This window comes from Oryza brachyantha, chromosome 3 (assembly GCF_000231095.2).
Source record: "Oryza brachyantha chromosome 3, ObraRS2, whole genome shotgun sequence".
Classification (NCBI taxonomy): domain Eukaryota; kingdom Viridiplantae; phylum Streptophyta; class Magnoliopsida; order Poales; family Poaceae; genus Oryza; species Oryza brachyantha.
The window spans coordinates 3,264,297-3,403,256 of record NC_023165.2 but is presented as its reverse complement, the minus strand read 5'-3'; the positions used below and the strand labels follow the sequence as shown (position 1 = coordinate 3,403,256).

General features: G+C 42.5%; 18 protein-coding genes across 24 annotated transcripts in view; 9 read left to right on the top strand and 9 right to left on the bottom strand.

Moving 5' to 3' along the window:
• Nucleotides 1-1,279, top strand: part of LOC102702269 — a 2,256-nt gene extending 977 nt beyond the window's left edge. The window contains exons 4-7 of the mRNA XM_015834298.2: nt 226-320; nt 583-650; nt 751-861; nt 958-1,279. Coding sequence (XP_015689784.2) covers nt 226-320; nt 583-650; nt 751-861; nt 958-1,099 — 416 coding nt within the window. The 3' untranslated portion in view covers nt 1,100-1,279. The remainder of the gene's footprint in view (nt 1-225; nt 321-582; nt 651-750; nt 862-957) is intronic.
• Nucleotides 1,280-8,584: 7,305 nt separating this feature from the next.
• LOC102701992 (AP2-like ethylene-responsive transcription factor AIL1) lies at nt 8,585-12,599 on the top strand. The gene is made up of 9 exons (XM_040522534.1): nt 8,585-8,774; nt 9,479-10,040; nt 10,134-10,216; nt 10,391-10,399; nt 10,506-10,594; nt 10,796-10,869; nt 11,180-11,230; nt 11,452-11,528; nt 11,783-12,599. The coding sequence occupies exons 1-9, from the start codon at nt 8,585-8,587 to the stop codon at nt 12,232-12,234; spliced, it is 1,587 nt and encodes a 528-aa protein (XP_040378468.1). The 3' UTR covers nt 12,235-12,599.
• A 17,751-nt stretch (nt 12,600-30,350) lies between these two features.
• Nucleotides 30,351-31,701, top strand: LOC121053906 (protein BIG GRAIN 1). The gene has a single exon (XM_040522417.1). It carries the CDS (start codon nt 30,494-30,496, stop codon nt 31,427-31,429), a length of 936 nt encoding a protein of 311 aa, XP_040378351.1. The 5' UTR covers nt 30,351-30,493; the 3' UTR covers nt 31,430-31,701.
• Nucleotides 31,702-44,014: 12,313 nt separating this feature from the next.
• LOC102701713 (omega-amidase, chloroplastic) lies at nt 44,015-48,321 on the bottom strand. Its single transcript, XM_006651027.3, has 10 exons — nt 48,083-48,321; nt 47,861-47,977; nt 46,860-47,084; nt 46,247-46,340; nt 45,779-45,853; nt 45,354-45,432; nt 45,085-45,100; nt 44,900-44,980; nt 44,463-44,545; nt 44,015-44,382 (listed from the first exon to the last, which is right to left on the bottom strand). Exons 1-10 carry the CDS (start codon nt 48,275-48,277, stop codon nt 44,304-44,306), a joined length of 1,044 nt encoding a protein of 347 aa, XP_006651090.3. The 5' UTR covers nt 48,278-48,321; the 3' UTR covers nt 44,015-44,303.
• Nucleotides 48,322-51,371: 3,050 nt separating this feature from the next.
• LOC102701433 (glutathione S-transferase T3-like) lies at nt 51,372-56,692 on the top strand. Of its 2 annotated transcripts, XR_001549821.2 has the most exons (6): nt 51,372-51,822; nt 52,939-53,110; nt 53,203-53,959; nt 55,701-55,802; nt 55,885-55,928; nt 56,387-56,692. XR_001549821.2 is itself a non-coding variant. In XM_015835050.2 (5 exons), exons 1-3 carry the CDS (start codon nt 51,590-51,592, stop codon nt 53,956-53,958), a joined length of 1,161 nt encoding a protein of 386 aa, XP_015690536.1. In that variant the 5' UTR covers nt 51,372-51,589; the 3' UTR covers nt 53,959; nt 55,885-55,928; nt 56,387-56,606. The 2 variants fall into 2 exon arrangements, 1 of the variants encoding a protein (XP_015690536.1); XM_015835050.2 differs by lacking the exon at nt 55,701-55,802 and having other exon boundaries at nt 56,387-56,606.
• A 2,243-nt stretch (nt 56,693-58,935) lies between these two features.
• LOC102705701 (solute carrier family 25 member 44) lies at nt 58,936-60,514 on the bottom strand. The gene has a single exon (XM_006649426.3). It carries the CDS (start codon nt 60,278-60,280, stop codon nt 59,288-59,290), a length of 993 nt encoding a protein of 330 aa, XP_006649489.2. The 5' UTR covers nt 60,281-60,514; the 3' UTR covers nt 58,936-59,287.
• Nucleotides 60,515-69,668: 9,154 nt separating this feature from the next.
• On the top strand, nt 69,669-73,027 carry LOC102705415 (nuclear transcription factor Y subunit A-7). 2 transcript variants are annotated; one of them, XM_040522213.1, is made up of 6 exons: nt 69,669-69,828; nt 71,184-71,321; nt 71,498-71,573; nt 71,666-71,768; nt 72,186-72,356; nt 72,506-73,027. In XM_040522213.1, exons 1-6 carry the CDS (start codon nt 69,807-69,809, stop codon nt 72,740-72,742), a joined length of 747 nt encoding a protein of 248 aa, XP_040378147.1. In that variant the 5' UTR covers nt 69,669-69,806; the 3' UTR covers nt 72,743-73,027. The 2 variants fall into 2 exon arrangements, with proteins under 2 accessions (XP_040378147.1, XP_006649488.1); XM_006649425.3 differs by having other exon boundaries at nt 69,671-69,828; nt 71,498-71,610; nt 71,700-71,768.
• Nucleotides 73,028-74,291: 1,264 nt separating this feature from the next.
• Nucleotides 74,292-80,318, top strand: LOC102701157 (probable methyltransferase At1g29790). 2 transcript variants are annotated; one of them, XM_040521532.1, is made up of 2 exons: nt 74,292-75,798; nt 79,554-80,318. In XM_040521532.1, the coding sequence occupies exon 1, from the start codon at nt 74,356-74,358 to the stop codon at nt 75,544-75,546; it is 1,191 nt and encodes a 396-aa protein (XP_040377466.1). In that variant the 5' UTR covers nt 74,292-74,355; the 3' UTR covers nt 75,547-75,798; nt 79,554-80,318. The 2 variants fall into 2 exon arrangements, with proteins under 2 accessions (XP_040377466.1, XP_040377464.1); XM_040521530.1 differs by lacking the exon at nt 79,554-80,318 and adding an exon at nt 79,076-79,429.
• LOC107303729 (glutathione S-transferase T3-like) lies at nt 77,828-79,093 on the bottom strand. Its single transcript, XM_015834244.2, has 2 exons — nt 78,957-79,093; nt 77,828-78,870 (listed from the first exon to the last, which is right to left on the bottom strand). The coding sequence occupies exons 1-2, from the start codon at nt 79,059-79,061 to the stop codon at nt 78,460-78,462; spliced, it is 516 nt and encodes a 171-aa protein (XP_015689730.1). The 5' UTR covers nt 79,062-79,093; the 3' UTR covers nt 77,828-78,459.
• Nucleotides 80,319-83,859: 3,541 nt separating the features above from the next.
• On the bottom strand, nt 83,860-87,472 carry LOC102704682 (tRNA-specific 2-thiouridylase MnmA). The gene is made up of 10 exons (XM_006649422.3): nt 87,012-87,472; nt 86,855-86,929; nt 86,642-86,695; nt 86,485-86,563; nt 86,247-86,374; nt 86,029-86,112; nt 85,867-85,950; nt 85,628-85,779; nt 85,289-85,439; nt 83,860-84,627 (listed from the first exon to the last, which is right to left on the bottom strand). Exons 1-10 carry the CDS (start codon nt 87,354-87,356, stop codon nt 84,310-84,312), a joined length of 1,470 nt encoding a protein of 489 aa, XP_006649485.1. The 5' UTR covers nt 87,357-87,472; the 3' UTR covers nt 83,860-84,309.
• Nucleotides 87,473-87,546: 74 nt separating this feature from the next.
• LOC102704958 (adenylosuccinate synthetase, chloroplastic) lies at nt 87,547-90,549 on the top strand. The gene is made up of 4 exons (XM_006649423.3): nt 87,547-87,860; nt 88,836-89,528; nt 89,605-89,916; nt 90,170-90,549. The coding sequence occupies exons 1-4, from the start codon at nt 87,588-87,590 to the stop codon at nt 90,338-90,340; spliced, it is 1,449 nt and encodes a 482-aa protein (XP_006649486.2). The 5' UTR covers nt 87,547-87,587; the 3' UTR covers nt 90,341-90,549.
• Nucleotides 90,550-90,982: 433 nt separating this feature from the next.
• Nucleotides 90,983-91,918, bottom strand: LOC121053860 (dehydration-responsive element-binding protein 2E). Its single transcript, XM_040522077.1, has one exon. The coding sequence runs from the start codon at nt 91,916-91,918 to the stop codon at nt 90,983-90,985; it is 936 nt and encodes a 311-aa protein (XP_040378011.1).
• Nucleotides 91,919-93,498: 1,580 nt separating this feature from the next.
• On the bottom strand, nt 93,499-97,996 carry LOC102700608 (probable glucuronoxylan glucuronosyltransferase F8H). Of its 2 annotated transcripts, none has more exons than XM_006651023.3 (14): nt 97,631-97,996; nt 97,450-97,543; nt 96,832-97,018; nt 96,448-96,703; nt 96,096-96,308; nt 95,936-96,022; nt 95,666-95,800; nt 95,480-95,593; nt 95,134-95,381; nt 94,986-95,066; nt 94,679-94,910; nt 94,463-94,561; nt 94,199-94,387; nt 93,499-93,939 (listed from the first exon to the last, which is right to left on the bottom strand). In XM_006651023.3, the coding sequence occupies exons 1-14, from the start codon at nt 97,946-97,948 to the stop codon at nt 93,844-93,846; spliced, it is 2,349 nt and encodes a 782-aa protein (XP_006651086.2). In that variant the 5' UTR covers nt 97,949-97,996; the 3' UTR covers nt 93,499-93,843. The 2 variants fall into 2 exon arrangements, with proteins under 2 accessions (XP_006651086.2, XP_015690231.1); XM_015834745.1 differs by having other exon boundaries at nt 96,832-97,032; nt 97,631-97,722.
• Nucleotides 97,997-100,240: 2,244 nt separating this feature from the next.
• On the bottom strand, nt 100,241-102,705 carry LOC102704401 (serine/arginine repetitive matrix protein 1). Its single transcript, XM_006649421.3, has 7 exons — nt 102,374-102,705; nt 102,086-102,141; nt 101,955-102,016; nt 101,409-101,852; nt 101,209-101,325; nt 100,937-101,117; nt 100,241-100,635 (listed from the first exon to the last, which is right to left on the bottom strand). Exons 1-7 carry the CDS (start codon nt 102,534-102,536, stop codon nt 100,477-100,479), a joined length of 1,182 nt encoding a protein of 393 aa, XP_006649484.1. The 5' UTR covers nt 102,537-102,705; the 3' UTR covers nt 100,241-100,476.
• Nucleotides 102,706-103,444: 739 nt separating this feature from the next.
• Nucleotides 103,445-108,290, bottom strand: LOC102704127 (polyadenylate-binding protein RBP47B'). The gene is made up of 8 exons (XM_006649420.3): nt 108,032-108,290; nt 106,698-107,181; nt 106,323-106,399; nt 106,119-106,249; nt 105,384-105,480; nt 104,881-105,024; nt 104,333-104,433; nt 103,445-104,238 (listed from the first exon to the last, which is right to left on the bottom strand). The coding sequence occupies exons 1-8, from the start codon at nt 108,152-108,154 to the stop codon at nt 104,148-104,150; spliced, it is 1,248 nt and encodes a 415-aa protein (XP_006649483.1). The 5' UTR covers nt 108,155-108,290; the 3' UTR covers nt 103,445-104,147.
• A 1,151-nt stretch (nt 108,291-109,441) lies between these two features.
• LOC102703847 (E3 ubiquitin-protein ligase BIG BROTHER) lies at nt 109,442-114,761 on the bottom strand. Of its 3 annotated transcripts, none has more exons than XM_040522523.1 (8): nt 114,509-114,761; nt 113,369-113,530; nt 112,729-112,963; nt 111,706-111,746; nt 111,323-111,367; nt 110,237-110,364; nt 109,935-110,043; nt 109,442-109,847 (listed from the first exon to the last, which is right to left on the bottom strand). In XM_040522523.1, exons 2-8 carry the CDS (start codon nt 113,507-113,509, stop codon nt 109,794-109,796), a joined length of 753 nt encoding a protein of 250 aa, XP_040378457.1. In that variant the 5' UTR covers nt 113,510-113,530; nt 114,509-114,761; the 3' UTR covers nt 109,442-109,793. The 3 variants fall into 3 exon arrangements, with proteins under 3 accessions (XP_040378457.1, XP_040378458.1, XP_006649482.2); XM_040522524.1 differs by having other exon boundaries at nt 114,535-114,734; XM_006649419.3 differs by lacking the exon at nt 114,509-114,761 and adding an exon at nt 113,940-114,351.
• Nucleotides 114,762-130,054: 15,293 nt separating this feature from the next.
• Nucleotides 130,055-130,869, top strand: LOC102700322 (cysteine proteinase inhibitor 5-like). The gene has a single exon (XM_006651022.2). It carries the CDS (start codon nt 130,055-130,057, stop codon nt 130,433-130,435), a length of 381 nt encoding a protein of 126 aa, XP_006651085.1. The 3' UTR covers nt 130,436-130,869.
• Nucleotides 130,870-135,639: 4,770 nt separating this feature from the next.
• Nucleotides 135,640-137,273, top strand: LOC121053998 (protein FAR1-RELATED SEQUENCE 5-like). The gene is made up of 2 exons (XM_040522798.1): nt 135,640-136,789; nt 137,269-137,273. The coding sequence occupies exons 1-2, from the start codon at nt 135,640-135,642 to the stop codon at nt 137,271-137,273; spliced, it is 1,155 nt and encodes a 384-aa protein (XP_040378732.1).
• The last annotated feature ends 1,687 nt before the right edge of the window (nt 137,274-138,960 follow it).

Genomic DNA, 138,960 nt, shown 5'->3' with positions numbered 1-138,960 from the left:
GTGTACCATCCATGGTATATTTTTCTGCAGTTTTTCCCTTCGATTTCATTGCCTTCTTATCATAGTGAATTTTGTGTGTTGAAATATGCAAGCCATTATAATTTACTGCTAGAAAAGCGCCTTCATACATCCGATATGTATGTTTAATTGCAGAGCTATGATGCAGTGCTATATGTGATACAACCTATACCTAGGAAATTCATGGATATGTATGTTCAATTGCAGAGAAATCATTAGAATTTGAGAAGCCAAGGTATGATGAGAGCAGATCATTACTTCGTTCTGGTCCAGCATCTTCTCTGCGTATCAACATTCGAGCAGTAAGATACTGATCATATTCTGAATGCTGTTCTGATTCTGAAGTTAAAATGGCATCGATATTCTTGTGGATAGTCTGTACATTCACGAGTTAAGATTAATTAGCAAGTATCAACTGTGTTGTGCTAGCCCTTTTTATTCCTGAACACCAAGATATTTTCCTTTTTCAAATTATGCACATTGCCATAACTGGTTCAAACATACAGAGGATATGAATAGTCCATTTGATGATTTCTATGTGTGCTCGATACAAACAAAATGCAGGTGGCGCAGTATGCTTCCAGCAGCGGTCAAGGCAAAGCTGCTTCTGATGCCGTAGACGAATGCTTACGGTAAAAAAAATGATTGACATATTTCAAAATGTATACTTTGATCAATAAAAATAGCAGGTAATGATAACTGATAAGTGACAGAAAATTCATTCTATCCTAGAGCATTGGAAGATCTTGACTCGCTGCTACTACAAGCATCACGGAACAACCCATCAGCGTCTGTCGATGTCATGAGGAGAAAAATCAGTGTTGCCCTTGGAGCTTTAGACAAGTAAAACCAGTGCTGATATCTATTATGACAACCTTTTTCTCTCTTCAAATCGAACGGAATAATAACTGGAAATTTACATTGTTCTTGTCTTCTCAGCCTCCTTCAAACCGTGCCATCAGCAGTACTGGACAAAGGGAAGGCCATTGCCGATGCATACCGGACTCCTGCAGATGACTACGAAATGGGCAATGCAACAGAGTTGGATCCAAGATTGAAACAACTGCAGGACATTCTTTGATGCTGAACCCGTTAACACATACTGAAAGTTTTGTTAATGTGATTGTATTTGTGAAGAGTGAAGTGGAGCATACAAGTTTGTACTCGCACGATTAAAATGCAGAGGAAAATTCTCCCATGCGCGATACTTTTTATTGCTTGCTACTCCCTCGTTTTTATGTTATAAGATAAGATGTTTCAGTTTTCCATACATCCATCTATATAATATTTAGATTAATTAGTATCTATATGGATCTAGAGAAATCTAAAACGTCTTATATATAATCTGAAACAAATGTAATACAAATTATAGGCTAGTCTGCTAGATACAGTGGAAAGTTGGGCTCTGCGTTGTCAGCTGTTAGGGCTCTTTTTATACTCTTCTTCTACATGGGGCTACCTTGCTTGTTGGGCCTTGGAGATGACCGACCCACAATCTATGAAACATCGGGAGCCCACGAGACGAGCAGATCCGAATACTGGAGCATGGCATCATTTTTCCGGAATTAAATTGTTTTCTGTAGAATAGTGGCAATACTAGTACAACTACTCTACTATGGAATTCATGTTTTATGGCCAGACAGAGGGTACATTATAATATGTGCTTCGGTGCAAGATGCTCCCTCTCTCGAAATCCTTCATTTTCTCCGTACCAATACAACATACCTTCACTTTATCAAATCTCAAGACATGCGTTCTCTAGTTTATCTGGTTTTAATATATTTGCTTTTACTTTCACAAACTGAGATAACCGTGTGTTTTTCATTTTAGGACTGAGAGGGTAGTAGGAGTGGTAGCAGTATCTCTATTATGTGACGTACGCAAGAGATCAGTCAATACTCATCAATACCCTGTATTGCGGTGTGGTCTTGCAACATCTGCCACAATTGCTTGCTCACATGAACGCTGTAGATCGTGTGCTCAGCTATAGATCAGCTACGCCCATCGACCACCAGCTACTCTTGCATAGCTACTACTCCTATCGCTACTACTACGAGTTCGCGTCGCTACGTCAGCCTCTCCTCGAGAAGTACTACCAGCCCAACTGGTCAAACGCAAAGAGGAGCACGGGAACACCAAGCATGCATTGCGTAGCTATCCATCCATTGTCATGCCAGGCACTGCCATGGACATTGTGGTAGGAACCCAACTAGCGTCGAGGACAAACTTGGATGTAGCACGGGTTTTGGTAAAATACAATTCTGTATAATTTTCTTTGTTTGAAGTTCTAGATGATTTTTGTCCTGTTTTATATTGTGAATTGACAAAATGCCCTTGAGCTCCACCTCCTGCTCACTCATTTCTTCTCCAACTATCCACTACTCCCCACCATGGCTACCCTTGATGCCAAAGCATGTTGTTTTAGTCATATCGATATCGTCGTTTGAGCTCGTTTGGAGTAGGAAATTATACCTACGAGCTTGTCGGTGATGAAGAAGAAAAGGCATTCACGATGGTTCTTGGAACGACGTATAAGTAGAATATTAGTATTGACAATTGTTCCTACTATGACCTAGCTGAGAAGCGCAGAACTACGGGCACCCTGTGAAATGTGGAGGTAAAACTCCACATAACGGACCATGTTATTATCATTAAAGTGCTCCCTGGTTGTTTATATTGTCATCCTTTTATGAAATGTTTTTTTTCAAATAGACTCCTAAAAAATTTTAACCGAAAAAAGATCTATTTCTCGAAGCAAAGTTCTTGGCAATAAGGTAGGTGTCGCAGTGGACAAACAACTAACATGGACGAGGACGCTTGGCGTCAATAGGGTTGGCGGCATCCCTTGGCGCTAAAGTGGCTGGTATTGTCCCTAGCCTCATTAGCCCCAACCAGCCTCCCTTATTCCTCTCCTTCATAACCACTCCTCTCCTCTCCTCTCCTCTCCTCTCACACCTGAGGCAAAACTCTCTAAACCCCCAAGAAAGCACTCTCTTAATCCAATCGTATGTGATACTTTTTCTTCAGAATTTGAGAGGAAATCATGCACCAATGTATCTTCTTCCATTCTCCTTTTTTCTTATTTTGGAGATCATAATGTAAACCCTAAAATGCAAGTGTGTGCAAAATTTGTATTATCAAACCTTGCATTGCTTGATGAATTTCGAGTTGTGTGGACATATCTTTGATGAATTTTGATGGCGATACACATGACTACATGTATGTGATTCATCTTTTCAAATCTCAATGCATTTCATCCACTTTACCAAACTCTAATACAATAGTTGCTTAATAAATGCATTCTTTATAGGATAAATAAAGCTAAAAATGGAATCTTTGTGGGACAGATGTAGTATATGCACAAAATGAATTAGACGGGGAGAGAATAGCATTCTAGCCCTAGCATATTGGTTAAAATAGCATTTTAATGAAGTCAATTTATATGATTACATTTGAAAAAAAACATTTTTATGATATGATATAAAAAAATTAATTTCTCAACATCAAGGACCTTAATTAATGGAGACAAGTCAATGAAAGAACGAGGGCTTAAGGTAAGCCACTTAATAGGAGCGGTCTTAGGTTTCATCTAGGATAAAGGCACTCTTCTCGTGATGCGCGCTATCTTTAGCGGTACCTATAAATATTTTGCATTTCAACCCTCCCATTTTATATAAACTCTTGTTTCATTTTAATTCATATGTTCATCTATATTTATGTACTAGAAGCCACGTGAAGTGAAAAGTCAGTCCCGTCCTACGTTGGTATCGACGTCAACCCTATCCAGTGACCTGAACGATAGCAACTTCACACTCCAGCGTGCCCCCTCTACCCGACAACAACACAAACCGAAGCGGGTGTTCGACATGATCACCAACGATGGCACAAATCTAGGCCACCACACAAATCCCCTTCTCCTTCCACCGCTCCAAACAGGTGTAGCAGCGGCAGGTGGGTCGAGTTTCGGAGCAACGAGGCTGGTCTCCTCTCCTTGATATGCATCGGTATCCTCATTAGATCTAGCCACCGCACCCTCTATTTGCTATAGATCTGGACCGACGGCCATTGCCATCCCTCGCTGCTACCACGAGCTCACAATGAACTTGTTCGGATCTACCCGCATGATCTCCCTCTTTTCCACGAGCATGTAGATCGGGCGATGAGGGTGACCTCAATGGCGACGATGGTAGGAAAATCTCGGTTGCCAAGTGGTAGTAGAAGGGCAAGATGCATGGCGTGAGGGTGAACTTGTGCACTCAAGGTGACGACATGAGAGGAGCTCGCCCACATATTTCATCGTGTTGCGTGTGTTGATTCCTAATTCACTAAAACATCACGCTTAACCTAAGATCACTCTAAATTGCAGAATAAGGGTCACTACCCATTGCTTGACACCATTGCCACTTCTTCTGTTTCTTGCTCGATGTCAATGATCGAAAAGGGAAGAAGATCCTTCAATGACCTTTGTGTATGAGATGTAGTTGTGTGTAGAGGTCACCGACTTGATCCTGATAGGGTCACCGATGATTTGTTGTACGGTGACGACATCTTTCAAGCCTTTGCCTACACTGTCCAAGAATAGAATTGTTATTTCCCTCCAAAGCTAGTTAGGATGGATACGGTTTTGGTGTAAGTGAGATTGAGACAACCGTGTAGAGATCATCACCTCTTCATGGTCTCGACCTTTCCCTTTTAAATCTTAGGAAACTAGGGGCTCTTCTGAAAGAAAGTTTCTTTGGGTTGGTTTGGTAAGGGCAACTTTAGTGTTTAGTTCTCTAGAATTTGCTAGGGAGGTTTCTTTGGGTTGGTTTGGTAAGGGCAACTTTAGTGTTTAGTTCTCTAGAATTTGCTAGGGAGGACACTTCAGCCACTAGCACCATAGCTCCATATTGCTCTAATGTATAGAATCTTATAATCCATGCTAAGATGGGTCCCACAGATTATAAAAATATTTGATAGATAGACTTGTAGTACAGTCTCTCACAAAAAGTCTTTAGCACTAGGTGCTAGAAGAGGCAACATGTGCTTTTAAATTCTAAGCTAGCACCTTTGGTCCAATGTATAACACCTCTTATATTTCTTTCTCTCTCTTCTTGGCACCCTCTTACCATGTACATTAAAGATGCCCTAAGTAGTCCAGTGATCGCACACAGTTAACAAGGTGGGCGGCAACATGCATGATCCCCTCCGGATTTTCATCCGAGAGAGCAAAATATCCAATAGCGTGCACAATGATGATGCACAAGTGCTCTTTGCAAGATGTACTAAGCTCCGACGGACACCGAGGCAAAGCTATTGTTCCTATGTGACAAAGTGAGACCACTCACAACTAAAAGCATCTGCAATGTATCCCGCCAAAATGAGAATTAACGTGGGCCAGGGATTCAGGTGATAGTAGTTATTAGAAAACCCACAATGTACTATGACTACTCTAGAAATTAAGGTGGAGTTTACCTTAAATAAATATTGTTGATCAACAATCTTTTATAGACAAATCCGGTAAAAAAGATTCACATATGTATATAAAATAATGTTCTTTATTTTCTTCTTGCCGGTAATAGACCAAAGACCGGTAGTATTTGTCGTCTGTACCCACAAGCTTCTTACCTGGCTATAATGTTATATTAAGTGCTTATTACGTACTGGTAGTAGTACTTTTATTCGACACTATTATGGTTGCCCCCAGCAGCATTTGACATGTCCGCACATGCAGGGTGCTCTGATTATAGCGCGTCTGTTAAAAAAGACTTTATTTTTGGGTTAATTTCTGTGTCATGACTATTTGTTTTATTTAAAAATTTTATTAAATAAATAAAAACAACTAGTCACGTGTAAAATACTCTGTCATCTAATAACAATAAAATATTAATTATAATTTTTAAAATAAGACAAATAATTAAATATTTTGTATCTTAAAATATTTTGGGATGAAATGGAGTACTACTGGTAACTGTTAGCAAGCTGCAGCCTCGGGAACCCAAACCCCAAGTTGCAGAGATATCTATCTATCTATGCATCCATCCATCTATCAATCAAATCCATCAAGGCGAGCAGTCGATCGTGAACACATCTCCAAAACACTCGGCCGCAGCCGCGGCCGCACCCTAGAGAAAACTTGTAAATTTGTCACGGCGCAACCACGCCGCGACCGGCCGGCCTCTAGCTCTCCACTTCGGAATCCGCAGACGCAGACGACAGCCACCACGTAAAAGAAAGGCGAGGTGGCTCCAAAGAAATCTCTACTATGCAAGAGGACAAATGAGGTGAAGTACGACGTACCGTCGTCGCCGGGTGATCGACATTGCGACGTGGCACGTCTCCCGAGGGAGATAAACCGCTGCCTCTACGCATGCGTTGTAGTAGTAGTGTTGTACCACTAGCGTACAACACGGAAGCAAAAAAAAATGGAGTACAGAGAGGACTCGTGCCATGAATTTTCTGGGACTTCCCTCTAGCTTACTATAGCTATTATTAATAGTACTCCTTTGACGACCTCTACAAGTGGTAACAAATGCGATGGTAGTTTTACCCCGAAACGCGCGCGGTGCTCCGTGCTCGTTGAAGAGAAGAGACCGAGCGGCTCGGCTCGGCTCGGGCTCGCACCGCCATATATCTTTCGGTTTCCGTGGGTTTCCGCGCGGCAGCTTGCGGGCTGCGACTGCGGCGTCGTCGACTCGGGAGCCGCGAAAGGTGGGAAATCCAGGTGCGTGGCGCCCGTTGCGCACAGGGCGAAAAGGAGCGAAATTCCATACGGCCTCGGCAGCGGCGGCAGGTACGCCGCCCGTACGCGCGTACCGCCTCGTCGGCTGCCGTGCCGGTGCCGTGCGTGTCAGTTAGAGTGTGCGGTGGGGCGGGGCGGGGCGACGACGAGGAGGCTGCTGCGAGCGTCGTCGCCTCGATCGGTCGGACGCTGCGCGGTACAGATGCCCGAGCCCTAAAACCCCAGCGGCCCAGCCTACCTAGCTCGTTCCTCATGCTGCCTCGTCCGGCCTATCGCGCGGCCATGGGTGTCCGTCTCTTTTGGTACAGAGTCCAACTGCGGCATGTCCGCGAGGGCGAAAAACTGGTGGAACACATGCACGCGTGTTGGCTATATTGAGATCATGCACGGACCACGGGGTCGTCAGTACTAAACCAAAGTATTCTTCCTCTACGGCTGCAGCATGTACAAAAACGCTCTCATATCTACTCAAACGTAATCAGGTAGCACTGGCTAGGTGTCCATCCAGTGATCCAGTCGAATCTTCACATGGGAGATCTTGCTCACGGACCGTCAGAATTGTCTTATCTTCAAAAAATTCGTTCTGCTTTTAGCGAGTCGGGATTCTGAGTCTTCGTCATCCTTAATTTAGTCTGTTGCCTACCAAAATTTTGCTACGGCCAATATTTAGAATGTTTGATTTTGGTAACAAACTGAACTGAACATACGCTTGATCTTGCAACTAGCTTTCGGTAGCTATAGTATTAAGCTGAGTCGTTATGACTTGTCTCGTTCTACTAGTTTGCCAGCCATGTGTTGCGACTTTGAGTTTGAGAGAGAAGCAGTATATGATGCACCCTGTCTCTACTCTCTACTGACGTGAGTTGTTCACGTGGGCGTGCGCATTAATACCACGGAAAATCACGCACTTTCTGGCTCGATTCAAGCGAAACTATCCGTCGTTTATTTGGATTGAAGACGATGTCAACTCAAAAACTCAAGGTAGCACATGACATATTATAAAGCACTCCTTTTGTTCTTTCTCGGGAGACGAATTCAGAACTGGTATATAAAAACCGATCTGCCAAACATCGATTTCCAATGGAACATGCATGGGGCTAATCCCACGGATATGTGACCAAGCAACAACTACCTAAACACACTCGAAGAAAACGAGGCCCTAATTTAACTGCCCCGATCAGTTTTGCTCCCGGCCTTTGGATCGCCAAATCACCTGAGAAGATTCGACCCATTTTCTTTGCATGCATGTGATCCCAGATCACTGAGTTTGGCACGTGAGAGAGAGACTCGCAGAACACAAGGACCCAAAACCCCCCAAGCTATAGCTGATGCTGAGCCCAAAGATGTTCAGAGAGTATACGTCAGGCGTCTCAGCTCCTCGCCATGCCAGGCCCCAGCTGCCACACTGCAAGACGTATCTATGGTGGCACAGACCCCAACGCAAAAAGAAAACGCTGGACCACGCACTCTCGCATATGCGTCCATGCAATGCAATGCCTAGTCGCACACCAAAACTTTGTTTTTGTATGGCCTCGCTCGTTCTATCTCCATCTCCTCTCTCATCCGCTGCACTACCGCTATACGGCTATACTCCTCGTAGCTCTCTCTTTGCATTCATATCGTTCCAACCACAACACACACACACGCATAGCCATATATAGCTCACACGTATATAAACGTCAAAAAGGGTGGCTCTTTTCGTAGTTCGAGCATCAATCTTTCTAGCTAGCTTTAGCTTGCTTGCTTGCAAGCTACAGACTCCGGGAAAGATCAAAGAAACTTTCCTTTTGGTGTCTTGAGCTTCGTCTTGCTTTCGGTGTCTTGGGGGAAGAGAGAGAGAGAGAGATGGACATGAACAATGGCTGGCTTGGATTCTCCTTGTCTTCTTCCTCGGCGAGGGGTTACGGAGACGGCGGCGGCGAGGGGAACAATGGAGGTGGCGATGCAGATGGATCCTGCTCGTCGCCTGTCGCAGCCTCACCTCTCGTGGCTATGCCGTTGCACTCCGATGGATCTGTGCAGTACGACGCTCCAGGTATGCCACTCGAGTAGGCGAATACTATGTTTGCTTGACAAAAGTTTAAGAAGTTTGTGTTTTGTCCTTCTGATTTTACCCTGAGGGAAACCTAGGTATTTTTATTTCAATCACGTTATTCGGTTGGTAAGATGAGTTTGTGTTCTGAATGCTCCTTTGGTTTAGATATCATGCTCTCTGTCTCCTTTTTTTTTTTTGGGGGGGGGGGGGTCAAACATGCCATATTCACTTGCTGAGTAGAAGGAAAATTTCCAGGATCCATCTTGCTGAGTAGTTGGTGCATCTATATTTTTGTAAAATCTTTATGAACTTGGCTTATAGAAGAAACACTGCAAATGATGTTTCTGGTATATAGTACATAAAAGTTCATCATCCATGCATCTGGATTCTGGATATATGTTGATGAGCTCTAACGAAAGTTCAGATGTTCTGCACCTACTAGAACCACACTGCTTGCTGTTCCAAAGGCACTTCATTTTATTCACTTTGTTTGCACTGTACTTTTCATCGAGGCAACTGGTCCAGAAAGTGGTATCGAATGTAGTAGTAGGTCTGCAGGACTGCTGGTCCATCGCATTTCATGTCTTCAAATCACTACAACACCTTTGATCTGTACAGTATTCCTATTTGCTAAAGAAAGGGCAGCATGCATGCAGAATCATTTCCGTTTCTTTTTGTCTCTTGTTTGTACCGGCACTGTGCAGATTGGAGGCATGCAGAGGCCAAAGACCCCAAGCTTGAGGACTTCATGAGCGTCAGCTACAGCAACAACAAAAGCAGTGACCTGTACAGCAGCAGCCACGTCGACCAGCTCAAATACCATCATGTCCATGACGTCCAGGCCTTCTCGAGCCCGTACTTCCACGGCCATGGCGGCAGCGGCAACGTTGGTGGCATTGACATCAACATGAATGCGCCACCGGCATGCACCGTCGTCCTGCCGGACCAGCGAGTGCCTCCGCCGCAAGACCATCACTTCCTGCCTCACCACCACGCCCAGTACTTCCTGGGCCCACAGAACCCAATGCCGGCGCCGATGTACAACACCGCCGGCGGCGGCGGCGGCGTCGTCGACGGCTCCATGTCGATCTCCGGCATCAAGTCATGGCTCCGGCAGGCAATGTACGTGCCGGACCGGTCCTCGGCGCTGTCACTCTCCGTGCCGGCCGCGGCTCCGCCGAGCGAGCCGGCGCCGGCAATGCCGGTGGTCCGCAAGCCCACCCAGACGTTCGGGCAGAGGACGTCCCAGTTCCGTGGCGTCACGAGGTTGGTGACGACATGCACAGCTTCTTCGCTGCTTCCGGCGTGTGACGACCGGCCGTCCACTGATCCATTGTCTACGTGCTCGTCTTTTTTCAGACATAGATGGACTGGAAGATACGAGGCTCACTTGTGGGACAACACTTGCAGAAAAGAAGGCCAGACCAGGAAAGGAAGGCAAGGTGAGCTATAGCCAACCACATCCACCTGAGCAAATTTGTCACCTTTACTATAATTCATAAATCACAATGATAAACTGAATGATTGCAACTTCTACATGGACATGTTATGTTGTTATTACTGACAACAACTTTTGCATGCATGCTCTTGTTCTTGCGACCCCCACCAACAAGCAGTTTACTTAGGTAAGCTAGCACCACTCCCATTGGTATAGTTTAGGAGTTTCCACTATGTAGAATTGTGAATATTGCTAGTGCATTCTAACCTTTGTTGTGCCATGGCTGTTTGAAGGTGGCTATGACAAGGAGGAGAAGGCTGCAAGGGCTTATGATTTGGCAGCACTCAAGTACTGGGGTCCAACTACTCACATAAATTTCCCAGTAAGTACGGTTGGAGAATCCATTGCATTGCATTCACTCCATTCTTCTTTCTATCAACACAAAGGAAATAATAAAGATCCAGTAGGGGCCGGTTCGTTCCTGCGTTCTTTAATTTGACTCTGGTAAAAGGCTAGTACAAGTGTCCAGTAGATGTTTCATGCTTTCTCTGTGCCCTGAAACACTGGGATGCGTTGCATTCAGTTAAGCACATACAAGAAGGAGCTGGAGGACATGAAGCACATGACAAGGCAAGAGTTCATTGCCCACTTAAGAAGGTACTGTACTTCTTTCCATCCTTGTCGTCTCACTTCTAACATTATTGAATCACTGAGAAATGCAAGAGTGCAACAAAGTTGTGACAACAATTAGTTAAGACCCTACAAATCCACGATTTGTTACTCTGAATTCTTTTCAGAAGCGCAAACTTGATCTTATTACTGTACTACTAGAAACAAAATTTGAGTTTACCTAATCTGTCAGCATGATTTCACCCACAAATGCATCCAAAATTATGAAACATCCGGTGCACACTTGCCAACGCCGCGTTAAGCTTACAAGTTTTCTCTGCGAAATTTATTCTTGCAGGAACAGCAGTGGCTTCTCGAGGGGAGCATCCATGTACAGAGGAGTGACGAGGTGCCGTGCTGCTCCTCCATATTTACTTCTCTTTTCCATATTTTTACTCTCATCTGCAGCCTTTTTTCATCAACCCAGAACTTCTGGGAGTCTGGGAGTTCTGAAGCTCTGATCTCACAAACACACGCACACACACGCATCGTCGCATCGATCGATCTGCTTGCATGTTGTAATGTCTGTTGCAATCTCTCCTGTTGCACTTGCTTTCCCCATGCATGCAGGCATCACCAGCACGGGAGATGGCAGGCAAGGATTGGGAGGGTGGCAGGGAACAAGGACCTGTATCTTGGCACCTTCAGTAAGTTTTGTTTCAGCAGTGTACTTTTGTTCAGATGCAAATACTTACTGTTGGTAATCTACCTGTAATCATGTGATCATGTCATTCTTGTTCTTTGTTCTTAAAGTATGCTATTGTAGCTTTGTATTGTTATATTTTCAAAATGTGAGTAAAGTATGCCATTCATGTGAACTTATTGTGTTAGACCAAATTACTTGGGACATTTTGCTTATCGTTTTTTGGATGAATTGATGAATAGAAACGCGGTGATACAGGCACGCAGGAGGAAGCGGCGGAGGCGTACGACATAGCGGCGATCAAGTTCCGCGGCCTGAACGCCGTGACCAACTTCGACATCAGCAAGTACGACGTGAAGCGCATCTGCTCCAGCACGCACCTCATCGGTGGCGACCTCGCGTGCCGGCGCTCCCCGACGCGCGTGCCCGACGCGCCGGCGCCCGGGGCCAGCGCCGATCGCTCCGACGCCCAGGGCGACCTGAGCGGCGGCGCGTCGGACAACTCGGACGCCTCCGACAGCCACCGCGGCGCGCACCTACTGCACGGCCTGCAGTACGCGCACGCCATGAAGTTCGAGGCCGGCGAGAGCAGCGGCGGAGGAGGCAGCAGCAACTGGATGGCCGCCGCCGCCGCCGCCGCGGCGCGCCCGGTCGCCGGCATCCCGACCACCGTGCACCAGCTCCCGGTGTTCGCGCTGTGGAACGACTGATTTTTAGCTACTGTACCGCACGCGCGCGTCGTCGCACGTACGTAGTTAGCGCCATACTGCCATTTGCATGGTACTAGTGCTTTCTTGTGCACTAGCGGCTAGTGAAACTGCTACGCATGTGACGACCGGCCGTGGCACGTCGCGTCGCGTGGTACGCATACTGTGAGCCCAAAGCAAGCTGCAGCAGGCCCGGCGCGTGATGCATGCATGTCGCATCGCACGGTTGTCATCTCCCTCCGGAGGTAGCAACAATTTTGCCGCGTTTTGTAACGGTTTAACATGCCCGGATCCATGCATTGCCTAGCTCCACCGGGAAAGCAGCACACGAATTCTCCGGATTCGCAGTACCCGATTACTTCCTTCTGTCCCGTGCATGTACGTATCTATCGGATCAATTCCGCCAAGTGAAAAAAACACGCAAAATATATCGGTGGAGGTGACGTTACTTGCAAGCGGCGAGACCACGCCGTGCCAATGTGCCATCGTGTTACGGTGACCAGTTTTGGGAGTACGTTACGTACGTGGTGCGAGCATCCGCACGTACTTGTCGTTCAAGCTGCACTGCGTGTGTGTGGCACGACGTGTCGTACTCGTACGGTGCCCAGCCGATCGAGGCGAGGAGGGTCGAGAGAGAGTGAGAGACCCTGAAGAACCCAAACGCGACAGGAGGAGGAGGAGGAGCAGCAGGTAAAGCGAGGGACTCGTACGCGGGAATCGGGTTTTAAATGTGCGTGCCCAAAAGTGGCAGCACGCAGCACCTCGGCCAATCTACAAAAATGAGTTACTGTGCGGCACAGCGCGCCGCTAGCCGCTGCCGTGCAGCTGCATCTGCATGCGCTGCGGCCGGTCCGGCCCGGCCCGGGCTCTGCACCGCACTGCCGTGTCGTCGCTGCACCCGATGCTGCTGCCTGCAGCCTGCAGGAGACTTGGGCCTTCGCACCTGCAAGATGCCAAAAAGAAAAGCTATGGGAGTAGGGTATTTTTTTTCTCCTCGTCTTTTTTAAGGTATTTAGATTGAAAAAATTTTTAGAAAAAATGTCACATTAAATGTTTGATCGGATGTTAAAAGAGATTTTTGGACACGAATGAAAAAACGAATTTCACGGCTAGCCTAGAAACCGCGAGACGAATCTTTTGAGTCTAATTAATCCGTCATTAGCACATGTTGGTTACTGTAGCACTTATGGCTAATCATAGACTAATTGGCTCAAAAGATTCGTCTCGAGATTTTTTCCGTAACTGTGTAATTAGTTTTTTGGTTTATCTATATTTAATGTTTTATTTAGGTGTCCAAAAATTCGATGTGATGTTTTTGGAAAAAAAATTAGAGTAAAGTACATGGCCGGTCCTTAAACTTGTGCCGGTACGTTCCATAAACTTAGAAAATACACGTTTAGGTTCATGAACTCGTTTTAATGTCTAAAATTATGGACTTGGATGGTACATTAAAACAAGTTCATGGATCTGTATAGTATATTTAAAATAATTTCATGGATCTGAATAATACATTAAAACAAGTTCATAAATCTAAACGTGTATTTTAAAGTTTATAAATCCAAATGGTACCATGATACAAGTTTAAATACTGGGCCTTTGTCTGCGAGGAATTGACCGGGGGAGATCCAATCGAGAGGGGACGGCGCTGATCAAAAGTCCCACGCATTGCTGCAGCGTCAACTTTCAATCGTGTCCGTCGCAGAAAAGAAATCTCCAGGACAAGATTCTCATCTGGCCCTCGCATTGGATCAGTACAGTACACCGGAGTACTCCTGGCTCACGCTCCAAAATGTGAGCTGCTCATGGTTTCCAAAATAAAGTTATTTTTAGCTATTCTAGTTTGTTCAAAAGTAAGTTTATTTTGAGTGATCATTGTATTGTAATTTATAAAATGAAGAAATAAATACATTTGTAATAGATAACGTAAAGAATAATATATTGAGATTTGGCAAAGCGGAGGATATTTTAAACTTTTAGCTTTTGTATTGGTAGATGTGTGACGAGTGAAAAAAAATTATTTTGGAAAAAGAGAATATCTTAGGATATATTTTATCCTAGGATTAAGAATCGGATATGCTTTATGTCTAGATTCGTAGTTTTACGATGAGTTGAATTATATCCTATGTGACTACATTTTGAGATGGATGGATAGCCTTTTCCAAACATCTCTACTGCACATGAACCACTTAAATTGTCGGTAATCAGAATTATTTCAACCCCGCCTTTTCACTTCTCTTTATGCTTATAAGGCAAAATTTAAAATTTTAACTTGTTAAATTTGAGTTTTTTATATTATAGTTTATTTTTCATCCTTGACTTTTACATTGCTAAAAACACATATATACAAATTTTATCCATAAATTATTTTTTTATTTATAAACATATCATTTGACTTGTACCCACGAAAGCCAAACAATCACCCCATTTGTATTTCAGATGTTTCACATTTTTTTGCAATGGGTGATTTTCTAATCTATTTAAGAACTACTACCTCCGTCCCATAATAACTCTATTTTTTGTTTTTCCGTATCCAACGTTTGATCATTCGTCTTATTTGAAATTTTTTTGTGATTAATATTTTTATTGTTACTAGATGATAAAATATGAATAGTAATTTATACGTGACTGATTTTTTTAAGTTTTTTTTACAAATTTTTCAAATAAGACGAATGGTCAAACGTTTGACACAGAAAAACGAAAAATAAGGTTATTATGGGACGGAGGTAGTATTTAATGATATAAGTGATAGAATTAATTATTAAAAAAATTAAGATTCTAATTAGAAATGTGAAATGCTAAACTTTATATAAAAACTTTTTAGCGAAAAGTACACCGTTAGCATTTTAAGAGGTACCCGTACAAAAGTCGATGGTAAAGCTAAGAAAAGACCGGGAAAAGAACGCAACCAAAGTACTACTCCGTATAAGATTTATAATCACTGTTAGGTTTAGCCGAGCTCTTTTTCGTCAACTGAATTTTGGCTGGAGATTGATAGCCAAAAGCAGTTCCCTCTCAAGGTTATTATAAGTTTGCGTGACAAGATTTGCTTCAGTTTAATAAAAAACACATCGAGGTATTGATACTTACGGTATCAAATCGTTTTCGATCATAGTATCCATTCTACTCAAATAGATCTATATTGAGAAACGATTTATTATCGTGAGGTACCGGTATCTAGATATATTTTTTTTTGGACCGGAGCAAATCTCTTACACGGAGATTCTACGATGTCGTTAGCTAAAATCGTTATTTTCTATCCATAATTAGGCATCGGAAGAAGCATGTATTTACACACAGGATTTTTACAGGATCGATTAGAATCTATCTAAACTGTTGATTCACACTGCTTATGGTGTCCGGTGTCCGAGGGTCGAATGGACCTCCAAGCTTCAAGGTTTCAGGTCCATGAACAGCTCGGGCATATGTGCGTTCGTGAGCTTGAGCTCCTGCTGGTGAGACCACGCTTTTTCCTGGACTTGGGCTTTGGCGGTGGATGGCAAAGACTCTGGGCAGCTGCGCGCCTCCTGGCCGTGTTGGTTTTTGTCGGTTGGCCGCTCTTATGGAGCTCCTTCTCAACGTCCAGCATGTCCCGTGGCAGCTCTATTGAACGGGCCAGATCCTTCGATTCATCGTCGACCTTGATTTTCAATCTAGGATCGATTTCGGGGTACACGACGTCTTCCTGGGACTTTTTGGTGGACATCAACCATACGTCGCCTGAGACTTTTGAGGGCCTGAAACAGAGCAGAAAACGAGTAAATAATATGAGATGATACGGGTACATTAATAAACCAGACTGTTTGAACATGCATTTCTTGGATGCTACCACCTTCATATGACATGGTCCAACAAAAATATAAGTTACAGACTCACGATCAAAGTTGGAAAAAGAAACCCACTAACATTCACTACTGATGATGACGTGTATACAGTAAGAAAAAAAATTCCAACCACATAATAAAACGTTGGAATCAATATATCCGGAGGAATGCTTCCTATGATTAATATGGAGCAAGGTAACTAAACTTTTTCTTACTGTACACACGTCATCATAATGCAAAATTAAGATTAATTCGGTGATAGAATAATTATTCTGACAGTTTACAAATACCCATTAAAAGAAATCCGACAGTATGCCCTTGTAAAGTGTGTGGCAGAGCGACAGAGTGCTGATTTCAGCAGTTATATATCCTCTCAGAGGCATATAGCAAGTAATAGCAGTGAAATTTGTGTTCTACAATGAACCAATCAAAAGATCAACGACTGATGATGACCGATGATACATACATCATCCTATACGAAGCACTAAAGCCAAAAGGATTCAAATTCCGTAGATATCCCAAAAAAAACTTGGGTTTCATATTCAGGCATTCAGCAGCAACCATTCAAAGGTTATCAGTTGGCTGCGTCATTCTTCGGGATGTAGAGGCCGGGTTTAATATAAATCCTTTATCTAAAAAAATTCAAAGGTTATCAAGGCAAATTAAGCCAGATCCAGAAGAGAACCTAGGGTTCATGATGCAGATTCCAGAAGAGAAATGGAGTGCGTGGATAGAGATAGAGCGATGGGAATGAGGATGTGGCGGAAACAGCAGGCCGACGGCGCCCCCTGCTCGCGGGAGATCGGACACGGATACGTATCGGATACGCTCGAACTGCTTCACGTCGCACTGTAACGACCGGCGATCCAATCCACCTACAGCGCCGCCTCCTGTCCGCTGCCCGAGGTGCAGGACCTCCGCTTGCCATTATGTTCGACCGCGGCATCGCCGAGCTGGCCGGAGGGAGGAAGGCCGAGGCTGGGGCGCTGGGCTACGCAGGCCGATCGATGGAGGAGAGGGAAAGGAGATAAATAGAGAAGGAAAAAGTTTAACATAGGTCTCGCAACTAGAATGTAAGTTTATTTTTTGTCCCTAAACCTGAATACCAGAAATGTTTACCCTTTAACTAAACTAAACCGTGCAAACTCGGTCCCATAGCAGGATTGACTCTGTGTTTGCGCGATTTCGGATGACGTGGCATAAGATGGCCCCACATGTCAGCCGCTTGCTCTCCCCTCTCTCTCTACTTTCTCACTTTGCATAGGGCGGCGGCGGCTGGGCACGTGCAGCTAGGCGGGCGGCGACCTGGCCAGGCTGGGGCTGGCCGAGCTAGGTGCGAGCGGCGGCGCTGGCTGAAGTCGACGCGGGCGGCGGCGGCGCAGGCTGAAGTCGTCGCGGGTCCCTCTCAAGTAGCTTGCTAATAAGGTCACACAGGTACGCGGCATCGGCCTCGCCGTCGAGCTGCGGGTACGTGAAGGGCGTGCGACCGTACACGAGCTAGTAGACGAAGGCGTGGAATGCCCACCAGTCGACGCCGTTGCCATGGCCGCTCCCGCTCACGAGCTCCGGCGCGAGGTACTCGTGCGTGCCCACGCAGTCCTTGGAGTTCGCGGTCGTTGGATCGGCAACCATCTCTGTTAGAAATATAATTTTCAGCATCTTTATTTGTATTGTCATATGGTAGTAGCTGTCTAGAAGTCACATGTATGTGTGTTGCATGGCGTGAGTGCTAGCTTAGTGGTTGTGCTGCACTGCTGCATGGCTGAGTGAGCAGAGAGATTGGTAGTGAGTGAGTAGTGGCTGATTGTGTTGCTAGGAGATGAGAGTACATCTAGCCAATTAGTTACCCATGCATGCAAATGTGACCAGGGATCAGCTCACGTCTAGGAGAAAGAAGCACTCCATGTTTGTATGGACACATGCATGCATCCGAGATTGACTAGGAGATTTTCAGTTGGATATGGGTGAGTTAGTTATCTATAGGATCTTGCCGTCGTCGATGCTGTCGCCATTGGCCGAGAAGTACGATGGCATGATTCTCTTCTTGCGGTGGTCGAGTTTCCGAACCCAGTGGCGGCGGACGGCGGGCTCCACGGATGCCGGGAGCGCGAGGTCGAAGTCAGAGAGCACGACGTGACCGTCGCCTCGAAGCAGGACGTACGTTCTCTGGCTTGTGGTCCCGGTACACGAAGCCAAGCGTGTGCAGGTACTCGAGCGCCAGAAGCACCTCGACAACATATATAGAACCTTGCAGCGGCGTCGGAGCACCGCGTGGAGGTCGCCTCCGGAGCAGTAGTCCATGAGAAAGCACGCATAGCGCCCGACGTCGAGGCGCGCGTAGAGTAGAGGGTGGGCACGAAGGGGTGGTCGAGCGAGGAAAGGATGCACGACTCGGCGAGCATATGGGCAGGAAGTGGGGTGAGATGTCGGAGGAGAGTGGGGATGTCGCGGCGGGGGTCGAGCATGTCCATTAGTGGTGGCGATTCTGCTTGCATAGCGGCGAGAGAGAGAGGGAGAAGCATAGAAGAGAGGAAGAAGAGAGAGAGAGGAGAGGAGAGAGAGACAATTAAAAAAAAACTTATATGTGGGACCCATTGGATGCCACATCAGTAAAACAAGTGAATGAATGAGCTAAAACTGCCGAGGGATCTTTTCTAAACAGATTATATGAGTTTAGGGGTACATGTTTCTGGTATTCCGGTTAAAGGACGAAAAATAGACTCGCCTTCAAGTTGAGGGACCTTTGGTAGACTTTTTCCAATAGAGAAAGAGAGAGGGAGATGCGCAGAGCCCAGGGGGAAGAAGATGGAGATTTGGCCCAACCTGTTTGCCAGGTTTTGATAATTTTCCAAGTGTTTGTGGAGTGAAAGTTTTGGTGAGTTCTGTATTCGAATTCGAATTTGAGATGTTAATAGCTCAAGGAAGGTTTGGGTCATTTTCTAGAGAATTGACCGGACTTTGAAGAATGTTCAGGGTGTGGCTTTGGAGGGAGTCCGGCTTTGCGAAATTCAAATTCCAGAAGGGAATTTGAATAGAAAATTTTTGGGCGGATACCTTTGGGTTCTGTAGGAGGGAGAGAAATTCAAATTTTAAATTCGAGTCTCAGAATCTTGAGTTTGGGGTTTCAAGGGAAGGAAAACCGAGACCTTGTATTTAGGTTCTTAATTTACACACAAAGACCCAAGATTTTAGCGCATAGGTATTTATAAAAATAATTTTAACAACTAGAAATTTTTGGGTGTTACAAAGTCCAAATCTTAATTTGTCACTGACCACGTACACATAACGATACAAACTCTAACAGACACATATGAGTCCCGATGGCCCTAGGTTGTTGTCTAGAGACAGTAGCGCATGACAGAGGGCAGACATGCCACCTTGTTAATAGATGATACTAGTACTGTCTTAAAATATAAATATTTCTAATTTGTTTTGCAGGAATTATGGTTGAAAGAAAAAAAACTATGGTACTACTTAATAAATGAGAAATAAATGGGGTGGGAGGTTAGATGGGGTAAAATGAGAATAATTTTAAATATGAAGTGAAAGATGGGGATAAGTAGTAATGCGAATAGTGCTAGAAATATTTATCTTTTAGTATAAGATTCAAATAGTATAAATACTTGCATTTTGAGGGGGGGGGGGGGGGAGTATTCGTAATATATCACAGCGGGTTTTTTTCCAAGCTCAAAAAATGCCAACACTTGCCACTGCCTATTAAGTATATCCTCTTGAAGTACAAACTAAAGTGCATAAAAAACATTTAAAGGAGAATGAGTCGATGGCGCACGTGGGAGTGGTAGTTGATGCAAGCGTGGGCGATAGTGTGTCAGACGAAACGGGAGGGCCAATACTGCAACAAAACGCATGATGGCCTGCTTGTTAGTTGTACAGCTAAGAGCAAGTCCAATATTATAGCCAACTGTTAGGCTCTAACTTGTCTATAGCCAATCTAATAGTTAATTTATATAATAGCATAAATTACGTAACTAATATTCGGTCTCACATATTATACACATATGTGTCTTGAAGTCCGTGGTGCAGCTGGTTACAAATTAATAGCCCGCTGCCCTCTTTTCTTTTTTATCTTCTTCAAAAATGCTTATAGTTGGCTTATAGCTTGCTATTGTACCTGCTCTAAACATCTGAAATTATTACGATGGCTCATGATGTAATGCCTTTTAGTTTGCCCAATATGCAGCAGATGTGCAGCTTGCAACAAGTAATTGAGCGAAAACCAGTTGTAATCTTGTTTGATATGGAATAGTAGTATGCTTCAGAGAGCTGAAACTATATAAGATCTGTTCGGAACAAAACCAGCCAGTCCAACTGCAGTAAAAGGAGTGAAAGAAAAGAGAAAGGGGAAATAGTGCGTACATGAAATCCTACCACGCATCGCACGTATTTTGATGCGAATGATGCTGCCCTGCTCTGGTTTTCTCGGATCTGTTGCTTCCTAAGCTTCTTTTCGTTTCTCGGGATTCGTACGATCATCCCAATGGGCCAACATTTGCAAGCGATGAACATGCCGCGATCATTGACAGAGATCTGTAAAGATGAGCATGTCTGATTTTGAAGTTAGGGCAAGATTCACACTAAAATGTTCATTCTGTTTCACCTACAGAGCATTAATAGAAGAGTTAACTACTAGATTCAAAATATTTTCATATCACTAAGAGCTAATATAAAATCAACATATATAATACTTATCACAAAATATGCTACATCATCAATGCATAGTCCACCTCTTATATAAACAGTGTCTTAGAGCTTGTGTTGCAGCCGACTATAAATATGTAGGACGTTTTTCTTCTCTCTCCTTTTCTTTCTCCTTCACATAAATATAAATATAACGTGTTGATTTTTGGAACCCACTTACATCATCTATTCTACTCACTCTAAGAGCACTTACAGCGGCTCATCTAAATTTGATCATCCATATCTTAATTTGGATGATTATCTAAAATAGTTTTATTCTTTATATTTCTTTATACTCTAGCAGAGCAACCATATTTTTTTTAGCCGGGATGACGAAATACGGTCACCCAAATTTCATTAGGATTGGAGATCATCCGTATAACTCTTTGGAGAATAAAGAGAGAATATCTAAATATGTCTTTTCTTTCTCCTAATATGGATGATATTTAGAATACAAGATAAAATAGATGCTCTGTTGGAGCTCAACTTTTACTCTTTATCCTTTATTTTTATAATAAAACATGGGATAGTTGATCTACTCGGAATGCTCTAAAAAGCCATACATATAGTATGACCGTAGGAGTAGACAATTGATCAGTTCTGGAAACTAAGGCCATGTTTAGTTTTCAAAAACTTCCTCCGAAAACATTACATCGAATCTTTAAACACCTAAATAAAGCATTAAATATATATGAACACTAAAACTAATTACACAGTTAATAAACAGACTAGCATAGTGATGCCTAGACCTCAGAATAATCACCAGTGGAGCCGGTTGTGCTTGGCTCAATCAGCAAGAGATATATGGGGTATTTGTTTCTAGGGGCTAAACTTTAGCCCCTAGTCATATCAAATGTTTGAACATTTATTATAAATAGTAAACGTAGTCTATAAATAAAAATCATGCATAATCTTGGACTAATTTGTGTGACAAATCTAATGAGCCTAATTAATCTATGATTAGCCTATGTGATGCTACAGTAAACATTTGGTAATTATGGATTAATTAGGCTAAAAAATTCGTCTCATGAATTAACTCTCATCTATGATATTAGTTTTCTGATTAATCTATATTAATATTTTAAATTAATATCAAACATCCGATGTGACGTGGGACTAGGAAAAAACCAACCCCATAATCGGACACTGGTATGGTCAATTGGTCAGGCAAGAGGCAAGCAGCCAAAGACGGACAGACACCTGAAAGTCTCGTTCAGTCACTCCTGCTACTTCGTGTATAGTGTACAGTAGTAGCTGAGGTGTGAGCGTGTCTAGCGTCAGAACGCGGATGATGCGTGCGTGGCCGCCCACCGAAAAGCAAAAGAGAGATCGATCGAAAGAAGCGAAAGGCCGGCCGGCGTGCAACCGCGCGCGGGGGGACGCTCGCTTTGCTTTGCCCGCTCATGTCTCGCGTTTTCTCATCATGGATCGTGTTCTCCTGCTCCTGGTCTCGGGATCACCACCGCCGCGGCCTCGCAACCACTCGTGGCTATCCACGTACTACATTTCCTCGGCTCGATGGCTCCGATCAGCCGTAGCTGCTGTGTCTGCTCTGCTCCCAGCCTCCCATGTCCCTGCCACTGTCTGTATCCTGCTTGCATGCCTGCCTCTCACCCTCGTTCTTTCTTTAGCTTTGCTTGCTCATCTTTTCACTTTCCCTGATCTCGAAACCGTGTACATGGGCCTCCTAGTTTATGGAACGGAAGGAATCTATCATCATCTAACCTCACTACCTCAGTCTTGGCTGGCTCCTATGGCAAGTCACATGGGACCAACACACGCAGCAGAAGCAGCATGCACGAGTGGCTGAAACTTCTGAAGAAGAGGGTGATTTGTTTGGTCATATTTGTAAAATAAAAAATAATTTATTAATAAAATTATATATATATATTTTTAGCAATCTAAAAGTCAAGACTAGAAAATAAACCAGCATAAAAAATATCAACATATATTTAAGATTGAAATTTTAAATTTTGAGTTACAAAAATAATTAGAAACAGAAAGATAGTACAGTGAGCCTGTGTTGGTTCCCTTGATCGCGTGCAAGGACAGCGTGCTTCTGGGAAGTTCTTTCTTGCACTAAACGGACCACTCTTCATTGTAGGGGTGTCAAATCTAACGATTTTTAGACATCGCCGATGTGTTCTACCATATTCAGTCGTCGCTGAATATGACTTCTGGATGATGACGAAAACCGCATAATGCTCGTCGCTGAATATGACTTCTGGATGATGACGAAAACCGCATAATGCCATGCCATGCCATGCCGCATATAATCCTTCCCCTGGGGGCATTATTCCTTCTCTTTTTCATCGATGCGTATGATGTACTTCACGGAAAAATTCCCTTTTGCCGCAAAAATTACACGCAAGTCACATGCAAGCAGGAATCACAGGATGCAGGCCATTCATCCAAGAGCCAGGTGGGTTGCAGTTGCTTCGCAATTCTCCCTTCACGTTGCCTGTTAACCTAAAGCTCATGCCCATGTTTTACAGCTAACTGAAACTGTCCTGTCTGTTTGATCGTGTTTGGGACATGGTTTCAGGGACCATATAATGATCACATAGATTTAATCATGGCTCCTTTTTTGCATCCGTGTCGCTTCTAAAATAACAGCGTTCGGTTCAGATTAGTACACAAGCAAGGGATTTGTTTGAAGTAGTATTAATTAACTATCTGCCTTTTCATCGTAGCTTTTGTTTATGAGCATTAGACAAAACGCATGAAGGTCATCCAAGTAGTACAAGACTACTTAACTAGTCTACAACGTAGTCCATGTCACATTTCCCCCCCCTTGAAACTGGTGTTTTTACCACTTTTGCTGGCAATAGCTTGGCAACTAATGAAAGATATTACCGTCTTAGACTACGGCATTTTCTTTACAACAATCATCACACGCGCAATATAATTCCAGATACGTACTATATGTATCGAATATATCGTTGCCATGATCCGTCAAATCAAGAGAGAAAAAAGGGGAGTGCAGTACGTACTGCATTGCTGTCTATCCTGATCTGATCGGCGACAAGAAAATAGCCAAACTTGGTGTCCACTAGGGAGCAAAGCGATCGCGACGAGGATCGGTGGACGGATCGAGCAATCTTTTCTCTAGCCGCCCCTCTGCACGATCGAACTCGTTGCTATCAGCCACTAGCAATCTGCACTACGGGCCCATCTTCTTTGCCTGACGTGCCGATGCATTGGAATCTCGGATCGTATCGGGAGACATGACAAATCGGTCATTCAGGTTTTTCAGATGAATCAGCACTGAAAACCGCAGTGCGTGATGCACGCTTGCTTATAGCTGTGCTATTTTCAAGCACCAGGTAAGTTAAAGTTCGTGTAACCAATCGTTGTTTGAAATTTCCAAAGATTGTCAAGTTCCAACCACCGCGTAAGTTCGATACACTTTGGACAAAAGCAACCGAAAATATTTAGTACGTGCCCGAACAACCGACCCAAAGGGAGCCACTGCACCGATAGGCGGACCACCCTACATGGCCTCGAAAGAGAGCCCTAAAAACAAAAGCGAGTCAATCCGTGAGGTCGTATGATTAATCAGCTGTGCACGGACGATCGATCAATCTGGCGACAGGGACGTGCTCATATTCTCGCAGTCCTAGAGCTACTGGCAGCTACTCTTCCTACAGCCATGTGTGCGTCCATCCGTGCGTCCTCTGATTCCCCAAATGCGTTCGTTAATCTGTTCAATAAATCCTCCGAGCCAGCGAAGCAGGCAAGGACCCGTACGTGGGAGTGCAGTGGACGCGTGCAGATCCAAGATCGGATAGAGAGAAAAAGAAAGCGGAGATAGGGGGTGATGGTTTCGTTTTTTAAAGAAAAAATAAAAGATAAAAATAAAAATAATTTATAAATAAAACTTTTATATATATGTTTCTAGTAATCTCAAAGTCAAGATTAAAAAATAATCTACGTTAATAAGACTCTAAATTCAATTAAAAATTTAATTTTAAGTTATAAACGAAGATGTGACGATAGACAACGTGGTACCGTGGTACGACCCGGCGATCCTGCACGCACCCGTACGTACGTGGGACGCCAGGTTGCCAGCATGAGCCGCGGAGATGCCGGCAGGCCGGCCTGCAACGCTAGCTGCACGGTCGTGTGCCGCAGTGTGGCGTTGCTGCTGCGCTGCAACGCGTGTACGCGCCGCGGCCGACCGCGGCGGTAGGCAAAAGGCTGCAGCGGCCGGGCTCTGGCGCACGGTCTCGGTCTCGCGCCGTTCCGCAACCGCGCGAGCGATGGATGCGGCAGAACGTGACGTCGCAGCAGCCGCTTTTGCTTTGCTTTTGGCGGAGGGATGGCCCTCTGTATCCTGCGTGCCACTACTTAAAACAGATTGAAAACCAACACCGGCCTCGCTTAACCAGCATGCCCCACTTTATTAAGGTTGATCGTAGATAGGTTGGTTGTCACAGGTTTTCGACTGTTCGACCCTCCCAACATTTAGAATCTACGAGTGGGGTTTTTGTACCGTGTGTTCTGCCTCTAGTGTCCACCCAAGCTGCTGCCATCACGTTGGTTTGGTAATGACCATCATGAAACAAACAGAAACAGCATACGATCATCAGAACGTGAGTTATTTCTCGTTTTTAATTTATTTGTTCATGAAAGAACAAAAAGGGAGTAGCCGCAGTATGGAAAACCGTGCATTGGTGCAAGACTGCACAAATCGAGCAAAAGAACACAGGGCTAGGAGTAGAGCAGAGCATGATCTCTCTGAGCTTAACCCAACCCGAGACGATCACCAATGGGGAATCGACACGCGCACCATGCATCACATCCAACATAACAGTCCATGAGACCAAAATCCTACGAGAACATCATCATAGCCCCCTCCCTCTCGAGTCGGACCATCATGTCCAATCACCCCGGCACACACCAACAATCCCAAGCATTTTTCCACTACACTGAATCTCAACGGCAGATCTCTCCTATCTGGAAGAGTTGGCAAGCATGCAGCAACACCAATCTACTGTCCTACTCCTACATACGTGTGGCGACGCAGACCACTTGCATTGCCCCGCCCCAAGTGCCATGCCGGAACACATCAACTCATCGCAAAGGCGATAGATAGCCAAACCGAACCCGGCCGGTGGTGGTGGCCTCGCCACCGTTGGCCATCACCTTGTGCCTGCCAGGGAAGGCGAGAAGCAGGGGATGAGCAGGATCACTATCAGCCGCCCGGATCCTGTCAGCTCAACCAACATCCTGCCATGCGACGGATGGAACGGGGAGCTTAGCTTGTCGCGCGACACACCCGCTCGGCGTGCTTGTCATTGCTGTACATGCTGTGCTGCCGCCGCGTTAGGAGCCCGGGCGCCCTGTGCCTGAAAACGACGGCGGCTGTGCAGCGGAGGCAGCCTCGCCGTCTGGTCCATTCTCGTCGCTGTCCCCGGCGACCGGTGGCCATGCCATCATACACTGACCTAGTGTACGCGTGCATGCACTGGTGACTTGGTGAGGTAGCCCAAGTCGACGCCCTTGCCGGTGTCGTTCTTGGAAGGAAAATTTCTCTTATCCCATATTTTGAGTGATTGATTGGTTTTTTCAAATCAAACAATATATTTTTAAATGAAAAATAATTTATAAATAAATTTTTACATACATATACTTAGTGACCTAAAAGCTAAGAAAATAAGCTTTGGCAAAAAATCCTAAAATCAGTTGTAAATTTAAGATTAAATATTTAAATTTGAATTTATAAGCATAAATATAAGCAAAAGAACGAGTCTTTAGCGGGAGTAAAGTGAGTGTCTTGGTCTTACAATATCGTTACGGCGGCGGCCGGCTTTGTCGTGGTGCGTGCTTCCACCGTTGCACGCATGCTGCCATCGCACTCAAACCCCCCGAGTGAACGTGTTAGTCATTTTTTTTTCTTCGGGGGCCTGTTGCTATCGCCGATGCGGCTGTGCCCGCTAATCACGCGACAAGTGAATCGTGCGTCGAAATTAACAGTGATGCATCGCCTTCAAAAACGTACGTAACCCCACACGAAGCACACACCAAACAAAAACCGGCAATCGATCAGTCGCTGAGCATGATAACAACATGTAGATGAACAGCGAGAACATGCCAGAAAGAACATTCTCCCGGTCACGTGCAATCAAAATCCCTTTCCGTTGATCTAGTACCATTCTAAGGTAGGTGGCCACACGCTATGAACTGGTTAAATGGGAGAGGCTCCGCGTAACAGCGACACGCTGGCGAGATAGGGTAACAGTATAGCACAGTTCATTAGCTCAGTGTGCGTAATACGGGGCCCAGAATGCATGATGTACTACAAACCCCAGAGATATACTACCTCCGTAGATATACTACATCCGTACTAAATGTTTGACGCCGTTAATTTTTTTATACAATTTTAACTATTCAAAATATTTATAATTGTTAACTATTTTTATATCATTTCATTTATTGTTAAATATACTTTTATTCATATATATAGTTTTACATATTTACCAAAAAAGTTTGAATAAGACGAATAGTCAAACGTATAAAAAAGTCAACGGCGTTAAATATTTAGGGATAGAGGGAGTAGAATATATCATATATATATATATATATATATATATATATATATATATATATATATATATATATAAATATATAAAATCCGTAGTAAAGATTAAAATTGATCATAGGATGGATGGGAATCTCATGCTTGCAGCTGCATGCACTCCCTTTATAATTAGTAGTGAGTGAGTACGTACGGTGCTGTGCATTTGGGGGGCGATTAGATTAAGCGCGGTTCCACGTACAGATAGATGCATATGCAGTAGTACTTGTTGCAGCAACAATTAAGCAGCTTTTCGCAGCGAAACGCCCGCACCGGTCGGCACCCGGGCCCCTGCAGAGGCTGGCTGCGAACTCCCACTGTTTCATGTTTGTTTATCTCTTCATTGCTAGTAGAAGCAACTAGTAAGCGTTGCTAATGCTTTATTTAATTCGTCGATGGAGCACGAAGTGGCTCGAGAGCGGCTCACGGCACCGTTCGCCACGTCCATCCCGTTTTTCTGTGCCATAGCAGCAGGTCGGTGTTTTTGTGGATCAGAAAGTTCAGAGACTGTCGTCACCGTCACTGCTGCTGCAAAACGGACGCAATACGTGCTGTGCAGCGCTGCCTGTGTATATATGCAGAAGGAGAACAAAACGTACGAAATGAAACGGAGCAGATTACTGCGCTATAATTAGCACACGTACCACTCTACTCGCAGAAATTATTGCAGCTCTGTGAGGCATGCGTGCTCACGTTTCGGGTGGGTGAGGGACAGAGTGATCAGGCAGTACGTACATCATGGCGTCTCGATCGTGAGAGTTAAATCGATCTTGCGAGCGTAAAGTACTCCATAGAGAGCAGCAGCGATAGTCAGAGCCTTACAGTAGATAGTGGTATAGTCGCGTACCCATCGATCTTGATGGGAGGAATAGACGCTCGTAATGCAGAGCCATAGGACAACACATTCGCATCGATCTGAAAAAAAAGGTGAAATTCACTCAGGTATTGGTTGATTGATCTAATCGGTGTGATTTAATTACTGAGGGATTATATTTTGGTTTTTAAAAGAAAAAGTTAAACGAACACATATATATATACAAACATAAAATAATTTACGAATAAAACTTTTCCATATCTATTCACATTGATCTAAAAGACAAAGTAAAAAAATAAATCACAATAAAAACCATAAAATTAACATTAAATTTAATATTATAAATTATAAATCTATCTATCTATTATATATTTAAAGTAACAGGAAAAGGAGCCTCCACGTTGTGTCTCACGAGAAAATTCTGAGATTAATTGACAAAAAATAAGAGAAAAGAAAAAAAAAGAGCCAATCGGAAAAAAAAAAACTGCACATCTGCGTTGGTTGTTAGATCTAGCTAACGGATTCTATTCTATCCACATTAATCGAACTATGTAGTGCTGAAGATACAATCGTAGAAAAAAGACTAGACACAGGAGACCATCTATTTTGAATCGAACAGGGAAAATAGAAAAAAAGTAACAGAGAAAAGATAAGATAATGTTTTTAATCGGACAAGGAAAGAAAATATCAATTAAAAATAATAAAAAGAGTCCATCTGTAATGAAGTTTTGAAAAATCCAAATCTCAAATATAAAGAAAAGAGTATGTGTAAATGCAGTTTAGAAAAATCCAAATCTTGGATTAAAAGTTTTGAAATAATTGATATTGAGGAAAGAGTCATCTATAAATAAAATTTGGAAACATCCAAAATTTTGATTAAAAATAGGTATGAGTACAATTTATAATACATGTAAATGGACTTCTATGTAAAAAATATAATTTAGAAAATTTTAAATTTAAATTAACAATTGAAAATTAATTATTATCAAAATTCAGTCGGAGGCCATGTAGATTGCTTATGTAACTGATTCTTTCTTTGGGAACCGTATTTTAGAAATTGTTTGGGAAACAACCTAAACGATGTCCACGTTAATAGGATAAGCACTGATTCTTTCTTTGGGAAACAACAGAAACACAGTTGTGCATATCTGTTTCCAAATTATACTCACTATATCCATGGCAATTAATATGTAGATAAGCAACCAAAATAAATACAAATACAAATACTTCTAGAAATAATCTAAATTCATGTTAAAAATAAATATTATTGATAAATGACTTCATATATAGAATTAATATATATTCTAAAGTATAAATAAAAATATACTAATAGAAGACTCCATATTTTTACCTATACTAATTAGAAGCCCTTCTATAAGCCCCATGATGTGAAATAATAAAGTTATAGAGAAAAGAAACACCGCTTGCTGTTACCGCCTACAAATTGGCATATATTTCAATTCAATTCAAAATTTTGAATTAAAAATGTTAAAATAATTGATATTAAGGGAAGAGTCCTTCTATAAATAAAATTAGGAACATCTAAAATTCCGTTTAAAAAGAATCTAATTAGAAATATAATTTCAGAATTAAACATAAAAATAATAAAAGAGTCCATTGCAATTAAAATTTAGATAAATCAAAATTTAAAGTATTAGGCATATAAGTTTTATTAAGTTAGGTTGGGGTTTAAAAGTATATTGTTGTTTTAAATATTTTTTCCAATAAAGTATAAAACCATATATGTCATATGTGAAAAAGATTATAAGAATACTGGCCGCGCAATCTGCGCGGGCACCACGCTAGTTTTGACTTGTATAAAACCCAAAAGATGGGTGAAAGTGCCAAATTCGCAAGAGATAATAAACTCACCAGTGATGAGGGTATGATGAGCAAAACTGGTTTTCCAGCTTATCAGGACCTAGAAAATCAGGGTATTCAGTTTGCGTATTTTAATGTATTTCAGTTTATTAATTTTTAATTCATTTCATAAATTTTACTGCTATAAATTATTCCGTAAAAATTCTCTCAGAAGCCGCAGCTCACGAAACTCTCCAAACAGGCATACGAGAGACACGGGAGGGCCCAGCGCCATCACCCGCACGCCCAAACCGAATTAGCCGGGCGCCACCCCCGTTTCCACTTCCCAAGCTTCCACCGCTATATCTTCCTCCCGATCCCTTCCCACCCTCACCCTTCTCTCCTCTCCTCCCACCTTTCCCCAACACGTACCGTCTCAGCCGAGCTCCTCCTGCTCCACGCCCACCGGCTCGGCAGAGCACTGCACTGCACTGCCATTTCACCGAGGCCTGCTTCTTGCATTGGGAGCTGCTCAAGGCTTCGCTCTTGATGGAGAGGTGGGCGGTGCCCAAGGGGACGGCTGGTCCGGCGAGGCGGTACGGCGCCGACCAGCCGTCGTTCTCGTCCACGCTGCTCGACGCGATATACAAGTCGATGGACGAGCCGGGCCACGGTGACGCTGGGGTGGAGGCGGTGGCAGCAGCTGCGGCTGCTTCCGCCGCTAAGAAGCAGCACGAGGCCTTGCACTATGGTTACTACTACAAGCCGTCGCTGGCGGGGAGCTACCGGGCGCGCGCGCCGGGCCCGCACGCCACGACGTCGAGCTCGTCGGAGTGTTCCAGCTATGGTGGGTTCTCGTCGTCCGAGGCGGAGTCGTCGCACCACCGACGCCTCCGCCCCATCCGTACGACTGTACCCGGTGGGGCGCCGGCGCCCGCGCCGGAGAAGAAGACCAAGAAACCGGGGGCATCCATCCGGGCCAAGCTCAGGGACCTCCGCAAGCCGGCTTCCCCCGGCGCGCGCCTGGCCGGCTTCCTCAACTCCATCTTCGCCGGGAAACGCGCGCCGGCCACGCCGCCCTCGGCCGCGGCCGGTGGCGAGTCCGCGTGCTCGACGGCGTCGTCCTACTCCCGCTCCTGCCTGAGCAAGACGCCGTCGACGCGGGGGCAGGCGAAGCGCACCGTGCGGTTCTTGGACAGCGACACCGAGTCCCTCGCGTCGTCGACGGTGGTCGACCGCCGAAGGGTGCCCGTGGAGGCGGTGCAGCAGATGCTGCTCCAGCGGATGGAGATGGAGAGCGACGAGGACGACGACGAGAGCAGCGACGCGAGCTCCGACCTCTTCGAGCTCGAGAACTTCGCCGCCATTGCTCCCGCCGGCGCCGCGTACCGTGACGAGCTGCCGGTGTACGAGACGACCAGAGTGGCGCTGAATCGCGCCATTGGCCATGGGTATGGCCATGGACGGAGCGCTAGAGTTGTCTGATTATTTTGCTTGGAATCAAACCGGCCGGGAGGGGTAACTGTAAAATGGCGGTGTAGTAACTGTAAAATGCAATTAGTTTGGGATAAGTGTTCTTCCTTTCCTTTTTGATCTCTGGTGTTTTCTTAGAGATTTCCTATTGTTCTGAAGGTGATGTGTTCAATGTGTTCTTAGGGTAGTTTTAACCGTGGTAAATCAGCAGTAACATGGTTAGGTTCTCATGACGTGTCTCTTTTCCCTCTGTTTTTCTCCCGGTTTATAAAGCAAACGCTCAGTTAGCTCAGCTTCATGAGAAAAATTCAAGATACTACTGGGTTTATCCTTAACTTATGGACCGCGTCCTCCGCGGAGGCACGGCTTCGATAAGCCGCGGTAACTGAGTTTAAATTTAAGAAAAATTTAAAAAATTAAGAAAATTTAATGAAAAAATATATGTTGTATACACTGATATATATATGTCAAGGAAATTAATGAAAAAATATATTCCCAGCGTAATTAAAAATTATAAACGAGTATTTCGGGAAACAAAATTAAAAAATAGCCTATTGCAAGCAATATTAAGATGACCAAGAATATTTTATGTTGAGTCATTATTATTTACACTAGTCACTAGGGTACATAATGTTGAATACAAATATACAACGATGGATGGAAAATATATATAGAGAAAAATTATACGTGTATCTTAGTACACATAATAGTTTTATTCGTAATAATGGATAGTAGTTATAGTTGTGATGCAACAATTAAAATAAAGTTATTGGTGTGAATTATTTGGTGAATGGTGACATGACGGTGTATGTTTGTATGCTGCAATATCAAGAATTTAGAAAATGTCATGTGAAACTATTCTTATTTTCTCTATAACATGTCCTATTTTTCCTATGTTATAAATATAGTCACAAAATATTTTTCAATTTTTCATGTATTTTTTAGATTTTTTAATTTTTTTTTGCATTTGACATCATGCCCGCAGTCTACTCACGGTAACCGCGGTTTCGGCTAAAAAACCGCGCGGGAAGCCGCGGTAACCGCCGTTCTTATGTGCTGTTCCAGCAATTAGTTACCGCGGTTACTGCGGCTAACCGTGCGGTAACCGCGGCAAACCGCGCGGTAAGGCGCGAAAACCGCGCGAGTTTAAATTCAAATTTTTTAGATTCAAATTCATCACGGTTTTTGAGATTACCGTACGGTAGCCGCGGGAGCGCGGTATCGCGGTTTTAGCGGCTTGCGTGGTAGGGGCAACCTGCTTGGAGCTAAGCCTAAGGGAAGCATGTGTTCGTTCGCTTTATTTTTTCATAAGATATTTCATTTTCCTGTAAATCTCCAACATTTTAAGGCTTTGTTACGTCGCAGCTGTTCAACAGTAGTTTTTTTTGGGGGGAGTCCAGTGCGCTCATAGATTCATAGTTATCGAAATCAACCTTTTTTCCGTTTAGTATTTAAAAGCGATCCGGCCGGGGAAGCAAATTGATTTCGATACTGAAAGGATCAGTTGGATATTTGAAGACTCGAAGACGTTGCCATCTCATCGATGGCAAAGTTAAGTGCACTGCCAAGTGCCAACAAAAGTGTAATTACCAGGATTTACTTTACCGTGGAGCGCGGTTATCATGATTTCTTTTGTGTTTTTAGTGGTTCTCGCTATGGTAACTGCAGTTGCCGAAATTAAAAACCTTCGGTTTGGTCAACCTTGGTGATTTTATCATTGGTGATAAATACATATATCTACCATTTACACTTAAAAATTTTAATATCTCAATATATATTTAAAAACATTAAATTTTACACTAAAAATACGATATATTCTGTTACTGTAGAAGAGATCGTCTATATCATTCTTTAAATAAAAAATGATTTAATCATATAATTACTCTCTCCGTTTTTTTCATTTAACATTGCTAACTTTTGTACCTAGATTTTGTATTATTAAAATTTGTTATATAAATATGCAAAATTATAAGTTTTTCTTAAATTTTTTTACTAATAAATTAAATCATAATAAAATAATTTTTTATTATATATTTTTTAAATAAGATGAATGAACAAATGTAAACTCAATAGAAAACGACGTCAAATAAAAAAGACGGAGTAAGTACTTTTACTTAGTGATTTTTTCTAACATGGATTCCCTATATATGAGTCTGCTAGCTGCGTGACTCAGGCCGCGTTCGGCCGAGGGGTCTAAGTTAACTTATATATGACACGAAAAACATAGTAATACATTAATATATGATTAATTAATTATAAATTATTAAAAAAAATAAAATAGATTAATATGATTTTTTAAATAATTTTTCTATAGAAAATATTTATAAAAATATATCATTTAGCAGTTCGAAAAGCATACGAAAAAGTGACGGATAAGTTAACTTGGCGGCGAGAACGCGGCCTCATTTTTACTTTCAGTACAGATTACCGTAAAAACTACTACTCCGTACAAAATTATTTGCAAGAAGAACACGATCCATGGGCAAACAGATCAAAAGGCAGATTGGACGGTAGGAGAGGGATGGGCACGAGGGTGAGAGATTTGACGGGATGCACACGCTCTGTCTGCTGCGGCAACATGCGAGCCACTAATCATTACCGCGATCATTTTCAGGGATCATTTTTCTGCACATTTCTATCGCCGGTTGCCGCAGGCACAAATAGGAAGTCAGCATCAACAGAGTGGTGCAAACAGCAAGGGATTAGGGATTTGATTATTTGTTCCATTGGTGAGTCGGATCAATCAGTTCATATCTTGCTCGTGATCATCTCTCTTGGGCAGTAAGTTTCACATGCGAATTAATCCAGGAAACAAGGCCTCAATCCCGGTTAAACCGTACGACAACTCCCCCAGAAATGTGCTAATTTGGCAAGTCCATGACTTGGCATGGAAGCTATTACTGAACTTGTTCAGTGAGGTGGCATTTGCCTGATTTAGAGATTAAGGCTGCGTTCGTTTGGAGCAAAAGTGGGGTTAATTATCCGGCGGGAAACGTAGTAGTAATAGATTAGTATATGATTAATTAATTATTAATTATAAAAATTATAAAATAGATTAATATGATTTTTAAAGCAACTTTTTTATAAAAATTTTTATAAAACATACACCGTTTAGCAGTTCGAAAAGCGTGCGTGTAAAAAACGAGGGAATTTTTAGGAAGAGAGGGGGCGAACGCGACCTAATGTTGGGATCATTTTTGGCAGTCGATGCATAGGGGGTGATTGATTGACTTATTCAATTAATAAGCCAAACAACATATTTGTAAATAAAATTTAATAAAAAATTTATTTGTTCTTATCGATCTAAAATCCAAGACTGAAAATAAACTATGTTGAAAATCTCCAAAAATTACTTCACATTCAAGGTTGAAATTTTAAATTTCAGGTTATAAACATAGCCATAAACGAAAAGCCGAGACTGATGGAACTTAAATTATTCATGGGAACATTTTGGCAGCTAGAAATACAGAATTCACCGGAACGGTTGATCATAATCAAGTTGCTAGTCAATTATTTCGGCTACAGTGGAAGATCAGATGCATCTTTCTTCTCTGATTGTTCATTTCTGCCCGTTCTTTTGTGTTGTTCAATGTTTTGCCTTGGAACCATTATTCATTCATGTCTTTACTAGTAGTCTTAGCTCACCTTATCCGTGTTCCTCCGATAGATGCATGCCACCTTATATACTACCTTCGTTCAGAAATAAGGTTATTTTTTAGTTTTTTTGATATTGACTCTTCGTTTTATTTGAAATTTTTTACGATTAATATTTTTTTCTTACTAGATGATAAACCATAAATAGTACTTTATGCGTGACTAATTTTTTAAGTTTTTATATAAATTTTTTAAATAAGATGAATGGCCAAACGTTGGACACGGAAAAATGAAAAATAATATTATTATAGGACGGAGGTAGTATGTTTTTGGTGTGTTGCTTCACAATCAGGTAGCACCACTGTCCTTCCTATGTTTGTACCATTCGTACAATTATTTATTTTTGTACGGTTAATTGGCAGGTACATGGATTTTCAGTACTTCTAAGAGCTTAATTATGCAGCAAATGCAGGGAAAAAAATGTACTGCTTACATGAGTAAAAAGATGTGGTTATTGCTCGAGTAGATTGATGTGATCCATGCAATAACTTAAAATGCAATCAAAATCTCTTGCATTCTTTTGGGCCCCTCACTAAGCTAGCATGGTGTGATGTCGCAGCCATAGATCATGTGTATCCTTTAAAATTATGCACGAAATCTTACTTTTTATCCTGAGCTTTTTTATGAACTAATCTGGATAGTGGAAAGAAAAATGTGTGCTTCACTTCTGCAATATTTTTTTCTGCAAATTTCTTTCCCTTTTTCCCAGAACTTTATTAGTGAGGCGTCATCAGTCCAAAAGAAGAGAGTTAAAGCCTCTTGCGACGTTGTCAAGCGTAAGCATTTTCATTAGGATCGTTTTTTTCCCCCTCAAATTTCGATCATATCGTTCCATCAATCGATTCCAATACTTTTGGAGCATGGCTTGACACTAAAAAATGAAAATACTGGCACAAGTGTACTACCATTGCTGATATATTACTACTCCGTTTATGCTTTTCATGCTCTGTTTCTTTTCTCTCATCGAGGCAGAAGAGCGAATCTGATGTATAGATTTCTGCATGTGGAGTGTGTATACCTGTAATCTTCAGGAACTTTGCTCCTCTTTATTTTCAGAAAGCAAAATTGTCACTTGTCAGGAGAGCCAACCTGTGTGCTGCAAAGAATGACAAAATTGTAGTAGATGGGTCTCGGACAAAATCATTTCAGATGCATAAATCAAACGAAATACATTTTTGGACCACAAATCCTAATCAAGCCCGGACCCTCCCTCTCTCTCTCTGACGAAATGTACCTCATCAATAAGATGAAGACGCACTTAGAAATCGGTAAGTAGAAGCAGACACACGCAATGAATCACTTGGAGGGCCACCACACCACAGCATCACGAAGCTAGCTAACATTCCGATGAAGAAGAATCGTCTTGGCTGTTTCTTAGATTGCTACTTTGCTAGAAATCCATAGAGCAAAATGTCATCCGAATTGTTCATCTTGCCAACCTAATTGGCTCTTCAGATGATGCCACAGGACGTGGGATGAATGTGTCTAAATCACCTGATAATTGAGGGGCACAAATCGACATAAATCAAGCATGGGCACACGAAGACACAAAGCAGTAGATGCTGTGATCCCCAGACAGGGCAGTTGGGCTTTGGCAATGCCTGCATAGATCATAACTGATGCCAAGTTGATTAGGACTTAACTAAACCAACCTGTGGCCTAGATTGGCCTGCGGACCACTGAACCAGCAATATCTAGGCTGATAAGCATCAACAAAAGAAGAGAAATTCCAGCGCACATTGGCTTGCAATTCTGTACTGTAGCCATATTGTAAGGCTCTACTCTCTAGCTAGGGGGTGTTTGTTTCCCCAAGACTTTTTTTAAATCCCTGTCATATATGTTTAGACACTTGGACATTAATTAGAAGTATTAAATATATACTATTAATAAAACTCACTTCATACTCTCAACTATTTCGTGAGACGAATCTATTGAGCCTAATTAGTCCATAAATAACGAATGTGATGCTACAGTAAACATTTGCTAATCGTAGCTTAATTAGGCTTAAAAATTTGTCTAATAAAATAACTTTTATTTATGCAATTAGTTTTTGTTATCAGTCTATATTTAATACTCCTAAATAAAGTCCAAATATTCGATGTCACAAGGGTCTTTAAAAAAATCCCTGAATCCAAAAGGCCAGTAGTCTCTGTCAAAATGGCCACTGGTACCTCTAAGCTATATATGCAGGCTTGTCAAGCTATGAATATAGAGGGACAAAGATCTCCAAGGCTGTTGACAAAAGCAACTTGGGGTCCCTTGCACATGAAAGAAAAGGAAGGCAGAAATATTAGCCTTACCCGAGATAATAGTATGCTACTAATCATAGGCTATATCTCAAAAGTAGTTTAGGCTTCGATTCAGGAGTGCAATATTTTGTAGAATAGGAGTGCCTTAATTTTAAATAGGGAATTAAGCTTAGATGTACCTTATTCAATTCTTAAATGTATGCCTTTTTTTTTTGAGATGCAAGCTTGGTGTGCCATAGTTTTAGTACTAACAAAATCCAGCCACTTGATGGAGAGCATATAGGTGTTTAGGAGAACATATAGAACTCTTAATAAAGTTATTAACTAAAGGAGAGGTTTTACTTGCGCATTAGCAGTTGACCCTTACAGTTAGTTTCTCAACCATTGATTAAGCATAACTAATCAGTCCTATGATACTTTTCGGTAGCAATGTTAATTGATGGGAAAGGGCTGTTTGTTCGAAAGTGGAAGGCCGACATACTTGATTACTATTTTCCCTTTCCTTAATCCTCAATTATCAAATGGTATTGGAGCAACAAGCTTATATACTTCTGATAATTGCTAGTGTGGTTTGTATCGTGTGCGAGGTAGGTAGCATCTAGAGGGCACATAGAGCTACAAGCCTACGGACCTAGGATGCCAAAATATGATATTAATATTAATATAAACATTATGGAGTAACCTTTTCTTGGGCATACATTTTGCACCACCTACTCTCCCCCACAAGCTTTGCTTTCGCAAAATGAAATATAAAATCAACATGTTCATAATCCAACTGTCACATCAGTAGTTTCAAAACTAATTTCGCCCGGTCCTATTTTTCACTTATTTATGTTTGTATGTCTAAATTTAAATTTACAACCTTAAATTTAAAGTTTATTTTAGGGTGTTCTTTTACCAAAATTTATTTTTCAGCCATATATTTTAGATCGTTAAGATACACATATAACAGTTTTATTATAAATTGGTTTACAATATGCTAGACAATCACCCCCTATACATTTTAAAAGAAAATCTCGGGTGCATGTGCGTGTACAGCTTACATCTGTGCACGTACGTTGTGCATTTTCACGTCACGTATAGATCGCTAAGAGTGAGGCACATGCATTGGTTGACAATCACACGCACCGCCGCATTCTTGTCAAATATGGTAGCAGTGTATGGGCAATTTTCAATTAACATCATACCATGTACTCAGCACCAGACATATCAGCATGTGCTACCGGCTAGTATGTGGACTATAACATCTATAATAACTCTAAGCAAGTACTGGTAATTTTTTCATGAAACAGCATTAAAATATCCAGTAGAATATTTTAACTCAACACGGGGAACGTTGAAAATGCATTGGCTAGAACGTATGAAAGTAAGAAAAAGGTTTAGGGCTGGTTCATTGCGAAGGAAAACCACGGGAAATAACTATTACATTGGAATAAACACTATTCTTACATTCGTTTCACAGGATCGAAAGAAAAAAAAAATCATATGAATCTTGTACCAATCATCCAAAATATACTAATTACATAGGAATAAAAACATCCAGTCCATCCTCTTTTATTTAGCTATTTGAAAAAAAAAACTCCTATATTTCAATTCTTTGTTTTCTATGTATGTTCCTACTGTATTTCTATGGTTTGAAAATCTTATAAACCCAAAAGTCCCTTATACATAGCATCTTACTCCTCTATTATGAGCTCGCCTTCCTCGTCGTTAGTGGCTATAGCAGTGACTATAGAGGCCCTTACATATAGCATCCTTCTCTATCCACTGTGCTGCCAGTTTGCCACCATGCGGCCATCTTCTCGTCCTCCTTGCCGGCAACCTCTTCGAAGATTTCGTCTTCCTAGTTGCCGGTGGTGACAACGACCACATCCTTCTCCGTCTATCACACGCTCACGTTGCCATGGTGCAGCCATCCCATCGACCATAATCCTTTTTGCCAGCAGCCATAGATTCTTAGGGCATGAACAATGTATAAAGATCATATAGTCTATATAGATGAGATTCACCGCATGTGTTATTAGTTATACTAAACTCTACCATACCTATAGATAATAGAAAACGAAACGGATCCTAAATGTAAAAAGAATACGAGGATCCTAAATGGGCAACCCATCAGATATGGACTACTCATAGGGTCATATCAAAGTGGAGCCCATATATTGATGACTCAACTACAAACTATATAAAATCAGAGGATTTGGGCTTTATTATTTTACAAATAAAAAGATAAAAAAATAAAAGATTATATGGTTTTTTGTTTGATATTTAATGGTGTAAATAATAGAATTAATTATTACAATATTATAATTCTAGTTTAGACATACGAGATAATAAATTTCTATATAACTTTTTTGCAAAAAAATTCACCGTTAGCTGTGAGGAAAATATAAGCATAAAATCGAAGGGATAATCCGCACAATAATGGTACAACACAACCTTGCACCCCCATCCTTTTGCTTTGGGTTATGCTTATAACCCAAAATTTGGAATTTTTAAGGTTAAATTTGGAGTTGATTTTGATGTTTTTTACGAAATTTATGTTCTACCTTTAGCTTTTAGATCGTTATGAACACGCACATAAAAATTTTATTTAGAAATTATTTTTTATTTAATATACTGTTTAATTTTTTCTTTTTACAACTCTAAATATGCCTCCCCTTGGTTTCGCTAGGAGTAGTACACGTACAAGCATACATCCATACAAGCCACCAAATGTTAAGAACAAGGAGGTCAAAAGGTACGGTGGCAAAAGACCATCAGTTAGGTCCCACATGGTCCCATGGACGAGGACGATCAAAGGGAGGGAGGGAGGGACCGACGGCACGGGGGCCGGACACCGATCCCGTGGCGCCGGCCGATCAACCGTCGGCAAAAGAAAAAACAGCCAAGGCGTGACCTGACCACCCGACGGCGTGAGGCGGAAGTAGGCCTGCCAATGAATTTCGATCCAATCTAAATCCACTCTAATTCATCTCTTTGCCTTCTACTAAACCAACCCATACTAATTGTTTTTTATTAGAATCCAATCCAAATCAATTCAACTTTATTTTTAGACCAACCCGCATCAAACCATTTAGTTAAAAATGAATCCAACCCACTCTAGTAGAATGGATGCACCTCTTTGGTATGTATAAACTCGGACCTAAAATTTTAAAACTCGCGTTCACACTATAAAAATTTATCAAATTTGACTGAAATTTGGTGGGATGATTTATTATGTTTAAGAGCAACTTTGTGCAAATTTTGATCAATTTCTACATGTGGGTCCCACGTATGTCTATTCTCTTATCCATTAGCTACCCAATTAAATGATTCATTTGTCCTTCATGGGTTAAATCCATTTAAAACCTAAAATCACCTAACCAAACCCAGTCCATACCAATCCATCTTTCTCTATAACCCAACCAAATCCAATCTATTTGAAATAACAATTCATTTGCACCCAACCAAAGACAATTTAAATTAAAACCAACTCATTTAATCCATTTTCATGCAAACATTAGCAGGACTAGGCGGAAGCCGGCATCTCCCCTCCCTCCGCCTCCGCGCGCGAGCGGCAGGCAGCCTTTTTTCGCTTTGATCGAAAGCCGGGGCTGCGCGCACGCACGCACGCGCGAGTCGGGTTCTGGCTCGTGGTGGGGATCGGCCCCCCGATCGGATCGGATCCGGTTCGATTCGCCTGCCTTTTATTCTTCTTGGAAGGTGCGACGGGGCGAGGAGAAAAAGGAGGCGCGGGCGAGGCGAGCACCCCGCTGCCACAGCGCGCGCGTGCAGCGCCGCGCCAAAAATCCACCGCAATCCCCCGCGAACGCACACACACTTGACACTACCATCGCAGCATCCGCTGACACGTTCTTCTCTTGCTCGTGCTGCTGTGGTGGTCGCCACTAATACCGCCCAGCCGAAGTTTCTGACAATATTGGGCGACGTCAGAACAGCAGCTATAGTACTAGTATACTTCGTACGTGATAAACACAGCAACGCTGCATGCGGAGAGGGGCCCTGGATCACGATTTTTCTTTTGTTGGTGCATGCCATGTTCTTGCCGACACGTACGACGACGTGCCGATCCAACGATTCGGAAACATTGTGCGCCGTACGTACGTGTACTTGCACGTAGACGTAGCTCGCCCAAGTGTAAGAGAATGGGCAGCAAATGGCATTCGGCGGAAGATACGCTGCCTCATCGCCGGGAGCAGGGAGGGTGGCGCTGTGGCAGAGAGAAAGCCGGCTGGCTGGCAGCCTGGCACTGGCAGTAATGTGGGCAACTCAACGGGTGCTGCGTGAGATCTGCGGGGGATTTGGCTTTTCTTTGCCCTTCTTCCGCAGGATCGTGTTATTGATTGTGAGAGTATTCACGAGGGAGGAATGAATGTTTGAGCCTTCATTGATGGATGGAGAAGGCCGAAGATGGAGCGAGTAAACACCAGCGGTTCAGACCAGCCAGCTTGATGGCATAATTATTCGTGGATTAGAGGGTTTATATATTGCCCGCTCTGTTTAAAATATAAGAGTAGCTACAAGAGCATCACTAAATTCTGACTCTTCAAATATCAATTCAGATATTCATGTGAAAAGATTATATTTTTCAATTAATATATACTCTAGCAGACTCTTTAGCCTAGTTGGTAGTGACCACTGTCCAAATTTTAGAAACTCAACACCTCTAACATACTCTATATATTCACTCCCTATATATAATCTCTGCATTTCTTTAACTATCCCTATGGGACACCTGAATAGTCATTCGGCTCAATTGCCGGGAGATTGGTCAGATTTGGCTATTGAGGAGGCACGTTTAGCTATTCATATGTTATTTAAAGCCATATAAGTAATCTTTTGTAGATTATTTCATTAATATAATTGCTAGATTTTTGTATATAGAGTCATTTGATCATTCTCTTCTAAATGCTCTAAGCATCTCTACAGTTTAAATATTGTTCCATAATATATTCACAGTAATATCATATCAATCATTTTCCACTCAAAATCATTCATATTTTATCCCTACATACATTTACACTCATATGTTCCGTCATATTTTTTCCTTCTTAAATTTAATATCTGCTAAACAACATAAAAATACTTATATTTTAGAATAGAGTCAACACTTTATTGGTTTGGTCCCTCATCGTGTCCTGTCTCTTAATGGTTAATGCATTGATGATGTCTTGAAAATCTGCCATGCTACCTTGTGAAGATTGGCCATGGTGTATATTGTACTTTTTAAAAAACAGATTTTATCACTTTCGGCATTGGTACGAGTGATATTATAGGAGAGAGTGTTTGTGGCACATAGACTGAGACCACACTCTCTATCCGCAAAGTGATTTCAGGAGTGCTCTCAGTATTGCCCATTAGGTCATGACACTTATATTTTGATCCTTCCATTTTTAGTTTACATAGTAATTCAACAATTGCATCTAAACACCCAAGTATAATTTATGCACCCCTTCCCTCTCAGCCAATCCTACTCTCTCTTGTGCCCCCTACTCATACTCATAAGTGATGGTTATGTCTATCGAGGCGGTGGACTGGCGAGCTCGTTGCTAGAGGCACAAATCGAGGCGGTGGATTGGTGGAGCAGAGTGGGCTATTAAGGATGAGAGAAGAGCTCGGTGGGGCTGCTCATCGTCACCGTCATTGTCTTCCTCTTTCTAACCGGTCTTTCCGGTAGATCTCTCCTAGCCGCAGCCCTCCACCCTCCTGCTTTATCTGTGACTGTTCCTTCCCACTTCTCAATTCTTGGTGGATTCAGATTAGCTGCAGTTACTACCTTGTGATTGCAGCTTATGCAGTTGGTGCTATCAACCTTAGATGAAGATCGGACAAACAAAATGTGCTTACTGTTCAAAACAATGTAGCACATTTTACTATTGATAGAATTACTGTAGCAACGATTGTGTGCCGTTGATCATCAAAATGCACGGCTTCTTGCTCTTCCCTTCCGTCTTTCTTCAATTCTAGTGGATCTGTCATTGCAGCTCCGAGCTCCGCACACTAGAGCAGAGCACGACCTCCCAACACAGAAGAGAGCACACCTATGACCTCGCCAAGGGATGGCTGTCCAACATGGAAGGGACTCTCCGACGTGGACGCGAGACTACACGCCATATACTACAATGTGAATAACCTTACTTTACTGATGTATTCTACTAATGTGATAGCACTAATGTATTCCTACTAGTACTATACAAGCAAGCAGCCATTTGAAGATAACTGATTTGAACATCGAACCCGCCTCAATGGAGTAAATGGGCTCACAGCTCATGGCAGAAGATAGGCTGGCTCTGGGCTCGTGAGCTCTGCTTGTTTCTACCACCTGCATGAGCATGACCAGTGCTGCCTCTCCAGAAGCCCTGATCCTCCTGCTGTGTCGTGCCAGTTGAGGCTGCAGCGTCGTGGCCAGACCAGGGCACCTGCCCCGTCATTTATGGTTCTCACAGTTCGCAGGTTGCACTGCCCAGGATAGTACTCATTTATGGAGTGTAGTTACTGATGACATGCCCCAGAAATAACAGGAAGGAAGGCACTATACCTTCTTGTTTTTGGCTGCGTAGTAGCCTTGTGTGCAAGCTGAAAACAGATTAGAAGAACAAATACTGTATGAGTTCTACTACAGAACGAGTGAACAGCGTGCTGTCACTCTATCTCTCTCTCCATATGAACCATGGCAGCAGAACAAAGAAAATTTTAGAGCACGCAATAGAGGGCAGTATCTCTTCAGACGAAGAAAAAAAGGGGCAGTAGTTGGCTTTACGCCCGTAGTATATTACAATGCAAGTTGTATTTTCTTTTCGAATTTTATTCTTGCCATAGTAATGTTTGAATTACTTCGGCAGCCACGGCCAGGTGAAGGTAGTACAAGTCCATGCTACTGGGTAAACTGTTACTGTTGCTGATAAGGGTGGGCACATGCATCTCACGGACGAATAATACCTTCACGGATCACGCCTAGTAGCGCAATGCATCCAGGCTGGCTACTCAGAGCCGGATCTCTGGACATCTACCAACTGATAGAGATCTCCACGGCGTTGATATTGCAGAGGAAGAAATTGCCTGCAGAATATTTTGGTCATGATGTCAAAGCAAGAAGAAAACGCAGTGATATGGAAAGGCAAAATATTCACTCTGCTTACCTCCTCTGATCAATCAATGAATAATCAATTTCTGCCATTATTGTTCTCTCCTCATGCTCAGCAGTAGCAATCACCTCCCCAAACTAGCAATAAAATTCAGAAGTTTCGTGTGAGATGACCATACCTTTTGCTGGTGTGAACATTTTCAGATTAAACACATAAAATCAAGCGGCAAAAGGCCAAATTACAAGCATTTCTATATAGGGATAGGCAAAAGGCCACATTACATGGATATCAAAAATGAAACTTAGTTCATTTAGTTGAACTAAAACCGGCCAAAGATTACCCACAGGTCAATCTGTGCCCACCTCTATTTCTACAACAGTACAATAAATAATTCCTTGGGTTAGAGCTGAACTTTAAGTCTGGAGCATGGAGGTCAGGCAGGACTACAAGTTACAGAAGTTATTGCATCTTAAAATCTCATATCAACTTACAGGTCCAACAAGAGTGGAATGCCCCCAAGCAATATAACCTGCATTGGTGTCTCGAGCTGGTGCACAGGTTGCCACAAACAGCTGGTAACAAAATGGTCGGTTACTATTTGAAACCACTAGATTGGCAACATGAATAATGAGCTTCTGTAAAACAATAAGATCCAACACAGCAGCGTGCCAAATACCTGGTTGTCTGCAGCCCTGGGAAGGAGATGATACTATTATAAGTACAGATGCGAAAATAGGAATGAAGAAAGATGAAACAACTAAGAAAGTTACTACTCATGCTTGTTGTTACAGAGAAAAACGGCTAAGAGCTTGAGTCATACATTTGAGTTTATTTTAGAAGTTCATGACCAATCCAATGCACATTTTCTTATTTTGTATCTTAAGTTCATATTTATTCGTTACATTCCATAATATTTTAGGTGCAAATGATTTAGAAATGCAATACCTTGCCCTTTGCAGCAACTCCCAGTGCAATGGCCCTGTAGTCATGTTAAATGCACCGGGATAGCACAACAAATGAGCACCTGCAATGAACAGAGGAGGTTTAGTATATTTTGTCAGTTGCATCATTTTTCACATGAACAGAACCAGTAGGCTCTTTGTTTCATGCATTCTCGGATGCCAATTGTAACTACGAAAGCATAACATAATCAATTATATTGTAGAAGTTTTAGAGACCTGGCTATGTATCCGTTACACCATACAATAGTTCAGTAGTTGCCATGATACTAATACAGTGAAATGCTATACATCTTGCAGGTACAAAACCATTTTTTTTTTAAAAAAAAGAGATGACAACACTAACAAAATAATAACAGATAAATGAATCCCTCATGGAAACTGTACAGAAAAGGAACGGGAATTTTTGACCTCTTGCAGCATACAACATTGCCAACTCCTGGAAACGAATGTCATAACAAATACCTATACCAATCCGGCCTACATCTGAAAACAATGAACAATGTATAAGAGCATAAACGAAATAATAGTAGTGTAAAGTGTACTGAGAAAACAAAACAAATATAACTGGCTAATTACAAGTAACATGACAATAAAAGTTTAAACAATAGCATTTCAAAGGCATGAGAAATATGTGTAACAAAATATGCTTCACTACATCAACAGGTGAACAATCAGAAGCAAAAGCTTAAACAGCACATCAGAAAGAGATTCTTAAAACCAAGCAGCACTGGAAGACAACATTTAAAGCTACAACTTTAAATCGACTAAGATGATCCAAACCGAAATTTGCAGATACACGGAGGCACCCTGGCACCCTATGGTTCAGGAACCATCTTAATCCTAGTATGCTTCATTGCTCAGACTAATAAAACAAACCTGTGTCTACAACAGTAAGATCCAGCCCAGCTGTAAGAGTCTTCGATTCCTTGAATGTAATCTTTCCAGGAATGTCAATGTCGAAAAGATGGATCTGCATTCATGTAATGTCATTATTATAGCATGCACACTATGCAGAGCAAGAGAAACAGGATGCCACAAATAGAGCAGAATGAAGTAAATCAGAATGTGACAAATAAGATGAAGTGATCAATCTGCATATATTTTAAAAGCACCATGTTATAATGATCGGAAGAGCGTCATATTAACACCTGGGTTTTGCATGATCGAGATAATCATGATTAGGTATGCAAGTTGGTTTCATTATTTGGTCCAATTCAAAAAATGGATTTGTTTTCTTACAGTCGAATAGCACTATCTTCTCTAACTGAACTCATACACTTGAATCTGGCCTAAACATATGAAATGGTAACGATTTTGATTTTGACGTTAAAATAACACTTTCTATCTATGCTTTAATTATATGTAAATGATAATGAAGTAGTAGCTCACAAGAATCAGGACACAACAATAGTAAGAAATATTTGTACATCATGGATAAACCATATCAATTGCTCTATATGAATATATGAAAATGGAGTTCTATCAGTACCTTCCTATGTTTGCCCTTAAGCTTGCCATCTGAACCAAAGACACAGCATGTATTGTACAATTTGTTACCAGAACGTTCTGATATGGATCCACCAACAAGAGTAATTTGCAAGCTGCGAGCAACCTCTGACATCATTGAAAATGAAGGAGCTGCGTCACCACCGGCTTCGATGTCTTCAGCATATTCTGGAAAGCTGTCATTTGAATATGGACCGTTCCATATCTCCTAAGAGAATAAAGACAAGAACTACAACAGATGAAAGCCAATCAAAGAGCATAAGTGCAGTTAACATTTCTAAACATGACCTTGCTAAGTCATAAAAGATGGACTAAATTATCGACTCAAATCACATATTTGAACAAGTGTATACATGTTGAATCATGTAATACAGGTATCATAAAAATATATTATGTTCAAGAGTGAAATTTTTCAGAAAAAAAAAGTGATAACAAAATGTTATACTATATGTATGCACACTACAATTTACGCTGTACTTGCTCTGACAATGTGTTTGGTTCTAGTTTTATGATTCAGTTTCAAGGACTTTGCGATCAGCTTATGGTGCATTTATCTTGGAAACTTATAGTCCACCCATAAGGGCAAGACCAAATTGTCCAAGCTAGGAGATACCTGATCAGGCAACAGCAAAAAATATTCCATCTGGTGAAATCATGTGCGAACGCAATCCAGGAGGCACTGCTACAGTTCTAACATGTGAAGTGAGATTTGCTCGATAGAGTCAAACATGGACGTCAGAACGTGGAAGCAATATCCCGATCGCCTCAGGTCCTAATTGTGTCTTCTGCCACTGTGCATAACAGTGCTAGTGCTAGTCACGGTCCAATGTACGTAACCACCCTAAGATCGTGTGGTCCTACGCGAACCCTAGCAAGACTATAACTCCATCACTCTCAATGATCCACACTTCTCCGCAGCCAAAGCTAAATTGGACGAGCAGATACAACAAAAGTTCGTTATGAGCAATTGAGCAGAGCACTCACCGGGAGAAGCACGAGCTTGGCGCCGTCCGCCGCAGCAGCCTCGATGGCCTCGCGCGCTCGCGCGATGTTGCGAGCCTTGTCCGCCGTGACCGAGAGCTGGCACAACGCCACCTTGAACTGCAGCCCACAGAACAAACCCCAACTCAGATCGTCAAAACACCCTACGATCCAGCCTCAGAATCACGGGAGTCCCACTCGGACCGAGGGAAAAGCGCGCGCGACCTTGGAGAGCGGCGGCGGCGGGGGCTGGACGGCGGGAGGCGAGCGCGCGGCCTCCGGGCGGAAGGAGGCGGCCGTGGCCATCGCGGCGAACCGAACGCGGCGGAGCGAGGCAAAGGGGAGCCGGGTCGGGCTGGAGCTCTGGAGACGGGAGCAGGTGAGGAGTGAGAAGGCTGCGGCTGCGGCTGTGGCTCTCATTGGAGGAAGCTCGCCGAGGAAGGCGGCGTGGATGAAAGCATGGAGGATTGACGGCGACCGGGAGTGACGGGTGGTTGGGGACGAAGGAGTCTTGGGCTTCAGGAGGGCCCACTGTCAGTGAATGGGCCGGATGGGGTTGTGCATGGGCCTGTGCTGAAGACTGGGACTTGGATGGGCCGGTGGATCATGGTTTCTGGGCTGCATGCTTGATATGGGCTGATCAGTGCAAAAAGAAAGCGGGCCCAGGTATACTGGGCTATTTATTGCAAACATTTTTGGCAGCCATAAAATCTTGGCATTGCCACCCATGGATGAATGAATCCACATGCTTTCCAAGCTATATGGTTTTTTTTTGCAAAGCTTGTATATATGAATTTGGTAAATAATATTCTCATTTCATTTTTTTTAATTTTTTGATATTTCATTCTTTCATTTGTATACTTGAATACCACGTAGTTTTCACAAATCATTCAGCTATCGAGCCGTTCGGCACAAAAGAACGCCCTGTGGCGAGGCTTTCAAGCAAGCACTGATCTCTATTGTTTCAGACAGTGCTCATGTTCATGTGGTAACACGCGACCTGCCTTTTGTTTTGACATCATGTTGATGTATCACGTTTTTGAAAAACGTATTCAGCGAATGATCTCTCACGCCAGACGTCAGAGTCACAGCGGAAGTTTTGGTTCATTTCACACACCAAAAGCAGGGAAATTTTCACATGAAGCAAACACCACTGTTATTTACCTCAAGTCAACTTCCGTGTGGACAAGGCACACATAGTTGTTCAGCAATCTCAAGCACTTGAACCGTGCAATTACGACGTGTTTAGTTGAGGAGTAACCCCCAGAAATGACTTGATCACGGATTCACGGGTCTTAGCGTGACAGCGTCTGACTTGTGACGAGCTCAGGACGGTACGTCATGCGACGCGAACAAAGCAAGATGATTAATTACTCGGTTAGTTGGATCGGATGGCCCGATATCCGTCAAGCCAAACACGCGTAGTTAACTAGTGATGGCCAAACATCATGACCAGTACGAAAGCACAAAAAGTGCACCGTGAAATATCACTCCTATTTTCTCATTTACTTAGTACCAGTCAAAATTTGAATTTTTACCAATAAATTTAAAGTTGATATTTGAGGTTTTTTCATATAATCTTATTATTCAGTACTGTTTTTAGATCGCTGAAAATACGTATGTAAAATTTTTATTCATAATTTATTTATTTATTTACAAATATACCTTTTGATATCATAAAAAAACTAAACAATCACTCCTATAATCCTATAATTTAAAGGTGATATGAATGTGTGATAGCGTTTGGGGCTATTGACACGATCAGCACGGAGCCTAGCCTGTAATAATGCCGGGGCAGCGATACGCGTCAATCCGGTTTGCTCCCCGTACGTCGTTGCTCTTGCCCTTGGCTCCAAGACGATGGCACCCGAGTAACGAAGGTTCAACATCACGTCCAAGCTGGATACCAATGCTGATTGCTGACTTGATCTCCGTCATGTTTTTGCCTCCTCCTATACGCACTTTGGTTCGTTTTTTACCTTTTTAGACCACCCCTCTTGTCAAACCATCAGATAGTTCCCTGATGCCGCCTGCATGCTCAACTGTCTGACAGTCTGAGGAACCTTTTAAAGTCATCTGAACATTTCTTTCATGGTGCAACACCTTGTTTATAAAGCCCTGTTTAGTTTTAAAAACTTTTTCTAAAAACATCACATCGAATTTTTAGATGTCTAAATGATGTATTAAAATATATATGAACATTAAAACTAATTACACAGTCATGGAGAAAATCGTGAGACGAACCTTTTGAGCCTAATTAGGATGTGATTAGCCATAAGTACTACAGTAACCAATATATGCTAATGATGGATTAATTAGACTCAAAAGATTCGTCTCACGGTTTCCAGGCGGAATCTGAAATTTGTTTTGTAATTAGACTACGTTTAATAATTCAAATACGTGTCCAAAAATCTGATGTGATGTTTTTTTAAAATTTTTTGCAATCTAAACAAGACCTAATGCAACTTCGATCTGTCCTGGGACCTGGGAGTTGTTAGAGAGAAAAAAGTGATTCTTTGGTTTTTTTTTTGGAAAAAATCCTAACTTTATATTTTATAAATAAAAAAGTAGTTATGAATGAAACTTTTATATATGTGTTCTTAGCATTCTTAGCAATTTAAAAGTCAATGCTAGAATATAAATTAAGATAAAAACCTCCTATAAATCAACTTCAAATTTAACGTTGAAACTTTAAAATTTAGCTTATATTTATATGAAAAATAGAAAGATGGGGGTGAAAGCATCAACTATATACCTGTGTGCCAACTATCCAAAGAAAAATAATTGAACGTAAGTTATTTTCATATTGGCTGTCTGTGTAGTCTGGACACTTTGATGTGATACTAAGACCGGCTTGAGCAAGTGGTTTGGATGACCATTTAGAATTATGCAGCCTCAAGATCGCTTCTTTCACAATACATGTGTCCTTGAATGGACCCCACACTATAACTTTTAAACTTCTCTCCTCTCCCCTCCCTCGTCCACTACACCCTCTCTCTGTCCACTCTTTTACCTCCAGATCCAGGCCACGGAGTCGGCGGCGGCCGATGGAGGCGGCTAGAAGAGCTTGGGGCGGCGGAGACCAGGCAACGCTTCCCCCAACGCGCACTGCGTTCTCTGACGAGGCTGCTCATCCACTGCATAAGAGCAGGTACAATAAGGTGACTCAGCGGGCTACAAAACTATGCCACATCATCTTATTCCTATGTGGAGGAGAGAGAGAAGAGGAGAGAGAAGACATCCACCGACTAATTTGTAGCTGGGCAATAGGAATTTTTTTTGCCGCAGTCGCCCGCTTGTAGTCGGCTGCGGTGATTAAAAAAGGTAATTGCAGGGCCCACGCAACCACACCGGATCGACGCTATCCTTTCCAGCCTTCCCCTCCCGATCCCCTCCCCTCCCGATCCCCTTCGGCCTTCGGCCTTCCTCTTAAACGCCACCACCAATGCCGCAACGAGCTCCTGCGCTTCTCTCTGCGTCTAGCACGGCTCCCGCTCTTCTTCTCTCCCGCATGGCTCCCGCGCTTCTCCTCTTCCTCCCGCGCTCGCGAAATTGCATACCTATATGACAGATCTCAAATCTCTCCATATTTTCTCCCTCATCCGCCGGCCGTCGAATCAATGGCCACCTCGACCACAGCAACACTACACACCCATCTTGTATAATCCCCCCTCCGCACACGCGAGAGAGATCTGCCTAAATCCCTAGTTCCCCACCTCCAGCTCCAACAACATGTCCATCCGCTCGAAGAGGAAGGTGGCGCCGCCTCCTCAGGCCATTGCGAGCTCTACAGATCCTCTCGTAGTTCCTACGCCACAAGTAGCGCCGTATCCATATGGTCTCTGGTTTCCACCGCCGCCAACACCTTGGCTTGCTTCTCCACAATCACACGCCATGTCTGGCTCTCCTGCTTTCCCTCCTCCCACGGCCGGCAAGATTGATGTGCACAGTGACCTTGAAGAATGGTACCTTTGTCAATTGTTTTTCTTAGTTGTGAACTAGCCATGTTGATTACTCCTTTTAGTGCTATATATAAAAAAGGACATGTAGTGATTTACTTATTTAAGTGATGTTTCAGTGAAAAAAGTTAGAAAGCATGCACTGAATTCTATTTAGGCTAATAAGATTTGATATCCATTTTTGTCTAAAATCTGAAACAATTTGATTGTGGTTATTGCACTGAAATTTCACAGATATTGTTTGCATTTGTGATCACAGGCTATAAGTTTCGGTGGGATAACAAAAAAAACATGAAACAATTTGATCCCATTTCTTGCATATAAACAAATGCAATCCCATAAGTCCAAATTTAAGCACACAATGTTCAGAACAATTCTAATACCAGTTTGTTCATTACTTAGACTGAATTATTGTTGCTAGAGTTACAGGCATAATGTAATACATAGTTGATATATATATATAATAGATGTATGAATTTAGCCTAACCAATCAAGGTTCATCACCATATTTGAAAAATAAAGTTGCCTGTATACACAAAGGGTGTATCAGTATAGGTGCAGAATTGTCAAATTAAGCTTTCAGGCATGTTAGTGCACAGTCTAGGTGCAGCACTGTAAAATTAAGCTTCCTATTAATTGACTGCTGGTTGTTGTATCATCCTTTCTTTCACCCGTCATTTTTTACATGCATTTTGGACCATGTTTTTATTAAAAGACTATTGCAATATTAATTTATATGGCTTTATAAAAAAAATTGAACATATGTAAATACTGTGGCAGTTTTATTTGTTAGTTAGTCTTGCCCAAGCTATGGAACACTTATAGCCTCCACCATTGAGCATGGCTGTGTGAGCACCAAATTAACTTGAATAGGTCCCAAACAAAATATTATAGTTGTCTTTTGAGTTAAAAAACAACTATAATACAGTGAACTTTCGCTATACCTTGTACATAGCAATGTAGTACAAGCATATTTGTTATCCCTCTATGCTGGATGAGTGCATGTTTTTTTAACAGTGTATAGAACACCATTTACAAAATGACTTGCCATTGTATTGTCAAAATATTATATTATTCAGACACAACTTGATCAACATTTGCATCTTCATGTGTTCTATACAGGGGGGTTGAATCTCGTCCGCCCGGCGGTTTCGTTAATTTTATCAATACCCCATCAAACAATGTACATCATGTAGCCGAGGGGAGTCTATCACAACCCATCAATGTTGACAATGGAGATGTTTCTAGGACTGAGAAACGCTTGTCTTGGATGAAGGATGAAGACGTGAGATTGGTAAGTGGCTTATGTCAGCTATTTATTTGTTAGTGGCATACATGCCACTTGCATTACTAGAAGCAATAAATTTCTTTTTTCTAAAACTGTAGATCAGTGCTTGGTTGAACAACTCAAATGATCCTATAGAATCAAATTTCAAGAAGAACGATAAATATTGGGGTGATGTTGCTGCAGCTTACAATAGCACTACACCAATAAACCGAGCTAGACTAGTGAAGCATATTAAGGACCATTTTGGTAAAATTAGGAAGAAGGTCGGGAATTTTTGTTGCTCTTGGAAGGAGGCTAATTCATTATATGCTAGTGGGGAGTCTACTGAAGATCTGATGAATAAGGCACACAAGATATATGAGAATGACTTCAAGGATGGTCCATTCTTGTTTATGCACTGTTGGAATGAACTAAAAAAACAACCAAAGTGGCATGCATATTTAGAGCAGCTTGACATGTCAAACAAAAGGAAGGCAGATTACAATGATGTTATCCCCCTTGATGATGAAGAAGATATCCCACGACCAATGGGATCAAAGGCAGCTAAGGCACAACGTAGTGGCAAAGGAAAGAGCAAGATCGAAGTTTATACAGCTGAGCTAGAAGATGACATCCGTAAATTTATGGATGCACATGCAGCAGCCAAGGAAGGGCAGAGTGAAGTGTTGGAGACCCAAAAACGTGTTTCTAGTGACAACCTTGCAACTAAGAAGCTTGGTCGCCAAACAGCTATGATTGAAACTTATCGAGACTTGATGAACAAAGACACAACTAAGATGCCTGACGATGTGAGGTCTGAGTTTGTACAGATGCTGAAATGCATGAGAGAAGAGATATTCAACAAAAAGCAGTGAGGTATGAATCTCTTTTCCAAAATGTAGTGAGATGAAATTAATTTGATGTCTTCAAAAAGCATGTAATCAGCCTAAAAATCCATGGAACTTAGTCCATATTAACAAGCTGACTGCATATTAATTGTTGCTACTCTGAAAATCATGTAATCAGTCCAAAATTCTGCACTTGTTCTAAATTATAATGCAGTGAACTCCAATATTCATTGCTAGCTGTCTCTTATGCTGAAATCAGCATACACTAGTTGTTTGCATTTAAACGTGACCTTTGTCCAGATAACCAAACTGACTGCATATTAATTGCTGCCACTCTGAAAATCATGTAATCAGTCCAAAATTATGTACTTGTTCTGAACTATACTGTAGTCAACTCCAATATTTATTGCTAGTTGTCTCTTATGCTGAAATTAGCATGCAGAGTACTACAACCTGGCAACCTCCATCTATATATTGACTCTCCCATTCTAGAACTCTCAAACCATTTCATCCTTTTTTTTAAGAACCACCATGTCAGATTCCTCCTCAAACTCATCCTCCTACTCAAACGACCTGGATCCATCCAAATTTCTTGACAAGTACATTTCTGATCAAAATGTCCTAGACTCATTTGCTACCCGAATTGTAGAGAAGATTAAGGCCAAGTTTGTAGCTGGGTTACTCAACCGCCAAAGTGGAACAAGGAAGACCATTGCAAGGGATCATGAAGAAGGTCACCGACGTCTAGTGGCTGATTACTTTGCAAATCAACCACTCTACCCTGAGAGAATGTTTCGCACACGATTTCGCATGCGAAAGCATCTCATTTTACGTATTGTGGAAGCCTTAGGTCAGTGGTCTCCATACTTTACTCAAAGAGAAGATTGTTCTGGTCGCACAGGACTTTCTCCACTTCAGAAGTGCACAGCAGCAATCCGTATGTTAGCATATGGCACTCTTGCTGATGCTTTAGATGAATACTTGCTAATTGGGAAAAGCACTTCTTTAGAGTGTTTGGACACTTTTGCACGAGGGGTAGTTGAGGTCTTCGGTGGGCAATACTTGCGACGACCCACAAGTGAGGATATCGATCATATACTGCAAGTTAATGAGTCTCGTGGCTTTCCGGGTATGTTAGGAAGTATTGATTGCATGCATTGGAGGTGGGAGAGTTGTCCGAGAGCTTGGAGGGGCCAATTCACTCGTGGTGACTACAAAGTCCCAACAATTATCCTTGAAGCGGTTGCGTCATATGATCTTTGGATTTGGCATGCTTTCTTTGGTGTCGCTGGTTCTAACAACGACATAAATGTGTTAAATCAGTCCCCCTTATTCCTTGAACAAGTAAGAGGGGAGGCTCCTCGTGTTCATTTTTCTGTTAATGGGAATGAGTACACCAATGGCTACTACCTTGCTGATGGTATATACCCTGAATGGGCCAGCTTCATGAAGACGATATCACTTCCACAACTAGAGAAGCATAAATTGTTCGCTGAACGTCAAAAAGGGGCAAGGAAAGATGTGGAGCGGGCTTTTGGGGTATTGCAAGCCCGTTTCAACATTGTATGCCGTCCAGCGAAGAAGTGGAAACGGAAGAGTGTTGGAAAAATAATGCTAGCTTGTGTGATTCTCCATAATATGATTGTTGAAGACGAGAGAGAGGATGTGATATGTGACATTGACCTTAATAGAATCTCTAGGACATCAATAGTTTTGCCTCCTAAAGTAACTAGTGGTGATAACCCATGTTTTTCTGATGTGCTACATAGGAGATTTGCTATTCGTGCTCGTTCAATCCATACTCAGCTGAAAAAAGATTTAATTGAGCATATTTGGAATCGGTTTGGAAATAGACAGTAAACATAAACATGGTAGGGAATAAGCATGTGGTTTTTCCTTCTTTTTTTAATCATATATAGATTTGTCAATTAACCCTTGTCTAATGCATTTCAGGAACATGTTCTGCTGTGGAATTCATGGTGTTGCACTTCTTACAGGTAACTTGTATGAACTAAATTTACTCCTAGTCTAGACTATTTGCCACCATAGTTAAGTGATTCTCTCTTCTTATTTAGGAGGCAGTAGCATATCATTCTCTTAATGCTCTTACATGTGGAACTCATACTGAATGAACTTGTTTATGTATTTAGATATACTATCACATAATGGTCATGGGTCTCTCAATTAATTATCTCTGTACTATTTCTTTGAAAGAACTCGCACTGCAGTAACTTGTTTATATTTATATCTCCTTCATCACCATTAGTATAAACTTGCATTGAAGTCACACTCAATTAATATCTCCTTCATCACATTTATCCTATCCTGTACTACGGAAAAAGAATACAGTAGTTACTTATTTTATTGTGGTTGCATGGAAAAGATGATTAATAGTTTCTCATTTATTAAGCACACGATGAACGTGTCGTATGATATATCTGTCTTTTTTTTTCAGCAAGATGATGATATTTCAGGCAATGGTCGTATGATGCAATGGTTCAATCATGGGTCGTACGTACACGAATGATGAAGAAATCGTTATCTCATCTATTGAAAATCATATTTATGTATTTTGCTTAATGTCACATTGTTTGTGTGACTTTTGGATTTGTGAACCATTAAGTACGTTTTGCTTTATCCTCTATTACCTTGTCGGTTATTTAATCTTGCACTACTATGTCCTTCTGTTTAGACCTGAGATGACATTATGCATTAATTTACTTGGTTGCTATTGTATTTCAATTATCTGTGGTGCCTTGTATTTTTTTTAATACTATGGAGAACTACTACTGTTCATCTCATAACACAAACTTTGGTTGATGTGGTCTGAAGTGTGTGAACTTTGTTATATTTCGTGACTACTTTGTAGCATACAAATGTTAATGTCACAACAAAATGGCTACAATGATACACTTCACCCTTAATCCTACACACTCATATGTGCTACTTATAATTAATTATTTTATTTATTAGATGTAGCCTGCTAACAGTCAACCTATTGTATGAGTAGTTAGCTTTAGCATTGGCTATAAAATGAGCTATAGCCAGCAGCTGGCTATACTATTGAACTTGCTCTGAGAACCGTGAAACCACCCATTCCCATCTCTCTCACTTCCACGTATACAGTTTGCCTACACGAGAGTAAAACCACTCGCTAAACTTAGGACGCGTTCGAAGTAATCTTCAGCGCACGTAAAACGAAGAAATCCATTAATATATGATTAATTGAGTATAGCTTTGCAAACTTAAAAAATAAATTAATCTGATTTTTTAAACAAATTTCATATAAAACTTTTTTTCAAAAAATACACCGTTTAACAGCTTGAGAAGCGTGCGCACGGAAAATGAGAAAAAAAATGTTTCTCCTTGGTCGGTTTCAAAAGCAGCTTTAGGGGGTGTTTAGATCGAGAAAAATTTTAGAAAAAGTGTCACATCAAATATTTGACCGAATATTGGAAGGGGTTTTCGGACACAAATGAAAAAACAAATTTCACGGCTAGTCTGTAAACCGCGAGACGAATCTTTTGAGCCTAATTAATCTATCATTAACATATGTTGATTACTTTAGTACTTATGGCTAATCATAGACTAATTAGGCTCAAAAGATTCATCTCAAGATTTCTTCTATAACTGTGCAATTAGTTTTTTGTTCATCTATATTTAATATTCAAAAATTCGATGTGATGTTTTTGGAAAAAAAATTTAGTAACTAAACAAGGCCTTAGCTAGTAGTATTTGAGACCGGAGTACACTCGTCCATCTGATTGCAAGCACACGAGAGAACAGTAAGGACAGAGCACCCGATCCTACGGCTGCGAGCGGGGGCAGAGTCAATGCGAATCAACCGACCACCCTCTGGCGGGTCCGGATCCTCACTGTTTATGTGAGTGATACAGTGAATTAATGTTATGAATAGTGCAAAAATACTATTTTGATTCAACGGCTGAGAGGTGTACCAAATACAAATTACTATAACACATTTGTATTTTGTACTCGAATGCAGACGATCTCATCCCCCCAATGTCCCCCATTCGTCCACTGCAGAGCGGTACAAATGAGCGAGCGCATGGCGCAGCGGCAGGTGTCGGAGCCGGACGACGAGATCTGGTCAGAGGAGGCGACGCGAGTCCGGTCCAGGAGCGAAAGCAAAAGCCGCCGCCGTCGTCGTCGCGGCGCGGGGCGGGGTGCCGCTCTCGCTGCCCGCCGGGGCCCCTCTCGCCAGCCGCCCCCACCCGCACCAAACTCGATCCGGAACGGATGGCTGCACGTCACGACGCGGACAGCCTTGGCCCACGGCGATAAAGCGACTCGCCTATCGTCTTCACGCTCTGATCAGACATGCGAATTATTAGGGCTTAAAAAAGGAAGAAACGGTGCGCCAGCGGCAGATCGATGTGCTGCTGCTGCTTGCTCACTTGTTTCCTTCCGTTTTATGTTTGGTACAGCTAGTTTCGTGAGAATTCTTCAGCTTGACGAGTCAAAGCAATTTTGGTGTTTCAGGATAGGCGGTTAGGGGAGCACACAATTTTTTAAGTTTACCAGCTATACATGTATCTTGGCACACATCAGCACCTGCAATATATGATTTTACAGGTGTTAAATTATAACAATTCTATCGCCATCATGCTCAATTTTCTACTAGCGTGCAACTGTTGCCAAGCTCTCAAAGGCTTATTCAGTTAACAGTGTCATCTTGGAGCAGAGGTTAACTGGATGCGGCTATTCCTTCTTCCTCGACTCCAAGCTGTGGGAATCAAGAACATGTTCTTGATCAATTGGTAGTGATGCCCACTCGTTGTCTCAAGCTCCAGGTCCCATTTTCAGTAGGGAACAAATGGTATAGTAGAAACTAATGACAAGACGCGACCACAGATGCGCACCCAACTACCCAAGCCTCCCGTTCCAAGAAGCAAAGCCATGACAGTGATGCAGCTAAGCACAGTGCACTTGAACACTCACAGTGCCACAGTTAGGCGCACAAGATTAACCTAGCAAGGAAATGAGAACTTAGAACATCACAGGCAAGAATTTTTTGACTGGAAATTCTTCAGTTCACCAAATTTTTCATCATCATCATTGCCGGCTCATCGGCGCAGCAAAAACTACGGAGATTTTCATCATCACTAACATGACAGCAAAACCAGCAAAATTTTGCATCCTAAAACCCTTCTAGTGCTTCTCCTTGCCCTTCCTCTATAGCGGCGGATCGAGAAACCAAATGAGAAAAAAGGAAGAAATTTAAATCAAAGATCTTGGGCCTATATACATTAATCCTAAGTAACCACCCTTCGAGGATCGATCGATTCGAGGCTAATTTGGTTGGGTCACTTGATGAACGCTACTATAGATCAAGGACCTAATCGAAAGACCCCTCCTTGGCCGAGAGTCGCTTCAAGAACTCGTAGGTGGTAACCATGGTGGCCGCGGAGAGCGACATGGATCCCCACCTCGGCCCGAGCCCGCGGTAGCACGCCGCCCACCCGCCTTCCTTGAGCAGGCCGCGAACCGTGCTCTTGAGCGTCGGCCGCGCCGCCGCCGCCCCCTCGGTTTCCATTACCTGGATGCGCGTCTTGACGGTGTCCAGCGGCATGGTCACGATCGCCGACGCGCCCCCTGCCAAGGCGGCGCTCGCGCCCTGCACCGCCATCAGCGACGGGTAGCTCTCCGAGCGTTCGGCGCCGACGATGCGCCAGATGAAGCGCTGCGCCATGGCGTACGACGCCCACCACACGGCGTTGGATGGAGCGTACGTCACGATGGAGAGGCCGAAGCCGCGGTACAGGCCACGGACGCCGTCGGCGAGGAGGATCTTCTTGAAGGCGTCCACGCCGCCGCGGTAGCGGCAAGTGGAGGACGTCTGGACCATCAGCCGCTGGCTGATGACGTCGACGGGCGTCCACACGACCTGCGCGGCGATGGCAGCGGAAACGCCCCCGGCGGCGGAGGCGGCGGCCGATGCCGCGGGCTCCGAGACGCCGAGTCGGACGGCGGCGGATCCGACCGAACTCTTGGTTGCCTCGAGCGCTGCCATGTAGAGAGCGCGAGCCGGCACCGTGCCGGCCAGCGACGCGCCGAACCCACGGTAGAACCCCCGGAGGCCCTCCCGCCTGAGGATGGCGGCCGCGGTCGCGGTGGCCGCCTGCGGCGGCGGCGCCACCTGCAGATGCGTCTTGACCACGACGGCCGGGTACAGCGCCGCGGAGACTCCCGAGAAGAGCGCCGCGCCGAGCACGAAGAACCGCGACTTGTCGAGCATCTCCCAGTTCACCTCCGCGGGCAGCCGCCGGATCTCATCGGCCGCTACCGCCGCGCCGCCCTCCTCGTCCATATCCACAACACCAAAGCTCATCCTTCCAGCCTTGCCTTCCTCCTCCTAACACCTACTCACCGACCAAACCCAGATCAAACCTTCATCCAAAACAGCTCAAACCACGACGCCCCCCACCTCGGCCACCGACGACACCCACTCCGGCGAGGCAAATCCAACGACGGCAGAAGAAAAAAAAAACGAAAAACAACCAAACACTTCGGAATCGTGAAACGGGGAAAGTGAGAAGCAGCGAAGAGCGAGCGATTTCTCGGGATCCCGAGGGGGTAAGCGAATATTTATACGAAATGTTGGTGGCGTGGCCGCGCTGCGCTGCCTTATCCCGAGCCCGGAGCGAGATGTCCGGACGGCCACCGCCACGTGACGGTGGCGGTGCTTGTCGGGGAGCTCCCCTTATCGGTTGCTGCTTGCGAGGGGGTGACCGGAGATCGCCGGTGAGACGGTGGGCCTCCCGCCCATTGGCTGGATCGCGGGAAAGCAGGCCACCGTTTCAGAGCGCACGCATCTTTATTTTCTTTTTTGAGTCGGAGTGTTGCGCACACAGAGACACCTCGCGCGCGCCCACGATACCAAGCGCAATGAATTGCCAAGGCTACGTCGCCGACATGTGGGCCCACGGGTTTTTCTGTGTGCCGTGCGTTGCGTGGCCAGATCATGATTGCATCAGGGTTTACACGGACAGTCAGAGAGTCAATCCATTCGTCAGTTTTTTACTTGAAACTTGATTACAGATAATCGATCCTTATAAGCATCCGTGGTATATGATGATTGTTGTGGCGAAAGAGTGAAACGTTTGGTAAGCACGTATATTGTTCTTTGTGTGAAAGAAATCATTAAAAAGGTTGTCATGTATTAGGACAACACAGATAAGCTCTCATGAGTTGTTTCTCGTGTATCTGTGGGTCTCTCTTCCATTTATTTAAAAGGCACGTCAAATGGTGAGATAATATGGACAATTTTGTTTGGTAAAAGCACTTAAAAGATAACTCAATCGAAATAGTTGAAGATATATGATTTGGTTTACAAAGAAAAGCTTTGCAGGCTACGTTAGATTAGTTAGTCCGTATATATGGTTATGTTACACACGAAATATACAGATTATTGTAGGTAACAAGTATAACAAACTTGTTATACATAAGTGTGAAAACTTGTTAGGTTTCTCTAACGACATGGACGAGTGCGAAAGCCTAGCCAAACATGTATTCCTTTATATGTTGAAATAATCACATTATTCATAGAGAATGTTACTAGATGTTTGTGTATTTGTGTATTTGTTCGACCGATGTCTAATTAAAAGTGTAAAATAACACCATATATAATGGCGCGATGCAATGATATGCATTTAAACCCATACCAGCGTCGCATATGATAGGGTCACACCAGAGGTGAATGGTCTTTGGTCATATATGTAGCAATTTTTAATTGTATAAGCTGTTTCTAAGAAAATCACTGATCCAAAACTCAAGAAAAAGTATAACCTAACAAGTAACAGGACCAACTATAATCAATGCTTCAGTCCCCACAGGTACTTAATTACCTCAGAATAACACATCCTGGTTTTATACAATAATTCACTTTTGAAGTGACATTTGTTAGGTACTTATCCATATTTTCAGGTAACATAATTGAATTTTAGATATATGTTTGCTCATTTGTTTCATTTAAAATTCTACATAAACATATGAAATTATAACGGTCTTGAGTTGTAAATCAAATCGTACAAAAATAACTAATAATTATATAATTTTTTTAAATAAGATGAGCGGCTAAACCTATATTAAAACGTCAATAACATTAAAATGTCAATAACGTGGAGCAAGTGCAAGTAAAGAGTGGGCTTAAGAAATGCACTCCATGTCAATTCGAAAGGAACCAGGATCGACCAAATCATGCAACTCACAATCCCGCGTGGTTTTCGCAGACGGGTCCATGTCAGTCTCATGCATCGTGATGCCGCACGCACCCCCGGCCTCAGTCCCACTGACAAGCGGGCCCGGCCCCTGGGTGCGCGCGTGACGGGTTGGCGGCGCGATTTCGTGAGTCGTGCGGGATGCGGGTTGTTGGGCGCCCGTAGAGTTGGGAGGATCGGTGGGCTACGGGGCCAGAATTCTAGTGGCCGGGATGCGACAGACGTGGCCGTTGGATTCCCGAGGGGACGCCACGGCCGGCCGGCGCTTCAGCCGCGGCGGCCGACTGGCCGAGACGAAAAGCGAAAACATCGGGCGGGCGGCGCCGCGGCGTGTGGCTCAGCCCGTGTACGGTGTACAGTTCCTGATATGCACAGCTAGTGCTCGATCGGCTACTTCTGTCTCGTAGACGGAGAAACTCCTATTTTAAATTTTCAATTTTAAAACTGATTTTGAATTTTTTTCATCACAGTTTATTTTTTCGTCTTTGGTTTTAGCCTAAAGAAAGTAGGTATGTTAATATCTTTCTTTTACAAATATATCATTTGTTTTTTTTAAAGGCCAAAAAATAGACTTCATCCATCAGCCCTATGCAATCCTGACCGTTTTCGTTACTAATCCAGGCATACGGCGAATCAAGGATTAACCAGTACATATAAGAGTATCTCTAAGAGAATAACCATCTCACTTGTCATATTTAAATTTAGCAATTTTGCAAAAAAAATGTTTTTCAAGAGAATAACTATTTGACTTGTCATGCTATTTGAATAGCTAAACCAGAGTCCTCAATGGCCAAATCTAACAACTCATTCCTCCACTAGCACAATTGCTATCCATGGGCCCTGCGTGAGTGGGACCCTCTTGTCATTCTTCCCTTGCTAGAATTGGAGAGAGTGGATGGATAGTCTCTTAGAGATTCTCTATGAATTTGAGTTGTTAAAACTAAAGTGAATGACTAAATTTTGATTTGAAGTGGTGTTAATGCCCTCGAATAATTCACTCGATTGAATGAGTGGTGTTGATGCCCATGTCCATCTCAAGTCTCAACCGGCCCGAGTAATATGCAAGAGATGGTCAAGCTAACCAAATAGCATCAGCCATTGCACGATACTCTCGCTGTACTGATATATACTGGAGATTGCTTATTTGCATGTAGACCTTCAGTTTTGAATATTTGCAACATGTGGTGCAATGCTAGCGAGTAAACTAATCACCAAAGTACATTGATTTGGGGAACGGTCCAATGCTATGGACCAAAACGAAGACAATGGGAGGTAAAGCCGTTGAACCGTTGCCGAAGATTCCTAAAACTGGCTATCTATAGATGTGTTGCTACCAGTTGAAACTTTGGAAGAAGTGATCGAGTGCTTAGAGCAAGTATAATAGTAGGCTATAAGTTGACTATAACCTGATGTGGAGAAAAGAGGTAATGAAAAAGAGAGGGGTTGGCTCTCATACAAGAGCCAGCTATACTACAACTCTAAAAAAATGCATTAAATATAAAGGTAAGAGAAAAAAATAAGAGATAAAAATTATAGTCAACCTTATAGTCAATCTATTACATGTGTTGACTATAATATAAACTTATAGCTAGTAAGTTGGCTTTACTATTAAACTTGCTCTAAGAGCAAGTTCAATAGTATAGCCAACTATCAGCTCCAATTCATCTATAGCCAACTGATACAATAGCTACCTATAAAACATATACCATCATGTCTCACATGTTATACACACATTGCGTATTGGAGTCCGTACTGTAGCTGGCTACAAATTAATAGCTCACTTGTCTTCTCTCTTATCTCCTTAAAACATGTTTATAGCCTGCTATTGTACCTGCTCTTACAAGAACTGAAACAAAGACAAGTACTCCAAGCATCAGGCACGATACTGAAGAACTGTACACTGCAGCTCGAAATTTCAGTGTCACGCAGTCTACCGACAATTCACTCCCCCTTTTACTTTTGCTTATATCTATAAACCAAAATTTAAGTTATTAATTTTAAATTGAATAATTTTATATTTTTTTATTTTAGTTTATCTTTCGATATTAGTTTTTAGATAGCTAAAATATGTATATAATATTTTATGCATAAATGATTTTTTTGCAACTATATCATTTGATTTTTTGCAAGACCACACCAGATTCACAGGCAAAACACCGTCGTCCAACGATCAGAAGATCGAATTGGGATTCTGGAGACCAAATGGCAATTAAAAAGAGAGCCATCTGGTGGTTACTAATTAGTGACCGCACAGTACTCACGGCGTACGTTTAATTTGTCATGAAAAAAAGAAAGAACTGAAAATTCGAGCGAAAGTTACACGAACAGATCGGTGGAGCCTGGAGCTAGCTAGCAAATCCAGCTCTCTCTCTCTCTCTTTCCCCCGGAGACTCCAAGAGCCGGACTAAACCACACCTGCCTCCTTTCCAATGGAAAGCGTACGTTCCGGCCAGAAATCTGATTTCGTTTGCCTTGCCCTTCCTCCAACCGTGGAGCCTCGGAAGCGTACGTACCACACGTTTTTAGGCTTTAGCAGCCCTGCACGCCCAGACACCCGAGTCGACGAGGACGAGACGAGGACACGAACGTTTCTTGCTGCTCGTCACGCATGGCGCGGCGCGGCACGGCGGCACTCCGGGTAGCCGACAAGCGAGAGCGAGGCCCCCCCGATTCGGCCGGCTTCTGGATTGTGTTTTTTTTTTCCCTCGTATAAACTGGGCTGATGGGCCTCTCCGTTGGCACGTCTAGTATATTTTTGGCCCAGAAGGAGAGGTGAAGGCCCAGCAAGAACGGTTCCCATGCCTCTGATTATCAAACTGTTATCATGCGTGTTTGAAGTTTGAACATAACATGAGTCAGGAAAATTTACTACTCCGGTATGGCACTATTTTCTTCTCCGTTCATTCGTCTAGACTTGTCGTTTGTTTGTTTCGAAAGGGACACGCAGATTGATAATATATACTGTACTTGTTTGACATGACTCTGAATACTACACTAGTGATGTGCTTCTATATGATGAAGAAGTGTGCTTATCAGTTTATTTTGAAACCGAACAAGTCTGCTTAATTTAGCCCAACATGTTTCCACGACGCTGCGTCATGCTCCGCAGCCAATCCTTAGATCTTGCTTCCTGCATTGGTGTTTGAAGTCCAGCACCCGTTTGTGATTGGTATTTGCATAGCTTCTTGACATCATTTGATTAATTCTCTCGTGACAAAAATGTTGCCTGATTCTCCAACATTCCTCCGGTGTCAATGGAACTCAGGCCGATGTTATAGGCTGGAGTATATGTCTGGTTTTGTTATGTAGACCTAGAGCAAAAGCTCAGTGAAGTCAATTGTCGAATAAAGTTGTTCACGCGCTCATTGACCTCTTCTGAAGTTTACCTTTTCTTTCTGAGAAGGACCAGTCTGAATTTTATTATATATACTGACGTATTTCACCCCTCTAGATTCCACGGTTGCCTACCGTGATCTATTTTGTTTTACAGGACCTGATCATCCCTTAACAGTGCTAACGAATAATGATCCAAGAATATTAGGAATGGTCATGTAAGAATACGTTTTTATGAGATGAAAGAGTACACAGTAATAGTCAAGGTGCTAAAAAAGATGATTTGCAAGAAAATTTCGGTGCCATTCGAGTCTGATAAGACCGTGTGGAAGACGCGTTTCTGAAGACTACAAAGTGGCCAAGGGGCAAATGCACTTGAATTTGTTATGAAGACGAAGACGCATGATGCTGTGGATCTACATACTTGGGGGGAATTCACCTCAGAAATGAATCTCAAGTACTCTACGAGAATTCGCTAAAAAAAAATGTACTCTACAAAGATTCACAAATTTGGAAAATTGGGCGAATACTTCATGCCAAGCATGTACTATAAGAAAGTCGAGCGGGTTGGACAAAGTGAGCCCTCTGCTCCCAACCACGACTACTCTGCTAGCTAATCTATGACTGTTTTTCTCTGAACAACAAGGAGTGAACACCCTTATGCCAACAAAGACGATAAGCAAAACAATGAAAAGAACTTCCATATAGTCCTTAGGTTCTACTGCGTACTATCATCTAGCACCAACATCTGATCGGTGCTGATTTTGAGCACCTTATTCTTCGTCTCATGAAAAAGGAAAATGAAGGCATAACTCATGATCACTATACTACTAGTATTGGTGCCAGCGGCGGATCCAATAATTTTCGTGCGACTTGACAAACTTAACGACGATTCTACACCGTTGCATATTTTACCTGCACCATCACCTACATTTTTAGTTTATGTTTTTTATGTGTGTCAAATATTATCTTCCAAATAGAAAGATAATGCGCTGAGCAAGGAGTTGCAGTTCTCATGAGTAATGACTTGTATTTCTTCTTGATCTGATCCTCCTTGGCCCTCTTCTCCCCCAGATATTATCCTACTATCTCTATCTCATAATAACCTTATTTTTTGTTTTTCCTCGTCTAAGTTTGACCATTCGTCTTATTTGAAAAATTTGTACAAAAGCTTCAAAAATTAGTCATGTATAAAGTACTATTTATATTTTATCATCTAGTAATAATAAAAATATTAATCGTAAAAAAATTTTAAATAAGATGAATGGTCAAACATTGGACATGGAAAAACGAAAAATAAAGTTATTATGGGACGGAGGTAGTATTTGCATCATCTTACATTATGCATTTTGCTTTCCCGATACTATTTTTCAGCTAATTTATTCCCTTGACATCAGGACAAATTTTAGTATAGTATATTGGTGGATTTGTCAGTTGAGAACTTGGATAAGATTAATCTTTGGCCGCAGTGGCGTCCACCGTCCAGTTTGAAGGTGGCGACATGATATTTTGTCCTACCAATAAAAAAACCTTTTTTTAGATGTACCAATAAAATACCTAATCCCCTAGCAGTACATCCTTGGCTTTGTTGTTAGAATGGATAAGAATCCCCAAAGCACTTGAAGCTGGCAAAGGTGTCGGCCTTCTAGAATATTCTAACTGATCACTAGCCTTTGAAAGTTCAAACCAGTTTGCCTTTTTCTCTCTCTCTAGCGCCGTGGCATCACGTGTGCCATGTTTTGAGATCGTAGTTAGTACAATATTGCAATGCGCGATCACGACTTAAAATCATATACGTGCTTTATCGCAATCGTGCGAGCTCTTATGTAGGTCTTTCTTACAGGTAGCTGGGTATCTAGGTTGTGATAAACTGTGAAAGCGTGTGCACGCAATAACAGTACTCCCACCATATTTAACTATGTATTTTATTTTAAATTTTTTACATAATTATTTTTTATATCATTTCATTTATTACTAAATATACTTTTATCCATATATATAGCTTTATATATTTTATAAAATAATTTAAATAAGATAAATAGTTAAGTGTGTATAAAAATATCAACGGCACCCATTTAGAGACGGAGGGAGTACTACCGGATAGATGAGCTTAATTATATCTTGTTTTACTTCAGGAATCTCTTAGATATGAGCCCTTCAATTGTGCACAGGAAGGTTCTAGAAACCACTTGCTTCCTGGGTGGTTTTCTTTAGTGTAGTACCGTAGTTTATTGCAAAAGCCGTTTAGGGGTATCTTGTTCAAAGTTTTGTTAGGGCAACGGGGCTTGTTATCCTCAGGACGCAAATCACTAATCTTCCCTGAAGAAATTTTCAAAGCTTCTCTTGCGATTAAGGGCATGTACAACACATGGATAACACATGGATTGGGGATTGTCTCTACTCTAGACATCTCGAATCTAGACAGTTAAAAAGACAACTTATATAACCCATAGTCTATTTTATTGTCTATAAATTGTTTAATGCTTTGCATGTAGTTAAGATCAACTATAAATAAATTTGTGTACACCATTATATTGTTATTTGATAGAAATATATCTAGCATAATGGGTTATTTGGATCCAGAGACTTTTTTAAGTTCTTGTCACATCAGATGTTTAGATATTAATTAGGAGTATTAAATATAGACCGATAACAAAACAATTGCATAAATAAAGGCTATTTTATTAGACAATTTTTTAAGCTTAATTAATTCATGATTAGTAAAATTTTACTGTAACATCAGATTCACTAATCATGGACTAATTAGGTTCAATAGATTCGTCTCGCAAAATAGTTCAGAGTATGGGGTAAGTTTTATTAATAATCTATATTTAATACTTCTAATTAGTGTTCAAATATTCGATGTGACAGGTACTTAACAAGTCTCCGAAAACAAACAGGGTCTAAATAAGAGCAGCATGGAGCATGGTTATAAACTTTTCAGAACCACCTTAGGGGTGGAATTGGATCACCTGCCATTGCTATGCTAATAACACCAAATAAACAGTGCAATGTCATTGGCATGATCTCAGCCGTTCATTTTTAGATGGACAGCCATAGATTCATCTGCTATAACGATTCGGTACGGTAAATTTATTATATTTTTTCTACAATAATTTTACTATAGTATCATACGTCATGTCATCCACAGCACAATGTCATTTTTCCTCTCATGTTTTAGAGTGCTATCCTGCCATTGCTATGTAATGACAGGTGATCCGGACCTCTTAGGGGCTGACGTCTCCGAGATTACCCGAGTTTATTTTTTTAGAAAAAGGTCGTCGGTAAAAGACCGGCTTTGTACGTATCCTGGGATAAAAATTGAATAAGTCGTAAGTGGGAAGTAAAGTGAGAGGATAAGAGAGACGGATCCATCCACCATGCAACGACGCAAAACAAGCGAATTATTTCTTTCCTTCAGCACGGCGTTGAGATGAGTCACCGCCGGGGTCCGTCACAAGTGGCGCCTGCGCGAGAAGCGACACGCCGCGATGGCGTTCCGGCTGCGAACTGAAAGCTACACGAGCATATTTAAAGCGCGGATCACGACAAGGATGACTGGTTCTTCTTCAGTGCAGTGCAGGTCCGCGTGATAGGATGGTGTTGCGAGAAAAAGAGAAAAAAAAGAGAGTAAAGATCTCTGCGACGGGGCGAGTAAAATATGGCAAGATGAGCATCCAACTTGTGCCATTTGTGTTCATGAGGCTGTATTTTAATCTTCAAGCCTTTAGTCTTCGAATCGACTTCATTTGTTTTTCGTCAAATTGGCTTCACTGCAGTTCGTACTCTTAGTTCATCTTCCTGTTTAAATTATAGAATACTATGGCGTTTTTGAATAATTGGGCGCATGGCTGCTATATTTGACAGAGGGTGCAATATAACTTAAGCACGTTAAGTGCCTAATTGTCTCACTGACTTTCGCGGGCAAGTATGCCTGACATAATCAATCAGGTTTAACAACAGCGCAATTTACATCAAGCAGTACAAACTGCAGCTCGTTTAGCTTAAAAATGCATGACTAATACAGTAATACTAGTAATTCTGCACCCTGTCCAATAAAAATGTTAATTTTTTTTGCTTTTCTTGGCACCGATGTTATTGTTTTCTGGCCTCTTGCGAGTTAATTACCTGCTTTATTTAGTACTTTAGTCTAGTAGGTGGTGAGTAGACGGAGAGAGGGTGAGGAATAGATAAAGCCAACAGAATACCAAGGGAAGTAGAGAGAGAGAGAGAGTCTTTGCAGAGGAGAGAAGCGAGGTGAGAACCGAGGAGGCAGCAAGGGAGGAGGTTTGCCGGAGAGGGGACATGCTCCCTCCTCATCTCACAGGTATCCTCTCTCCTCCTCCTCCTCCTCCTCCTCCTCTTGACTCGCTTCACCGAAGACGAAGACCAGATGATCTGTGGTTTGTTTCTCCTCGGCTTTGCGACTCTGTTCCAGCTCAAGCTGATTCTTTGCCCATTGCTGACCGTATCTTGGACCGGCTGATTTGTGGTAGCTCTCTTGGTGGATCTGGCTGGTTTCTTGGTTGTTGAATTGGTTTTAGTTGATAAAAAGGTGCTGAGATTTGAAGATGCATTCTTGGGTGGAGGTGAGGTGGTTGCAGGCTTGCAGCTGCGTGGTCTCTGTGCTAGGAGCCTAAAGACATACTATGATGCTTGTTCTGTTGTTCAGTTTGATAGTTCAGTTATCTGTTTCTAATTGACCACGGTTGGGTACTTGGGTAGGCTGTTTAGTTCCTATGAATTCACTTGCTTTAGTTCTGTGGTGAGGGGTTAAGTAGTTATGGGAACTGGACAGTCTTGCAACTCTGCAAGGTTTGGAACTGTACTGGATCCGAGTATAACTTAAATCAGTTTAAACCTTTTCAGTATTACTTGTTTGCACATAAATTTGCTTGGTGAGGATGTACTGGGATCCAGATGGCATGTCAGCTGTGAACTTGTTTTAGGGGTCAGTTGTGAGCTTTTGAATTTATTGGTTGGCCTTGTCTGGGGTCAACCCGGCCAAAAAAAGCTTTTTCACAAATAAATTTGCTTTCCACATAAGTATTGAGTAGTATGAATATTGGAGGTAGGGGAGAGCCGCTGGCCTTGTGTCACAACGATTTGGAATGGTAGTGCTGAACTGAATTCATTCAAGGAATTTGTCTCATCACATGGTTTGATAGCCTTTACATCTGACATGAGCGATTGGAGTTTTTCAAGGAGTGAACATAGCTTTGTGAACATTTTGTCATGTTCTGGCAAATACATGGATCAGGACAATATTCAACGCGTGCAGATTGATCAGTTTGAGGGAATCTGTCTACGTATAGATATTTTAAGTTTATTTTTCAAGTAACAGAATATGGAAAACAATAGTATGCATTAATCTTTCATTGTCCTTGCGATTGACACCTTCTTTTTACAAAAACTCAGATAGTAGAACTGAAAAGCAAGAGATAAGAAAAGCCATGAGGTGAGACATAAGGAAAAGAGAAAACATGCATAATATTGTTCAATTCTAAGGCACCATTTGGAACAGGGGAAACTTCCCATTTTTGGATGATCTGAATTAATTCTGAATTTCTTACATCTAAATAGGACCTAATATTGCAAATTCCACTCTCTAGATGTCTATTTTCTTGTATATTTAGCTTTCATGCAACTAGATTTATAACACCTACCGCACTATTCTTGCAGAAAATGGCACAGTAATGATTCAGTTTGGTCATAAAATGCCTGACTACGAGTCATCAGCTACCCAATCAACTAGTGGATCTCCTCGTGAAGCATCTGGAATGAGTGAAGGAAGCCTCAACGAGCAGAATGATCAATCTGGTGCGCACTAGACACACAACATACATTTTTTTTGTATCAGTAAATAATATTGCAGTACTGCACCTCCAGGGGAAAAGGGGTGATAGAATCCCTAACCAGAACGGGATATATCTTCTTTGCAATTGCATCTATACTACTGAGGTTATGTGACATTTCTTTTCATGTACTAATGCTAGGTAATCTCGAGGGTTACACGAAAAGTGATGAAGGTAAGATGATGTCAGCTTTATCTCTGGGCAAATCAGAAACTGTGTATGCACATTCGGAACCTGATCGTAGTCAGCCCTTTGTAAGTTTCTTTATGTGGCACCAATCTCGCTAACTTAAATTTCTTGATAGGCAAGCCTGTTAGTCACGCAAGATGCTTCACCTTTTCAGGCCATATCATATCCGTATGCTGATTCGTATTATGCTGGTACTGTGGCGACTTATGGTGCACATGCTATTGTAAGTGGCCTTTTATGCTATTATTTAAGGTTTCCTTCATTAATTCCATTTACATTTTTGTTTTTGCAGTTGTCTGCTATAACTATTCTTGACAATGTTGCTCATTTACCTTTTTGGTTCCAAGCTTCCTATCAAATATTCTTGTGTTCTCTGTGTGCATGTGCTTTAGGTATTATATATATTCATGGGTTATTAAGAATGTGATTTCGTTTCGATGGAATAATATCTGAGTTTTTACTAAACTCAGCAAAGTTCCAATCAATTTTGTAGTGTGCAAAGGCAGCGTGCTATTTTTGATATGTTCTCGCTGTCATCCTCCTGACGAGAATAATTTAAATTTCTTGCATACGCTAGGCCCAATATGTTTCTATTCAATATCACAAACTCATCCACATCTCATTTCGATGATTCAAACAGATGCATCCTCAGATTGTGGGTATGATGTCATCCTCTCGAGTCCCATTACCAATAGAACCAACTACTGAAGAGCCTATTTATGTAAATGCAAAGCAATACCATGCGATTCTCCGAAGGAGACAACTCCGTGCAAAGTTAGAGGCTGAAAACAAGCTAGTGAAAAATCGCAAGGTACTTCCATCCCCTTTCTTGAGAAACTAGTCATTGGCCATTTTTTGCTTTGAATGTGTGAAAAATTCTCCTCCTCCTTTCCCTTTCCTTTCATGAATTCTAGCTCACGGTATCACTAAAAGTAGTGTAACGTTTATATTTGTGTTCAGCCATACCTCCATGAATCCCGGCATCAACATGCGATGAAGAGAGCTCGGGGAACAGGAGGGAGATTCCTCAACACAAAGCAGCAGTCTGAAGCTTCCGGTGGTGCCTCCCCAAGGCGGTCTGACCATGCTGGCATCGCTGCAAACGGCGTTGCATTCTCAAAGCACGAACACAGCTTGTCGTCCAGTGATCTCCACCATCATCATCATCATCATCATCGTGGGAGAGAGGGCGCTTGAGGCAGCAGCTGATCCTGGCCGTTGCTCCCATGGCAAATCATCCTTGGCTTAATGTGTGGTGCCCAGGCCCAGCAAATTTAACTGAACATCTGTGTAGACTGATGGATTTGGGTGGGTTTTGTGCAATTGTAACTAGGGGGCTTGACTTCCCTGTCTGTCGTTTCTCTGCCTCCTTGGTATGGAGACGGTGCAGCAGCTGCAGCTACTGGCAGTAATCTGATCATGGTAGACTTGTGACGAGAGGAAACTGGCACCCCCGTTTCGTTTCCTGCCACCCTTCCGCAATTGCCGTGTCGCTTTTAAAACTATGTTATTCAGTAACCAGTACTTGCCGACTGAGGTTTCTGTCAATTATACAAATGTATGTGTTCTCTATAAGTTCTGGGGGCATTTAACTTTTTATCGCTTAAACGAGCATTTAACTTTTTATCGCTTAAACGAATGTTCGTAACAGAATATTAGCACTGAAATTGATTATCTTTTGGGTAAACTTCAGACATACTGCAAGAAGCTCAAAACAAAATTTGACCAACTCATTTAAATCGATGGCCTATGGTCTATGGAAGGCTCCGCGCCGTCCGCCGGCACACTGGGACGACGCACGCTCAAGGCTTCAACGATGGACTGCCGACCGATCCACCACACCGCCGCAGCCAGGATGAAGTTCGCACTACATCGCCGATCTTCATCAACGTCTATCGATCTATGGGCAGTTTGAGGTGCTTTTCCTAACTGTAGCTTTTCTCAGAAGCTGCTTCTGCCAGAAGCTGCCCCAAACGGTCCACAACTTCTGAGAATATGTAGATACAGATTCTGAAAAATAAACTAAGAATCCAAAATCTGGAGAAGCTGTATTTAGCAGCTTTTTCAGATTCTCAGAAACTGACTACCAACCAGCTGCTTCTTAGAATCTAAAGTTCAATTCTAAAGTTCTCCAAACAGACCCTATAACTGCCTTACACAATCTGGATCGACATCCATTATCCATAGATCCATGAAATTAATTCTTACTGGCAACGCCTACTATATGTCAACTTAAGTGCAGTTAACTCCCTCCGATCCAACTTTCTTTTGTAGCATTATTTAAATTTATATTAATACTAACAAGTTTAAATTATTAATTTCTCTTGTTTTCCGCTCGTTCGCTTTCTAAACTACAAAATGATATATTTTTTACGAAAGTTTTCTATAAAAAGTTACTTTGAAAATTCAAATTAATCTATTAATCTAATTTTCTAATTATTTTATAATAATTAATTAATTATGTAATAATTTATTTGTATGTTTTTCGCGTTTGTTAACAAATACCATACCGAACGCAGTCTACTTCTAACCTCGCTAGCCTCAAGATCCACATGTCACCCATACTACCATCCTTAATCTCATCAAGCACCTATACATTAGCAATGGATATTTTAGACTTTTAGTTCAATCCTTATTTTTTCCAAAATAATATTTTCGACCTTGGCAAAAAAAAAAAACCCTTACACATTCCTCACGGACCCACCTGTCAGTCCTCTCTTCTTCTCTTTTCGTCTCCATCCGACCATCCCCGGTCCCAATCCCCCCTCGTCCTCCCTTCACTCGGCAGCTCGCCGCCTCTTCCCTCCCTCATGGTGGGTTCGCATCTCGATCGGGGGCCGGCGATGAGGAAGACGACGGGCGTGGCCTCCAGCTCCAACAACGGCAGCCCGTGCGGCCTCAGCCTCAATGTGGCCTTCCTGCTCTCCATGGTGGCCACCAACCTGCTCTCCCTCTACCACCTCTCCACCCGTGCGTCGACCGCTCCGCCGCTCCTCCTGCCGCAGCAGCAGGACGACCAGCTCCTCCGTCAGCTCACCGCCATCCGCGCCACCGTCTCCCATCTCAACCACCTCCGCTCCTCCACGCCCCCGCCTCCCCCGCCGCCCCCCGAGCTCCTCCTCTACTCCCGCCTCGGCCCCCTTGCCTCCGCCTGCTCCGCCCACCCCGACCTCCTCCACTCATTCATGTCCTACACGCCGTTTGCCCCCTGCCCTGACGACACGCTCTCCCTCGCCGAGCCCCTCCTCCTCCGCGGCTGCCATCCGCTTCCCAGGCGCAGGTGCTTCTCCCTCACGCCGCCTGCTTCTTCTGAGCAGCTGCCCATCGACCCCTTCTCCCCGCTCCCGGACTCAGCCGTCCGCTGGCCGCCGGGGGCCAAATGCAGTTCCTTCTCCTGCATGCCGCCGTCTCTGGGTTTCGACATGGCGCACAGGGAGGCCGCGCGGTTCCTGCGGGCGGAGGGGCCCCTCGACCTGACGGTGGCGCAGCTTCTGCGGCTGGCGTCGCTGAGCCGCGCGGGGCCGATCCGGCTCGGTCTGGACGTTGGCGGCGGGACGGGGACTCTGGCGGCCCGGCTGAAGCGGGCAGCGAACGCGACGGTGCTGACGACAACCATGGACCTCGGGGCGCCCTACTCGGAGGCAGCGGCGGCGCGCGGGGTGGTGCCGGTGCACGCGCCACTGCAGCAGCGGTTCCCGGTGGGGGACGCGACGATGGACTTGGTGCGGACGGGGCATGCCGTGAACCGGTGGATCCCGGAGGCGGCACTGGAGTTCCTGTGGTATGACGCGGACCGGGTGCTGCGCCCCCGTGGGCTTCTCTGGGTGGATCACTTCTGGTGCCGGCGGGCCGACCTCGCCGCCGTGTACGCACCCATGCTGCGGCGCCTTGGCTACAAGACCGTCAAGTGGGCCGTCGGCGACAAGAGTACACCGGCGGCGGCAGCAGCCGGAGGCAAGCATGATGAGGTGTACCTCACCGCGCTGCTGCAGAAGCCCTGATTGTATCCTGAATCGATCGATTGGTTGATGTTCGAATGGAATGCACGCTTTGCTTCACTTGCTGCTCATTGTGTTCTATACTTCTACTATTATTACTCCCTTATATGTCTTTCCAAAAAAAAAGAAAACTACTCCCTTGTCTGAGTGCATCCAGGCCATTTTCCAAGTACCAAGCAGCATCCAGGGATGCTTCAGAGATCTTCAGAGGTCAATAGGCGAGGAGCTATTTTCAGCAGCTACTACTATTTCACGGTATGCATTCCTGGTTGAAAATCCTCAAAATTAATAGGTAGTGTAAGTGCATAAGTCAAATAGTTATCAACTGCATTTGTAAATGTGTGCACTTTGTCACCGCGATCCTTCCTATATGGGAGTCCAACACCTCATGTGAAAATTTTTGGCTTTGGTTTTTGATTACTCCAGACAAATGATGGAACATTTTGCTATCTTCCTTGGGATGAATCTTCATTGGTTTTACATAATTTCAGAGGATTATAGAACTAGGTCTATGACTCAAACCATTGCTACCGACCTGGTACCATCCCTGATTGAACTACCAAGTACTAGGGTTTATGTTACTGTAGAGTACCATTACCATCCTAACGGTACATGTGGTTACTGTGCGACAACTACAGTTGAATAGTACAAAACCACATCATATTTAATTAGATTTTTAAATTAAGTTTAAAATTTATTTAAATTTAAGGCTATTATCATGATTTTACTGCTACTGCCCAACAGCGACAACACGCTAACTTAGGGCATTCCCAACCCAATGACTAGGATGGTATCCATAGCATTAAATAAGTTGTCACCTAGGATAAAAAATGACGTGGCAAGTGAATAAATAAGAAAAAAGAATGAAACCATGATAAGTAGCATTAAATTGAAGTATGGAATATTTATGTTTGTATTGGAAGAGTAGTGTCTAGTACTAGTTTCTTAATGATGGGGAGTTTATAAAAATTATATCTAGTGTTACCCAGTGTTGTGGGGTAGGAATGCCCTTAAACCTCGGTTCTAACATCACTGAATCACAATAAAACAACAGTTTCTGCTGATCTATTATTCATTGTGTCTGCTTTCACCATGCTGTCCATGCATCATCGCTACTCCCTCCGTCCTAAAATAAACCAAACTTTCGGTTTCCGTGTCCAACGTTTGACTATCCGTCTTATTTAAATTTTTTTTAAGAAATTGAAAGAAAAATTAGTCACACGTAAAGTATTATTCATAATTTATCATCTAATAAAACAAAAATATTAATCATAAACAATATAGGAAAAAAATAAAAGATTGGTTTGTTTTGGGACTGAGAAGCACCTGACATTGCGCCAAAGCGGAACGCTTTTTGGAAAGAGAGTGAAACCAATCCCTCGTCGCTACATGTCTTCAACTCTTCATAGGAACCACAAAAAGGAGGTCTAGGTCCGGCCCGGTTCATGGACCATATGATTAGTTCTGAAGGAAAAAAAAAGTGAACTCATTTTTACCCAAAGTTTTCGCAGAATTTTCTCGGTTTTTCGGATGTTTTTGAATAATGTATTTTACAAAAATAAATCTATATTAAAATTTATCATCTTATCTTTCTAAAATAAATTTTTAATTTTATATTAGCTAATTTTATCTCTTCCATTATTAAATAACTATCAAAAATCATATAACCTTTCGTCTTCCCTTAAAAAATCTATAAAAACACGGAGCCATGATTGATTAGGCCATGGGCGTGACTTTCCACTCTTCTGCTCTCACGAGCCTCTCGCACACCAGGGAGAAAAAACAAACAAACCAACCGCTCTTTATTTAAGCCAAGACACCCATAGAGATAGATGACAGATCCGACGAAATACCGTTCTCTGTTTTCTTTTTACGAAAATACCGTTCTCTGTTGATCGTTCTTTCGCGTGCTTAGGCTGTAATCTGCAGCATTTTTTCTACTTAGGCCAATCTCAAAGCTTAGTTTCATGTCACTGTTTACAAGAGTACTAGTATGGGAAGCTGAAACATGAAACAACCATTCTCAATGGGATAGTTTCATTACACTGTTTCATAGGCTTATTATAGCATTTAATTCTTGTGTTTTGTTGATATCAAATATGCTAGATTAACTTTGTAGCTGCTGTTGTGTTTGGATCAATTTAATTACTTTATGGCTGCATACTAGGGCTGGAATTCATTCATGCATGTATGGCCGCATGCCAATAAACATGATCAAATAGTATAATATATTGATATAATATATTAATTGATTACATTACTCATGAACACATACTCTAGATTTATCTCAAGTGCGACCAAACTTATTCCAAATATGTTCCACTAAATCCTTCTTAAGTCGGAAATCAGCCGATCGATCTCGAATATCACTATCTTTTTCTAGAACTCTCTCAAACGGAACATTCTGATCAGGAGAGATTTCCGGTTCTTGAACCGTTGCTGAACTAGGAGCCACATTCAGATCTAGATTTTCTTCAATGTCATCTTCCTTCTCATCTTCAACTATCTTATTGTGAAGTATGATGCAAGCTAGAACAACATCTTGAAGTTGATCTCGGACAAATAGACGAGCTGGTCGTTTTAAAATGAAAAATCGACGACGCAATACCCCAAAGGCTCTTTCAATATCCTTTCTTGCCCCTTCTTGATGTTCTGCATACAACTTGTCCTTCTCAGTGATGGGCATATGTATTGACTTCACGAATACAGCCCATTCAGGGTATATTCCATCAGCAAGATAGTACCCTATATTGTGTTGATTCCCATTGACTATATACTGGACTCTAGGAGCTTGTCCTTTTAGCTCATTGATAAATATAGTAGATTGGTTCAAAACATTAATATCATTGTTAGAACCAGCTGCTCCGAAGAACGCATGCCAAATCCAAAGATCATGTGATGCCACGGCCTCAAGAATCATCGTCGGCACTTTTTCGGCTCATCTGTATCATCAAGTAACTCGCTCTTGTTGTTATCTGTCTCCTGAAACTGCGCACACCATTTCGGCTCGTCTTTTAGTATCCTCCACCAATGCACCAACGAGAAAGGCTTTCCAAACTTTTGCTCATGCATCTTCTGAGCCTCATCCTCTAGCATGTTATTTGAGTATCCACTTGTATGTATTTTAGTCACAGTACTCCAGAAGCCATTGAAATCATTGGTAGATGACTTTAGGCGTGTCCAGTGAACCTTCAACTGGTTTGTTTTCCTTGTATATTTCCCATTCCCTAACTTGTTAAATTCTTCGGTAACCTCCTTCCAAAATGTATCACCTTTCCTATCATTTCCCTTAATTGGATCTTTGGAAGCATTCAACCAAGAACTGGCCTGCAATATACAAAATAAAAAATATGTTAGCATCAATTATTGTGTAAATTGCAAAATGCAAAATCAGATGAGTCATCAGTGATTACCAGTCTCTCCTCCTCTTCATGACTCCAATATTTTTTCTTTACTTGCCTTTCTGCCACATTGTCGTCTTCATCATTGTCAATGTTCACCGGATCATTTGTTGACATACCTTGATTCACAGCTTGGGGCGTTCCATAGGCACTTGGTGGTGGTGGTGGAGAAATTGGGTTGAAGTTCATAATCTGACCAACCAAATGAAAATTTTCTCCATGCTGTTGTGGCTGGGGATAGTGTGGTCGTTGAAGGAAATTTAAAAAACCACCATGTGGATGGACCCTGAAATTTATACCAAAATCAGCTAGTAGAGGTGAAATTTGATATCCAGAATTTTTATACACTGAAATTTTCTACCCTGAAATTTTCTCCATGCTACTTTCATTCAACTACTTGCACATGCTGAATGAGCTATCTTACCATTCTGATGTATTGGACCTTATAGCAACAGTGCCAGCTAAATGGTACACTCAAGTTTGATTACGAGAACTGACTTGATTGATTGAAGCAAGCATCAAAACTAACTAAGTAACTGTACATTAAGCACTTGCATTCAGATCGTCCATGCAAACACATACCAAAATTAACTACTTGCAAAAGCACAGATCGGCATTCAGAGAAGAAATCAACAACCTGCACATATCAAAATCAAGTGCTTACCATGAGGTGGGGGCTTGATGCGGTGGCTATGGCGGCAGAGATGGGGAAGCACTCACAACAGACGTCGGCGTAGTCATGGCAGTGGAAGCGGGTGTCGCCGGAGTCGCAGCAATGGCTACGAACGTCGTCGCCGGTGGAAGCGGTCCCGGCACAGGGGGCGAAGTAGGCAGCGTCGACGATATTGTTGGGGATGTGGCAGCGGCGGATATCACGGGCGGCGCTACTGGGAGCGACGACGCATGAGATGAAGGAGGAGGTGGCAAGGGCGCCGATGCACACAGGGTTGTCGTCTTCATCCCCAGGCATCTTCCCACACGTCCTTTCCCTCCTTTTCCGGAAGTGCTCCGCCTAGAGCTCTCAGGGGGCACTCGATCCATGGAGCTAGATCTGTGGCGGAGGGCGAGATAGATTGGGAGGAGGTGAGCATGGGCGGGAAGAAATTGGGAGGTGGTGGGAAGATTGCGGTGGAGCGCGCGCTCTGGAATGAGGCGGGCGGCCGCACGGGATCACCCGATGAAACTTTCCTCAACTCAACACAAGTTTCACGATGTTTCCAAGCTCTTGATTATAGTGCGCAAACGTTTCGTGGGGATGAAACGTTCTTCTTCTCTCTCCTCTTCAAATCATGCAAATATTCTTTTTTTTTCTGACGTATCACTCTAATTTTGTGCATGACACTTCTATGATATCCCATTAACACTGGCCTTAGAACCCGGACGCGGTCGCGCCCCTGGGGGAACACCGGATTCGCAATCCCCCGCCGTGCCGAGCCCGCTTTGTCGCACGTCCACCACCGAGATAGTAGCAGGTCTGCGATATCGTGATTATCATTGTGATAACGATAATCGATCATACCGTCCAGTTTATGATAACGATAAGTCACAATTTAATTAAATAAATATACTGTTATAATTTATAATAAAACTTTTATACAGTGCCAAGCCAAAACTGAAAATAAACTTAGATGAAAAAAATCTAAAATCAACTTTAAATTTAAGATTTAAAAATTTAAAGATAATCGTTACCTAACACATGGTTTGATCCCTAAAACCGCAGCAAAGTTATTTTAAGTTTGTGTGGTGTTTACATGATTATCGTTAATAATTATGGTATCGCTGGTGTGCAGCGTCAACTATCAAACGGTAAATGAAACCGTGGCTCGTAGCAGTATCACGTATACGTACTACCCTGATCGCGATCGCAGGCCGTCGCACCCTCCAGAAAACGCCCCGGCCTCCCTATCCTGTCCCGGGTCTTATCTCCACGATTCCACCTGCAACACCCGCGACGCTATAAACGCCACACCGCAGCAGCGGCAGGCGGCTCACCGGAAACCATACGCGACACGCCGCGCCGCTCACACCTCGCCCGGCCACCGACTCGCGTCTCGTGAAACCAACCAAACCAAAACCCACCACGGTTTAGCCACACACACACACCGCACCGCGCGAGGTAGTAGTAAAAAAGAAGGGAAATCCACGCGCGCACCGCACCACCAGTCGTCCTCCCCTCCGCGTCCACCACCACGGCCAGCGCGCGGCAGCAGCGCAGGCACAGGCGCAGGCGCAGCACGCCGTGGCGTCCACTCGTCTCCTCCACCTGGCTGGCTAGCTAGGCCGCCGTATCTCCCCCCTGTCGTCTCCGGCCGCCTGGATCTGGGTCTTGGGGGGAAGCTGCTCTGCGGCCTGCTACGAGGCGAGGTGGCGATGCTGCAGCTGCTGATGGCGCTGGCCTTCTCGGCCGCGCCGCTGACGCTCTACGTGCCGCCGGTGCGGAGCCTCAGCCTCTTCGTCGAGGCTATCGAGGCCGCCTGCCGCGACTGCGCGCCCTACTCCCAGGGCGCCATCTTCCGCTTCCGCCTCGGCCTCTCCCGCATCCTCTCCGGCCTCGCCCGCGCCCTCCGCGGCTAGGCCGGTCAACTCAACCAAACCAACCACGGTGACTCCTCTCTTCCTCCTCCTCTGGATCCACACACCCCTCAGCTTGGCGACTCTCAAGTTCTTCATCTTACTGCCCCCCTTCGTAGCTTTTTGTCTAGTTTCTTTTCCTTTTTTTTCGGTTGGGGATTGGATGTAGCATGTAGAGAGGGGCAATAATCAACCCTAGTAATCTGTCCAAAGGGGATCGAGATTTTGTGAGGAAGTTAAGTGTGTTCGTTGTGGATGTGTATGTGCGATAGTCTCCACGAATTTGATGTGTTGTGTATAATTGGGAAAGTTTGTGTTCTTGATCACATGTTTGTACTAGCTGAGAACTGAGATGAATAGCAAGAACCCTTTGACTCTTTGATTCGTGATTTGCTCCAAATCCACTTGCTCGCACTCTTGAGAAGAAATATCAACAGCTCCTGCAAATTTTCCCCCCAAATCGAACAACTCCTAGGAAACACACGAAAAAGCAAAGAACCAAACAGCCCTCCTGACGGATTGGCCACGGCACCAGAGGGTCGGGTTGGCGAACGCAAACGCGATGGAGACTTTTTCGCCGACACGCGCGGGTGATCGATTCAATAGGCAACACCGCAACAGCATCAATTTTCTGTAGCCCATTTGGCATCGCTGGCCGCTGCGCACGTCTCGGCAGCGGCAGCGTCTGACGGTCGATTGAGAGAAGAGGTCCCATTGGTTTCTTTGGCGCCATCAGTGACAAAAGCCCAAACGATGAATAGACTGCATGAGTTTTTTTTACTGCATCCGGATAACCACGAGGCAGGAGCCTCCGAATTGCTTGGTGTTTTACGTGTAAAATAACCAAGCTAGTTGGGCATCAACAAGGATGAGATCTTGAAAGTGAGATCCGTAAGCTTCCGAATGGACTCGTCAACTAATCATTATGTTACTCGATCTCTCTCAGCTAGAGATGACAAAGGGGACCCGAGACCCGATGGGTATTTACTCCATTAAGGTATGTGTATGAGCTAAATATATTATATATAGTTAAGTAATTGGGTAAATAATTTCACCCGATGGATACGCGGGTATGAAAACGTTCTTATGATCCCATACCCGTTTACCCATGGGTAATAAATATCGGTTAAGTTCACATGCATGTCATGGCCCAATATTATATTAGCCTAGTCTAATTAATCAAAATCATAGGTATTTAAACCATCCATATATTTTCCACCACACTATATGAATATGTGATGCCCTAAGTATCTAGCGTCTATGCATATACTATATGGAAAATGTGATATTTAGATTGTTTTGAACTTTTGCGGGTATATGGGGTACCCGATGAGTAAGATTTACCCAAGCGGGTATGGGTATGAGGAAATTTTTTTACCCGTGACGGGTATAGGTATTTTAATAGTACAAAATTTTACTAGTAGGTATGGAATAGCAATACCCGATAAGTATTTACCCATTGCCATCCCTACCCTCAGCAGCCGCTAGCTGCCGGCGTGTACTGGATGTTGCTATATTATTATTTCTGCGGCGTTTTCATTTTTCAGCAGCATGGCCTATTGGCCTCATTGGCACAATGGCACGGTTGACTTGTACTGGAATTCAGGTGATGAGGCTAAATCAGATGCTGCTTGATCACTCCACCGGAACAATCCAGAACATCAAATTGCCCTTTCCGCACGAAATGTAAATTAAGCTCTTAGTGCGCTTAATTAACACTTGAGGGAGAATAATTGAGGCCACCTCAACTAATTCTCTTCTAACCAGCGGTTAGTACTCCCTTTTTTTGGTAGCGACAGATATCCTGTCGATGGCTGGTGAAAACAGATGGTCCAACAAATATGCAAGTTTTACCATATATACTTTTCTAACTGCTAATATGTTGTTTTGCATATGTTTATTATAAGTAAGCTGTAAGTGATAAACTAAGAGTCTGTTTGGATTAAGTGACTTTTAGTAATCCTTGAACTTTTTCCTAAAGTCTCTATCGAGGGACTACAAAATTTTAAGAGAATACACAAAAAAGTCTTAGAAAAGTCCTTCCTGCTGGGATAAGAGAGACTTCTTCCTAAAAGTCTTAGGGACTTTTTTTTTTATCCAAACAGGGTCTAAAACATCCTAATTTAGCATAAAACAAATATGAAAAAGTCATCAACATATGATCAGCGTGTAGAAACACTCACCCCCACCATCTTTTCGCTTTCACTCATACTTATAAGCCAAAATTTAAATTTAATTTTAAGATTTTTCTTCACCGTGGTTTTTTCAGTCTTAGCTTTTATATCACTAATAATACATATATAAAAATTTTATTTATAAATTATTTTTTATTTACAAATATGCCATAATTGTTCGCCCAATGTCAAAGGCCAAACAATCGCCCCCTCTAGCATTGAAATCGTTCGCCCACATTACCGTTTGACATTTACAACTCTAATTAGGTGTATATTTCTCGACTCCTAGTAGGATCAATGGGATAATGCTCTAAGCCTCTAACTGATGATAGGATCTAGACGGTTCGGCACATCAATGGAAGGAGACCCTTGATCCTTCGTATGATCTCCTGACAGATCGGTAGCATACGACTGAAAATCCCTTTCAATGACAATGATGTTCATCTATCTTTTTCATCCAGAGAACTCTCGTCTAGAACGTGAGCTCGCTAACGCATGCATCCATTGAAGAACTATCTGGGGAGTTCTTGGGACAGTGTAATGCTAGTTTCTGAAACACGACTCCTGCATTTTGCAGGGTCGACGTGTAAGTGGTAACTTTGCAGTATCACGGATGAGCATCATGCAACCTCGACTGGCTCCTGCTGTGATTGCCCGATATGTTCCAAGTTCATAATCTTTACTGGCTTCCCCAGTCGGGACTTATCTTCCATTTTAGCAATTTCTAAAGCCCTTGCACAGACTGGAAAATTCATTTCGTCCCATGAATCAAGAATTATGCCTGATCCGAGGCATAAATTGTCACGGTAGAAGGCTGCAAACTGACCAGCTGCTAAACCCTGATCATCTTCAGAAAGATGCACCACCAAAATAACTCTGTTTTCTGATGTTTGCTCTTGGGTCACGGTGCAATGATGGAACTCAGGACTATGACGTACCTGATATTGCAATAATTCAGATTAGTATGTTCCGCAGGTAATTGATATTGCTGCATATGACTGATCTTACAAATACAAATTGCAAAGTGATGTCTGATAAAAAAGATGTCAAGGAAAGTAAAGAGTAAATACATATTGTATAATAGAAGATTGATCAAGTGCCTAATATTTGGCGTTGGTTTGAAGCTGTAGCTGTTTCCCATTTTCCCTATTTCAAAAATACTGGTCAGGGTAGAGTTGAATCAGTTTCAGCATTTACAAGATGCTCATCTGCCCCATCACCAAGACTAGTTCATGAGATGTGAGCATGGACATACTATTATTACCAATCCAGCTAGGAAACAATTTAGCCATATTCAATAAAAATGACATCAGAACCGCTTGTAACTACAAGGAATTCCTGACACCAGTGCATCTATCTGAAGCCTGATAATAAATACAAGAAAAGGCATTATTTTTTTAACAAAAAGGATGTAATATGTTTGATAGCTTAATCACATCCCCATCTTTCAAATTGCTGGTGTTGAGAAAGCAGGTTCAAACAAAGGATTTTTTTCTTTTGAAAGGAAAAGTTCAAACAATAACGGGAAAGAAAAGGCTAAAAGGTTACTATAACCAAGTGCTACACTACCACAGAGGACAGACCGTAACTGTCTGGTACCTTGCATTTAAGTTGCTCATTGTTTATGGGTCCAGAATTGCTAAACCAGTTTAGCGATCCAACACGAAATGTGCGCCTTCTCTTATCCAGTGAATAGTAATTTCTTGAGACGAAAACCACATTATTTTTAACATCTTTCTCAACCACATACCTGCAAAAAAATAGTATATGCAATTTATTTCATGAACTTGAGATAAATAGTTGTGTGCTACATGAGGAAAAAAATTCTTCCAAATGCAAATGTAGAGGAAAACATAAGTATCCATTGGATATTGTGGCAAATAAATATTTAATTTAGTTAATGACAGAGGCTAGTATTTCCAAAGAGATACCCCTTACCAGGGTCCTCCAGGAAGGCGCAATCCTTGTCGTTGACCAATTGTATAAAACCAAAAACCACGGTGTATCCCTAGGTAGTCTCCAGTTTCAGCTTCCAACAATATCCCCTCCATCTCTCCTATATGCCTTTCAACAAACTCACTAAATTTGACCTAGAAAGAGAGAGTTTTCATTGCTAAAATGAGATAACTCAAGCAAATAGAATCAACTATATTTCTAATTAATGGTAAAGCAATTACCTTGCCAAGAAAACATATTCCCTGTGAATCCTTTCTATCTTGGTTAGGTAGGTCCATCTGAGCGGCCAGCCTGCGCACTTCATCCTGCAAATTATTAGCTCAATTTAGTTAAACCACTTGGTGCATCTGACCAAAATCAAATAAATTGATAATGCATCCAACCTTTGTTATACATCCCAGTGGAAAAAGAAGCCTTCTAAGCTGAGTCTGAGATAGATGTGACAGGAAATAAGTTTGATCCTTGACCTGAAAAAAAAAGGAGAGTCCATAAGGTGATTTCTTATGAACAATGTTGTTAAAAGAATTATTTGGTTTTGTTGGTGACTTCATCAGAAAAACGTTGTTCAAGGAACTATTTTTTAGTGTGAAGTGCAAAATACCTTGTCTTTTGAAAGTTGGAGCACTGATGGCCCTTCAACATTATCAAGTGATGGATGAACTACATGTGCATAATGTCCAGAAGCTATGTAATCAAATCCCATATTTTCAATAGCTTCTAAGAAAGCCCCTGCAACAAAAAAAATAATAAGAACAGGATGTTAGTTAAAAAAACACTTCCATTACAATCAGGTTTTCATAGTTAGAGTTGTACAAGCCAACACAGTACAATGTTCGTACCAAACTTTATTCTTGTGTTGCAAAGAACATCAGGGTTTGGAGTGTGGCCACTGCGATACTCGTTAATTATGTGAGACACCTAGATAACGTTCTTCAGAATGACTAACATGACCACTACATTGTACAAGGTGAAGAAAAATACCAAAACAAGGTTTACCACATGGTTCCAATACTCATCAGATAGATGGACTACCTCCAATGGTACATTGATCTACAAAACCAACAATTAGACCGCTGAGTTCATGTTCAGAAAACTAATATAGGTTTTCTCCGGATAAGTGGAGGAACTATAGAAGTTGCTAGTCTAGATATGATGCACATCAGCTATTAACGAAATGCCATGCTTCAGCTGAAACTTGAACGATTGTACCTTGTCACACACGGCTTGTACGTACTTCAAATCATCGTCCCACGGGCATTCGGACCAAAAGTTCCTGAAATCTTCCTACAGATTAAGCACTCAGCTATGCATTGGATCCTTCAAATCAGCGTGGTAGAAGAGAACACGACGAGGGACGCGTAAGTACCTGGAACCAGATTTTCAGATAGAAGGCGGTGCAGCGGTGGCCGGCGGCGTGGAGGAGGCGGAGCGCGACGCTGCTGTCGACCCCGCCGCTCACCAGCACGGCCACCCGCAGCGGCGCTCTCCCAGCCTCCACGCACCGAAGGAGGCGGTCCTCCCCCACGTCCACATCCCCCAAGTCCCTGGCGCCCGACGGGGAGGCCAGGGGAGGAGGAGCGGAGGACGAGATGGCGCGGAACGGCCGCGGCAGCAGGCGGGAGCGGAGCAGAGACCTACGGCTCAGGGAGATCGAGCTCCGCACGAGGAGCGGGCGGAGAGCGGGGAGGGTGGAGACCACGCGCAGCAGCATCGGCGGCGGCTCCGGCAAACCTCACGGCGGCGCCCGCGGCGGCGCTTCTCCCTCTCCTAGGAACTGGATTGGGTTGCTTCGGAGTTCGGTGGCGCCCCCGGGTAATACGTCTTCAAAAGACGTTGGCGCCTTCAGGGAGACCAACACGTGCATTCTGGAAACTACTTTAAAAGGAAAAAAAAAACAGCAGCGCCCCCACTGTCTCTGAGCACCTAAAACCCTCGAGCCGTCATGTCGCTCTCCACTGTCCACCACGCCGCCGCCGCCGCCGGCGGGTCGGGGAAATCCTTTTCCCCGGCCGCTGCGACGGTGCGCCTGCCGAGGAGACGGCTTCCTGGCGCTGCCGCGGTGTCCGCGGCGACTGTGGAGGCGGACCCGGCGGCGGACAGGGTCGCGGCGCTGAGTCAGGTGTCCGGCGTGCTGGGGTCGCAGTGGGGTGACGAGGGAAAGGGGAAGCTCGTCGACGTGCTCGCCCCCCGGTTCGACATCGTCGCGCGGTGCCAGGTTACGAGATACGAATATGGTTCCCCCCTTTCTGTGGATGGCTGTTGCTCTAATCCGTGCCTGGTTGCTTGTTTAAAGTTTATCTTGCATGTTGCTCGGAAGTGATTTTTGGAATCGAGGTTGTGTTGGTGGATTGATGTTTGATCTCGATGGTAGACTCATCTGCATGTAGAAATTCGGATGGTAGAATCATATCTGTTCGTAGAAATTCAGCTTGTTCAGGCCTAACTTTTTGTGGTTTCTATGGTTTAGGGATCACCGCAGAGAACCTGTGGGTTTGTCTCTGAACTTCTGAAGTGTGTACAGAAGAACAAATTTGCAATATCTAGAAATCCGTTGTTTTAGTGGGTTGTAGGCTTGTAGATGATGAGTTCTTACATGTCCTAGAAGGCAGCTGGAGCTTTCTGGTGGTGGTAGCAAAAAGGCCTGGATGCTTGATTATGACAGCAAAAACTAATTGTTATTACTTAAAACATGTGTCCTTTGGATCCGGCAGGATTAACTATTGGTGATAATTTAGCTTTCCTAGTAGTAGTTCTGAACGAAATGATTATTTCATTGTCTGGTGATGTCTGCTAATCTACAGCTGGAGCTCATGTTCGCATTCTTTCTTGTTGTAGCTTCTGAATGTAGCAGAAAAGCATGTACTTGTTTCGTTGCATATGAAGTGTATGTGTGGTGATACTTGCTGGATTTACTTATTGTTTTTCAGTATATGGGGTAGCGGTCTATTTCTTCTAGATAGTTGACAAAGATGATATTGTAATCTTTAGCCTCAGCACAACAAATGCACACAGCCAAACATCTCAAAATAATAGTGGTCTATTACTTGTAGGCTCTAATTGCTGTCAGTTTATCGATAACCAAAAGCTACCATAATGGCTTATGGTTGCCCTGGAAGGCCATATAATCTGTAACAGTGTCCTCTGGTCTTAAGTATAGCCTTACCTTAGTTTCTACTTTGTTTAATATCAGGGTGGAGCAAATGCTGGACACACCATTTACAATTCTGAAGGAAAGAAATTTGCTCTCCATCTTGTTCCATCTGGTATTCTCCATGAAGGAACATTATGTGTTGTTGGCAATGGAGCGGTGATCCACGTTCCAGGGTTTTTTAATGAAATTGATGGGCTTGGATCCAATGGAGTCAACTGCGATGGAAGAATATTGGTCTCTGACCGGGCACATCTACTCTTTGACCTGCATCAGGCTGTAGATGGTCTTAGGGAAGCTGAGCTTGCTAATTCCTTCATAGGGACGACTAAGAGAGGCATTGGACCATGTTATTCCAGCAAGGTCACTCGAAACGGGTTGCGAGTCTGTGATCTAAGGCACATGGACACTTTTGGGGATAAGCTTGATGTCTTATTCAAAGATGCTGCTTCAAGGTTTGAAGGCTTCGAGTACAGCAAAAGCATGCTCAAGGAAGAGGTTGAGAGGTACAAAAAATTTGCAGAGCGCTTGGAGCCTTTCATTGCTGATACAGTTCATGTGTTGAATGAAGCTATCCAACAGAAGAAGAAAATTCTGGTTGAAGGTGGTCAAGCAACTATGTTGGATATCGATTTTGGAACTTACCCATTTGTGACTTCTTCCAGCCCTTCAGCTGGTGGAATATGCACTGGCCTTGGGATTGCCCCCAGGTGCATAGGTGACCTGATCGGAGTGGTAAGTTAACCTATTATAACTGAGACCTCTTCTTTCTATCATATGGTGCTTAGTGATTCCAATATTTCACATGCAGGTAAAAGCTTATACAACAAGGGTTGGCTCTGGGCCTTTTCCAACTGAACTGTTTGGAGAGGAAGGCGGTCTGCTTAGGAAGGCAGGAATGGAATTTGGGACAACAACTGGCCGCCCAAGGCGTTGTGGCTGGCTTGACATTGTTGCACTAAAGTACTGCTGTGATATCAATGGGTTTTCATCTCTTAATCTAACCAAACTTGATGTTCTGTCTGGATTACCAGAAATTAAGTTGGGTGTTTCTTATAACAAACCTGATGGGCAGAAGCTGCAATCCTTCCCAGGGGATCTTGATACCCTCGAGCAAGTACAGGTAATTTCTTTTGGCATGCCATTGTATTGTGTTTTTTGAATGGCAAGGTCTTTGGATAATATAACATTTTTTTGCTGAACCTTTTTGGGTGTTGTCCTGTTGTAAGATGCAATATGATAGCTGCCATGAATGCCTTGGCTTCAGTTCCTTTGTCTCTTTAACACTTGTGGTATTTGCAGTTCTATAGTAGGGCTTATGCAAGGTTTATAGCTTTATATCCTTCATCTCTCATACGCAGAATCTTTTGTTTCAGGTCAACTACGAGGTGTTGCCTGGGTGGCAAAGTGACATTTCATCTGTTCGGAGTTACAGTGAACTTCCCCTAGCTGCCCAACGCTACGTGGAGAGGATAGAAGAGCTCGTTGGCGTTCCAGTTCACTACATTGGTGTTGGACCTGGGAGGGATGCTCTGATATACAAGTAAAAGCAACTCCATTTGGTCATCATTTGAACCAAAAAAGTTCTGCCCTAACTTGTCCTTGAGCAACGCTCATCAGCATTGCTGTTATTTCGTCGGTAGCTGTAATACATTGGAAAAGCTACTGACTGGTAATGTGATGCAATGCCTGCAATAATTCTGAGAAATCTTCCAAGATATCAGCATAATATGCAATAATTTTGGGTTGCTTTATACTAGCATTTATCTTTCGACTACAATCGTTTCGTGCTAGAGACCCCTATATTCTGCACTGATAATACTGAAAACTTTCCTGCTTGGAAGCCTGACAAACATCAGCAATTTGTGTTGATCCGCTCTGGAGAAGAATTATTTTGACTTGCATTTCATGATCGTGATATGGTCTTGGAAAGCCACAGATTGTGTTGGAGACAAGCAACTCCACTTAATTTTCCAAGGCCAAGAACTTTGTTTCAGGTTCATGAAATGCATGCAGACTCATTACCCATCATTTTTTAAACAAAAAAAACTCATTATCCATCATATGATCAGATTACATGGACTTGGAAGTTAAAGCTTTTGCATCACTGAAATGCCCCATCTGCATGCAGATACGCAAGAAATATGCTGAAAGCTTGTGCATGGAGTACTAAGATTTCGATTTCAAATTCAAATGTCCCATATGGGGATGGGCATGCACCCGCCAAATTGTTCGACCTCATGCAGATCGTCCATCTGGAAGCCGCCATTGGCGCCCAGCGCGCCGCCGTGGCCACCTGCGATGTCGCTCATGTCGGCGGCCAGCGCGTCCCAGTCGAACTCGCCGTTGCCGCCGAACCCAAACGCGTCCGCCAGCTCGCCGTCGTCCCCGTGGGCGCCGCCGTTCTTGCCTGCCGCGCCGTCGTCGTCGGCCTTGAGCACGCCTATCTGCTGCAAGAACTCCTTGAGGTCGAGCTGGGGCTTGTCGGCGCAGAAGCCCGCCACGGCGGCGCTGTCGCAGCACGGCGCGCTCTCCATCGCCGCCGTGGCCATCGCCTGCTCCAGCGCCTGGAAGCACGACATGGGCGGAGGAAGAGCCGCGGAGCCGGCGCTGATGGTGACGGTGGAGCACGGCGACGAGGTGGGGAGAGGCGGCGGCGGCAGGTGGGCGCGCGCGGGGGTACGCGGCGGCTTGGTCGGCGACGAGTTCTTCAGCTCCTGCAGCCTCTGGTGTATGACGTGGACGTTGTGCTGCGCGTTGAGGTTGAGGAGGCCGTAGGCCGGGACGGCCGGGGCGCCCCCCCGTGCGGCGGCGGAGGCCGGGAGCCACCTGAGCCGCTGGTGCGCCGCGGCGGCGGAGGCGGCGCGGAGGTGCGGCAGGTTGAGGAAGGCCTCGGGCCCGTAGAGCCTCCGCGCCGCCTCGTCGTAGGCGAGCGCCGCCTCCTCGGCGGTGGCGAAGGAGCCGAGCCAGAGGCGCGTCCGCTTGTTGGGCTCGCGGATCTCCGCGACCCACTTCCCCCACGTCCGCTGCCGCACGCCGCGGTACTCGCACGCCGCGTTCTGCGGCCCGCCCTTCCCCCTCGTCGGCCCCTTCTTCCACCCCCGCTTCCTCCCGTAGCTCTCCATGCCGTGCCCGATCGATCACCTGCTCCCCGCGCCAGCGCCGCGCGGGCGAGATCACAGGGAAACGCACGCACCGCGCGCGCGGGTGGGTGTGTGGGTGTGTGTTTGCTCGGTGTTCGAGCTCGCGGGCGAGGCGAGGCGAGCAATCAAACGAAGGGGAGGCGCGCGGGTTTTTGAAGTGGGAGCGCGAGGAGTGGAGTGAAGTGGGAGGGAGGGGGAGTGTGTGTGAGAGTGTGAGACGACGGGCGCGGGGGCGCGGAGAGGATAAGTAGGTCGGCGTGGGGGCGTTAAATGTCGTCACGGCTCGCCGAGGCCGGAAGGGCTCAGATGCATGGCATGGCACGGTGGTGTCGCGCTTTCTCAAGACCTTGCGAGGTATGCATGCATGTGACCGTTGGGGGCATCTCTAGGACGTGCACTCTGCAGTCCATTCTTGCAAAACGGTTTTTCTGGTTTAGGTTAAAGCATAGTCTTTTTTTCGTTTATGTTTATAACTCAAAATTTAAATTTTAAAACTTAAATGTATAGTTGATTTTGGTTATTTTTATTATAGTTTATTTTACAACATTTGGTTTTATATCATTAAGAACACGTATATGAGAGTTTTACACGTAAATTATTTTTTAAACTGTTAATAAGTTGTTTCACTTATACTTATTTTCATCAAAACAATAAGGCCAGAACCATTCTTTTCCAATTAGTGCATTTTTTATCCTCTAATTATAATTATATGCTCAATGCAAAAATAATTTTTTTTCTTCATTCAACTCTATACTACTACAGATAATTCATGGATTTCTTTATACTTTTCAATATCTATCACAAAACCATAATTCAAACAATCTCAAAATCTTAGGTTAAATGAGTATGGCCTAATTAAGAGACTTGGACGACCAGGTAAACATAAGCTGACCAATGAATAATTAACGGACTACAATATTTACAATACGAGTGTTAATCTTTGGAGCGACTAATCCAGTCATCCTTGTAAAAAGGGACAATGAATTGTGTGTTGCACTGATGTGGCTTAACGGTTTAATCGAGAAGTTAATTGTGCTGCTGATAGATTGCTTGCCTACTTGAAAACAGTTTGCATTTGTAGGAGGAAATATCATTCTGGGCACCGTCGACATACGTACACTCACCGATCGAGAACGTACGTACGGACAGCATGGCGTGCATGCTGATGCTCCATTGTTTGTTCAGAGTCTCTACCATATTATCATGGTATGAATGCGAGGTATAAAGATCCACCTCACAGCATTTTTGGCTCTCACGAGAGCGTCTCTTTCACATGCTTCTCGTCCACGTCGGACAGGCTGCATGTGTCCATGTTTCCATGCACGCATGATTCTCGGCTCTCTAGCCCTCCTGCCTCCTGCAATCTCAGCTTATCGGTCTCCTGCTTGTCTCACTCTCTGACCAACTGCAATTCTGGATACCAATGCAGAAATTCTATGAGAAAAAAAAATGCTTCTCTGATCATCTAGTAAGGCACTCCAACGCTGCTGAATTCACTTTTCAGCTAACACTGCTAAATGCATAAACATGTATCAAATCGTATAAGCTATTTGGATGTCATATTATCCTTTTTTCAGTACACTATTGAATCAACCAATGCAGAATACAAAGCATTTTGCAGCTGTTGGTTTTCCTCGGTAAAGACGAAAAACTGTATATTGGATTAGCAACTTAAAACGAAAACAGAATGTGCCCTATACATCAATTTCGAATCAACAAAGCAAGCCAGTACTGCTATTATCCTTTCAGAAAATGGCCTGGGTCAATCTGACAAAAGTATGATAAAAATGAACTACCAGAGGTAATGTTTGTATCTTCCAGAATTTAACAGAACCTGTTGGTCACTTTCTAGGACTCTAGGACTACATATATGCATATCTTTACAATTGCAGTGTCTGCTGGATGTTTCAGGAACCTTTCGAGCAGATGTCTGGCAACCCGGTTTCCTTTCTTTGTAAGACACCTTGCCGCCAAGGGTCATTATATAATTTGTAATGCAATACCTGCGAAAACATCCTTACTCAGCAAATATGAAATGTCAACAGAACCACAATTCTAAGGTGAAGGTAGAACGCAAGAGACATGAGCAAGTATTTACTCTTTGCAGTAAACTAGTATAGTATCATTCTGTTAATTCTTTGCTATTGCAAGTGTAAATAAGGTTTCAACTCTACCACAGCCTATGCCTGTTAAGTTCCTAAACACCTATGCCTGTTAAGTTCCTAAACACGTATCAATGTTGCAAGCTTTTACAGTAATTACCTGTATGAAAGTAGCAAAGACATCATCAACGTCGTCTAGTTTTGAGACCTCAACAGACCACGGTGCCTCTTCAGAGAACAGTCTTTTCTGCCTCTGAGCCTCCAGCAATATTGAGTCGCGGTAAAAGAACCTCTGCCACATCTGGCGCACATTTCTCAACATGAACTCTATTTGTGTTTCGTTTATCCCCTGGCAAGATGGAAACAGTAAGAATGTGTCCAATGTTATGACTGAACATGAAGGAAAATTAATGCAAACACATACTCGAAGTATTCTAATGAGGTTTGGGATGTCATCTTCTTGTATACGGACTGCAAAGCTGTTGTAATTAAGCACATTCTCGTAGGGAAGAAAAATTCCATCCTACAATTTAAGCCAAGATAGAAGATAATTATTAGTAGGTCACATGATTCTGAGAATGACACATTATAACCTCCCTTGATCTGTGATAAAAGAATGGAGAAAATGATATTGTGATACCTGAATTACTACAGGAATGCATCCTTGAAGCATGCCATCCTCCATGCGCCCACTCCAGCCATCCCCAGGCAAGACACCACAGAAAATAGAACTTGCTAGTTCCTCATAATACTTATCAGATCGCAGATAGGTAACTGTAACATTGGCGGTGTGCTGCCTTCCAAGCTTCCCCTGCTTATCTGGTGTGGAACCAAATTCAGCTGCCAGCTTTTGCCGAATACCCATGCTATAGCTGTATTGTGCCGTAAAAGAAGATTAAGATACAATTTGATCATATTTTTTTACAAACAAATGAAGAGATGCATACGTGTCTTCAGGGCGGCCATCCTTATAGGCTGGTCCCAGATTACCATTGAAATAGAATAGTGTTGTACGGTTTTTCCTTGGCCTGCAAAAATCATATTTTGACGCTCTAAATAAGATTGGTACAAATATACTCAAAAGTACTCACATACCTTGCCCATAGTTTTAACCAGATAGCTGCTGGGTTAGGTTCCTTCCATGCTGGAAGCACAAGATCCTTTCTTGGATCAAAACAGGGATGGTTGCCTCTTCTATCAACAGGAATATAGTTCCAGTTGTCTGCCCAATAAGCAGTTGTTGAATTCTTATGTTTTGCGTTAGTGTTTCCCCAGTGGACGAGCATCATGCTGTTCCAGATTTCTTTAGGAGCATAGCAGGCACCTTCATCCCACGAGAAAAACTGCTCTTTCATATGTTGGAAAAAAAATCGATTAATGAGTATGCAATAATGATTAAAGAATCGGTATGATATTAGTTACATACAAACACAATACCCACCCAGATATGATCTCTTCCAGAAGTGCGGTTCCAGTAAGGATAGTGCTGAGCTATGTGATCATAAGCCATTCTGTAGTACTCCAGAGTATGGTAGCTCCTGAGGCGCAGGTCCCTCTAAAATTAACACGTAAATTACTGGAGGAGAACAAAAACAATTTGAGCACAACAAATGGATATAACTGCTACCGGCATCTGCAGATGCGGGGCATCATCAGATCTAGTTATTAGACACGAGTCAAGAACTGGCACATAGAAATAATCAGCTTCATCAGCATTCAATGTGCGGTGGGGGCTAGCAAGGATGCTCTCATAGAGTGCTATCTACATGGAAAAATAATTCAGTTATACATTGGACAAATCAGCCTGTGCCCTATTAAGCATGATTTATGTTTACTATTAACATGGAACAACAAATTAATCATAACTGCCACTCTGATAGTAATTAGCTTAGCAAACCTGAGCACCATACAGTTGCTTGGTCCATATGGTTCTGTTCTTGTCATCATATATCCTGTTCACACACTGAAACTTGAAATGCCTTCCCTGCATCATTTGATTTCAAATCAGCAGTAAACCTTGGAGAATTTAAGGAGTAAAACTTAGTAAATGTACTTACTTCAAGAAGATGACTGTCAAATTCAGCTGGCAAATCATAGACATAAATAAGTGGTCTTTTTTTCTTGGCAACAACTTTAGCATCAATGGAGCTAGAGCCTACGTTTTTCAAGTCTGGTAAACTCATTGGTAGTTGGAGCCATGAGGGTAAGCCATATGCAAGTGAATATGTTGATGGGATGCTGCAATCAATCCCGAAATATCCACTGTCACACTGAAATTTTTTTTTATTCAATTAGATTATAGCTTAAGAAGGTGGCAAACACAAATCAGCAGTTTAAGAAGGTAGCAAACACAAAAGCAGTCAGTCAACACATCATGACTTTTATCTGATCAACTTGTTTGAAAGATACCTGACAGAAACCACCACGGCAATGTCCATGCCCTGAGCACTGGTTAATACAGCTGCATTCAACACGTGTCTCACAAAATTGCCCCCAGAGTCCGTCATATTTGCAATCGCATTCGTCTTTAAACTTCACCTTGGAAGAATAAGCATCCTCAGGATCCACATTGCACCATCCTAGCTTACTCTTGTTTGTTGTGAATATATCCGGATCAGGTGTTTTCCAGTCAGTAAGCTTCGGGCCATCCGGTTTTGCAGGTAAACTAAAAGGATGAACTAGAGAAGTTCAATGATACTGAATCACTGATTGCTGAAGTGCAAATAATATTCTTGTGTTGTTTTAAAGCAAAGAGAAATGATTGAACCACAAAAGCACCAATGATCCCCTTACATTGTTTTAAAGCCACAAGCTTCAGCAACAGGGCGATCTGGGTATTTTGTTCCTGATCCACAAAAGCACATTGCCCTTGTTGTGTCACACTGGGCTGGACATATGGAAACTATCCACCGTCCGACAGGCCATTCTTGGGAACTTGGGAGGTTGCATTCCAACTTCTGAAGCTCCTCACATCGTTTTCCTGTATATGATAACCTTTTGTAGAGATTAGCAACACACTGATATGATTTAAAATGTTACAACAAGAAGCTTGGGAAACAACAACAAAAAAATGAGCAAGGTAATGGTACAGATGCCTCCACCGTGCATAGCAAGCAATCCATATGATTCTTTTTTTTTTCAGGAAAAAAAAAGAAACAGAAACTGGTACAAATGAAACTCTTATGCTATAACTGATAGCAATTCACAAAAGTAGATAGGCAAGGCAATGATCTAACAAAAAGGGCAACTTAATAAAATGTTAAACGATTAAAACCCAACCTTGTTAAGACTGCAAGTTTATATTGTAACCATTAAATCTTTTAGTGATTTAAATACCTTGTGAAATCGCAATTGATTAATCAAGTATAAGCAAGAACACTACATTAATTGAGCTGAGAACTTAGGACTGACCAGCATATCCATGAAAGCATCTGCATTCTCCCAGCTCATAGTTGCAGACACCTTGTCCATTGCAGTCTTGATCACACCGCTTTGCGCCTATAAACTGTTCCAGAAGAACAGCAAGATTAATCTAAATGAAGCTCAGCCAATGCGCAATGTGCAATGGTCAGCGACAAAGATAAGGGCATACTTCAGTAATATTAACAACCGATAAGCCGGCACCACACCCAGAAAGCCATCTGCCAATCTCAGCTTTCCATGGCGCGCCACGGTATGTCACCGCACCATACGAATCAGAAGGGAACTGCCCCCTGAGACGTGAGTCAACCACTCCAGCGCCTGGCAACACATTCCTTGGCCGGCGAACACCATGTCCAGCACCAAAGTAATCCAATGAGGAAGGGAGGATTGGCACCATGAATACATGGACCGCAGTGACGAGCATCACCAGAGCGCCAGCCACGCCCAGGAATGCCCATGGACATTTCGTCGAACGGATCGTGCGCATGGTCAAACTATCATCTGAAAGCCCCAGTCCTTGTCATATCAACCGGGAAACACCACGAGCTCGACGCGAGGTCGATCAGAAACGCATGAGCTTCACTCCAAGCAGTCGCGGAGCCACCAAATTCCCGGAGCCTCGCCTCCGCCTCGGCAAGCCGAGCTACGCCTAAAAAACCACGCACAAAGTTGACACCTACATCAGATAAGCGAAAAAAAAAACTACTACTCGTTCGCAACAGAGAGCAGCAAAATCGAGACGAAACCCCAACCTGCCTCGGCGACGCCGCGCTTCGACTTCCCGCCTCGGCGCGCCGCGGCGTCGCGTCCCCCCTCCGCCGCGCACGCCGTGCCGCGCTGGACCCCAAATCACCCGTCGGCCCTCGGCCCGCCGCCGCGCCTCGCCTCCCTACCGTGCCGTACCGCTGCCGTCGCCGCCGCCAGCGCAGGGGAGGAATTGCGCTACGCAACAAGAGAAATTTTGGCCGAGGAGAAGGAAAATGGGGAGGGAGGGAGGCGGAAACTGTCGAGTTCTTGCGTCGCGCGAGCGAGCGAGCGAGAGACGAACGAGACGCGAGCGCGGTCGGAGCGGATCCAGGTGAAGTGGTCACTTGGGGATTTCGGATCCGACAAGAGCCCGAGACTTGTAACATGGGAATGTTCGGAGTTGACCGGATGTTCCGGGTATTTGATAGCCCAATACCCGTTAATGCACCATGCCATATTCTTCTTTTATCAAATTTCTAAAAGTTTGATAATATAGATTTATCTCGGTCCAACAAAAAGTATCTCGAGGTACCAGTATCTCACGGTACTAAATTATTTTTTACTAATAGATCTAGCTGAGCTAGATGGGTATTGTTCGATCTAACAATCACAAACAATTTGATACCATGAGATATCGGTATTTCGAAATACTTTTGGTTAGACTAGAGCAAATCATATGTTTGTTCAAAATAACAAGAATGATAAGACTGAAGGGGAGTGGTCATGACAAACAACAAGACCTTTCTTCTTCTTGTTTGACAAAAAAAAAAGATTGGAGTGATGCTGGGCAGGAAATGGGGGTAGTTTTTTCACTGGGCCACATGGGAGATTGGGAAGTGTGATAGCAAATCCATTTTGGTTGGCATACTGCAGAAGTACATGTTTGACTTTGGGATGACAAATGAATTTGTGAGAAAATATTTGATTTACGACAAGAGGAACTTAAAAAACATTGCCTTGCTGGCATAGTCTAAACTCTCTTTTCAGAAGAGTTTCGTGTGATTGAAAGAACTCCTCGGCATTACAACCCATACTGGTGTAACTATCGTTTATTACAGTTCCGTTTATAGAACACTTGTACAATTGAACCAAGTATACCACAGTATGAAACGGAAGTGGTCAGTGACATCCAATTACACGCAATTTCTAGTTTTTATGATGATAAAGTTGTCTCCATTGCTTGTAAGTTGTAAGAGCAAAGCTAATGGTTACGCCGATTGTCGGCGAAATGAAGTTGCCACAGAGTCAGCACTAAAACAGCCCATTATAGCTAATAACATAGCCAATAAGTTGATTATAAGAATCTTTGTAGTCTTCTTATAGCCCACTCATATAATGGTTAGCTATTTATCTTTAATGCAGGACATACATGTCTTTCTCACATGGTGTCTTGATTCTTATGCCTGAGCTGGCCATAAGCTTATAGTCAGCTTCTCATCTCTCTCCTCCCTTCTCTCTTCCACATCAGCATTTAGTTGGTTTATAGCCAGCTATTATACTTGCTCTAATGAGCAACATGCAAAGTGAGCTTTAGGAGATTATTTAATTAATTACCACCCGTTTGGGCACTCCAGTAAACATACATGCTCCTCGGGTGGGCTGCTTGCGCCAGCAACGAGTCGGCGACGAAATACTCGCCAACACTTCTTTCTCTCCTCACTTCTCTCTCTTCCTGCTAGGATTTTAATGACATGGGCATCTATTTAGCCTGCTGACTAGGATATATTATACTTGCTCTAATGTACGAAGCCCAACTGAGGCTTCTGCTGAACATTACACTGCAAGTTCTTTAAGGCTTCTGCTGAACATATACACTGAAGGTTCAGAAAGACTAGGTCCCTTGTTGTGAGTCCGGACTGAAAAATCTATTCTCAATAGATGGATATGCTTCAGCGGATTAACAGTAAATGAAAGAAACTAGTCACAATGAGGTGTAATCTCAGGCGATGTGATGAAATCGCTTCAAGGAAAATGACAGTGTTCTCAAAAAAAGGAAAATGGCAGTATCTCTGACCATACAATTAAGCCGCATAAGAACAATAACATTTTCCTATATATCTCGAATGCTTGCATATGGAAAGAATATCTCGACCTTTTATGACTTTGCTAGTAACTAACTATACATTGCCTTGCTGTTTATTACCCTGACAAAAAAATGTCCATCAAATGAATCGATCAAACATGAATTGGGAGTATTTCAAATAGAATGAAATAATGTATTCTAACTACATGAAGTGCAGTTCTTTAAAGCCTTTGGTTATTTTCCTGCTAGTCCACTAGGAATGTGCAGGGCTTCAAGAACCAAAACATGCTACTGGAGCTCCCTTCTGCATCACAAGCCTTTGTGCTGTTCATATCCTTAACACCAAAAGGTGGCCTCTTAGCATCTTTGCTGTTCTCCAGATCCTTACTGGGTGTCACCTTCTCCTAAATAAAAGGCAGTTCTCCCAGTAATTAGATACTGAACACTTCAGCTTACAATGAGATACATATAATTATATAAATGAGAACCAAAAGACTAAAAGCATGAGATGGTCATGTATGCCTTTTATACAGTTGTAACAGTTTTGAGAGTGATTAATGCCACATGTTGATGAGTAATCTACAGAAAAAATGTCTGAATACCCCCCCTATGGAATGTCATGATGATCAATTCAGCAGTAAACAGAAGAGCATGAAGCCATGGACACACAGCAATTTATCATGATAGGAATTCTGGAGGAGTCACCTTCAGTGGCTTCTGGAGTGGTGAACCTGCCATTGACATGCCTCCTGCTTTCACGTTCTTGACACGGTTGACCGAGGGAGATGGAAACCGCTGCGGAGTCGGCGGTGTGGCCTTCACCTCCTTCAACACTGAGGACCTGGGCTTGGCAGCTTCCACCTTCAATCCTATCTTCTTCCCCTTCCTGCACAAACCACCAATTATCAGCACATCTCCAGCAACCATGGCAGCATTCATCTGAATATTAATTTGCATTGCAGTGACAAGGAAATTACACTGGGCTTGGACTCTTTTCTGCCAGTTCTTGCCTTGCCTTCTCCTTGATGGCTTCTTCAGAGGGAACCTGATCGCTAGAGCAATCAACCTTCTTGTCCACCACATCACCCTCATTCCTGCAGAGATCAACATGTCAAGGACCTGAAAGTATTGATGCGAGGACCGGATTTCTGAGTTGCATCAGAGCGAAGAGTGTTACATTGGGTTTGAGCTCAACTCCTCCATGGCCTCTGACGCAGGACGGCTGCCATTGCCAGCGGCCATCCGCTTGAGCTCATTGTAGAAGTCCGATATCTGGCCAAGTATGTCCTTCCCGGAGAAGAGGTTCCTCGCCGAGAGAGTGCTCTTGAGCTGCCTCGGCGCTGCGTTCTTGCTGAGCAGAGCCTCCTTCTCCGCATTGTCCGGCCGCTTCTCCGCGCTGGACTTGATGGCGTCCTTCGCATTCTTGGCCCAGCGTGCCGCGCCGAACGGCGGCCTACTCGCCGGCGCTGGCGGGGGTGGAGTGGCCAGTGCAGGGTCCTGGTTCTCGCCGTCGTCCTGAAACCTCTTCTTGGCCGCAGCCTTCGGCCTCGGCGGCGTGAAGGTGGTGGCGATGCCGCCGCCGGCGACGGCTCCCCGCCTCTTCAGATTGTTGTTTCCATCTCTGAGCAAGAACAGCAAAACAAATAGGGATCAGAACTTGATTACATCGAAGTAGGCGCGCACCGAGCAGCTGAATTGAACTGGAGAACTCCATCAAACGGACCTAAGGTTGGTGTCCCTCTCGCCGAACGGCATCATGGCCGACACTGATCGCAGCAGCTTGCCCTGTTCCAAGGCAAGCAAGTGAGAAACTTGAACCGATCGAAGTTCAGAGAAGGAGAAATCAGCACAAACCTTGGGGCTGGGGCTCAGCTTGAGGAAGTCCTCGGCCGTCTTTGGATGCCGGCAATCTGCAGCGAGCGAAACCAAGAACACAAACGTAAGGCGACGCCGTAGCAAATCGAGAAGGAAAGCCTCTTCTTTTGCGTCAAGAACAGCGAGCAAAATCGGGAAGAACACGAGATCGAAATCCACCCCCAAGGAGAAAAGCAGCTTGGCGGATCAAGAACCGGACGAACCGGTTCTTGAACCCCGCCGTCCACCGAAACCATGGGCCAATCCGGGCAAGGACGGGAGGCGTACCGGGGCGGCAGAACCAGGCCTCGTCGTCGACGGCGGCGGCGGCGGCCTCGGGGTCGGCGAGGTCTGCCCAGCGCGGGGCCTCGATGCCCTCGTAGGCCTCGTCGCGCACGTACCGCGACACCACCCTGCTCCAGTCGATGTCCTTGGGCTCCATCGACTCCATCGCCTCGCCGCCGCACGCAGCACAAGTAGAGCTCTCTCCGCCCCCTCGGCTCGTGCAGGCGCACTGCGCAGTGAGAGAGAGAGAGAGAGACGCACACTGAGCACTGCAGTGGTGGTGGTGGTGGTGGTGGTGGCGGCTCGTCCGCGGCCAGCGCCTCTCGTGAGTAGTGGAGCGCGGCCGGCGAGCCGTTACGTCGTGTTATGACCAGCCGTTGGCTCGCGGGCCATCTTTTCGACCGTTGGGGCTGGGGGTGGCCGGCTCACCGACAGGTGGGGCCCGCTGGATCCGTCGCGCGGTGGCAGCACGTGGAAAGGGTCAAAGCAGAGATGGAACGTTCCGACTAGTGAGAGTATACAGAATCCGAGGAGATGATTAGTGATTGGGGTGTCAAACATTTCTTTCAGCCGCCAGGTATCCTAGTAGGATTGATTAGCATGATAATTTCGTTTTGATTTTATAATGGTGCTAAAGAGTCCCTTTAAAACGTACACATAAAACAACACGGTATTTCCGTACAAATGTATTATATGTATGATTACAAAACTCAGAATAAAAAACATATGAGGGATCCTTTGGAATAAAGAATTTTAGGAGAATTTTGAAGGGTTAGATTTCCCTGGAAAAATATCATATATGGTTCTTTGGAACAAAGGAATGCCTCATCCAAATTTATAAGAAATTTCTTTGGGACGCCTTAAAACATAGGATTTTTGGAGGATTTTTAACATGATGTTCAACCTATTGGCAGATTTTCTTTGTGTCCATCTCTCTTTTAATTCATGTGTTTTCCATGTGCTCTATCCAAACAGTTATTACTATAGTTTTTCTTTATTTTTCTAATCCATAGGATTTGGGTTAACAGGTACTTCAATCTTGCATTTTTTTTCCTATTCTCGTGTTTTGAAAATCTTTTATTAAAGGAGCCATGAATAGTTGTTTAAATAGATAGTAAGGGAAAAGACATAAATTGGACGAGGAAGATAGACTCAAAAGAAAATTCCCAATGGGTTTAAGCTATTGCTACCTATTCTCCAGAATATAGATCCATATGTATGACCATTCCTAAGGAGTTTCATAAGATTTTGGAAGCACAAATCCTTTGTTTCAAAGGACCGAATAGGAATTTTTTCCTATAGGATTAGAATTCTACAAAATTCTTCCTCCAGAAATCCAATGTTTCAAGGGTGGCCTGAAACATCAACCAATTAATTGATCGGACATGGCCGCCGAAAGAATTGGAAAGGGCACACATTCTGCAGAAAGGGAGTAAAGATACAAACATAACATGAACCAGGGAAGAGTTGCAGAAAAAATTCTGAACATGACGAGACCAAGAAATAGAAAAGCCTTCTGTTTGATTTCCATACCAGTAACTTGCAGTCTGTTCACTCAGAAGCCAGAAGCTAGACATAAGGAGTTCCCTAATCATATATCTGACGCCAAATCAACATACATGAATGAAGCTGTCAGTCCGCCTGTCACATTTTTGTTCTCGCTGTCTCGCAACTACCATATTCTAGTCCTCAACATTACCATCGCAGAAATTCATTTGGCTCTACTGGCATCGCGTTCTTCAACAAAAAGGCGACGACGAGTAATAAATGGGCGCACTCAAGTTGACTGAGGCAGTGATGATGTTCTCAACCATAATGGTCGCCCTAGCATGGCTCTACCATGAACAGCAATGTATGACGCATTCAGCCTAGATTAAAACAGAGCATTGCGTGGATTAGAACACATCATCAGTATAATTCACTACAAATTAACGGAGGAAGTGAGGATAACTGGAACTGTACTTGTCAACATCAGGTAAGTTCATTGGATCATACACCTCCTCCTTTTCCATGCCTGGAGTATGACTAACAGCTGTTGATGCCATATCAGTCGCTCCCTCGACCTGGAAAATTGCAATATTGCTATTTCAACAAGAAGCTTAACAGGAAACCGAGTTCAGCAAAATATTGTGTTAACCAATTCTTATTATGCCTAAGGTGAAAAGGAGTTTGTTGTGGTCGAAAGATGCAGATATAACAGTCATTGCTCCCAAGAAGAATTCATGTAAGCATGAAGTTAGGTCTAGAATAAAAACAGCCAGATGCACGTAAGAATGATGTGCACTGTACTAGGCAAAAACACAAACTAATGATGATAGCATGCCAGCGGGAACAAGTCAATGGAGCTCAACATCTTTAAGTGAACATATTCAATGTAATGAACTATATAATTGAAGAAGGCAACATTTCTACTTTTAGAAACATAAATCAGGCATATTCAATGTTCAGGTGTTGGTTTGCAAGAATGAGTGAAAAGTTAAGTAGAATGGATGTGATGTTGAAATCCTTGCCTGCTGCGGGTACTGAGTATATCCTGCATAAGCACTGTATGCATATGATGGGTCCTGAGCATATCCATATGCATCATATCCATAGCCATAATAAGCAGTTGCCCATTGATTAGGATCAGCTTGACTCCAGACAGCTGATTGATCCTGCATGTGGATGTACAAGAATCATTAACCTCAACTTGATGAGATGCCAAAAGATATAGAGAAACAGGAGAAATATCGAACCAGCAAAGAGAATGCATGGAAAATGTGACGAAGAAATCAAACAAGCATGCTTTTATCAGTTATCACATAAGGCTAAACAAGAAGAATATACTGGGAATACAAGCATTTCTATAGATTCTGAGTAATCATTTAGAAAATTCTTCTTTGGAATGCCATATAGTAAAAAAAATTAAAAAAAGCATTATCAATTAAATTGCTTTTAGTGGATTTCAAGATATCTGACTTTAAAGAGATTAGTTGAAAATAAGGTTTGTGAAGTAGAAATTTAATGAGATTACCTGCTTGCTCGCAGGACTCCTGCCCCATGAAAGCCTCACTACTTGTTGGCCAATCGTTGTGCCATGAAGACGTTGTACTGCTTCTTCAGCTGATGCACTGAAACGAACATCACATTTGCATCATTCAAACCAATTTCAATGTTCGCAAAGAGGCCAAGAAATGCTTACCTAATCATCCAATTTTAAATAAAAAAATCCACATGGGACCAAAGGTAATATTTTGTATTTTCGGTTCCTTTCTATTGAGTTACAAATGCAGAGGTAATATTGCACCTGAGTGTCTCCATTAGTTTTGCCTACAAAGTATGCAGATACCTAACAGGCCAAACTGATGCAACGAGTCTCTGCTACAGGCATAAATCATTTGTTTCTTTTCCTATTTTTATACTACAGTTTTTCCCAGGTTATTAAAACCATTTAAGTATTCAGTTCACCTAGCGGCATATGAATTTATGTTTTTCAAAGGTTTTCCTTCAATATAGTTCTTCCCAAATTGTATTGATTTGGGTTGCTATCACTATTGGGCATATCTGTAAAAATGATACAAGGTAGACCAACAATGGTACACATGTTCTGTGATTCTGTCTGTGTGCTTTATCTATCAAATTTAAGGTGACCAGCCACCTGTGATGCCTTAATAATTTGAGCCTCTTAACTAGTAAGAATGTGAATGCTTGATTCTGTAGAATATACAGCACAGAATGTTTTTTCCCTAATTAAAGCACAAGTACCCACCGAGATGCATATTGTACAAATCCACATGCTTTATTGGCTGGAATTTTTACGTATATAAGCTCCCCAAATTGAACGCAGATCTGCCTGAGTTCATCTTCTGTCACATTCAGGTCCAAGTTACCTATAAATATCTGCAAATGCATATCAGGGCAAAATTGCATACTCCGCAGAGCAAATGGCAAGCTAGATGATAAGGATTCTTACAGTGGTGTTTGTAGGATCACTATCTGGCAAAACTGGTTGGGCTTGTGGAACAGCATAACCTGCTGCTGGATACATGGCTACATATTACATAACACAGGTGGTTAAAACAAATTCAAGAAAAACACCACTCTATGGAAATAAATTCTACACATGTGATATATGTTGCATTGTCTTCCAATATAATGAATCACCGCAGAAATGCACTACATCTATGCTATACTTTTATCACTGCTAATAAGAGAAATAATCATCACAAAAACATGATCAATCAATTTTAATGCCCCATAAGCACTATATATGACACAGCAACAAGCAGTACTGAGATAGTGAGTCATATTAAAACCAACATAATAGTGCATTACAGATAAGAATTACCTTTAGCAGTCCCATACTGAAGCTGGGATCCAGTGGTTTTCTTAGGTATTGCAGCACTTATCCTCATAGGTCTTGTTGAGCAATACATACCATTCATTTCTGTCATTGCACGATTCTTTTCATTTTCATCTGCAAACTTTACAAAACCATAACCTTTGGACCTCCCAGTATTTGGATCCGTGACAACCTTAGCCCCTTTAACAGAAGGATAGCTCCCACGGAATGTCTCCTGTAGCAAGTAATCTGTGACATCAGGTGCCAAGTCCCCCACAAAAATTGAATGATCAGGTCCTGCTTCAGGACGCCTCTCACCAGAGCTGAAAGAGGCCCAGTTCAATCTGAATGTATGCTCAGTTCCAGGCATTTGTGTGCCATTATAAGTCTGTAGAACTTTCTCAGCAGCTTCATGAGAAATGAACTCTATGAATCCATAACCCTCTGGAAGGCTTGTTAGCTTGTTGCGTATTATTTTTACAGATTGTAACTGCACTTCCAAATAAACAGTTTTTAGTACTGTTGAGTGCAAAAGGTACTCTTCAATATTCATAGGACAAATGACAGATGGAAATCAAGAGTCAAGATGCTCCAAATATATATCTATATTACATGATATTATCTACTTTATGCCAAATGAAGCCAACGAATCCACCATGGATCATAAATCCAAATATTGCCCAGTTGTTGCGTAATTTATACAGGATATCAAGGCATAAAATTGTGGCAAACTTTATTACAATTAATTAACTTTCTTGCAACAAGCACATGTGCTTGAGAGGAAACTCAGGCATCTAGTAGAAACTCTGAGCAATAGAAGTCCATAGAAACATCTTGCTATTTGTTGCCTATTACAAAATACAGCACCTCCACTGAAACATCTAACACAAAGATAAAGGTACACAGAACATATACTGTTGCCAAAATCGCAGGAAAACAAGTAGTAACAATTAATTTTTTAGATGAAGTAAATTATTACTGCTGCAATGACCAACTTCAACAAACACGACGGAAGCAAATCGCTTCGGCCCTTCACTTAGGAAATGAGGCTTTCCCGGCTTGTTCCACAAACAACCATTTTTTTTCCAATCCACTTATCCACAGGAACAACTGCGCCATTACTTTCAAATAGACCCCCTAATTCCCCTCTTAATTCACGATTTCAAAACCAACCCTAACTCCGTAAGGCCACCCAACCCAGAGAACGGAGGAAAGAAAAAAAAACACCAATCTAGCGTCTAAATAGTAACCCTACTCCAGCGAACGAACAACATCAAGCCATCGGATCAAATTCACCGAGGGGGGGGGGCGAGAGCAGGGTATGGGGCATGTAAACCTACCTCGCCGGTGTGGGCGAAGCAGTTGTAGAGGTAGTTCTCGTCGGCCCAGTACTGGAGGTCGCCGATCCAGAGCGTCCTGACCTCCTCCAGGCTGGTCGGCTGGTGGTACGGCGCCGCCGCCATCGAGCGGCCGTTTCCTGGCGCCGGCGGGGCGGCCGCTTGGTCGGAGGCGGAGGCGGCGAGGAGGTCGGTCGGTCGGTCGAGTGAGACCTCTGGGCTGGGCGGGCCTCTTCTTCTTCTTTTCTTGTTCTTTTTTACGTTTAATCTGAATATTTTTTATGTGATTTTAGGCCTCCCTGGGCCCAAACGTGAAGTGGGTCCTATTTCATAGATGATATTGATGAATGCGAGTATATGAAATGTTATTGTACAAAGAATTTTATTTAAAAAATATCATAATCGTTACAGTTTCATCCATCTCGTGCCATTACATACATGGTTCATTGGACAATACTTAACCAATGATGATATTTTTTTAGATAAAATCGTTTGTGTGATGATATTTTATATAACTCGCAGTCGTTGTTGATATTTTTTAAATTAGATGCTTATCAATGGTATTTTTTAGATTTTCTCCAGAATAAACTGCTTCCTCCATTTTCAAACGGCTCGAAATACTAATTTTTCTTCGTAACTGGGCAGAAACTTGTAATTTATTATTGTTGATAAAGTTCAAAAGGTGCCGTCAACAATGTGTTGTTTTTCTTGCAAAGAAAAAGGGAGAGAAGTTCTAATCCACCAAAACACGTCAAAGAAGTTTTGGGATCAATCAGCAGTATGCCTGCATCAAAGTTCTGCATTGCACTTATATCTCTCTATCAAATTCTCTACCCGCGTCTGAAGCACATCAACTAGGGAACGAGGATTCTCACAAAAGGTGTTTCTCCTCACACAGCTGAATATGGCTCCTTTTTTTGGAATAAGGGATTTTCAAAGGATTCCAATCATGTAGGATTATTTCCTATGTATGCCATTGGTTTGGTGGATTTGGTTGTAAAATTTCATAGGAATATTTTTCTTTCGCTTTTTGGAGAATTTCAAGTTTGAGCTCAAACCTCATGGTTGAAATTTTTGAAGCCCAAGACACCACATCTGTATCTCTTCCTCTTTACTCTAATGATATTTTTGTCTCTAAAATTTCTATGAACTTCTTGTGGAGTATCCAAAAGATTTCAATTCCTATATGATTTCATATGGCATAACATTCTTTTACTGCATATTCATATTACTATGTTTTTCACTTCCTGCATTGCAAAGGAACCAAAAGTGTTCTACTCGGCAACAGGCAAATTCAGGAAATCAGGCAGAACAAGGAACAGCGTACTCAACTGGCATGACAACGAAAGAAAGCTCAGAATTATAATCGTAAATATCATGGGAAAAGAAGGGGCCATAACAGGCTAAAGCAGGGGGTGTAACAAATGAATTTTTTTCTGTCCACAAAATCTTAATTGAATTCAAATAACACAGACTAGTGCATGCTCTTTGCAGTGGACAAAAACACCTCGCAAGCGCGCATGATCCAGCATGCTTTTCATCTAGCACAGGGTTACAGTTCACATTCGAACTCTACAGCCTACGGCAAACCTCAGCACAGGTTCCAACATCAACTACATCTGATTATAACCTATATTTGCGATATGATTCTAATACACAAACCTAGAGAGGAAGGGGAAAGCTGCCTTCAAGCAGAAATCATTCATCCATTGAAGCACGGTATGGGCTGAGTGTCTGGGAGCAAGACCATTTTGGCAGCCATGACTCATTGCCTCTTGGGCTCATCACCAGGAACTTCAGCAAAGCAAACAGGGCAAACCTACAGAGGCAATTTGTATTCCATTAAGTGAAAGAAGAAGGTGGTGAAACGAGAAGATATGTATCGTTTCAATTCCAAACTGCTGACCTTGTTTATGCTAAGCCATCTTGTGACACAACTGGCATGGTATACATGCTTGCAGGGAAGTGTCATCTGCAGATTCCCTCTCCTGTACTCCATTTGGCAAATTACGCACCTGTTACCAGAAAAGGAAGTCCAACAAGTTTAGCTTCATATGTATTACTTTCTTGCAACTACTTCCATGCTCTACACCAAAGATGCAATATCATACAATTATTCATGAAGACAGAACTAATACCACATCCTTATAGGGGTAAAGACAATTAAATAGGCAAGAAGTGGTAAGAAATATTTTATCAAGATCTAACCTTTCACGGCGTGTTTTCCTCCTCGAAAAGAAACCACATTTGTACTTTGTGACTGGAAGTAGTGAAATGTGTTCTTGGGAGAGACCACGGCTTTGGGTCCCAACTGCCTCACCCAAATCCAACAATTCCTGCCAATAGGAACTGTTTAGCACCAAGAACCACGGATAATCAAATGAGAAAAAGAAATATACAACATTTGCACCCCTATTGATGAAATAAAATGAGATGATTTCCTATATTATGATCAGGAAAAATGCAATACGAACATTGAAGCCTTACTAGTTTCATGAAAAGAAGAAATGTAGTACAGGTAACTAAGGGTGTGACAAGCAGGAACCAGGAAGTACTCTAAACTAAATATATAAAAAAGACCAGCACACGATCATTCAATTGATAACATATTCATCAATCAAGTTATGAAGCCAAGTCTATAGATTTTGAGGAGACAAGAAGAATGCAATCTGGCTTATTTGGCTTTGGCAATTCATTTGCCTCAAATCTAGCTGTGAAAGTGGCGATGCTTATATCACTCTTATAATCTTATCTTGAGTTACAGAGGAAATCAGCAACAGTGGACATAGACAGTGGGAGTTCATTTTTAGTCATCAATCATACATACATTCAACAGGGCCAAAAAGTACAAAAAACAAATTCTGTTCACAGATCAAATATAGAATCAATTAGTCCAGATAGTTACCAACTGTGACATTGAATTGTATAATCAGGCGAACTCAGAAATGGCTAATAAATAGCCTCAGAGACAATTAACATTTGTTCCAAGTGCCCCAAGTGAACCCACACAAAGAAACGGTAATTAACATTTTGCAGTTAGAATAAGGCAGTAGATTAAATGAAAATGCAAATTGAAACAGCATCCATTTTAACAAGTGTCTTAGTCCTGGAAGCATGCAAATCAAAATCATATCCATTGGCCAATCAAAACGCATAGTATAGTCTCTGAAGCATTTTACCAATCTAGCCCAAGCTGTATGTGTAAATCAGACGATAAATCAAGAAGATGCACGTTTGAATTGTTGATGTTACATGAAACAGCCTTAAGGACATGGTGCAAGCTAAGTCATTAACCTCATATGTCATATTGTCAGGATCAATGTTGTCTTGCCAAATGACCTGCAAGTATAACAGTAATGCCTTTCAGTGAATTGATTGGAGGCATGAGCCCACAACAAATCTCAACACAACAGGTAAGTGACATCAGAGAACACATGCTAAAAAAATTACAGCAATCATGTCTAATTACCTTTGGGATGATTGAGATTTAAACTTTGTGGCAAGAAAACGAGAGATTCAAACTTTGCATTTTATACATGAAATCAAATAACAATATTCTATAGCATGTAGATGTGGATGCAAATTTTATAACGACTATTTTATAGCATATAATATAGAGTGAAACAAATAAAGTTAGGACTTGGGAGAAGATAAGCATGCTTGAAATACTCAAGTACCTGGGGACTGCTTGAATTTTGGTGTACTTGTTGTTGAATGCCTGCAAGTGAAAGCAAAATCAGTCATCCAACATAAAGTTCAGTCCAGGTACTTGACGACAAGGATCAAATTTTATAAATGTTCAATGACCATTCAAGTGCCAACTAAATGCATACAGTTTCTTTGACACATAATATAGACAGCTCTTCGGACTTTTTGATGTATATGCTTCCAATGGGAAAAAAAACCAGTTATTGGATGGTTTCAATTGTAACAAGGGATCCAGCAATAATCTTACAGTACAATAACCAAGCTGTTCAAACAACCCATGAGTGTACAATGAAATAACAATCAAGGAGCAAAAACAGTATGGCAAAAGCACTAAAAACTCATTACACTTAACTTTTCTCATCCTTTTTTTTGTGAGAATCTACTTAGCTCTGTGTTTTTAAGTGTTACTGTGTTACCCCAGAATTCAGTCATACAATACCAAACTACAAATGATCATACACTAACAAAGATTTCTTGTCACATGACAAGTGACCAAAGGTAGAAATGATGTCTTGCTTCTGTCAACAGAAAAAACTGTTTTTCTTCACTATATAACCATTAATATGTGCTTGTTGGCCATCTTGGTAAGGAAAGGCTAATGAGAGTAATATTTTGTAATTTGATTTAGATGTAACCAACCATAATGTAAAACACTGGAACAAATGAGTAGCGACATTTACTGAATGTGTCATTTTGTCTTGAGTTGCAAAGAACGATAACTTTATTGCTTGACAAGACTAGACTAGAGTTTATTGAAAATTAAAAGGTAAGAAGCATGTAGAATTATTTCACTCCATAAGTTTCCACTGTAGACCCAAGGCCAAGACACAATGAATATGCCTTAACTGATTCTAAGCCCTTATTAGCCACAGACAGTCATGTAGCTGATTCCTATTAGTAATAAATATTTGAAAAATGATGCACCCACCAGTGTTCTTTTTTTATGACTAGGATTCACTAGAAGTGATCATGGATTGCGAACTTGCACTTACATTCCTCAGTAGTAGAGCTTGCACTTGCAGGAGGAGTTTCTCCACCCTGCAAGACTACATTGGGGGACTCAGTGTTGTTAACAGGTGTTGTATTATCCCAGATTCTGCGTCCACCATCTGCCCTATGCATGTAATCATTCATGTCATAAACATGTCCATAACTGTAATAATTTCCTGCACCAGAATATCCATACTTATACGAGTTTGTATGCATCATTGCCCAGTATGGATTAGCCTGCACATTATCAGCAAATAAGAGTAAATAAACATATAATGGTAGCAGATCAGAGGTTAAAGTTATTACTGAAACCATTTTATTCATTCTGAATAAATTTTAAGCTTATTTGCTTTTGTGAGTTATGTGAATAGTGAGGTATCAGGAAAAGTTATGGGAAAAATACTCTTCATCCAGCAATAATCAACGCTTGAAATCCAAAATGAAATTCACCAAAAGAATTTTGAAACAAGCAAAAATTATTTGCAATGCAGCTGGAGATATGTAAAGGTCTTTTACCCAGGACACAAGTCACTTAATCTTCCATGGAAAATATGCATCTCAAGATAAACAAAGGCTACAGTCGGGTGGAATCAACTAGCTGTCAAGATCTACTCAGAATAATAGCAGCTTTGTTTTTGGCACCTGATCATGGAAGGCATCTGCAATAGCAAAATCAGCATGAGCATATGTGAGGCCCTCAAAGAAATCCATGAAGCTCTCGGTGATGGTGTATGGAAATCCAGTATTTATGTAGTGCAGCTCCATCTGCCGACTCCCGTTCATTCCTTCCGATGGATCATGAACCTAAAGAAATTAAGCCACAAAAAAAATCAGAAACAAGAAATGTCTACTCCAAATTTCGGCAATCCCCAAATCATACGGTTTTAAACACTTCGCAAATCATACGTTTTCTAGAGCTGTCAGCACATGATCAAATGACTGATACATCCAAGGATTTTCCCTTTCTTGCAAAAGTTTATATTTGCATATTACTATTTGAATTGAATAAAAAAAAGTACTAATGAACAAATAAGATGTTGTACAGTACTACTACTGAACACATAAGGAGTAGAAGTTTACGGATCTTCTCGTTACACATTACTAAAAATGTAAAATGCCATAGATCAGTCATTATTGCACGGTTACTTTGGCAGCACAGCTTGCAGAGGTGAAATTCGCATTGATATCATAACAACCAAACAATCAAAAATACCGTAAAATGATCTAGCAGAAGCAGTCCTATCGCCTCAACTGCCACTGCCGCATATTTCATCACATCGCCAAAAACCACCAGGCCGTTCCACGAATCAATGCGCCATCCAGTCGAAAACAATGTTGAGAGATGTCCCTAACTTTAGAATCGTAGGGAGGCGAGGAAACCTTAAGAAAAAAACAATTTGACGCTATACACAAAAGCCTCCGGAATTCAGTCCGCCTTCCCAGCAAGCAACCAGAGCAAATCCAGAAGGCCAGAGGAACTCTCTGCGGGATCGCGAATGCATCACCAGATCACCCACATTCGCAGACCCCAGCGCATAAAAAATGCCTCGAGACGCCCCCCAAATGGCGCAGCAGAAGATCGAGCCGCACAGGAAAAATAACCCCCCGAACAAAACAAAACAAAAACAAAAACAGAAGAACTCGATCGAACAGCAAATGCAGCGGCAGATCACCTCACCCCCGACCGCGACGCGCCCCCCCACCCAAGCCCCCACTCCACCCCACCCACGCACGCCACACGCGCACTCACGCTGCCACGCGGGCGCGCGCGCGCCCACTCACCCAAAAACGGGACCGCGAGGGCGCACCGAATCGGACGTCGTCGATCCCGCCCCAGCCGGAGGAGCAGCCCCCACCGCCGAAGGCAATGCCTCGCTTCGCGGGCGGCGGTGGCCGCCGCGAGGGTGGTGGGGCGTGGTGGCGGTGGCGGAGAGAAGAGGTGGAGGGGAGAAGGGAGGGAGGGGAGGACGACGAGATCTTCTGTGGCTCGCGTGCTGTCGTCCTCTTGTCCGCCCGGCTCGTCCCTATCCCTCCCCCGCTTTATACCCCCGCCTCCCCCCCGAGGCGCAGTGTCGCCTTCTCGCTCGCTCGCCGCCTTCTCGTCGCCGCGCGAGATATCGCGGCGGCGGCGGCAGAGAAGAGGGAGGAGGAATCTGGCGTTGGATTTCTTCCTCCTGGCTCGTTGGACTGATCCGGCCCTCCGTCCCCCACTCGCTTGCCAGCGTGTCACTCTCGCTTCCGTGGCTTTTTGTGTGTCATGTGGGTTTGCTTGACGCTAAGTACGGGGACATTATGGTAGATTTTTGCTTTCGGTTAGAGTACAACTAACTGCCGGCTATAAATTGTTTACGGTGAATTTAATAATCAATTTATAACATAGTCATGTATTGCACAATTAATATCCGGTCTCACATATCATAAGTACATGTGTCTTCAAGTCCGTGTTGTAGCTAGCTACAAATTTATAGCCCGCTGCTCTACTCTCTCCTAAGCATGATTGAGACTTCGAGTCAATATGAGTAGATTTGTACCACTACTTTTAATATAGGTGGTGGGCTGTGTTTGTGGTTTCTTTTATTTTCATCTTGTTTCAGTACTGTACCATTTTACAGATACCCATAAACTATAATGATTCGTTAGGATGTTAGGCAAAAAATTTTATAATTTTCTCGATCTTCTAACATGATAAATTAAGAGTCAATCTTGTATGTCTAAAGGGCATTTTGGACATTTATTACAAATGCATAGGATCCCAGGGTATATTGTAGAGAAAACTGCTAACCGAGGGTATATTTTAGAACTCAACAAAGTCAATGGCAAATCATTAAATCGATACAAACTCAATGGTATGGAGTAGATTTTCTCTTCGATGAATGGCTTGGCTTATGGTGTGTTTGTAGAGAAGGCATGGTATTGTTAAGAATTTATTTTATGGTCTTTGAGAAAGAAGGTAAATGAATATATCAAATTTTCATTGTAAAACTTAATACATTTATATACTTTTACGTTATAAATTATGATATTTTTGGTACCGCTCAATTACCAAGGACAGTAAAATTGTCAAGTTATTAATATTTTCAAAATTAACCCCATTTTCGGATTTTCCTTACCTCTACCCATAATGCAACACTGATATTTGAATACTCTTTTGAATAAATTCACTATTCATACAAAAATAAATAAAATATATTGCGTTCTTTTACCACGGATTATTCATCGACTTTTGTTCGTGCGTTTCACAAACTTCTAAATGGTATATATTTTATGAAAATATTTTTATAAAAAGTCTATTTTCTAATCTTTCCAGGATAGATTTTTAATTTTATCGTTTATACTATTACTGGCTATTAAAAAAACCAGATATTTTTCCATTAACCAAGAGAATACCAGCCCCAGTGAGATATATACTACATCTGTTATTTAATACAAGAAATTCTAAAAAAATCCGGTCTATCACTTATCCAGATTATTCATTAAAATCTCTTAAGTTCTATAACGGATGGAGTAATATCCAGCAAGCTAGGGGAAAAAAAGCTGAGCTGAAATGAAACGAATAGGATGTGCATCACAGTCTGTACAGGGCCTGCATATGCGACAGCTTTAACCACTACCACTAGTGGCAAAGTACGGGAGGGAATAAAAAGGAGACTACTGTACCCCACAAAGCCAGTCGATGATAATTACCAAATCATGGAATTCATTACTGCAGTAATTAACACCATAAAAACTAATGCGCAGGTACAGGCTTTTATGTGGGCTTAAAGTACACTGATGGATGCGATTCCGAAGGGTACTTCGGTGATTTTGTGCGGGGATAAGCTGGGCTATGTATCGCGAGAAGAAGAAGAAGAGGAGATCGATCGATCGGTGAGAGAGAGAGAGAGGGAGCTGTTCGTCTGTGCGGGTGTGGGACAAACGGGGCCCTGCAGTTGAGCAGGCCAACTGCTCTCGCTGTCTTCCAGGCAAGCTTGTCCAGGATATGAGAAAGTTTGTAAGCCAGCTACCGGCTCCAATTCATGTATATTTAATTTATACAATAGTTATCTATAAAATATTAAATATTAGGACGTAATCCTATATCTCATATTCACACTGTATCTTAGAGTCCGTATGCAGCTGGCTACAAATTAATAGTCCAACTCTCTTCTCTCTCCCCTCTTATCTCTTTAAAATATGATTATAGTTGGCTTATAGCCTGCTATTGTACCTGCCCTACTACTGCCCTCAATTTTGCCCAGATCTTAATCACATTTTGCAGGCACCCAGCAATTAGAGCAGTACAATAGTAACAGGCTATAAGCCAAGCATATTTTAGAGCAAAGCTAATAATACAGCCAACAAGGCATCGTTCCCAAGTGACAATCCACTGAAACTTTTTCATCGTTTTCCGTGCGCACGCTTTTCGAACTGCTATATGGGGTATTTTTTCAAAAAAAATTATATGAAAGTTATTTAAAAATCAAATTAATCTATTTTTCAAGTTTGCAAAAAATAATACTAAATTAATCATATATTAATGGCTTTCCTCGTTTTACGTGTTTATTTGACTACTGGCTAGTATCACTTGCACACGGTGCCTAAGACTTCTTAGAGAAGGTACAATAGCAGGCTATAAGCCAGCTATAAGCATATTTCAAAGAGATAAGAGAGGATAAAGAAGAGAGGTGGACTACTAATTTGTAGCCAGCTACACACGGGCTCCAAGACAAAATCTGTGTATGACATGTGGGACCGTGTATTGATGTTTTGTAGGTAACTATTGTATGAATTGACTATTAGATTTATTATAGATGAATTGGAGCTAGTAGTTAACTATAATATTGAACTTGCTCTTATAGTCTTCTCTTAGCCTACCTATATAGTAGTTAGCTCTTCATCATTAGGACCCACATGTCACTCTCACAGAGATTTTTGGTTCTTGTGCCCGAGCTGGCTACAAGCTTACAACCTGCTTACATACTTTCTCATCCCCTCTCTCCTTCTGTCCTCCACATAAACATCTCCACTAAACATTTAGCCAGCGTATAACCTGCTATTATACTTGCTCTTAAAGAGATAAGAGGGAAGAGAGAAGAGATGTGGACTACTAATTTATAGCCAGCTGCACACGAGTTCCAAGACAAAATGTATGTATGATATGTGGGACCATGTAGTGATGTTTTGTAGATAACTATTGTATAAATTGGCTATTAGATTGACTATATATGAATTGGAGCTAGTAGTTGGCTGTACTATTGAACATGTTCTTACCATCTCCTTGGTGCTCATTTTTAGAAAAAATGAAATGATATATTTATAAATAAATAATAATTTATGAATAAAACTTTTATATACACATGTTCTTAACATTTTTAAAATAAGCTAAAGAATAAACTACGATAAATTTATACGTACGTGTTCTTAGCAATTTAAAAGTAAAGGTAAAGAATAAACTACGATAAAAAAACCGTAAAATCGAATCTAAATTTAAACCTAAAAATTTAAATTTTGGTTTATAACTATAAACGGGAGTAGAAAGATGAGGTGGTTACTCTCGGTAAGATATCAATGAACAGTAGCATCTGTATCTCTCTGTACGGTATGTTGGGAAGTATTACGTTTGTTCCAAAAATAAGTGCATTTTTTAAATTTAAATTTAAAATAAAAGATTCTACTTATTTTTGCAATGGGAAAAATACTATGCACACAATATGAACTAGATTTATAAACTTGGAATATATTCCGAGTTTATAAATCTGTGAAGTTGCAGGTGGTGTGGCATTCTCGTGTTAACAAAAAATCTGATCTCCACTTAATAATATACGACGTATCAGCTTCGAACCTCAACCTTACTCTTGGAATAGACTTCTTCGTATTGCCAAAAACTCTAAAATTGATATCATACAAAAGTATTGTCAATTATGAATATAACTGTACTATATATGGCTGACACAAAAAAAAACATATTATCTATGTTCTAAAATAAATAAAAGTTCATTCTATATTATTAGCTCAATTATTATTCTAAATTTAATGTATTGATCTTACGGAAGATGAAGCCTTATGTTTTCAAACAGGGAGAGTGCTTACACGCACTGGTCATTGTTTACTTGTTGATTTCTATGAAAACGCCGTGCGTACAAATTTAACGTACGATTATCGTACGATCAAACATAGACTTTGAGCAGCGTGAATGGAGCAGCGGTATCACCGTTTCTTCGTAACTCCATCGAACAACGGTGTTGCCGTTACTTCCTAACTCCATCGTGCAGAAACGTCGTGTGTATAGTGCCGCTCGATTTCTATATTCACATTCAACGCTTAAACTTTAAATTGAATTGGGTTTGATTATGTGGTTGTCTCACTCTATTTGATTTTTGTAACAATGCCTTTTAAACCACGAATAATACAAATTTTAAATTCTCATCTATCAATTGTTTTTGATAAATTCGATAATTTTTCAATGCCCACCAACCATGAGAGTGGTGTTATTGGTTGCATGCAAGACCTCGGTTCTAAAACATAATTATTGCTAGATTGTTTAACATAGACTAAGATGATGTCAAAAAATTTAGTTTAGTCACTTCAGTAATTAAATTTTAAATTTTGAATTAATTAGATTTTTTTCATATGAATGACTCAGTCACTCAGAAGTCATTGAAAACGATTGAAGTACAGAAATACATATATTTTAAAATAAAATGAATAACCAGAAATTCGTGACATGTGAACAAGGAGTGGACATACAATGCCGGGACAATTTGAGATGACCCTTCGTATGCTGCCTCTTAGAGCAAGTATAATAGCAGGCTATAAGTCGGCTAAATGTTGATGAGGAAGAGAGAGGGGAGGAGAGAGAGGAGAAGCGGACTGTAAGTTTATAGCCAACTCAGGCATAAGAACCAAGACACTCTGTGAGAGAGACATGTGGATTCTGCATTAAAGATGAAGAGCTAACCACTATATAAGTGGGCTATAAAAAGACTACAAAAGTCTTATTGCCAGTTTGTTGGCTATATTATTAGCCTTGCTCTCAAGGAAATGATCCCCATCAGCAGCCATAACCAGCCACGTGTCGTGTCCTGGTTGGCCGGTGCACCCTCCGATGCCTGAAAACAACGTGCTCCAAACAGCTTGCTACTATAAATTACAAACAAACCAGTTGCTACTATTTTTATCGAAAAGTCTGCTAAATTAACCCCGCAAGCAACAGTCAGATTCGGATAAAGCGAAAGGCGACGGACGGACACACAAACCCTGCTCCTGCCTCCGCTCGTACCCACCAGCACCCTCTCGCTGCAGGTGGGGCCCACGGGAGCCTCGGGCCCACCTGCAGGCACGGGGCGCGGCTAGGCTTTCCGGTGCGGGAAGGACGCTTGGGCTGTACGCAAGGCGGGAAACGGTGGGGATGGGGCAGAGGAGGCCGCCGCGGGGGCCCACGCAGCGGTCGCCGGCGTGACGCTTGGAATTCCCCCCTTTCCCTACGGCGGATGACAGGTGGGGACACGGGAGGATCGGATGCGGCCCGCGGCCCCGCTGGTTGCCCCGCCCGCTTTTGTCTCCCTCTCCCCGTCCCGGCCCGCGCCCTTTTCCTGCTTTCGCGCCGAAAAGCGTGCGTGGGAGAAGGGACTAGTAGAGTCTATGTGTGGAGGAGGAAGGCGAAGCCCCGCGCGTCCCACGTGGACCCGGTCTATGGACCCTCGAGGGCGTAGCAGGAAGGAATCCGCTGCTGCTGATGGGCTGGGCTGGGCTTGGCTACTGGATTACTCCCTGCTAGGAATAAGTCCACCAAAGGTCCCCCAACTTACCATGGAGTTTTTAAATCATCCCTAAACCGCAATACCAGAAATATTGGACCTCAAACTTTCAAATCCCGTTTAAAATAGGTCCTATGGCAGTATGAAAGAGTGGCTTCGCTGATGTGGCATTGACCTAGGTCTGTTCATGCTGACTAAGCGTTTAGATGGCAAAAAAAATAATATGGGCTCACACGTCATCCTCATTTCTGATCTCTACCGTATCTCTCTCCTGGTGAAGAGAGGACGGCGCCCACCAGTAACGGCAGCGAGGTTGTCGGCAACCGGCGATTGGGAAGGCGAAACGACGGCGGTGGCTGAGCGCGGCATGCTTGTCGTGCTGGCCGACTGCCCGCATCGACCACCACACATCGACGCCGGCCTGTCCGCTACCGTCGCCGCCCCCGCGCAGATCTATCGCCAGCCATGTCGGACACGTCGATCTCTAGCTTCTGGTATAACGTGATGTCCCACGGCGACGACATCTCGTCATCCTTGTCCCCGCTGGCGCGAGCTACCGCGGCGGCGCCACCTGAAGAGGACGAGCGCCAGGGCCGCAAGGAGGACGACGAGGGCGAAGAGCATCACCGTGCGGCGTGGCGCGCCTTGAGCTCGCGCTCGTTGGCGTCGCTGGAGCACTGCCTTTATTCCTATTACAAGCTTCACACATGTATACAGGCTAAAATACAACATCCACACTGCCATGCAAGTTAAGAAACCTCAACAAATTTGCCTCTTTATCATTTGTGTATTGTGGATAACTTTAGAAAGAACCGTTTAACACACTTAGAAAAGGTGGAAAATTGGATTTACTCTGAATTATACCTAGAATCATGAAATATACGTGAACATTCACATGCTACTCCTTAGAAACAATCAAATGATTAATGCATCGTCAAAACATTAGCTTTTAATATGCAGATACATGTTTATCTTTTCTGAAGTGACAAATATTAACCAAACGGTCATGTGTGCCAGCATTTTTCCTCCTTAGGAACCTGAAGAACACAAAAGGAGCATGGAGGAAAGGTAAGAAATAGCTAACACACTGATTAATGGTATGTTGAGTGGATTATTCCACGGTTCTAACATGAGACGATCACATCTTTTGGTGGGTACCCTATTCCTTGTGTTTCAAATATAGGGGATGATGTGTTGTGAACCCACTCATTTTGACAAAGCATCCCCAACTGTAGATTATGTGCCTCTCAGTCTGAGTTCTAGATTTCTTAAAAGAACAGAACATCTCGTCACCGGCCATGTCAGACACACCTAGCTTCTGGTATGGTACATTGTGATGTCCCACGGCGACGACATCTTGCCGTCCTTGTCCCCGCTGGTGCCCGAGCTGCCGCACCGGCGCCACCTGAAGAGGACGAGCGTCGTGGTCACAAGGAGGACGACGAGGGCAGAGAGCGTCACCACCATCGCGACACGGGCGGCGTGGCGCGCCTCGAGCTAGCGCTCACTGGCGTCGCCGGAGCGCTGCGAGAGGCACAACGTGGGTTGCCCTCGGTGAGGTTGCTACACCAGGCGAGCTCCGGCGGGACCGTGCCAGGGAGCTTGTTGACGCTGAGTTGCAGCGACGACAGGTTGCCGAACGATGCCAAGATGTGGCCGGTGAGCCCGTTGAGCGACAGGTCGACGATGGCGAGCGTGCCGCATGATCCGAGCTCCGATGGGTTGACACTGACGAGCTGGTTCCACCCTCCAGTGTGCCATCGCGGGCGCCTCAGCCCGAGAGAGAAACTGAGAAAAGAGGAAGGGAGGGAAAGGGAGAAAAAGAAGGGAAGAGAAAAATAAAATAAACTGACATGTGGAGCTCACCAGACGTCACGTCAGCAAAATCAGTCAAAAGAATGAGTCAATACTGCTGAGGGACTTTTTTTAGACGGATTATACAAGTTTAGGGATATACATTTCTGGTATTCCGGTTAAGAGACGAAAAACAAACTCAGCTATAAGTTCAGGGACCTTTGGTGGACTTATTCCCTCCCTGCTCCTACTCCGTCCGGCCCAATAGGCTTTCTGCCAGTTTTTAGCCGGCCCACGAAATGTTATAGTACCGCCAGCCACCCCCCGTGCAGCAGCAGGTTTCTACGAGAGGAGCTTGGCAGCAACCACCTCCGTTGCAGCAGCACTCTGCCTATGGTGCAAAATCACTTTGTTTGCATCAGCAATTTAAAAAGAACGACACATTCGGTTGCAAAGGTTTTACAAATATTTCCAATGGATACACCAAAGCTTGATAGGGCTGGCCTATTTAGTGTTCTGTAGCTTGTTTGACCTGGATCAGATTATCTTGTCTGTAAATGGTTCACACATTGGCAACTGGATCAGGTTTTCTTCTGCCTGGCCTGGAACGGCCTAACTCCATTCCAAGTCTATAGGATTATTAAGCAAAGCCGTAAGAGGCCCATCTTCGTTTAAGGAGGACACGAAACCGCGTAAGTACTTTATGTCATTTAGAAACTTAATGTTACCTCTGCAAAAAGCCACACATTCCTTCCTTCCTGCCATTCCACTCTTTGCTGCAGCTCCCCTATATAAACACCATCTCAACCTCTCAAATCCTCACACACTTACACATAAACAAGTCCAGCTAATCATAGAATTAGCCAGCTAGCTAGAGCTAGCTAGTATTAGCTACTACTATCTCTGGTCGCAATGAAGTCGTCGTCCCTTGCCGCCGCCCTCATCGTCGTCGTGGCGGCCGTCGTCGTCGTCGCAGTTTCGGCGTCGGAGTTCAAGCAGACGCCGGTGGCCGACATGCCGGCCGACCCGCGGCCACGGGGCCCGCTTCTGGGGCGCTTCGCCGTGCTGGTGTACAGCCTGAACCGGAACAGGGAGCTGACGTACGCCGGCGTGTCCCTCGTCGACCAGAGCCCCGACAAGGGCGGCGTGAGGTACCGGATGGTGGTCACCGCGGCGGACGCCGGCGGCGCCGCCGCGTCGTACCGGGCCGTGGTGTGGGGGGTCCCCGAGACGCACGCGTGGATGCTCCTGGAGTTCAACCGCATCAACTGATCGTATTCGCGTTGCACTACGTATGTGTAACTTAAGTGTGTGGATGCATATATATATGTGTGCGCTGCCCAATTGGTATGCAACTATATATATGTAGTATATACATACACAAGCAAATAAAAAGAAACGTCGAACTACTTGGAAATTAAGAAGATCATCGACGATCGACGATATAAAAACACACATTATTTAAACGTGTTATTGAAGATGAAGAGTGATCGTTCTATTTTCATGATGCCCAGAATCAAACTGTTGCTGATATAAGAATAGAACATTTTTATCATCCTTGAGGTATAAAAATTTTAGTAGAAAATTATATTATCTTAAGGTATATTTTATCTCAAAATAATAAACTTTTACATTAAAAAATATGATAACTCAAAATATTTTTTCAAAGACAATAAAAGAACTCATAAGAATATTCTTTTACGAATCATCCTCAGGTATATCACTAAGTTCAAAGTAAAAAAATAAAGAGATTTTTACGGTATTTCAGAAAGTAACTCAAGATATTTATTTTTTATATAAAATTTGGATACCTCTAAATACGTTAGTACCTTAAGGTACTAAAGTTTTACACTCGAGATACCACTGAAGATGGTAAAACCACTAAAAAATATGGTGCCTCCAGACAGCTCCTTCGTAAAATCACTCACAGGAGAAGCTCCCATAGTGTAATTTTTCTCTATTTATCTATTCAATGATAAAGTGGATTCATGAAATTATCTCTGGTAGCATTTTTTTTAAGAAAATGGATCAAAACCTGGCCTCTACGTCCAAGAACCAAAAAAAAAATGATCCTTGAAAAAAACATACCTAGATGTATTAATTTTTTATATAAAATTTTGATACCCTGGTATACACGTGAAGATATCAAGTTTTTATATAAAAAAAGTGATACCTTAATATACCATTTAAAAAAAGATAAAATAGTTCCCATGAACAAATATATATATATATATATATATATATATATATATATATATATATATATATATATATATATATATATGTGTGTGTGTGTGTGTGTGTGTGTGTATAACAATCTTTTTTAACATTCTTAAAACACCACCTCGAATTCTCATATTTTCTAGTGTAAAAACATAATGACTCTAAGTACCAGGTATAAAAACATATTTTCAACCTTGTACTCCTAGTTATATATATATATATATATGTCATGTTTTTTTACCATGTTTTGTAAAATAGGCTTTTGCAAAATTTTCACTATTTTTTTATATATATTGCAAAACTTTTACAGCGTTTGTTAAAAAGATACCTTGAGATATTTTTTTCTCATGTAAAAACTTGGCACCTAAGTTAATAAGTATCGAAAGGACCAAAAAAAAGTTAGTACCCTAGTTACAAGAACAGTAAAGTTTTCATCTTTATCAATATATGACGACCTTCCGTTGTGCACACACCAGAAGGAATCTAGGAACAGATTAAACACCAAATGAGATCCTCTGAATTCTAAGTACTGCTCCAGTACTGGGCTTACTGACATGTGAGCCCCAGTACTACATATGATCTAGACTCATTAAACACATGCTCCCTTTGGTCATAATCAACTATGTGTTTAGGTTACGGTTGGTTAAACTTGCAAAACTTTGACATAAATAACTCTCAAATGCTTATTCGAGAACATAGGAAATGGAATGCATATATTTACCTTGAAAAGTACCCATATTTGGATTCTGTAAACCTATAATTAATTGATCTAAAAGTTTTAAAAATTAACAAAATTAATCTTGTCCTACGTTAAATATTTATGACCTGAAGGAGTAACTCATAAGAAAAATGCATACAGGATTTACTTTCACCATTTTTTTTTCAACAAGGGCCGCATATATATATGTATGCATGAAAGGTCATCTAATTACTGATAATATATGTAGTACGTGTACAGGTCTTAGAAAATTCGTCAGTAGCCCAAACAAATACTCTTATACTCCAACGAGTACACGTTTGAAGATCTCGAAGCTAGCAACAGTGTCCCATAAGATTTAGTAGATAACAAACGAGAACTAACGTACAAGTACCTTCTGGTAAAAAAAAAAACGTACAAGTACCTTTGTATTGACTTCCAATACTCTAAATGAGGATCCAGATCACACATGATCTTCGTCGAAGACCTCAAGCTAATATCTTTATGCAATTTGCATTATATTATGCATGCTTGTATACTCCCCATATCAATAATTTGCATACATGCCAAGGCTGTAATTTAAATAAACATGCAAAAAGCTGACCTCCGGTCAAATATATTTGGTGTTTATACAATCAAACTCGTCAGACTTTAACCATAAACTTCTCTCATGCTAGCTTCAAGCATTAAAAATGGTATAAACAGATTTAACTCGAACATTAATAAAAGTGCTGCAAACTTATTAGGTTTTACAATCTTATATTATAATACCCCATTCATTTTAGAATGCAAGTTATTTTAGTTTTGTTTCAATTCAAAAGTCTTGAAGTTTGAAAAAATTTAATGAAAAAAACTAACGACGTCTACAACATCAATGAATTGTATTATATCCACAACCGAATATATTTTTTTATAACACTTTTGTTTGAGGTTGAAAAATGCCGTAGTCAAACTTATTTATGTCTGACCTAAAATACAAATAGAGTAAAATACATGGGCGGTCCTTAAACTTGTGAGCGAGTGTCACTTAGGTCCATGAACTTGAGAATTACATATCTATGTCCATAAACTTGGTTTAATGATTCACAGCGGGTCCAAACCGCATTTGACCCAAGATAGCTGCCGACGTGGCAATCCACGTAGACAAAACATTTGCAATGTACCCCTTCCTTCACGATGAAGAATGCAGACCCCCCAAAAAATCTCCTGACCCCTCACCTCCCTCCCATTCTCCCCCCCAGCCGTAGCAATCGAGGAAGGGAGAGCAGCGACTGGGCATCGCCGGAGTTCATCGGCGGTGGATGCGAGAAGGGAGTGCTGGGCAGCGGCTTAGTGCGCGGCTGCGACGAGGGAGCGGGCGAAGGCGGCGCGGCTACGACGAGGTTGCGGGCGAAGGCAGCGACGCTGCGACGCCATGATGTCTCCAACCTCCTCGTTTAGCAGTCGTCGAAAGAGGTTTGTTGTACCATTGATTCGATGCTCCTCATGCAATCAGAAGACCATCACCTCCGCAGCGTCGCCGCATTCGCCCGCAACCTCATCGCAGCCGCGCCGCCTTCACCCGCTCCCTCGTCGCAGCCGCGCACTAAGCCGCTGCCCAGCACTCCCTTCTCGCAGCCACCACCAATGAACTCCGGCGATGCCCAGTCGTTGCTCTCCCTTCCTCGATTGCTAGGGCTGGGGGAGGGAAGAATGGGAGGGAGGTGAGGGGTCGGGAGATTTTTTTAGGGGGTCTTCATTCTTCATCGTGAAGAAAGGGGTACATTACAAATGTTCTGCCTACGTGAATTGCCACGTCGGCATCTAGCCTGGGTTAAATGCGGTTTGAACCCGCTGTGAATTATTAAACCAAGTTCATGAACCTAGATATGCAATTTTCAAGTTCATGGACCTAAGTGACACTCGCTCACAAGTTTAAGGACCGCCCATGTATTTTACTCATATAAATAAATATCTTACGTTATGAGAGAGTATAAGGTTGATGGTCAAAATTTAAAGTATTTAACTACTCTCTCGTTTTATATTATAAAACTTACCGAGTTTTGGCTAGATTCATCTGTGTATCCATGCATATAAATTTTATATATGCGTCTTGATTTATTAACATATATATATATATATGTATATATATATATACATGACTCTAGACAAATAAAGCATAAAGTTTTATAACATGAAATATTTAGGAAATATGTATTCCGATGAAATACATATATATAGAGCCGTTGACTGCAACCCAACTTGTGAAAAAGATCGAGCAAGTTGCACGGAGGTCATCATGGGCACGATCGAAGTCTCATGTTTTCCAGGACGAACAGCTGTCTTGTATCGTCGTATACGTACGACGACACGGTGGCGAACGTACCAGCCACCACTTCCACGCACGCATACGTGCATATATTGCCAATCTCACACATCAAGATCGCCATGAAACCAAGCTTGCTCCCTCCCTGCATATGGATGCTGCAATTTCAAATGCATCGAGATTGCCCATGGAATTAAAGCAGGTTTACGGTGCAATTAAGCCACCCTCATGGTCAATGCTACGTACTACATTGCACGGCTTAACGCTTTAAGTAGCCTAGCCTACTTGCACGGAGAAAGAAAAAGTCTATACATACGATCAGTTTTGTATGATTTTTGTACGACACCGAACGGTTCGACAAGTCGGAAGCACGTCACACGGTGCACACGCGCAGACACAGATAGAACGGAAGTTGCCATCTTACAATCACAGTATAAATCTTTTGAATAATTAAATTTTAACTAAAAAATAGTAATTTTCAAATACGATTTTTGGCCCAGGCGTGGAGGCTCCAGCCTAAACTGCCCCACACCTGATACCGCCCCTGATCATACGTATAACATCTCTCATGGCCGCAGTTGGCGAGTCCACCTTACGAATCCAACAAACCACTCGGAACTTTTTAAACCCTGTATCTTCTCGTTTTTCTCTAAGAATCTCAGTCATATAAATTGTCAAGAATACTTGAAATTAAAATTTTAATAAGATATATTAATGTACGATCTATCGATGTAATATTAAATTTAACTTTTACAAGTTAAAAAAACCAAATATAACACTGAATATAAATATACCCCTTCCACTTTTCTTATTTAATGTCGTTGATTTTTATATTCATGTTTATACTTCATAAATCAAATCACAATAAAATAATTAATAATTATGTAATTTTTAAAAATCGAATAGTCAAATGTCTACTTAAAAACAATGACATCAATTATAATAAATAGAGCGAATAGTAATCATAGTTTAATTTGTCTTTTCCTTTACTCGTATTACCTATTAAGGTCAAATCTGGATATTCATGCCCACTTTTTCTTTGAAAAAAAACACCATATTTGCAAGCGGATAATAATTTATAAAAAAACTTTTATATACGTATGTTTAGTGATACGAAAGCATTGACTGAAAAAGATGAGAATGCCATAATATATTACATATTAAATATTTGGTTATTTTTTTCATAACTATTTGCATACCGTGTATAAAGGAATGGACACCCTCGCTATATTAAAATCCATTTTGGAAACCGCGCGAAAACAAAGCCCAAAGTGGAAAATAAAAGGCCGCGTACGTGGCCTCGAACCATGCAATTTCTCCAGCTTGCTCGGTTCTCCTCAACATGGTTGTACGGGGTTGTTTAGACAGCCCATGTCAGGTCGGATCGGATGATCGGAGGATTGAACACTAATTTGAAGCATTAAATATGGATTAATAAAAAACTAATTTATAAATGAGTGGTAATCCACGAGAAGAATTTTTAAGTCTAATTAATCCATAATTAGAGCATGTTTACTGTAGCATTACATAGGCTAATCATGGATTAATTAGGCTCAATAGATTCGTCTCGTGAATTAGTCCAAGATTATGGATGAGTTTTATTAATAGTGTACGTTTACTATTTATAATAAGCGTCCAAATATTCGAGGAACAAGGGACTAAAAATAAATCACTTGTCCCAAACACTACCTAAATCTCCGGTAGCCGGAGATAGCTATCGAAGAGTAAGAAAGCTAAGCTAATTGAATATTGCCGCTACAATTTAGCTGCCACTAATAGCTGTTTTTTAGCCAAAATTCTACCAATCTTTTGAAAATTTTTCAAAAATTTGTCAAATCCGCTAAATGTCTTGGCTGTAGTTGGAGAGTCTAACCGCTAACCGGATTAGAGCATTCCCAACAGCTCATCTAAATTTGGTTATCAATATCTTCATTTAGATGATCATCTAAATTAGTTTTTATCCTTCATATCTCTTTATGCTCCGCTAGATCATCCATATATGACATGCTTTATATTTCTTTGGAGGGTGGAGAGAGATCATCCGAATATGAATTAAAGATTCTCTCTAAATATGGATGACATCTAAAAATAGATGATAAAATAGCCGTTCTGTTGTAGCTCAATTTATAATCTTCATCTTTTATTTTTAGGATAGAGGATGGGATAGATGGACTGTTGGGATCCTCTTCGAAGCTTGCTCCTCAAGCTCTCGCCGCCGCGGCCTCCGCCTCACCGGCCTCTCGGCCCCGGCCCCCGCGCGCTCGCGCGCGTCAAGTTGGCCACCACCACCACGCGCTGCACCGCACAAATCACATGCAACAAATCGACCCGCACCATGTGTCTGACGGCTCGCATCCAGATGGTAAGCTAGCCCCCGCCATCCACGTCGGCGATGGCTTCGGGAAGCCGGCAGCTCATTGCGCTTTTCGCGAGCTATAAAGTATCGCCGGTCGCCGTCGATGTATGGCGCCCCGATCGAGCAGAGCAAGAAGCCAAGAAGCACAGCGTGAGTGTGGCATCAGCAGCAGCCGTCCGGCGGCGTGCGTACTTTGGTTGGCAACTCGATCGGCGCCATGATGAGGAGGACGTCGTCGCCGTCGCCGTCGTCGTCGCTGCTTCCCCTGCTCGTGGTCGCCGCCGCACTCGTCGCCGCCGCGCTCCCGGCGGCGGAGGCGACGTACAGGCCGATCGCCAACCCCAACGCCCTGGTGTACCAGCAGGTGGGGCGGTTCTCCGTGATCGTCTACAACCTCTCGCACCGCAAGAGCCTGGTGTTCGTCTCCGTCGTCAGCGGCGAGACCGAGGCGGCGGTCGGCGGCGGCACCAACTACCGGCTCGTGCTCTTGGCGCAGACGACGCCCGGCGGGAGCAAGGCCAAGTTCCAGTGCGTCGTCTGGGGCGTGCCCGGCTCTCGCGCCAACACCTGGAAGCTCCTCAGCTTCCAGCCCATCTAGACGATCCATGATCCATCCATGGCGGTACAAGAATGCATGCATAAGTTGCCATTGTGTTATCTATCCATCGAGTAATAACTTACTTTGTGTCCGTTATATATTTTCTGAGATTTGCTTTAAGTCCAATAAAAAATATCTCGAGATACTAGTAACTCGTAGTACCAAATGATCGTTGGATCTAACCGTGCACATTTTACTCAACTAGATCTAATCAACTAGATCTAATGGTAAAAAACGATTTGGTAACTCGAGATACTTTTTATTGGACCGAAACAAATCTCATATTTCCTTGGACTGGAAATAAGCTGTCTCTTTAGAAAGGAGACTGCATTTTGCATTTTGTTATGATTAAGTTTTGTGCCACAAGCAAACCATGTCGAAGCTAATGTGTAACCTTATGACATTATGAAAAATTGAAAATGCAATGTGATTATATCAACACACTATATCAAAGTATCAAACACTAGCTGGAACATCATTTTTGTTACCGCGCCATTCTTTAATTATTGACACAGACTTCTTGAGCAGAGCAAGCGTAGAATCAATACAACCGTAAAAGCTAGAACAATGCAAAACTGATGTATATAAATGGGAGTGGATTATAAATAAACTCTGGAGTAATACGCAGAGGAAAAGGTGAAATCATTCATCAGATTCGTACATAGGCCATGAACTATATAGTACTATCAGAGAAGATGTACATCTCTTCTTGTTTGCCCCTGTAAATCTAGTTTTCACATCTCAACCCAACCTTGCTTGCAAATCACGTCCAAAAGACGGTTCAAAACCCAAAGTGAAGTCATTATTCAGCTGATTAACGTGCTGGAGACGGAGGGTTGCGAATTATTTTCGTTGTTTTGAGAAACCCAGCTAGGCTGCGTTAGAAACCGACCAAACGAGCAACAATTTTATCTCATTTTCCATATACACATTATCCAAGCTGTTAATGTTGTATTTTTTGAAAAAAAGTTTTATATGAAAGTTGGTTAAAAAATCAGATTAATTCATTTTCAAGTTTACAAAAACTAATACTTAATTAATCATATTGGTAATGACTTTCTTCGTTTTACGGTGTTTATTCAAGGTGGCAGGGTCAACTTAGCGCCCCTAGTACTTTCTTTATGTCCTTTGACGTTTTTGTGTGTGTGGGTATGTGAGAGGGAGTCTGACTCCAGCATGGCAGTGGCCAATGCCATTTATTTGCTTACGTGAATCAACGAGCTTTTCAAAGGCGATGAGCTGGTGACGATCTGTAGGTGATCGAGTGCAGTAGGCGAAAGAAACATCTCATCGATCGGAGGAGAAAGAAAGTGCCTGCGTCGTACACGCGTCGCGCGTGTAAATGACGGGTGTTTTTTTGGTTCATTGCGAGGAACCGAGAGACATTTGCTTCACTCGAAAAAAGAACGGAACAAAGCGCACAGCTAGTTTTTAGGCTTGTTTGTATATGTTATTGAAGTTTATATACTCTCATAATATAGATTTTTTTTCTATCCTTAAAAATATCTCGTCTACTAAAATTATACATTAAAAATTTTAGCGTTTCAAGTTACTTTTTAAAGGATGATAAAAAGCCCCAATATATATATATATATAATATCTTTAGTAAATTTTATAATCTAAATATATATTCTGAGAATATAGAAACATAGATAATATAAACGGCCAACTTTAGAGACCGGCTATGCATGTTAATCAATAGAAAGAAAAAAGACAACTGCTCTGCTACCCTGTTGCGTTGCAGATCAAGGTTCGGTTACTACAAATATTTTCGAGCGTATTTTTTGATTTTTCTGTGTGCTATCGATCCTGTCGTCATGAACTGTGGGGGTTGGCGAGGGACGCGCGAAGCCCATTGTTCTGCCTGCAGCAGAGCAGGTGGGCCGGCCACAGGTTTCCCGCGCTTAATATCATCTCGTTTGAGCCGGCCACAGCTTATAGCTAACAAAGTTAAGACCATAGTTTAGGAATTAATCATAAAAAAGTTTTTATAAAATATAGTAGTACCGTTTAACAATTTCGTACGCGTAAAATGCTAGAACCCAGACGATGAGATCGGGCTAGCCGATGGAGTGGCCGGCCGGCGCGCATTGCACGCAAGGCGTCCCATCAACTTCCAATACATGTACGCACGTATACACTGCACGAAAAACGACATTAATTCCTCGTCCCACGTACGCGCGCCGGCCACCAGCGTGATAGATCATCATGCATGCATCTGATCTGACTCGGCACACAGCTAATCCAACGTCAGGTGTACGCATCGCGTTACCCCTTTTCCCACACTATAAATACACACAAACTTATACACTAACCCTACTTAGGCAGCGTTTAGTTGCCAAAATTTTTTGGCAAAAACATCACATCGAACATTTGATCGGATGTCAGAAGGGGTTTTCGGACACAAATAAAAAAACAAATTTCAGATTTCGCCTGGAAACAGCGAGACGAATCTTTTGAGTCTAATTAATACACTATTAGTATATGTTGGTTACTGTAGCACTTATGGCTAATCATGTCCTAATTAGGCCCAAAAGATTCGTCTCACAATTTTCCTCATAACTGTGTAATTAATTTATATATATTTAATGTTTCATTTAGATGTCTAAAGATTCGATGTGATGTTTTTGAAAAAAAATTTTAAAAACTAAACAGGGTCTTAGTGTAATTAAGCACCGCTAGCTTGATCAACCACACCGTCGTCTACAAAATGACCAGATCGTCGTCGTCGATCGACGCTGCTTCATCTGCTCGTCGCCGTCGTGGCGGCGACGGAGGCGGAGTGGGCGCCGGTGACGGACGCGCGGCATGCACGACCTGGTGATCCAGCAGGTGGGGCGGTTCGCGGTGCTGATGTACAGCCTCGCGCACCGCGCCGACCTCACCTACGTCGGCGTGGCCCGCGGCGAGACGGAGGCGGCGGCACCAGCTACCGGTTGGCGGTGGCCGTGGCCAAGCCCGACGGGAGCGCCGCGCGCTACCACTGCCTGGTGTGGGGCGTGCCCGGCTCGCACCTCGACACGTGGCAGCTCCGCAGGTTCAGGAGGATACAGTAGCTAGCTAGACAGAGAAGGACAATAGCAAACTACTGGTGATAAGAGAGGAGAGAGAAGAGGAATAGATTATAGGTTTGTACCCAGCTACAGCACGAACTCTAATATATATGTGTGTATGACAGATGAGGCTGGATATTAATTATATAGTATGTATCACTATTGTTTAAATTGGCTTTAAGTAGGCTATAGATAATTTATAGCCAACAATTGGCTATACTATTAAACTTGCTCTAAAGCGTTTTGTTTTGATTCATGCATTTGTTCGTGTCGTTCCACTTCGAACTAATTAACGTGGTGATCAATAAGGTTTCTCCTTCCATAGGAGGCTATACCTGTATTTGTGCCGTTTTCACGGTCGACTTATATATATGCATGATTGATTAGTTCCTCTAGTTTATTAATACTTACTATTTTAATATTTTTTAATATTATAAGTCTATTTGACTATATCTGGATTCATATATTTATTAAGATATTATATATATATATATTTGTATTAATATAAATCTAAACAATTATATAAAGTCTTATACTGTGAATTGATGTATTATTTTATAAGCATGGAAACTACATGCATATTAGTCTCGTAATGTACTTAAAAAGTATATATCTGTTGGTATAGTACAATAAAAATAATGATTAAAATTATTTTTTAGAGATTGTACCCTTATCCAAAATGATGGCTATCATGAAATAATTTTTTTAGGAATTAATAAGACCTAATGAGATGGGCTGGGACGAAACGTTTTGTGCGAAATGGGTCGACTTCCAACGGTTAGTAGGCCATTAGGCCGGATATTTGAGATGGGCCAATCGGTCGGATGGATGTGCTTTTACAAGGAGTTTTATGATTCGGCCCGGTGACCCGGTCACAGTTTAATCAGCTCTTTACGGTTCCATCTTCTTGCCCCTCCCTCCGGTTTCATAATAATTATAGTTTTAGATAACACTAAGATCATACTTATATGAATAACTCTTTAAGTAATTATTTTAGAAGCATAAAGATAATAATCTTAAAAATACTTCAGCAAAATTTCTATAAATATTGTAACTAAAAATAATGGTCTAAGTTATTTTTTAGAGACCATACTCGATCTTAAGTAAAACGAAAGTATTACATGATAGGGACGGGAAAACGGGAAATTTCGACTGGACGAATCAGGACAATGTGCATGTACGTGCACGCGTCGATAGTCGCATGCTACTCTTCGACCAATGTTACAGAGCTGTCAAGCCAAAAGGAAGGGTGAAAATGAAATAGAGTGCGCACTCTAGCTCAGCATCAACTTTCAGCAGTAGAAACGGGACGGGACTGTTAGTGATATTAACTTTTTTATGGTCCTTGAAATAGTACCTGCCAGTACTAGTACTGGGAGATACCAGATCAAATCTAGCCGTTCATTTAGCAGGGTCAGGATGGACCAAACGAAAAGATAACAGTGAAACGACCAGCGCAGCAAAGCAAATCGGTGTCTCTTCCTCTCTCCTCATCTTGCCACCAACAAAGCAGCTCAGATCTGCCTGTGCCATAGCTGCCTCTCCCCTTTCTTGCTCTAGTCTGCTACGGTGTGCATGCTTCCTCCCATTCGACGCCGTGCCGTGCTGTTCCTTGCCGCCCTTCTTCTGTTGGACGCGGCGGCAGGTGCGTAGTTCCTTGCCACTCTTCTTCTGTTGGATGCCGTGGCAGGTGCGCCGTAGTAATCGATCTGGCTAATCGATGGAGATATATTGAATCCCAGAGAAATGGTTTATTCCACTGCAAGGCAAGACAGCTTACATGGTTTTCTGTTGAGCACATCAAGTTGAAGTTGAATCAAGGAAGGGCTTAGTTGCTTAGAAGAAGTGGCCAGGTAAATCCAGTAGAAACTTTCTAACTCCTTCAGTTTTTTTATGGACTGAACAAAATAGCAGTAATTTATTTTGTTGCTTTTACTTATACATTATAGCGTGGGATGGTACATTGGTAGTTGCAGATTAGTTAGGAGAGTACCATTTAAAATTTTTTTGACATTTTTTGAACTGCTCCCTAGAAGGATGGTAATGTCCATATTTTCCTGATGCATATGTTGGTTTGTACAGACTTTTCTCATGGCTTGTAAAATGGGTAGTAACAGTACCAACTTGGAGGAACAAGAGGAGTATGAAACGATGATTAGTATGAGATTTAAGAGTGAGGAGGAAGGTTATGTATTTTACAATAATTATGCTAGAGAGAAAGGATTCAGCATAAGGAAGGATTACGTGAGACGTGATCCAATTACAAATGGGATATTCCATAGACAGTACACATGCTCTAGAGAAGGACGTAGGAAAGATATGTATATGGGTATGAAAAATAGAACTAGACAACCCCGGGCACTTACTCGATGTGGTTGTGAAGCTCAGTTTGTGATAAAACTTGACAAGGTTAGGGGTGACTGGTATGTTCTGAAATTTGTTCACAAGCATAGCCATCCATTGTGTAAACCTGATGAAACTGCTTTCTTAAGGTCACATCGTGGACTGTCTGATGAACAGAAAGCTCAGGTAACGGAATTGAAAGAGGCTGGTTTGCGTCAGCATCAAGTGATGGATGTTATGGAAAAATGCCATGGTGGTTATGAAGCGGCTGGGTTTGTTTCTAGGGATCTATATAACCACTTTGTCAAACTAAGGAAGAAACAAATACTTTGGGGTGACGCCAACCATGTTATCAAGTACATGCAGGCACGACAAAAGGATGATATGGAGTTTTTTTTTGAGTACGAGATGAATGATGTTAGTTCTTTGACAAGGTTATTTTGGTCAGACCCACAATCTCGCATTGATTATGAGGCTTTTGGTGATGTTGTTGTTTTCGATAGCACATACCGTGTGAACAAATATAACCTACCTTTCATCCCCTTTGTTGGTGTCAACCATCATGGTTCCACTGTGATTTTTGCATGTGCCATAGTTGCAGACGAGAAGACATCAACATATGAATGGATTCTTAGGCAATTTTTGAATTGCATGGGTCAGAAACATCCAAAATCCTTGATAACAGATGGGGACAATGCAATGCGTAGAGCAATCACATCTGTGATGCCCAATTCAGACCACCGGTTATGTACTTGGCATATTGAGCAGAATATGGGACGACATCTACATCAAGATATGATAGCAGATTTCAGAGTTCTTGTTCATGCACCCATTGATCCAGATGAGTGGAGGAGAAAGTGGGATGAATTCAAGTTTAACCATAAAGTTTCTGAAGATAACAAGTGGCTTATGAGGATGTACAACCTAAGAAAGAAATGGGCTGCTGCATATACAGAAGGTAGGTTTTTCCTTGGTATGAAAAGCAATCAGCGAAGCGAGAGCCTAAACTCAAAACTTCATAGGTATCTAGATCGAAAGCTGACTTTAGTTCTTTTGGTTGAGCACTATGAGCACTGCTTGTCACGTATGAGACATAGAGAGGCTGAGTTAGATGCAAAATCTTCTCAATCAGTTCCATTCACAGCTAGCGATGCTAGCGAATTTGAGAAGGATGCCTCGCATGTGTTTACCCCCGCAGCTTTTAAGAAGGTGAAGTTGGAAATTTGCAAATCCATGGATTGGGAGGTAATAGATAGTATAGAAGAGGACAGTCTTGTGAGGTATGTAATTTCAAGGAAGGAAAATAGTGAGAAGATGAAAATATTGAGTTGTACGTATGTAGATTCATCCCTGCAAAGCATAACTTGTCCTTGTCAAAAATTGGAGTGTGAATGCATACCTTGTGATCATATATTTGCTGTTTTGCATTTTTTGAAGGCTGATGCAATTCCTTTGTGTTGTATAATGCGTAGGTGGACAATGAAGGCAAAAAATGCTTTTTATTCAGATAGGTATGGTGAGACATATCATTGGTCTGATCAAATGGAACGCTATCGCAAGTTGCGTAGCGTTGGGAATGAAGTTCTATTCAGATGCTCAATGACTGAAGAAAATACTGACAAGGTGTTGAGTATGCTTGTAAATTTAGAGCTAGATGAAACTTGTGGGTCAGTTGGGAATGAAGAGCTGCAGTATAGTCATGTGCTTGCACAGAGCAAACGTACTGACATTGAGAGATGTGCAACAGTTCATGATCCTGATCAAATTATGCCAAAAGGAGCTCCAACTAAAAGAATCAGGGGTTTCATGGAGAAACGTGTTATTCATTGTGGCTATTGTCATGCTCCTGGACATACGATTCGGTCATGCCCTCTGTATTTGAGGTAGTCCAAACACTACTCTTCTCTCTTCTATAGTTTGTGTTTTACTTACATCAAATTTGATTTATAGTCTCGTACAAATTTTTAACTCTTTGCAATGCAGGAAAGTGGAAGAAGACGTTTGAGTGGGGTCTGCAAGTGTGGCAACAACTAGTCTTTTATCACTATGTAGCTTGCACATTTTCTGTCTTTAATATTTTGCCTGAGTTGTCACTATGTGATAGGATTTATAGGACTACAGCACTAAAAAATGTGGACTGCTTACTTTTGTATCTAATTGAGTCACCCTTATGTTTATAAATGTCGTTATGTGATGGCATCATGGTTCTTCCATTTCTAGTGTGTTTTTCAGTTGTATGATTGCTAGCTGAATATTCTTGCATTCTGATTTCTGAGAAGGAGAACATTCATGCATTGGCATGGTGTTATTTTTAGATAAAATCATGCATGTAATAAAGGCTTAGTGAACTATGCTATGTCGTGTGTACTGCGCTGGCTGAAATCATAAATGTCCGATTTTGTGAACAACTTTCATGAGGTAACTGAAACTTTGGATGCAAAGTTCTGTGCTATTACAACTCCATGTGGTGATCTTCTATTATATAACATGCGTACAGAGATGAATGCATTTTTTTAGTGTACCTGCCAAACTTATGACCTACAAATAGTATTTTTGAAATTAGCTTCAGCACGGTGACAGATTTGCATTCCATAATGTATGTTCCCACATATAGACAGCCACACATTCAGAGTCAGATATAATATCGACATAGATAATCAGGATATCAGTTGAGCAGTGGTACATAGCACTAATTTAGACAAGACATTTGTGGCTCACAATATCAAATAATTACAGTAACAAAACCAGAATCACAACAAGGGCTCCAAATAACCAATTTGTACCATCGTTTGTCTCCTGCTGCTTTAATTTGAATGAATTGTCAAATCAATTTTAATTTGAAGAAACTGTGACGTAGAAAGAATGTACACAGGACCATAACATAATTTATCCAGTGCAGTGCAAATTGTATCTACATCAAGTAAAATTTCTGCGGATCATAGTTAAAATTGCGCAAGAACATGCATTACCTAATGAACTCTACATTACCAACAAGATTCAGGTAACACTTGAATTCGGCAAATACCCAGAACGAATTTTAACCTTCAGCAAGCTTCCAGGACGAAAGATTAAAACATTCAGTCGATCAATTGATATACATTGAACAGGAAGTACCTAGAACAATGATAA

Excerpts from the sequence above, each read along its gene's own strand:
- LOC102701157 (XM_040521532.1), top strand. The coding sequence starts at position 74,356 with ATGGTGGGTTCGCATCTCGATCGGGGGCCGGCGATGAGGAAGACGACG.
- LOC121053998 (XM_040522798.1), top strand. The coding sequence starts at position 135,640 with ATGATTAGTATGAGATTTAAGAGTGAGGAGGAAGGTTATGTATTTTAC.
- LOC102701433 (XM_015835050.2), top strand. The coding sequence starts at position 51,590 with ATGTCCATCCGCTCGAAGAGGAAGGTGGCGCCGCCTCCTCAGGCCATT. Across the intron at positions 51,823-52,938 it reads CACAGTGACCTTGAAGAATG|GGGGGTTGAATCTCGTCCGC; the intron begins GTACCTTTGTCA and ends TGTTCTATACAG. Across the intron at positions 53,111-53,202 it reads AGGATGAAGACGTGAGATTG|ATCAGTGCTTGGTTGAACAA; the intron begins GTAAGTGGCTTA and ends CTAAAACTGTAG.
- LOC102701713 (XM_006651027.3), bottom strand. The coding sequence starts at position 48,277 with ATGAGAGCCACAGCCGCAGCCGCAGCCTTCTCACTCCTCACCTGCTCC. Across the intron at positions 47,085-47,860 it reads CCAAGCTCGTGCTTCTCCCG|GAGATATGGAACGGTCCATA; the intron begins GTGAGTGCTCTG and ends TTATTCTCTTAG. Across the intron at positions 45,854-46,246 it reads TCTTACTGTTGTAGACACAG|ATGTAGGCCGGATTGGTATA; the intron begins GTTTGTTTTATT and ends CATTGTTTTCAG.
- LOC121053860 (XM_040522077.1), bottom strand. The coding sequence starts at position 91,918 with ATGGAGAGCTACGGGAGGAAGCGGGGGTGGAAGAAGGGGCCGACGAGG.
- LOC121053906 (XM_040522417.1), top strand. The coding sequence starts at position 30,494 with ATGGAGAGGTGGGCGGTGCCCAAGGGGACGGCTGGTCCGGCGAGGCGG.
- LOC107303729 (XM_015834244.2), bottom strand. The coding sequence starts at position 79,061 with ATGTCAACAAATGATCCGGTGAACATTGACAATGATGAAGACGACAAT. Across the intron at positions 78,871-78,956 it reads ATGAAGAGGAGGAGAGACTG|GCCAGTTCTTGGTTGAATGC; the intron begins GTAATCACTGAT and ends TGTATATTGCAG.
- LOC102705701 (XM_006649426.3), bottom strand. The coding sequence starts at position 60,280 with ATGAGCTTTGGTGTTGTGGATATGGACGAGGAGGGCGGCGCGGCGGTA.
- LOC102700608 (XM_006651023.3), bottom strand. The coding sequence starts at position 97,948 with ATGCGCACGATCCGTTCGACGAAATGTCCATGGGCATTCCTGGGCGTG. Across the intron at positions 95,382-95,479 it reads CTGGAAGAGATCATATCTGG|TTTTTCTCGTGGGATGAAGG; the intron begins GTGGGTATTGTG and ends ATGAAAGAGCAG. Across the intron at positions 94,562-94,678 it reads GCATTCCTGTAGTAATTCAG|GATGGAATTTTTCTTCCCTA; the intron begins GTATCACAATAT and ends CTTAAATTGTAG.
- LOC102705415 (XM_006649425.3), top strand. The coding sequence starts at position 69,807 with ATGCTCCCTCCTCATCTCACAG. Across the intron at positions 71,769-72,185 it reads CTTATGGTGCACATGCTATT|ATGCATCCTCAGATTGTGGG; the intron begins GTAAGTGGCCTT and ends TGATTCAAACAG. Across the intron at positions 72,357-72,505 it reads AGCTAGTGAAAAATCGCAAG|CCATACCTCCATGAATCCCG; the intron begins GTACTTCCATCC and ends ATTTGTGTTCAG.
- LOC102704682 (XM_006649422.3), bottom strand. The coding sequence starts at position 87,356 with ATGCTGCTGCGCGTGGTCTCCACCCTCCCCGCTCTCCGCCCGCTCCTC. Across the intron at positions 86,696-86,854 it reads TACAAGCCGTGTGTGACAAG|ATCAATGTACCATTGGAGGT; the intron begins GTACAATCGTTC and ends TTGGTTTTGTAG. Across the intron at positions 85,440-85,627 it reads CGCCTTCCTGGAGGACCCTG|GTATGTGGTTGAGAAAGATG; the intron begins GTAAGGGGTATC and ends ATTTTTTTGCAG.
- LOC102701992 (XM_040522534.1), top strand. The coding sequence starts at position 8,585 with ATGGACATGAACAATGGCTGGCTTGGATTCTCCTTGTCTTCTTCCTCG. Across the intron at positions 10,595-10,795 it reads CTACTCACATAAATTTCCCA|TTAAGCACATACAAGAAGGA; the intron begins GTAAGTACGGTT and ends CGTTGCATTCAG. Across the intron at positions 11,529-11,782 it reads CCTGTATCTTGGCACCTTCA|GCACGCAGGAGGAAGCGGCG; the intron begins GTAAGTTTTGTT and ends GCGGTGATACAG.
- LOC102703847 (XM_006649419.3), bottom strand. The coding sequence starts at position 113,999 with ATGAAATATGCGGCAGTGGCAGTTGAGGCGATAGGACTGCTTCTGCTA. Across the intron at positions 112,964-113,368 it reads CAGATGCCTTCCATGATCAG|GCTAATCCATACTGGGCAAT; the intron begins GTGCCAAAAACA and ends GATAATGTGCAG. Across the intron at positions 109,848-109,934 it reads GATGGCTTAGCATAAACAAG|GTTTGCCCTGTTTGCTTTGC; the intron begins GTCAGCAGTTTG and ends TTGCCTCTGTAG.
- LOC102704127 (XM_006649420.3), bottom strand. The coding sequence starts at position 108,154 with ATGGCGGCGGCGCCGTACCACCAGCCGACCAGCCTGGAGGAGGTCAGG. Across the intron at positions 106,250-106,322 it reads GTGATCCTACAAACACCACT|ATATTTATAGGTAACTTGGA; the intron begins GTAAGAATCCTT and ends ATGCATTTGCAG. Across the intron at positions 105,025-105,383 it reads GGAGTCCTGCGAGCAAGCAG|GATCAATCAGCTGTCTGGAG; the intron begins GTAATCTCATTA and ends ATCCACATGCAG.
- LOC102700322 (XM_006651022.2), top strand. The coding sequence starts at position 130,055 with ATGATGAGGAGGACGTCGTCGCCGTCGCCGTCGTCGTCGCTGCTTCCC.
- LOC102704401 (XM_006649421.3), bottom strand. The coding sequence starts at position 102,536 with ATGGAGTCGATGGAGCCCAAGGACATCGACTGGAGCAGGGTGGTGTCG. Across the intron at positions 101,326-101,408 it reads GAGTTGAGCTCAAACCCAAT|GAATGAGGGTGATGTGGTGG; the intron begins GTAACACTCTTC and ends TGATCTCTGCAG. Across the intron at positions 101,118-101,208 it reads GAAAAGAGTCCAAGCCCAGT|GAAGGGGAAGAAGATAGGAT; the intron begins GTAATTTCCTTG and ends TGGTTTGTGCAG.
- LOC102704958 (XM_006649423.3), top strand. The coding sequence starts at position 87,588 with ATGTCGCTCTCCACTGTCCACCACGCCGCCGCCGCCGCCGGCGGGTCG. Across the intron at positions 87,861-88,835 it reads ACATCGTCGCGCGGTGCCAG|GGTGGAGCAAATGCTGGACA; the intron begins GTTACGAGATAC and ends GTTTAATATCAG. Across the intron at positions 89,917-90,169 it reads ATACCCTCGAGCAAGTACAG|GTCAACTACGAGGTGTTGCC; the intron begins GTAATTTCTTTT and ends CTTTTGTTTCAG.